The 144,179-nt window shown below is 39.3% G+C and overlaps 2 protein-coding genes across 2 annotated transcripts in view; one reads left to right on the top strand and one right to left on the bottom strand.

Moving 5' to 3' along the window:
- Positions 1–2,066, top strand: part of LOC134224176 (protein commissureless 2 homolog) — a 17,473-nt gene extending 15,407 nt beyond the window's left edge. Inside the window, exon 2 of the mRNA XM_062703462.1 lies at positions 1,244–2,066. Within this exon, the coding sequence (XP_062559446.1) occupies positions 1,244–1,752 (509 nt within the window). The 3' untranslated portion in view covers positions 1,753–2,066. The remainder of the gene's footprint in view (positions 1–1,243) is intronic.
- A 32,223-nt stretch (positions 2,067–34,289) lies between these two features.
- LOC134227143 (protein commissureless 2 homolog) lies at positions 34,290–115,991 on the bottom strand. The gene is made up of 2 exons (XM_062708444.1): positions 115,072–115,991; positions 34,290–35,132 (listed from the first exon to the last, which is right to left on the bottom strand). Exons 1-2 carry the CDS (start codon positions 115,496–115,498, stop codon positions 34,654–34,656), a joined length of 906 nt encoding a protein of 301 aa, XP_062564428.1. The 5' UTR covers positions 115,499–115,991; the 3' UTR covers positions 34,290–34,653.
- Positions 115,992–144,179: the final 28,188 nt, after the last annotated feature.

The following is a 144,179-nucleotide window of genomic DNA, read 5'->3' as shown; positions in this document are numbered from 1 at the left end:
TATCTTAGATTGGAATCAAGGGTAACTCCCCACCTTGATTTCCGATAGCAATCTGGATAAGGATTCCATAAGAAACATGAGTATCACTAGTGTCCAATCTACGAAGTATACCGTAACAACGCTAACGCTAACGCTAACGCTATGATAGACAACATTTGAAAACAAGTTTTTCTTCACTAGTCACTATGAGGGCTAATTGAGAAAAACTCGTTATCGAAAATTGAAGTTTGCAAAAAAATTTATTACGTAATGGACTTGTACGGTAGCTATATTCCAAAGTTTTGAAAAGCATATATTTATATATACACACCAAAAAAATATTAATGTTACAAGTGACGTGATTGAAAAAACTGACACAATAACGCAAGACGTAATATGAATTAAGATGTATTTCTCAGTCAATTTGGATGCACACGAAAGTTTCAGTCCAATCGCCACAGTTTCAATGAAAAACAAACTGAAAATTACATCCATCGAACCCAAAGCACAGCAACCGGTGCGATGAACGTATGAAATGACAACACACGCACCCAACACCCAAGCAGCCGACGGGTTGATGCAATGAACATAGCGTACGCGGAAGAATGTAGAACTTGTTTCACTTTGATCTCTGCTTTCTCATGAAGCGGTGATGGCTGGGTGGTAACGTGAGTGGCGCTCACGCAGCGAACCAATGTTCGATTCCCGTCTGGTACTTTATCATTTTTATTTCAATAATACAGCCGTGTAAATTTAAAAGTGGACCTAGTTTCACATTTATCATGACACAATTGCGCATCAATAATGATGCTCGTGGGTGTCGGTCTCGAAGCATCTAAAATTACATGGCTTTTTCGAAGTGTGAGGCTATCTTTTTTCTTTATTTATCTAACACTGAAGTCTGTTAAGTGCTGTTCTGATATCCATGTACCTAATGGTATAGTGTGGGTTCAAGTACCACCGGCTGCCAAATATTTTTATCGCAAAAATACTTTCCATTATTAAGTTAACTATGTGCATCGGAATTAGGCTTCTTTTCAAACAAATCTGTTCCCATGAAAATATCAATTTTGAAAACCAAAAATGTTTTAAACTTAACTCCTAATTGAAAAAATTGAAATGACTGCAGTTTGACCCACATGACTGTGCACACAATAAAACACATATTTTGGCAAACCTATCCAACACATATTTCATTATACAACATGTACACAGCAGCCTTTCAAATGTACTAAGCCATCATTCCTATTTTTCTCCATTGCAGTTTCGTCGGCCACATGCCAATCCCTTACGAGGATGGACATCGAGGCGCCACCCCCATACGACATTGAAACCCTACCGTCCTATACGATTGCTTCCGGTTTGCCCAGTTACGAGGACGCAGTGCGCCATATCGTGCGACAGCAGCAGCAGTCCCGAGCTGGGTACCAGCCAGCAACAGCAGCAGTGCAGAAGCCAATGTCAACCGGCAGCTCCACTGCCAGCATTCATCCGCAATCGGTGGTCAAATTCTTCGAATCCAGACCAGAAAATTGGCTGAATGTGACCATTTTCGAGGAAATCCATTACAACTTCATTGGGCGAGGGACATCCGCTGCCGGGCCCGCTGTGACCGAAGGACACACCAAAGCAGACGAGGCCGCATCCGATTGCACACTGGTGGATGACTCGAAAGGCACCAAGGACGACGATGACGGCAGCGGCAGTGGTTTGTTCAGAGTTCAAATTTGTATGGTGAATGAGAATAATAAAATCCAATCATGCAATCGATGAGCAGATGGGAACTGTGGAGTCTGTTTTTGCCTGTACAGACGGTGGCGATTGACTGTGTTATTTATGATTTAGTTCCGTGCTTAAGTTCAGAGAAGGAAGACTGTGTGCGCGTGTATTTTCTTGTACATAATTTATGATTCGAGAGGAAGAAATTCAGATGTATTTTATCTACCTGGAAGGGTTCATTTGGAGTTCGTGTGCCCCAAAATATAATATAAATTTATTCTCTCCTGAAGCTGAAGTGTGCGCGTGTGTATTTGATACCCATGAATTATAGAGCAAGACTGACAAATAAATTATATTTTCTTCATGTACGAACGAAAATTCATTTTTCACCAGAACGAAAAGAAAAGCCCATTTCCACAGATGTTGCTTATCATTGTTGGCAAATATTATTACTGATCACTAGATTAGGTAGTATGTGGAGTTTTCGCTTACATACACCATTCTGAGCGTCTCGACATTCTAGTGAGCTACCCTTAGCCTTTAGGGGTTAGCAAGAAAAAGAAAGTAAGTATAAAATGAAGCATAAGTTTTGGTAGGTAAGGGATGATAAGAAATATTCGATGGTGATGATGTAGTGAATTTTGTTTTTTGTTTTCAATTGTTCTTACAGTCTCAGAGATCAGCCAGATTGAGTTGAACAATTTTTAACAATTTGACATTTGATTTTTATTTTTTTATTTTGATCATGTCGATTTTTATAGCTTTTGATGTTCTCTTTGAAATAAACTTAAAACTGCCGTCTGTTTAATAAAAACTGATCGTTAGACTTCGTTCTAAATTTTTGAAAATCGAAATCCAATTGTGTTGCCATTTCTTGATATTATTCGCATTATAGGCATGTATGCAGATTTTGATGATCTGCTACACACAAAATATTTACACTGGACCCCATATATGTATAATTTTGTAACAATAATAAATCATCTGGTAGTTCAAGCCTTCACCTGCCCATTGATGGTATTGGTTTGCGATTCGTCAAATCGACGTTTGAATCTTTGTTTACGAAAGCAGATATATCGTTTTGAAAATTTGGTACTGAGTTGATCTTTTCAATCTGCCCAATAAATTTGGAAATATTAGATAGTTTCATCGTGATTTATTCTATGATTAGTTCTTCCATTCCTTCACTTAATCTAGAAGAAAAATATGACTTTTATAACTCACGAAAGCGGTTGACACATGTTTCTGCTCAGTAAGCAGATAGTTCGCGCAGGCCTATTTTGTTGTTCTGGAAAGAACAGAAGGAAGAAGGATGAAAGTAGGCCAAAGAAGAAAGAAGAAACAGCAAAAAATAAAGAAGGGAGAAGAAATAAGGAAGAAGAGACAGATACAGAAGAAGGAAGAAGGAAGAAAGAGAAGAAATAAGAAAGAAGGGCGAAAGAAAAAAGTGAATCGGTTCTATATTATGTACGCAATTCTGATTTAATTTTTTCAAAGTCAAATAACTGCTTTGCGACCAATACAGTTATAGTACCGCCATCGGGGGTGACAATGGGTCTGGGGGGTGAGAATGGGTCATCGATCTCAACGGCAGCCTGGAGGTCGGATAGCAATATTGTTCAAAAAGGTCTTTTATATTTTGGTCTTCTTGCCCTTAGATACATTTAATTTATTCTACAAGCATTTTAAGTACTTGAAACAGTGACCCATTCTCACCCCCATTTGACCCATTGTCACCCCCGACGACGGTAACAGAAGAAGTAGTCTGTGATAAATTGCCACGTTCCCGTTTATATATCATTGGCGATAAGGCAATACCCCAGCATTTGCGCCACTTCCAAAGGAATTCACCGTGGAGTGTGTGCTCCCGAATCTGATCAATTTTATATCAGTAAGTCGATGTGTAATAACGTCAAGTACGTTAGTCCTCCCCTGATGTATTGCTTAATTGCGGGCCGCGGGTTACGGGCTGGCGAAAGGGTTTTAGTTTTAGTGGGTCGGGTGAGCCCATCCCCACACTACCTGAGTTTTTTTAATACTTTTCTGGATTTAAATGCTGTTAAAAATCATATTTAACTTCAGAATTTTGTGATTATGCTGAAGCATACTTCATAATGTCTTATCAGTTAAAGTTGAATAGTTAAAGATATTTTTCGTTTTCTGGTGGACATTTCTAACAAAACATTGAAAACGTTTTATAGAAGAAAACTAAATACGTATTTATCGACTCAGAATGGGATGTATGTAGTAAGCGTTAATAAATTTGTATAACATAAAGTTTTGAAAAAAGCTTTATGATTATGTTCAGCGGCAGAGAAGTCTTTTAAAATACTTGAATAGGGCTCAAATTTGAAAAGAGGCACAGTTTCTAGGCGTAGCTATTTTGTCCGTTCGATTTTTTCGCTAGAAGATTGACTGGAAAGTAGAAGTACGCGATTAGAGATAGTTACGTTTTGAGACGTAGTTTTTGTATGAGAAGCGAAGGTTTGTCCTCCAGTAGGCCCATTTAGCATACAAGTTCAGTATGGTCCATAAAAAATGCGAAAACATCAAAATTATAGTTACGTAGTTACATAGTTGAGAAACTATGTCACATAGATTTTTTTTTTCAATAATATATTTACACCCGATTCTTTTTTAACACGGGAATGCGTTCCATGTAAAAAAAGTTTTCAGTTCAAAATTTGAAAATCTGTGTAAAAAAAGTTTTATAATTTCTCGACGAATCATGAGAAATGGAGCAACTTTGCAAAAAAATTGTATGGGATTTTTTTACAAATCCGTGTAAAAACAGAATCGAGTGTACTAGATACAAAAGTTTTTTTTTCCTGATACGTTTGCTCACACACATATATATGAAGAGTAGAAATAACCCTTTAATCTACAAAAACATAAGTTAAAAAATATTTTCGCATTTTTTATGGGCCATACTGTAGATAGCCATTAGCAGCAACCATCTTAACTGCTACCAACCACCCACCAAGCTTCTTCAACCCACCTCCAGGATCCGCAGGATATGGAGTTGGGAGCGGCCATGATTGGTTGCACAAATGGGTGGTACGAAACAGGGATGAAGGCTGGAAAAGTCGATGACCAGAGATAGGGGTCATGAACTTTGAGCCTGAAAATCATGTAATAGCTCGTTCACTTACCCGGCAATCGTGAACGAGTTAAGAAGTGTAAAGAGACAAGTTAAGGAGAGCGTTTATTTTTCGGAAACCAATATTGAAATCCATAAGACAAGGATATCAGGACCCCGTTGTTATGCCGTTGTTTCCCGTGCTTTTCGCACCGTTGTTGGCCGAAGACCGATCCGACAACACATCGGTAGCCTAGGACGCGCAACTGGATCATAAGCTATCCGCCGACGATACCTCGGCTAAACCTCAGGCGCGGAACGTAGCCAGACGTGACTGAAGCTTGCGGTCAGAGACGCATCAGACGAGGAAGGACGCAGCGAAGAGGAGAAAGGTGATTGGGAAGAAGGAGGGGCCGCATCAGTTAAGGTTAGCTAGCTAGTAAGAAAGTGAGAGGAAGGTGAAAAGAGAAAGGAGTGAAGTGTAGCTAATAAAATTGTTAAAAACGTTGAAAAGTGCTGGTAGGTTTTCCTTAATTTCGAGTGCGAAGATTCCCTGTCCCGCGGTAAACTTCCGAGAGTGTGCCGACCCTGAGGCAGTTGATTTGGGAAGTCTCGGAAGTGCTCCCAGATGGCTATACCGGCAATTTAAGTTAACATTATGGACTGAGATCCTTTTGAATCGCGAATTCTGCTTGAATTTTTTATTAAATCTGTTACTACGAAGAAAGCGCGCTACGCTTTTTTTCGTACGGCTGGAAATTTTCCTCGTCTTGTGCGATCGTCCAAGGTTTCGTCGTGGTGCGAGCCACGAATTCCGTTCAAGATCATCGAGACCCGTGTGTACCGTGAAGGCCCGCCGTAAAAGGTAGTTGAACGGAGTGTGTAAGGTCGTTCAAACATCGTAGCGAAGAATCTCCCATCGGTCGTCCATTGCCGAAGGTAAGGTCCTTCTCCGTCAATTTCTGTGGACCGGAGCCATCCGAGAACGCGTGTCGTCCATTGCACGCAGTGAACCCGATCCGAACCGAAAGATAGAGGTATTGCCGATCCCCGCTCGGTGGAAAGGAAAGGTACGCGAAGCCGGGTCGCTTTTGGTACGTATGCCTCTATCCGTAAGTGTGGATTACCCGGGGGACATAATCGGCATTTTCATGCCGCCATTGCTCTCGCGGAACAAAACGGAAGCTTCCGTTCCAGCCGCCACTACCTCCGCATCTGACCGCAAGGAAGCACAGAAAAACTCACATTCTTTGGTTTCGTTCGCTACATTTATTCGGACTTTTCCGACACTCTTCCACACTGTCCCACTTTCTTAGCCTACGCTAACCTGACTTCGTCTATTCGGTGGGGGTCCCATCCTTCGCTTCTTTCCCGCCAATCAGCGGCTGGCTTTCCTCCACGCTACGGCTTGGTGTGACTACGGTGCAATGAGGGGGGCTTTCTTCCCGTTAATTAGCGGTTGACACTTCTTCGACATAGTGATGGGATGCAATGGCGTTCTCTGCAGATTCATACACCATCCTGGAGCCTCTCCGAGTATGTTGACGGACTCGGTCGTGGGCCTGTATCTCCGGAACTGTCCCCAATGGAAAGAGGGGGGGGGGGGGGGGGTCACCAACTTGATTTTGTACTCCCGAACGGCGGCTTACTCTACAGTTCCAGACTTCGCTCGAACGCTTCGTAGGTATCAAAAACGATCATCTACCTTTCGCCATCACCGTGTTACTCCTCGTTTTTCCAATCTTTTCCTCTTCCAATGATCGATAATCATGGCGTCCTCTTTGCTACCTACCAAGCTGAAGTCGGGAACGAACTGTGGTGATAGGGTTTTTAAACCCTTCAGGTGGCGTTGACTGCCTGAACAGTGGTGGGGACAAAACACCAAAATACGGAGAAAACTGGACTACATATGCGGGCACTACTAGTTCTGTTAAACATTTCACGATTTAAAGTTCATAAAGTATCAAAAATACTCAACACTGAACTACGAACACTTACAACGTTTCGCGTCAAATCGCAGCGTGGACATTCCGATGGCAGCCGCCATCAGTGAGGTTTTTTCGAGCCAGAAGCTGCTGATTCGTCGAAGTTCATTTGGCCCCATCGATCATCAAAAACCTGCGCAGGTATGTGTTAGAGCTTAGTTACATGGCCATGTTTACTCTTATGTCTCCATTCCTGTTGAAAAACTTTTTGCGGCCCCTAAGGTCTTGCGGTGAACGAATGGGACGAGATTTAGCTTACGTTTGAGAGATTTAGCCAATTTCGCTTGATAACCGTTCTAGGGTTTTCCCTGAGCCAAACAGTTTCAAGAAGCCGGGCAATTAAAACGTGACCGGTGATCTCTCGTTGAGAGTTTCGCTAAAGCCGTCGATTGTATAAACTCGGTAAAAGTGAACGGTTATAAACGAAATCATATTTCGCTATACTCAAATTCCGCGGAATTCCGCAGAATTTCGTTTCGAGTCACCTGAAACGAAATTTTTCCGAAATACGGCCCCTTACTTCTGATTGCATATTGCTGAAATTGAAAAGCGAATGGATTTGAATGAAAGCGCAAAAGTGCGCGAGGGTTCAATTTGTTGTAGTCTGTCGACTCTTGCAAAGCCGGACGTTTTCCTTTTCAATGTTCCATCATGATTTTTCGTTGCATTACTTTTATCGATAGAATCTTTTTCTACTTGTTTGTTACAAAGGTACTGAGCTTTTCCCCTGTAACAGGTAGGTATACGTTACACTAGCGACGCCAGAGTTCTGGTAATGGTGGGGCCCCAGCATTTTGGTGCAATTGGTTAATTTACAATCAGTAGTAAGAACTATAATTGGAGGCATTGATCAGTCGAACGATAAATCAATTAAAAAAGTCAGGCAATATCAAATCGCACGAAATTTTTATTGCATTCTATCGTCTATAAAATGCTATTCAAGCGTCTTATTTATTCAAGTTCTCTAGAAATGCTTTGGAATGTTTTTCCAATTCAAAAACTATTTCAGGTATTCCTTCGGATACAATAGGAAATTCCATTCCCTCTGAAGTTTCTCCAATAACTCCTAAGGAATTTCCATTTAAATTTTTTTTTCACAAATCTAGGACAAAATTTCAGGAGTTTTCTTGGGAGTTTTCCAACGAATTGCTAACGGAAGTGACAATGGAACTCTGAAAGGCATTTCCGACATTAAATTTGTCCAAGATGTTTGGACTTTCCCGCAAGTTTTTTTTTTTCGGGATTTACTGTAGGAATTTTTTTTTAAATCCTCTGGGAATTATTTCGGAGATTAATCCAGAAATTCTTTAGGAGATTCCTCATAATATTCTTTTGAAAATTTAGAGAAGCATTTCAAAGAAAATTTCGAAAATTTCTTCGGAAATTCCTTTGAGAATTCCTTTAGGAATTTCTTCAGAAATTCCTTTGGAAATTCCTTTGGGAAATCCTTTTCTCCAGGAAATCCTTCGGAAATTCTTTTAGTAGAGCCATATGCAATTTATTTCAAAATTCCTGCAGGAACTATTCCGTAAAATTTTGTTGGATGATTTTTTCCTAAAATATATTAAAGAATGAAATAGTAAATACTAAAGGAATTTTCGGTAGAGTTTCTAAAGAAAAATTTCACAGGAATTTCCAGATGAAATTTACGAAACAACTCTTAAAGTAATTTTTGAATGAATCGAAAAAAATCTTAAAGGAATATCTGAACATCTCAAGGAATTTCTAATCAAATTTCCGGAGGAATGTCCGAAGGAGTTTCAACAAAAAAATCGAAAGAGTTCCTGGATGAAGTTCTGATAAAAATTCGTGAGAACTCCAAGAATTTCTTCCTAGAGTTTCCGAAGAAAATACTGGAAGAATTAATTTAGGAAATTCCTAAGATGATTGCTGAAGCAATTTCCTAATAAAAAGTTCGAAGGAATCCTTAAACCAATTTCAGCAGACATTCCTAAAGCCATTTCCAAAAGAAATCATAAAGAGTTCTTCTAAAGGAATTTCGGAGAGGTTTCCTGAAGCAATTTCCATATGAATTTCCGAAGAATTTTCCGTAGGAATTCCGACCAAATTTCCTATGGAATTTCTAAAAGAATTTCCAAAGAAATCCTCAAATGAATTTGTTAAAGAATTCCCGAAGGAATTTTCGAAAAAATCGGAAGAAGTTTCTAAAGAAATTCTCAAGACGCAAGGATTCCTTCAGGATTATTCAATGTTTTCCTGAAGGAATATCTTGATACATTTTCAAAAGTTCTGAATCTATCTCCAAAGTAATTTCCTGAGAATTTTCCGAAAGAAGCACTGGAGGAAATTCCGAAGAAATTCTTGGGGGGATACTCTGTAGAAAAATACAAGAATTTCGGAAATTCCGAAGGGGTTTCTAAAAGAGTTCTTACAAAATTTTTATGAGTAATTTTCAAAAAAAAAAAATCCTTGTCGAATGTTTGAAGGTATTTCCAGATTTATATGAGGTGGATTTTTGAAGAAATTCATTGAGGAGAGAGAAGAGATTCACAGTGGAATTCCTCAAGGAATTTTTCAAATGTATGTCTTAAATGTAATTTCTTAATGACGAACCGAAATAATTATCGGAGGATGATTTTACGAACGAACTTTTGAATAAATTCATGAAATATCACCTGAATGATGAGAAGGAATTTCCGCAGCAGCCCTAAATTAAATTCCCAAGGAATTATCGAGAATATCAAGAAAATGCAATCCCGATATTTTTGCTTTTTTTGCAGGTTTTAATAAAAGATTCAAAGCAACGTACTCCACGTTATTACACATCGACTTACTGATGGAACTGCTATAGAAATTTAAAAATGTATATGAAAATTCTAATATAAGTTTGTTGATAAATTATGTCCAGGATTCTTTAATTAATTCTTTGGGGAATTTCTTCAACAATTCCTTTACAAATTCGCTTAGAAATTCTTCTCCCGAATCTAATCAGGCGGTTCTACGGAAATTCCTCCTGAAATACATTTGGGAATTCATGCAGTAAATTCTTCTGAAATTTCATGAGAAAATCTTCCAGATATTCTTTCGGGAATTCCTCCAGGAATAATTTATAAAATCCCTCTGTAGTTTATTTGAATATTCCTCCAGGAATCTTTCGAAGAACCTCCCAAAAGATCTTTGTTAATTTCTCCAGAAATTCGAATAGTAAAACAATGTAGAACTGCTTCCAATATTCCTGCAGAAATTATTCCGTAAATATTATGGAAGAATGAAATAGGAAATCGAAAAAGAATTTTCGTTGAAGTTTCTAACAGAAATTTCAAAGAACTTTCTGAAGAAATTTCGTAAGATGATTTCCAAAAAAAATTTACGAATGATTCCTTAAACAAATTCTAACGAATTTTCTGAAAAGGTTCCCAAAATAATGTTTAAAAGAAATTTCAAAAGGAATCTCCGAAGGTCGAAAAGATTTTCTGTAAGAGTTGCTAATAACCATCCAGGATCGACCGAGGGAATACCTAAAGAATTTTCAAAAGAATTCCGGGAGAAAGCTCTGCAGAATTTTCGAAATTTCGAAGGAATTTCAAGAATTTCTTCCTAGACTTTCCAAAGATATTTCTTGAGAATTCTCTGACAGAATTCTTGAAATATATTCCGAAAAAAATCCTTAAACAATTCCAAAGGTAATCTTTAACCCGTATCGATCTGAATGGAGAATCTGGAATCAAATCACTGCCATTTCGTCATTTATTGTCGCATTGGCCTGGTATTATCACTGTTCGTACGAATCCCATAATTCAGAATACGTGTTGGGAGTTGTGATATGGTCCTCCTATCCGGAGTTATTCCGGTGGGTCACTGGGTCAGATGCAGTAAATTTGACCACAACTTTCTTTTCTGGCTCTATAAGTCCAACATAATGTTTTTAGTCTCAATTCATATCATTTCGAGAGATTTGTAGGTAGGGATTATGTTAGAATCAAAAAATCATGGTGACACCTGTTCCAGAAATGGCCAACAACGGGGTTTCTTCGAACTGACCCTTCGGGAACCAGCCAAAATTGGACAGTTTAATATTTTTGCTCCATACTAGAAATATGGGTATCAAACTTCAGCATCTTGGAAGACGAATGGAATTATGACATCCAGATATGATATTGGCCACCCTGGGCCCAATTCCAAGGCTCTTGGGGAAGCCTCCGGGGGCACCAAAATCGGCCAATTTCAAAATATCACAAACTATGGCAATATGGATTTCAAACTTCAGCATTTTGCAAGACGAGTGGAATTATGACATCCAGACATGGTATTGGCCAATCTGGAGCCAGTTCCGAGGCCCTTGGGGAAACCTTCGGGGGCATTCCTTCAGAAATTCACTCGGAAATTCATCTAGAGATTTTTTCGAGAATTACTTTTCAAAATCTTTTAAGAAATTCTTGAGGAATTCCTTAGTAAATTAATTAGAAATTTGTTTGGAAACTTGTTTCAGGAAAACCATCCAAATTTTCTTTAGGAAAATTCCTTTTATGAATTTCTTCATGAATTCCTTTGGAAGTTTGCTTTAGGAACTCCGCCGGAAAATTTCCTCAGGAAATTTTATTAGAAATTCCTTATGACTTTCGGATATTCCTTTAAGAATTCTTTTGTAAATCAAAAATTTATTGAGAAATTCTTCAAAGAATCAATTAAAAAAATACGTCAAGAGTTCCGTCGGAAATTTCATCTTTTCCTCCCGAACATTCCTTAAGGATTTTCTATTTCATTATTTAATAAATATCTGAAAAAAATCTTCCAACAAAATTTTCGGAATAATTCCTGCAGTAATTTGAGAAGTAATTTTTATTGGTTTTATGAAAAGCCAAAGAAAGTGTTGAAGGAATTTTCGGATGAATTTACAAAAGCCTGACAAATGGAGTTAATGGCGTAATTTTCTAAATTATTCCTGAAAGATTTTGCAAAAAAAAATCGAAAGGAATTGCTAAAGTTATTTACGATAGTATTTCCAATAGAATTTTGGGAGAAATAACTATCGCGCGGCTACAAAGCAAGACCATGCTGAGGGTGGCTGGGTTCGATTCCCGGTGCCGGTCTAGGCAATTTTTGGATTGCAAATTGTCTCGACTTCCCTGGGCATAAAAGTATCATCGTGTTAGCCTCATGATATACGAATGCAAAAATGGTAAATGGCTTAGAAACCTCGCAGTTAATAACTGTGGAAGTGCTTAATGAACACTAAGCTGCGAGGCGGCTCTGTCCCCATATGGAGATGTAATGGCAATAAGAAAAGGAAGATCTATCAGAATATCTAAAGAAATTCCATGATTTATGAAAAAATATGAAATATTTCTTAGAAATTCAATGAAAATCATCTTCAGGGAAAATATTCGATTTCAACTCAACACACAAATCTTTACTCATGGTCTACTATCCCGTTTTATTCCACGGCTCTAAAATATTTTTATTTGAACTTACTTGTATTGCACAATCAGCTATGAAAAGAATCAAAAAGGTGCATGCTTATTCATCGTATTTAAAAAAATATTGTAAACAACCATTTGTAGATCACGTTTAATGGATTTCGACATTGTATAATTTATATATTTATGATCAAACATATAAACTAACCATTCTATTTGATTTGTTTTTTCGCTTTCACATGATCACTTTCCGATTGATGACCTCGATGCTTCGTTCCACCAAATTCTTGAACTAAGCCACAAATTTTTCCCATTTTTCTCTCGCGGTTCGCTTCTCTGTGAATAAATTAATTAATTTCCCAGCTAATTAATACCACAGATTTAACTCATTACCGCGCCACTTATGAGGGCCCAACCGCACTGCCGGCGGAACTTGGGAAGCATCTGTCTTGTTGGGAAAGTAAGAAACGGCTTCATTAGCCCGAGCCCGAGCACGCTAGCTGTAAAAGCATTAATTATCTCTTAGAAAACGGATTATCTTCACTAGCGATCTGCAGTGTTTCTATTTCCACGCGTGGATGCCAAGAAGGAATAGAACCTCTTCGAATAAAATCCGTCTGAGTACCTATTGAAGCGAAGAAATGGAAATTCAATAAATTAACCGATTTCACTGAACCAGCAGAATTCGGCTTCATCGACCCCGTCGAAGACTAAAGGAACGTTCCGGCAGGGGATGTGCATTACAGATCATATGGAAAACTAATACCCTCGTAATTCGGGTCCTACCTATCAAGACGGTGGCACTGAAATGGGTGAGAATAAAACGGTAGCAAAAACAAATAAACAGAAAAACGGTCCTTTGGAGGGGACATTTTCTCACAGTTAAGTGTTTTTCTTCTGTCTTCTCCCCCTCTGTGGAAGAGGCTGCGAGCATAACCATACGGTTACGGTCCGCGTAGGTTTCTTCTGCTGATGGGACAAGATGATGAGATTGTGAGTATACCACACTTGTGCAGCTTATTCGGAATCCTTGAATGACAGACTTCGAATAGAAAATGTCACCCAGAGACTGCGGTTGAGTTTTGGGCCTCGTCGGTGATAAAGATTGCTCGAAGAGGGATGGAGCGTGACCTTCAGCCTTTAGCTAAAGACGATATCTGTGGGTAAAATTGTTTTTGCTGCTCATGGGCATATGGTGCATACGTGTGAGAATCATGTGTTTGCATGGCTCTGCAAACGGAAGGCAGTTCTGTCCTGTGGGATCAATTAAGAGGAAGAGTGTAACTATTCTTGTTTGCATTTCTCTTGTGATAATTGAGTTTCTGGCTTCCTGGAAGTTACATATGTTGACGCTGTTGAGATATGTGGCAAGTGAAAATCAACAGAATTGCATGCAAACGAGCTGCAAAGACGCTCGCCAAATTTCTTTTAGGCCGATACATATCCTCATCAGTGCGGCTACATACCAGTTCCCAATATGTATATGAGTCCACACACAATTTTATTTCACTCTGAGGATAAATATGATTTTTTCAAAATCAAGAAATCTAATATAGAATTAAGTCACAATTTAAATACTTATCATAAACTATTTTGTTAGTTTCCATCAATAATTGGGGTTATCATCGCGAAATCTATATCTATATCTATATACCTACATAAAATACATTTCTGTCTGTCTGACCCTTATAGACTCGGAAACTACTGACCCGATCAGCGTCAAAACTTGTATGCAGAGGTTTTCGGGGCTGGGGAAGGTTCCTAAGATGGTTCGAGACCCCTTCCCATTTTGGAAAGGGGGGCTTCCATACGAATGAAACACAAATTTCTTCAAAACTAAAGTATTAATCAAGTAAATGGAACCAAATCTGGCATATGGAGGTTTCAGAAGGCAAGAAATGTTTCTGTGGTGGTTTCTCGACCCCTCCTTTTTCTGGAAAGGGGGCCTTCACGCAAATGAAACAGAACTTTCTGTATAACTCGAGAACTAATCAAACAAACGGAAACAAATTTGGTATATGGAGGTTTCGAAGACAAGAAATGTTTCTATGGTGACCGAGACCTCTCCCCTGGAGAATCGATTCATAAACCGTCTTCTAAATAAATTGCAAATGTAAAAAATGAATATTTTCTATTTAGATACTTCTCGGATTTGTATTTCTACGCATTTTAGTTTGCTAATGACGGAAAACAATTGCATAGTGAAAGAAGATGGATACATTTTGACTCAAAAAGGTTTACCTTTAAGCTAGCAAACATAAGACAGCTAATTTTGAAATTCGTTTTTTAACAACTCATAAAAAAAATCGTTGTGTATGAATATTAAAAACAATTTACAGACTTTCACGTCTCTCCTAACTTAAAAATTACTTTCATCGAGAATAACAGTGTGCCAAATGGTGATGAGAAAATGGACCATTGTTTCAACAATATATAATTTCTGTATGTAATGGAATTGATGTGTCTAAAGACAAGAAGACTTAAATATCTAAACGGATCTTATTGAATGATATAGACCTATTTTCGAAGTGCGGAATCGTTTGTTCGGAATCGTTGAAGTTGCACATTTTGTGGGTTCGTGCCATGAAATGTTCAAAGTGAAAAAGGAAAAGTGAGAAGAAAGAAATGAGAAGTGCGAAGTGAGAAGTGAAAACTAAAAAGTCAGAAGTAAGAAGTGAGAATACAAAAGTAAGAAGTGAGAAGATGAGAAGTGAGAATTGAGAAACAAAAAGTGAGAAGTGCAAAGTGAAAAGTAAAATTTGGCAAGCAAGAAGTGAAATGAGAAGTGAGGAATGAAAAGTGGGTAGTGAGAAGTGAGAAGAGAATAGTAAGAAGTTAGAAGTAGAAAATGATAAATACGAAGTGAAGAGTATAATATGCAAAGTGAAAAGTGGAGTGATGGGAGAAGTAAGAAATGCAAAGAAAAAAGTAAGATGTGAGAAAAGAGAAATGAAAAATTAGAAATTAGAACTTCACACTAAATTTCAACTATTCTGCCAAATGACCCTTTCGACCAAACGGCATGTGTACTCAACCGCTGCTGTGCCGTGATCTACTGTGGTACTTTGCTGTACAGAATCCACACAGAATCTATTTCTAGATGTTCATATTTCGTTATCGTTGTCGTTGCCAGTTCATCATCGTGAGTTCATTTATCCATGTGGTGAATCCAGTGATCGTTGCATTGTTCGGTTGCCATTAATCTAAGTACGTTGGAGGAATGAATAGTTTTGTCAGTCGTCATCAAGCAGCCGTGTCGGTGAGGCATGTCTCCCAAAACGCCACCGTACGGACTGCGCTTCTGACGACTGACGAGGGTTTGGTGGAGGGGCTGGGAATCGAACCCATGACCATTCGCGTATAAAGCGACCGTGTAGCCAACTGCGCTACGGAACCCCTGCTCGATAAGTCGAAGTAATTTTCCAATCCAATGTCACCTCGCTAACTCGACGTTGACAGAAACGGTTCACATGTACGACATACACGGTGTCGGGCCATTTGGTCGAATTCTGTTTGTCCAAATAATTGAAAATTAACTTTGAGTGTGAGTAGTGAAAAGTGAGTAATGAGAAGTGAGATATTGGAGATATAAAATCGAAGTGAAAAGTGCGAAGTAAAAAGTGGGTAATCGAAAGTTAAAAGTCAGAAGTGAAAAGTGAGAAGAGGAAAGTGAGAAGTATGAAGTAAGAAATGAGAAGTGAAAAGTAAGAAGCAAGAAGCGGAAATTGCGAATTATGAATTGAGAAGTGGTAAGTGAGAGGTAGTAAGCAGTGAGAAATGAGTAGTGAAAAGTAAAAAGTAAGAAATGAAAAATTCGAAGCGAGAAGTGCGAAGTGAGAAAACAAAGTGAGAAGAAAAAAGTGAGTAGTAAGAAGTGAACAGTAATAAGTGAGAGTTGAAAAGTGAGAAGTGAGAAGTGCTAAGTGAGCAGTAAGAAATGGGATGTGAAAAGGGCGGAATGAAGGGTGAGATGTGAGAACTGAAACTGAGAAATGAGAGTGAGAGGTGAGAAATAAGAAGTGATATGTGAGAACTGAGAATTGAGGACTGACGAGTGAAAGATGAGAAGTAGGATGGGACTGGTAAGAAGTGAGATGTGAGAAACTAAAATTGTGAAATTAATTCTTATTCCTCCCCATTTTGTTCTATCTTATTTTTTTCTCTCTTCTTTCTTCTTTCTTCTTCCTTTTTCTTTTTTCTTCTTTCTTCTTCCTTTTTCCCTCTTCCTTCTACTTTCTTTCTTTTTCCTTTTCTTTGCCCATTTCCCTACTTTCTTTCTTAGTAAAAAGTAAGATGTTAGAAGTACTAAGCGAATAGTACGCAGTGAGAAGCGAGAAGTGAAAAGTGAGAAGTGAAAAAAGAGGAGATGAAAGTAAGAAGTGAGAAGCAAGTTGTGAGAAGTAAGATGTGAGAAGAAAGATGTGAGAAGTAAGATGTGAGAAGTAAGACGTTAGAAGTAAGATGTGAGTAGTAAGATGTGAGGAGTAACATGTGAAAAGTAGGAAGTGAGAATTGAGAAACGAGAACTGAGAAGTGAGTAGCAAGCTGTAAGAATTGATAGATGAAAAGTGAGGTATGAGAGGTGAGAAGAGAAAAATGGTAAGCGAGAAATGAGAATTGAGAAGTGAGAAGTGTGATGTGACTGGTGAGAAGTGAGATGTGAGGATTGAAAATTGTGAAATTTATCGATATTTCTTTTTGCTTCCTTTTCCCTTTTTCATCTTAATGTAACTATGTTTTTCTTTCTTTTTCTCTATTTCCTCTTTTTTCTACCTTCTGGTTTCCTCCTTTTCCTTTACCCCTTCTCTAATTCTTCTTCTTTCTTTTACCTTCTTCCGTTTTCTTCCTTCTTTCTTCCTTATACCTTCTTTCCACTTCTTATTTCCTTCGTCCCTTTTCCTTCTTCCTTATTATTTCTTCTTTCTTTCTTTTACCTCTTCGTTCTTTCGTTGTACATCTTTCTTCTTCTTTCTTACTTCTATCTATCTTATGTCTTTTCTTCTTCTTATATCTCACCACTCACTTCTTATCATCTCGCTTCTCACATCTCATTTATCATTATTCACTTCCCACCCCTTACTTCTGTTTGGCTCACTACTCACTTCCTACTTCTCTTTAATCACTTCCCAATACTCAGCTCTCATTCGTTACTGCACACATCTCAATACGTACTCATTCCCATTTTTACTCTGTACTTCTCACTACCTGTACTTACTTCGAACATCTCATTTCTCACTTCTCAGTTCTCATTTTTCATTGTTCACTTCAAAGATCTCACTGCTCCCTTCAATTTTACCTTTTCGGCCAAACGGCGTTTGCTTAAATGACCTTTTCGGCCAAATGGTATACGACCAAATGACATTAATCCATATTTCTACATGCTATGAAAAGTATTTCATATTTTGGGGAAAAAATATAAATGTTTTCTCTATCTCGATGGTCCCTTCAATATCGAGTAAGGGAGAGTTCACAGTATAATCGAAAGACAGAGTATCTTCTTCTTCTATTTCTAAACACATAAAAATAAATTTCTGTCTGTCTGGACCTTAAAGACTCCGAAACTACTGAACCGATCGGTGTGAAAATTTGTAAGCAGAGGTTTATGGGGCCGAGGAAGGTTCTTATCATGGTTCCAGACCCCTCCTCCTTTGTAAAGGTGGGCTTCCATACAAATGAAACATCAATTTCTTCATAACTCGAGAATCAATCAGAAAATAAATCAAATTTTAGGTGAATCGAAGTTCGTCGGGTCTGCTAGTATAAAAGAAATTGAAGGAACTAAACCGATCCGAATACAATCTGGTCATAATGAAAAAAGCAACTCTTAATGTTTGTGGAGAAAATGATTTTCGGATCCGTCTACATCAATTTGACCATTGAAGCCATACAATAAGAATAAAAATAATCAATAAATGATTGAACAAATTCATTTAAAGAAACACAAATAGGTATCTTAGTATTCAAATAGGAATCTTGATTCCATTTTCAAACGGCGTTTTCGATTATGTTTGAACCGTCTTTAAGCAACCGTCTGCAACTGCCCCTTTTCCTTCCAAGAATCTTTATTATCGACAGACATAACCTCATTACGCTAATTAGGTTGGAAAGGTTCAAAGATGTTTCACGTTTCACCTCCTGATGAGTTTCTCCACTATTTCGACAGTAATAGAAAACAAAAATGACAATGCTGTGTCATGTAGCAATGCCCACTTACAGGGTAACCCGGAACATAAAACACATGTAATTCTATGCTTTTCGGTCGCCTTCGAACGCTGTACACGTAGAAAGTTTTTTCCTCAGATTTCCGCCACGAAATGTGCGCCTCTGCGGGTACCTTCGGCTCGGAGCACTTCATCATCATTCACGTTCGCGTAGGATGTTTTCTATTTTGATAATGTCTGCTGTCGAGTGTTTTGACTAAGCAACTTGATTTCTTCAACTTTGAACTTGGGGAAGCCATCAGCGAAAAAAAGAAATGTAAAATGTGACAAATTACACTGTGAACCACAGAAATAACATTGTCGTTGTGGTACAACACGAGTACGTTTGGGAAGAAAATTGGAACCACATTTTTCTTCTTTCATGCCTTCAGAGCATGCTGATTCTGAGTCCTTGTTTTGGGAGTGGTAATAAGTAGGAAACAGCATGGAGGAAAAGCTACGGTTTCTGTTCTTGGCAGCTGGATGCAATCAACGTTGTACCTTGCATGTGGTGAAAAGTTCCGAGCGAACCAGAATGTAGAAAATTTATATGGGAGTCAACAAATCGAAAAAAAAGTAACATAAATTACCACAAGAAATAACAAGTTGTCAAGAGATTTACGACGATTGAATGGAAGCAGGCTTCCATAAATTAGACAATAATTAGTTGGTCGGGATGGGGTATCCAACACATCATCAAATCAGCAATCATCGGCTGTAACTTGATACTAATCAAGTATTCGTTCGATAAGTGCCTATCACTTTTCGGATGGTATGTCATCATACATTCTCCAAAGCAACCTACACTGAGACAGCGACGCTGCATTGCGTCATGTTTAAAAAGGACGTCACAACGAAATAAGGATTCAGTTTCATTTACCTCGAGGATATCCAATTTTGCTTTCGGTAGACGCCGGAATATTTGTAGAACCGAGCATATATTAAAAATGATTGTATAACATTTCACCGAAAACTATTTCGCGGAATTCATTTTCGCGGTTGAACATTTCGCGGAATAACATTTGGCGGTTTGTAACTTTTCGCGGTACGACATTTGGCGGATTGTACCTTTTCGCCGAATGACTTTTGGCGGAATGTACCATTTCGCGGAATGCACCATTTCGCGGAATATTAATAATAATAGCCTTTGTTCATTCAGCATTCCGACATTATTACCTGCGAGGTCTCTAAGCCAAGTTACCATTTTGTTTTGCATTCGTTTAACACGAGATTAACGAGACTATCCTTCAGCATAGGCTTGCCTTGCAGTCACGCATCTTCACGCACGGCTAAGGAACGCCTTCCAAAATATTTAGAAGTAGTTTTCAAAATTTCAATTGCCCCTTATACCGAGCAGATACATCCATTTAAAGAAGACGTTGCCCCTGTCTTCGCCTTATACCGGGCAGATGCATTCTTTTAAAAAAGGCATTATCAACTCCTTTCGCCTTATACCGGGCAGACGCGTTCATCTAAAGAAAGCATTATCAACTCCTTTCGCCTTATAACGGGCAGATGCGTCCATTTAAAGAAGACGTTACCCATCCCTTCGCCTTATACCGGACAGACGCATTCTTTTAGAGAAGGCCTTATCAACTCCTTTCGCCTTATACCGAGCAGATGTATCCATTTAAAGAAGGCGTTACCCCTGTCTTCGCCTTATACCGGGCAGATGCATTCTTTTAAAAAAGGCATTATCAACTCCTTTCGCCTTATACCGGGCAGACGCGTTCATTTAAAGGATGCATTACCAACTCCTTTAGCCTTATACAGGGTAGATACATCCATTTAAAGAAGACATTATCAACTCCTTTTGCCTTATAGCGGGCAGACGCATTCTTTTAAAGAAGGCATTACCAACTTCTTACGCAGATGTATCCATTTAAAGAAGGCGTTACCCCTCTCTTCGCCTTATACCAGGAGACGTGTTCTTTGAAAGAAAACATTAGCACTCCTTTCGCCTTATAACGGGCGGTAGATACGGTCGAGTCGAACCCGTACCCGATGAGTTCGGGTTTGAAAAATTACTGCAATATCGGGTTCGGGTCGGATGCGGGTTTGAGGGTTTATTCAGTTTTGTTAGTTTGCTAGTTTGTTGTTTGGGCTTACATTTTTTTTTCAATTTTAAGAGAACCAGAAAATATCTAGTTTGAATTTTTCGGGGAAAAATTGTGTGCGGGCTAAAATAATTAAATTATGTCGGGTTCGAATCGAAATTCTCTGGAACGGGTCGGGTTCGGATTTGCATAAAAAGCAAAAAAATGCCCGGATTTCATGTAATTAAGCAATCGGTAATTATTTGAATGATAATTATTTTAACTGAATTCCGCCAAATGGCATTCCACGGAATGACTTTCGGTGAAAAGGTACATTCCGCGAAATGTCTTTCGGAAAAAAGGTGCATTCCGCGAAATGTGTTTCGGTGAGTTGATACATTCCGCGAATTGTCGTACCGCGAAAAAAAATTCCGCGAAATGGTTTTCGACGAAATAGTATACAACCATTAAAAATATTTAAAAAATGTTCTTGATGGTTCGATATCGGCATTATTTCCATAGAGTTGCTCCAAAGAATAAGTACAGAATGGGCGAAGTAACTATGCAGCTACAACTTGTTTTTGATAATGAAACAGACCACTTTTCCCCTTTCAGCAACTGTTAGAAACATCAGTGGAATACTAAATTTTGATTAATTACACCCAGGTTTTTTACGCGGTTGGAATTCATTAATTTCTCGGTATACCTGAACTTTCACAGCTTTTTAAATACCCCCTGAATTTTCTTTGATTTTTTGTAATTTTTTTCGTGGGGTTAACTCATTGTTTCATTGACGCTGAAGGTCTTAAATGAATAAAACCAAACAGTGTAAAAAAAAAACCTGGCTGTATATTTGCGATTACTTCTCGTTTGATTTTTCGTTTATCCATCTATTTTTTAGACTTCTCATCGTCATCCAAACTGATGCAAAAGTATAGGATTGCTAATGTCGCAAGAGTTCGCGTAACCAACACCTAGATGTTTCGAGCTTGCAGTCAATGTACCGATATATATAATGAGTGTCAAACCGATGTAAATGATAAAGACCAAACATGCACTACAACAAATTAAGCTTGTTAAAGCGTATTATGGCAAAATACTTCAATTGCCTACAGCGCTATTTAGCTTTCCAGCACTTAAGCTTCTATTACTCCATACCCATTAAGACTTTCTAATTTATGCTACCGCCTACTTTGTGTTAAAAAAATCAATAGAAGTAGACTGTGTACTTGAAATTTTATACTGTACAAAAAAACGAAGTGCTTCTTCCATGTCTGATGTAATATGTTGTGACGTGAAAGAAAAAGGTAGAGGGAACCCTTTTCTAATGTAGTCTCTTATTGGTTCCCTTCGCTGTGCATTCTTCAGTTCGGATTAAGATATCACCTTAGGAGCGCGGATGCGGCTGGCTGAATTCGGTTCGAGTACCATCTAACCAACCGAAAGGGTTCAGTCGAGGAGAAACATATTTTTCTGCTTTCAGACAAGAGACATTCTTGCGGCATTAAGTATAACCTATATTACATACCTAGTGATGTCGGAAGTGGAAAAAGGCAGCGAGGGAGAAAAAATGTTTATTCTTAAACGGTTTTATGTCACATGATCAGCGCAGGCAAAAAAATACCGTCTGGCAATGTCGGTTACTGTTGAAGACGATCTTCGACTCAACTCCTGCGTTTTTCGAATGATGCATCGTTGTTTCAAGAGGCCTGCTTTAAAAATGTATACCTTAAGTCGGGATCAATATGCGGTGACATGGTTGAGTGAAATAGATATGTAGGTGATGTACAGACAGTACTAATACTAGTTATTAATTTAACTAATAATTTAACTAGAGTTCAAGATTGATTAAATTAGCATGCATTAGTAAGGAAAATGACAATTTGTGCAGCATCACTATTACCGTTCCCGCCATTTATTACTCAACGGCATTCCAACCAAATGACTTGATTTTTGTAAATCAATAATCTTTTTTTTTTATTGTCTTTATTAGCGAGACTTTCAATTTTATGTATGCTTATTGCTTATGGCAATAAGCCGACACTCAACATCGTGGTTTATTGACTCTATATGGTTAGAATGGAAGTTGAAAAAAGTAGGTTGTGCAACTAGTTGCAAAAAGATGATTTTTTGAGTACGTGGATAGATACTACGAGTGCTGAAAAAATCAAGCTTTGCAACGAGTCATGTCCATCAAACTATTTCATTTAATACACGACGCAGAGAATACACTATTTGAACACTTATCCAAGCTAATTCAGGAAAATATAGTAACTACTGTTCTGAAGTTGGTTTTTCATTATAGCACCAAAATAAGTGTTATAATGGATTTTATGCAATTCATTTGAGTTGGATAGTGGCATGGAAAGGGTATGCAAAAGTAGGCCGTTTTATCACTCAAAGAAGAACTCAAGACAAAATTTTCAAAACGACTTATCTGCTTTTGTAAACAAAGATTCAAACGACGATTTGACGAATCTGATAGCGCTCACGCAAACCAACGACATCAATAGGTAGGTGAAGGATTCCGCTTCCTGTTGATGGTATTGGTTTGCGTGAGAGAGCTATCAGATTCGTCAAATCGTCGTTTGAATCTTTGTTTACAAAAGCAGATAAGTCGTTTTGAAAATTTTGTCATGAACTGTAAACCAGATATTATGGTCAGGAATTGCAAAAAAAAATCCAAACCGAAAATCTCCTCAAAAAAATTAAAATCTACATAACATTGTTTTTATGTTTTTATAATGTTTGTCAAGTCGGAGACGAGCCAGCCTCGGGCTGAAAGTCTCTTTAATAAAGACACAAAAAAAAAAAAGAAAAAATGTTTGTCAAGTGAAAAACTGTTGATTTTGCCAAAAATTACAGTCGCATCAATGAAAACTTGAAAATAATAATAAACATGCTTAAAACTGGTCTTAAATTGTGGTTTCTAATAACAGTAACGCTATTATTTTTTAACTTCTAAACAAAATTTAAAAATTAAACCATTCTTCAACTAATACATTTGGTATGCCCCAGCAAATGTTGTTGTGGCATGCCCTATTTCATGAGTTATCCTGCAGCATGTTTCCCCTGGGACATGACAGATAACAGCAATAAACAGCAGCGTTCCGATGGCAAGTGTATAATAAATGTTTGCCCTGTTTCATTCCTTCGTCGCTGCTGTTGGAACGCGAATCGAGTTTTGTTCGTTCCAAACGAGGGATGTACAAAAGGTAGAACATTGTGAAAGATTTTTTCCAATTACAGTAGATCTTCCAATTGCAAGCTTTGAAAATCGAGATTTAATTAGATGAGTGGACCAATGCAGTTTTTGCACCTGGTCTGCCCATCTCGCTCGCTGCGCTCCACGCCGTCTCTGTACCTGCCGGATCGGAAGCGAACACCATCTTTACAGGGTTGCTGTCCGGCATTCTTACAACATGTCCTGCCCATCGTACCCTTCCGGCTTTAGCTACCTTCTGGATACTGGATTCGCCGTAGAGTTGGGCCAGCTCATGGTTCATTCTTCGCCACCACACACCGTCTTCTTGCACACCGCCTAAGATGGTCCTAAGCACCCGTCTCTCGAATAATGCAAGTGCTTGCAAGTCCTCCTCGAGCATTGTCCATGTTTCATGTCCGTAGAGGACAACCGGGGCTGGCATACGCCTCAGAGTAGTCGAAATGTGCATGTCTTTGCACTCCTCAAAAAGTCCGCAGAGAGTGTGTTTCGCTTATCGCTCATTCCTTCTTTTCCACAACGCAGTGAGCCCTTTTTGTGTTTCTACTCTGCATCGAATGCATTTGTCAGACACGAAGAGTTGAGGATAAATGATGAAATAAACACACCGTGTGAGTTTTGACAAAACGGTGAATCAAACAGAATAAAAATAAACATTGTCAAGGAAAGTTAAACGTAGCTGTTGATTCTATTTATGCGTAATAAGATATTTTTGTTTTTGCTGGCTTTTGGGATGTCTGGGGGCAAAACTATTAAGAAGCAATTGTACTACCAGCATTATTCCGTCCCACCTGCTTTAAAATAAGTTACTGACGAGACGATTTCTAAATACAATTTCCGTCAGGTAATCATGGTAAATATAAAGGGTCTAAATTCGGAACAAAACGGAAAACATTGAACTTATATTAAGTTCCATTATTTCATTTCAGTGCTAAATTTTTTCTTGATGTTGGCATCATGCCCAATGTACTCTTGCTGTCTAAAACTTTCAAAATAATGTTCACGGCCGTATGAAAGTTTTCACACAATTTCATTGAAAAAAACTGTTTATTTTGCACAATTCTGTGTAAAATAGTTTTGGAAAAGATTTGTAATTCACGCCAAGCTAAAAATAAACAGTTTTAATTCCCCTTCCGTCTCCAGGCGAATAAAGGTTGCATGAAGAAGAAGCCGAAAGATATTAGAAAAAAATGGCACGGGAAAGTACTCGGCGAAATTTATAAAACTCTTCTCACAAATTCTAGACATCAGTGCAATATCACAGAATAAAATTCAAAATCGAATTATGTGTTTTTATACAATATAAGGAAAGTTCTTCCCCGTACTGCTAACTGCATTTATCTAAATTGCTTCTAGAATTTTCGACAAGCGTTTTCAAAATTTAACCGTTTGCTTTCCCGTGCCATTCTTTCCAAATATGTATCATCTTTTAGCTTCTTCTTCTTCTTAATCTTTTTATTTGATCTTTATTCGACAATTTGGCATGGTGCGCCAGACTTTATTAAAACCTCGTCCTTTCTAACTGAGATTTATAATTTTAAATAATTTTCACAAGCCAAGTATGTTTGTGTTCCAAAAAAAAAATCAGCGAGCTTAATAGAAAACGAAATCGTTTCCAAGAATATTGCACTAAGTGGCACAACTTTGTGCTGGCCCAGCTCTCACCGGCATGATTCTCTCACTCTTCGTCTTCGTCCTCACTCACCGTGTTGGCTTTGTTATACGATGAGTATCAGCGTCACTCTCTGTGGTGTGTCTCCTCATTGTGCACAGTGTGTGAGGAAATGCCAGCTCTGAGGACAACCGGTCTTATTAGCGTCTTGTACATGACACGTTTGGTGCGGTGGCGAATCTTTTTCGACCGCAGTTTCTTCTGGAGCCCGTAGTAGGCCCGACTTCCACAGATGATGCGCCTTCGTATTTCACGACTAACGTTGTTGTCAGCCGTTAGCAAGGATCCGAGGTAGACGAATTCCTTGACCACCTCGAAGGTATCCCCGTCTATCGTAACACTGCTTCCCAGGCGGGCCCTGTCGCGCTTGGTTCCGCCCACAAGCATGTACTTTGTCTTTGACGCATTCACCACTAGTCCAACTTTTGTTGCTTCACGTTTCAGGCGGGTGTACAGTTCTGCCACCTTTGCAAATGTTCGGCCGACAATATCCATGTCATCCGCGAAGCAAATAAATTGATTGGACCTGTTGAAAATTGTACCCCGGCTGTTACACCCGGCTTTACGCATGACACCTTGAAGCGCAATTTTGAACAACAGGCACGAAAGTCCATCACCTTGTCTTAGTCCCCGGCGCGATTCGAACGAACTTTCGCTTTCGCCCGAAATCTTCACACAGTTTTGCACACCATTCACCGTTGCTTTGATCAGTCTGGTAAGTTTCCCAGGGAAGCTGTTATCGTCCATAATTTTCCATAGCTCTACGCGGTCTATACTGTCGTATTCCGCCTTGGAATCAACGAACAGAGGGTGCGTTGGGACCTGGTATTCACGGCATTTTTGAAGGATTTGCCGTACAGTAAAGATCTGGTCCGTTGTCGAGCGGCCGTCAACGAAGCCGGCTTGATAACTTCCCACGAACTCATTCACTAATGGTGACAAACGACGGGAGATGATCTGGGATATCACTTTGTAGGCGGCATTAAGGATGGTGATCGCTCAAAAGTTCTCACACTCCAGCTTGTCGCCTTTCTTGTAGATGGGGCATATAACCCCTTCCTTCCACTCCTCCGGTAGCTGTCCGTTTTCCCAGATTCTGACTATCAGTTTGTGCAGGCAAGTGGCCAGCTTTTCCGAGGCCATCTTGATGAGCTCAGCTCCGATACCATCCTTACCAGCTGCTTTATTGGTCTTTAGCTGTTGAATGGCATCCTTAACTTCCCTCAAGGTGGGGCTGGTTGGCTTCCATCGTCCGCTGAACTGACGTAATCATCTCCTCCGCTGCCTTGACTTTCACTGCCTGTACTCTCAGCGCCATTCAAATGTTCCTCGTAGTGCTGCTTCCACCTTTCGATCACCACACGTTCGTCCGTCAAGATGCTCCCATCCTTATCCCTGCACATTTCGGCTCGCGGCACGAAGCCTTTGCGGGATGCGTTGAGCTTCTGATAGAACTTGCGTGTTTCTTGAGAACGGCACAGCTGTTCCATCTCCTCGCACTCCGCTTCTTCCAGATGGCGTTTCTTCTCCTAAAAAAGGCGGGTCTGCTGTCTCCGCTTTCGTCTATAACGTTCCACGTTCTGCCGGGTACCTTGCTGCAGCGCGACCGCCCGCGCTGCGTTCTTCTCCTCCAGAATCTGTCTGCACTCTTCGTCGAACTAATCGTTCCGTCGACTTCGTCCCATATACCCGACGTTGTTCTCCGCTGCGTCGTTAATGGTTACTTTGACTGTATTCCAGCAGTCCTCAAGAGGGGCCCCATCGAGCTCACCCTCTTCCGGCAACGCTGCCTCGAGATGCTGCGTATTGCTTCAGTCGCTTTAGGTCGTACCGCGGCGGTCGTCAGTACCAAACATTGTTGAGGATGGATAGTTTTAGCGGATAGTTTAGCGCCGCGATATGTCCTGACGTCAATAATATCGGAGAAGTGCCGTCCATCAATCAGAACTTTACTAACAGAGTACTGTTTGTTATTTTTTTTGAACGCGCAAACGTCCTTAGAGTGCACGCCTCATTAATCTCCTCCCTGCCCCTAACACTGAGCCAGTCGCCCTAAGTTCATCAGTTCCAAAACAATTCCTGGTCCAATCCGTTTCCCGTACAACGGGCCTTCTATTCGCCGTTTGTAAAACAATCTCTCCAACACATCTATCTGAACAAGTTGTCCGATTCGAATGCTTGCACAGCGCCTCACGATGCTCTGCTGACCAGCAACCTATCGAACGTTCCCACCTGCCGATAAATTCCGTACGATGCTACCCACGACTTACGCAGCCAATCCATGATCGCACGATGCCGATGCTGCCGATCCATGGATCCCATACTGCGATTTCGCCTTTGTGGCTAATCCATCCAACAACATATGCCACTCCTGGGCCCATAACTTGTTGGAAATAAAGTAGAGCTGCTGGCAGAAGTATTGGTTAGTAGCCTGTCATAGAGCAAGGGGAATTCTAATATTATGTTTTCTTCAACAGAATCTCTTATCTCCAACAGGTTATGGGCCCATTACGTTCCCACTACACATCTTCCCTCTACAGAGAGGTGTCTTACACTATCTGATATCCCAAAAGAAAACACGTTGCGCCACTAGGGTATTGAATGCAAACCCAAAATAGGTCTACATCCAATACATATTCAAAACAATGCAAATCTGAAAATATTGTCCGATGTGCTGACTGAAATCAATCAAAACGACTTCGACCGACAGCTAACGCATATTTTCGGACTAAGTGAATATCCCTTTTTTGAAAATAGTGTTTTAATTTGTAATAAAAACCTGAACATAGTTTGCTTTTTGAAATCGATGATTGATCCTAATTAAAATTGAATTAAGTGTCAATTTAAACTCTGTATAATCTTCCCTGTTTCAAATATGAATTTACATCCCTGAGCGATTTCAAAACAAAAAAAAAATTTTAACATCCAAAATTTCGGGAAATGGAAAATCTACTCATATTCAATAAAAATTAGAAGAATTTGAGCTATCATTAATTTTCTATTTTTTTCTAGACTTCTATTAGTATAAGGAAGGAAAGGAAGATCATAAGTACAGAACTCTGGACGAACTAGATTGGTGAGCACGTTCCAGTTCTTTACTTTGCCTTCTCTCATTTCTTCACCAATCTTTAAATTTTTAAAATTGAACAATAAATACGTTTAATAAGAAAATTATTTTGAGCTTTTTAGTGGAATGTCTTCACTTGTCATAAGACGAGTTAATACAATCCCATTGAATTCCACCACTTAATTGTATCTTCACAGATACGTATTTCGACCTCAACAGTAAGGCCGTCTTCAGTGTCTCGTACTTGACTCGACTTAGAGTAGAGTGGGGCAAGAGTACGCACTTAGTTTTCAATCGATCCTGTGGCCCGTATGAAGCAAGCTTCTGCATATCAAATCAGTGTCGATGATTCATATACTCTTCCTTTATGTTACCCAGTGGAAAAATATTGAAATTATTGAGATTCGTTTTAGTAGAACCCTTATTGCAAGACAGTGAAAACGCACTCTTACCCCACCGGTGGGGTAAAAGTGCGCATCGGGTGGGGTAAGAGTACGCATTTATCCAATCATGTGCTTTAAGTATATATTAACACAAATAAGAGTTAATAACATTTAATTGATATTTAATGAGCATATATTAGGGAATGTTTAAAGATTACGTAACTCTTAAAGGGGGAGGGGATCCTAGAAATGTGCACTTTCATACGAAAAACCATTGTTTTTTATATATACAAAAAACTACAGAGGTAGAAATATATATCAGGTTTCGCGTGGCGTATACAAAGGGATTTTCCTTAAAGAAAGTCCACCAATCATGTAACGTAAAATTTGGCTATTTCATCACCCCTCCCCCCCTATCTTACACTATTCGTATGAATCCTCTAAAAATTATATGGATCGGAATCGTAGTAAGTCGTGCCGCGAATCGACGTGTTTGTTTTTCGTTGTCACAGTTTTTTTTTCAGATTATTTTCCGTCGATTTGAATTGGGAATTTTACCTCGAATTTTAGAACTCCAGTTCAAGTGTTTTTTGCTCTACACAGAAAGTTTCAAATTTAAGTTGCATGTATATGTGTGAATTGCATATATCCCGATGATATTCCGTTAATCTGTTCCTGTTTGATTCAATTGAACTGTTTCGGAACTCCCGCCAAGCAAATATCAATCGTCATTGGTGCCCCGTCAGAAACAGATGACTGTGAAGAAACGGTATCAAATGGGTGAAATATACGGACAGCGTTTGACGTATCTTGGGAATCCTCAATAGTTCCTGCTGAATTCTACATCGAAGAGCTTCCTGGAATCATGAAGTATCATTTTAAATTTATTGCTTTAGTTTTCCTCTATTATTTTAATTCTTTCTGGCCTGTGTGTCCACATTTATATCACCATGTTTTTTTTCAATTGTGCGTAGTTGTATTAGGCTTTGCAAATAACTCCAACTCACTTCATTACGGCAAGCTGTAAGGGACATCAATGGTTTTGTGGGAAGCACGAATAAACGTCGCTGGCATCATAAATTCAAGGAGCACTGGTCATTTAGAGATGGTATCCGTAAGTGAAATCCTAATTTGGTAAGTTTTTGAACATTATTTACGTTAATCTAAAAATCATAGTCTTTAAGATGCAAAAAATTTTGACGAAGGAAAGAGCGTTTGTCTCTTTTATCCTTTGCAAAAGTATTAGTGTAACTCTCAGCGATAGCCCTAATACTCTTACCGCCTGGTACAGCTCAAAAATCATGTTAAAATTCACATCTGTATTTTTTGTTGACAAAAATTATGATTTTTATCTTTGCCGAAGTTTCTTCTGTAATCAATAAGGGAAGTGACTATTGACATGTATTGGGAGGTGGGTGGGGCAATTTTTTTTTCCTTCTTTCTCGTTTCAGAGAGCGAGTATTGGCGCTTAAACCAAGGCTAATTAGCCAGGGCAAGTCTAATACCTTGTCTCACCCCAAGAAGAAGCAACACTATGGAGAACGGAGTGACGTAAATTTCTTAGCATTGTCACTCCCAACGTCTGTACAAACTTATATCATTTGCTTATAATGATATTCCTAAACTATATTCCTTACCAACCATCCAACTCCTTGACATCTATGAGGGCGTCGGTGAGTCGCTGGCCTCTCGTTAAGTAGATGTCATATCATCATTTCCTTCCTTTCCCTAGTAACGGAGAAGATGGGCGTGGCCGGCAATGGTAGCTTTCATGCTTTATCATTTTAGACCTCCAATTGGGTTGCTATTATATCCCAAATAGTAATCCATAAGCAATTGGGGTAAGAAAGTTAAAGAATATACATGACAGCTATCAGTATGCAATCTACGAAATACTCCGTTACCACGCAACGCAACGCAACGCAACGCAACGCAAATCCTCTAAAAATTATATGGATCGTCACACATCTCACAACCCCTCCCAGCTAAACGTTGCGTAATTTTTGAATGTTCCTTTTGATTAAAGGAAATTATCATTTAGATGAAGTTGTGTTTTCGTACTATGTTTAGATGTACAGCAAGTCCTAATACAATTTAATTATTTCGCTTCAGTGCTTTGTTCGCTAAGTCCTTTCTAACACCGAATTACTTCAACTTATCCTAAAAACTTGCGATAATTTCGAATTATGTCCCTTTTTTCTTAGTTGTGAATCTTTACGCTTTGGAAGAAGTCTTATTTCGGCCGGAGATACGGGTTTGACATCATAACTTGAAAATTCATATGCGTACTCTTGCCCCACCGGTTCCTGCGTACTTTTACCCCACAGTCCCAAAAATTATTCAAGTAATGGTTTTGACTTCTTGGAAAACCAACCGGATTGGTGTTCTGTACCATAAAGTACTCTATACAATAGGTTATCGAAATGGTATAATGTTCACCTGATTGAACGTATATATGGTAATGAAATACTAGTTGCGGAAATCCAATTATTTTTAGCAAAATGGCCAAAAAGTTATCTAACTCCATATCTCCCTTGTTGTTTATTCAAATCGTTTACAATTACACATGATAATAGTTGGCCAGAATACCTGTTAAACTGATGCAGTTCTGCTAGTTTATCTTTTTTTATTACTTCAAAAAATCGAAAACGTACCCTTACCCCACGCGCACTCTTGCCCCACTCTACTCTATATATAATATAATATAAAATAAATACGTATAGGGCGTCGTTTGCTGCTACTGCCACGGATATTGTGGGAGTCCTAGATATCCGGTTCACGCTTTAGTTAGCAACGGTGGCTCTTCTCGACCTTCTACTCCCTGAGTAGTTAGTACGAATAAGGGCGTCCTTGTGAAGATATGCTGTTCCTGTTATGAACATCTAGTACATCCCATTCCCTACACTTCTGAAGACATCTTTCTTGCTTCAAAAGTGAATCCTTTTTGTAGTACTAGTCTTCGTAACAAAAAGGGCACAACTACGGAGCATAAGATCTGGACAAAAAATTCGTAGTACCACTTGATCAACGCCCCCGGCTGGGTGAGAGAGATATAAGCACACGCACACATTTAGTTAAAATTGCCTGTTTCTTATAGCCTTTGAAATAGATTGTATTTAGATTGTTTGTACACACTCTCGATAGGTACACGGAACCGCGAAACAACTCACTTTACGGTTCCTTTCACTCAAATCCGCCCTTGCGTGGAAGAAGCCAAAAATAAGTAAAATGCGAACAAATTCGGTGAGTACTTTACCATTTTCCTGTACAAAGCATTTACCCATTAATGGGTGAAAAACATCTTATAAGTCACAGTGTTCATTTCAGTTTCGGTCGAGCGGGCCGTGCGAAGCTAAATTTTAAAATTCTCAAAAACAATCATGAGAGCTTCAAACGAGGCTTTAAAATAATATTCAAATACGGTAAGTTTTGAACTTTAATAGGGTAAAATGCCCAATAGTGGACCCCCTAGTAGCGGAATTTTGCTCTTCCTGTCATACGGCTTAGAAATTTTCAAAATATTAACTCTGCTTGATATCTAACAACAAGCTCTGCATCCCTCTTCACGATACATACATAAAACACCTGAATACACGATGTTATTCGTTGAAATTAACATTTCAAAGTCTAACTGAATTCGCCCTATAGTAGACCGGGGTCCATAAAAGGAAATTTATTCCCTATAGTCGACACTTCACTTGATTTTCATGTCCCGTTTCAGGGACGTTCTTCTTCCTATTATGGACCCCGAAAATATTCCTATAGTGGACACTCTCGTGTTTATTTTTATAGAATTGTAAAAATCATCTAATTTGACTTTTCATAGCATTTCCAACGCATGTAATCAAATCATAGGACTGTAAGGTAGGTTCTCCCGATAGAATTTTATAGCGAAATGTTGACATTATGCAGTAATAATGCAAAAATGGCTGGAGGGTCCACTATTGGTTGGGGGTCCACTATTGGTCACTTTACCCTACCGTTCCGTCTAACCGAATGCTAATGTAAAAATATTTATCTTTAATTTTAGTTTGCGCTAGAAGAATTATCCTGGCCACAAAATGCAATGTTGTCGGTGGATGCCAGTTAGTGGACGACGTAAGAGCTGGAGCGGATCGTTTGTGGGAATGGATGTAGTAACTCATCGTTTTCTGTTGGTGTTTCTGGCTCCCTACACCGAAGATATACTAACTTCTCTGAATCGGAAAGGGCTTCGGCACAAGTGTGGACTTCATGTAACAGGGTGGCGAATTCCCACAGGCAACGGCACCAGAATGGAACTTTGGAACTTTGGAATTTCTGCCCATGGCAAACGTTGGATCCCAGTACTTCATCACCGCCGTATCTTGATGACCATCAGCGTCTCCGACAGCGTCGTCGAAAGGATGAGCATCATCCGGCACTGGAAAGTCGAATTTTGACAAGACATCAAAACAAACCGTCGTCGCCATCTGTTGTCAACTTCATAATGTTATCTTAATTAAGTCAATATATTCTTTTGTTTTTCCTTTACATATAAGTACCTAAATAAATAAAATTCGTTTGCTCACTCATTTTCCTCGTTTTTCAAACATTATTATCATCGATTGAAAATTTTACTTAATTTGCTTATTAAACACAAATAATAAAATGAGCAAATTTTACCCACCTCGATTTTTTTTCAAAATTTTAAAAAATTAAAAAAATCGCACTTTTTGGAGCGCAACTGTATAGACGAGCCCAACAGAATGAAAAGCAAAATATGTAGTTACAGGATACACGTTACCAACCGGTTCCGTAGTCTTTTGTCATGTAAAATTTTATTATATTCATTTTGTTGAGTGCTGCTAGCGGCCACCACCCTTCCTGGATAGGGAAATTTTGCCCGACGCTATTTGTATCAGTGTCAGAATTCTTCCTGAGGGGGTGCCGATTGGTGAGCTGGAATTCATCGCATTTCCAGTATCATTCCTTTGCATTCCGAGCAAACGGAACAGAAACAAGGGGTGTAAATGCTACTTTTTAACTCCAGGAACGGAAAATAGCAATCCATTCGTCGGAACGAGCATCATAAGCCTGAATCGTAGTATCAGGTGGTAGGAACTGTGCTGATTGAACTTACCCTTCGCATTCGGGAACACAATCAAGATGGTGGCTCACAGATAGCGGTTGAAGTGGATATTAAGCCAGGAGGCCAAATTCACACTTCATCGAATAAACTTATCGCTTTAAAAAGTCAATTGTAAGCCGCGTGGGGGGAGGGCTAATATGAGAATGTGCAGCAGTTATAATTCCGGTCGTCGATTAACGCCCGCATCTTGTGAGATTGATCAATTGGAGAAGATTTTTATGAGAACAATAAACCGAGAGTGTTGATGGAATTATTTGACCGATTCGATGCCATAGGGTCTTTTATGAGAACATTGTATTCGGGACAACGCAAAATCAGGCGTCGAAAAGCTTAATAAGCTTTCCAGTCATTTCAAATATCACGCGGAACCGGAATCCTTTCACATATCTATGATTGAACTCAACTCAAATCGGGTAATTGATTCTTCATGCTAGGAAGTGATATAAAAGAACATACGATTGTTACCTGTCATATTAATTTCTATATTGATAGACTAAATTTCACATAATATCGTTTAAGTCTTGGATCTAAGGAAACTTTTCCTATGCCTATGCAAATGCACATTTGCGATTGACTGGTTCAACTGAGATAACCGTTCTCAGTAGATGGCTGGCATTGAACTATCGAAACTGGCGCAAAGTAGTACTTGTAGTAAATATAACCCTTCTCGTAAAGTATCGTCATCTTATAAATATACCTATCTATGCATTAACTTTGCATCTAATGAAATAAATTAATTTGTTAATAACACAGTCATAGTCTTCTCTCGTGAATTCTCCTTCTCGGGAAAGGTACTAGTTGCTACCACCTACATAGAGCGCCTTAACTGCCAGCTCGCTCATTTTCCACGGTGTAACTACAAACGGTAAACTTTTTCGGCTGACTCGCGGAAACTTGGCTTTTGAAGTTAGGCGCGACTGCAACCGTCGTCGCACTCACCGCCGCACTACTGCTACTGGAGGAAGTCGGAGGAAAATCGGTGGGGCTTTCCGGTGCAGCACTTGTGGTGAGATTACTCGCAAAGTTGTATCGAATTTCCTCTAGTTTGGCGCCGGTCTGCAAATCCTGCGATTGCGATTCGAAAAGTTTGATGACCGACGGCCGATGAGTTTTCACCGGTTCCAAGTGGCCACCGGGTATGCTACTGTTTTTTTGTTGCTGTTTCTGCTTGAGCTGTTCAATGGCGTCGTTGTAGCTGGGCAAACCGGATACGATCGTATAGCTCGGCAGGGATTCCACGTCATACGGTGGAGGTGTCTCCAGATTCATCGAGGACAGCGTTTGGGATCTGGCGGTTAATACTGAAACACAAAGAAGAAAGAAAAAACGCTCATTAGTGACACGTTGTCAAGCCGGCAAAACGGTTATTCTAAAATTGAAACTGTCTGTCAATCGCTTCGATTCTTTTGAAACTGTTACGTTCATCAAATTATCACAGCTGGAGTAAACAGGAAAGATGCCGGCCGGTATGTACTGGCTAGTTCTTAAGAAAAGTCGTCTCCCGGAGAGAAGCGTACAATTCGACGGGGAGGGAAAACATAAATAATGATCATACGATTAATGACGAGGGAGAATCGATTGAAACTCACCCCATATTGGCAAGGCATAGAGCAGAAGAAAGCACTATTCCGTATTTTATTAAAGACGTGCTGTTCAGGTTTATCAAGGAATTTCTATTTAACTAACGTACTTTTGCAGTATGTGTTGAATGGATCGTTAATAATTATTTACGAAGTCTAATGGGGATTTTAGCAATGGTATGTACACAAACACGTAGCTAAAAATGATTTTCATTCATCACATTCACATTGTTATTCAAATGATTGAATGTTTTTCATTGAAAACAACATTCAGGAAAGTGAAACACATCGAGAACGTTATTATTATCATCTAACAGACAACACATGTGATAAGGACTGTTAGTATAGAAAAAATGCAAAAAATATTGCATAATAAATGTGACTTCCTTCAGTAACAAAACATGCAAGCGTTGAATCGGTAACGCGAAAATAGCCCATCAATATGGATGCCTGAGAAAGAATTTGACTTACGAGCTGTCCTGTTGCTCAATTCTACAGGATATTATTGATTCAATGAATATCCTGAAAAATTATCCACTTAATTTCCTGAAAATTCACCATTTAAAATCTCACGAGTCTAAATTTACCCCTCAAGTATGCTTCAGAAAAAAAAAACTATTATTATTAAACAATATAAATCAGTTAACAAAACCTAGAAAAAATCTTTAGGCAAATTAATAAGACAAGTTCGTTCCACTAAAAGCTCAAAATCATTTTCTTATCAAAATACACTATTTGGATCTATAGAAGATGCTAATGCTCTTCTAGAATTTAACAATTATCATAATTTATCTATTTATCATCAGACTAAGGCCGGAGTGGCCTGTGCTGCACATAAAAGACTTCTCCATTCAGCTCGGTTCATGGCTGCACTTCGCCAACCACGCAGTCTCGCCTTCTTGTTCCCGTCGTATCGTTGTCGAGAACCATTTTCACCTGATTACTGTCCGACATTCTGGCTACGTGCCCGGCCCACCGCAGTCTTCCGATTTTCGCGGTGTGAACGATGGATGGTTCTCCCAACAGCTGATGCAACTCGTGGTTCATTCGCCTCCTCCACGTACCGTCCGCCATCTGCAACCCACCATAGATGGTACGCAACACTTTCCTTTCGAAAACTCCCAGTGCGCGTTGGTCCTCCACGAGCATCGTCCAGGTCTCGTGTCCGTAGAGAACTACCGGTCTTATAAGCGTTTTGTAGATAGACAGTTTGGTACGGCGGCGAACTCTATTCGATCGAAGCGTCTTGCGGAGTCCAAAGTACGTACGATTTCCAGCCACTATGCGTCTCCGAATTTCTCTGCTGGTATCGTTATCGGCGGTCACCAGTGAGCCCAAGTACACGAATTCTTCAACCACCTCGATTTCGTCACCACCGATAGAAACTCGTGGTGGGTGGCTCATTGACCTCTCTTGAGCCTCTTCCTATCATGTACTTCGTCTTCGACGTGTTGATGACTAGTCCAATCCGTTTAGCTTCGCTTTTCAGTCTGATGTAGGCTTCCTCCATCCTCTCAAAGTTACGTGCCATGATATCAATGTCGTCGGCGAAACCAAATAACTGGACGGACTTCGTGAAAATCGTACCACTCGTGTCAATCCCTGCCCTTCGTATTACTCCCTCCGAAGCGATGTTGAATAGCAGACACGAAAGACCATCACCTTGCCGTAACCCTCTACGGGTTTCGAAGGGACTCGAGAATGCCCCTGAAACTCGAACTACGCACATCACCCGATCCATCGTCGCCTTGATCAACCGTATCAGTTTATCCGGAAATCCGTTTTCGTGCATTAGCTGCCATAGCTGGTCCCGATCGATTGTATCATATGCGGCTTTGAAGTCGATAAATAGATGATGTGTAGGCACGTTGTATTCGCGGCACTTCTGCAGTACTTGGTGAATGGCGAACGCCTGGTCCGTTGTGGAGCGTTCGCCCATAAAACCCGCCTGGTACTGCCCCACGAACTCCCTTGCAATTGGTGCTAGTCGACGGCATAAAATTTGGGATAGTACCTTGTAGGCGGCGTTCAGCAATGTGATTGCGCGGTAGTTGCTACAATCCAGCTTATCGCCCTTTTTGTAGATGGGACACACGACACCTTCCATCCACTTCTGCGGCAAAACTTCCTCATCCCAAATCTTGATAATAACCCAGTGCAGCGCTCTAGCCAGTGCCTCACCACCGTGTTTAAATAGCTCTCCTGGTAGTTGGTCAACCCCAGGGGCTTTGTTGTTCTTCAGCCGGCCAATCTCCTCCTGGATTTCTTGGAGATCCGGAGCCGGTAGAATTATGTCCTGCGCGCGTTCCCCTAGGTCCATCACCATACCGCCATCTTCGTCTGCCACATCGCCATTCAGGTGCTCTTCGTAGTGCTGCCGCCACCTTTGGATCACCTCACGCTGGTTCGTAAGAAGGTTCCCGTTTATGTCCTTACACATATCAGGCTGTGGCACGTGGCCCTTACGTGAACGGTTCAACTTCTCATAGAACTTTCGTGTGTTATTAGCACGGTACAGTTGCTCCGTCTCTTCACGGTCTCGATCTTCCTGCTGACGCTTTTTCCTCCGGAAAATCGAGTTTTGTCTGTTCCGCGCCTGTTTATATCGTGCCTCGTTCGCCCTCGTGCGGTGTTGCAGCAATCTCGTCCATGCTGCATTCTTCTCTTCTACTAACTGCTCACATTCGCCGTCATACCAGTCGTTTCTCTGATCCGGGGGCACCGTGCCAAGTGCAGCGGTTGCGGTGCTACCAATGGCGGATCGAATATCTCTCCAGCCATCTTCAAGAGACGCTGCGCCTAGCCGCTCTTCCGTTGGGAGTGCCACTTCCAGCTGCTGCGCGTATTCTTGGGCTAGTCTACCGTCTTGTAGCCGCCCAATATTAAGCCGCGGCGTCCGACTTCGACGCGTGTTGTACACCGTCGAGAGTTTTGTGCGCAGGCATACTGCAACGAGGTAGTGGTCGGATTCAATATTCGCACTGCGGTAAGTGCGGACGTTCGTAATGTCGGAGAAGAATTTACCGTGGATTAGAACGTAGTCGATTTGGTTTTCCTTTTCTTGGTTAGGTGATCTCCATGTGGCCTTGTGGATATTTTTGCGGGGAAAGAAGGTGCTTCGGACTACCATTCCGCGGGAGGCTGCGAAGTTGATGCATCGCCGTTGTCATTCGACACGGTGTGCAAACTATCCGGTCCGATGACCGGTCTATACATTTCTTCCCTTCCTACCTGCGCGTTCATGTCACCGATGACGATTTTGACGTCCCGCAGTGGGCATCCATCGTATGTCTGCTCCAGCTGTGCGTAGAACGCTTCTTTCTCGTCGTCGGGTCTCCCTTCGTGTGGGCAGTGCACGTTGATGATGCTATAGTTGAAGAAACGGCCTTTAATCCTCAGCTTGCACATCCTTACGTTGATTGGCTGCCACCCAATCACGCGTTGGCGCATCTTTCCCAGCACTATGAAGCCGGTTCCCAGCTCGTTGGTGGTGCCACAGCTTTGGTAGAAGGTAGCCGCTCGATGCCCGCTTTTCCACACTTTCTGTCCTGTCCAGCAAATCTCCTGCAGCGCCACGACGTCGAAGTTGCGGGGATGTAATTCATCGTAGATCATCCTGTCGCAACCTGCGAAATCTAGCGACTTGCAGTTCCATGTTCCAAGCTCCCAACCGTGACCCTTTCTTCGTCGCCTAGGTCTTTGCCCATTCAATCGAGTCGCATTATCTCTTATATTGTTCGTAATTATTGGTTTTCCAGGCGGCTTATTGGGCCTGCGCAAACCTCCTGTCTCGCCGAAGGGCCATCGTGTCAGGACTGTTTAGCGTCCCACCTAACACCAGGGTTTGGGCTTGTGCGCTTTGAGCGGCACACGGTCGCTTTGGCGGAGCCTACTTGCGGATACATGCAGCTTTTTATAGAGGTTTAACAGGGCCCACTGTCAAACCCCACCACATCCTAGGCAGGCGCCACAACTCGCAGATGGCCTGGGGAGGGATCGTCAAGCCCTTGGACATAGTCCCTGCTGCCCCCGACCTGCATATGGTCTGATTTGATTACTCTTTATACTACTACTATTCGTTAGGTTATGAAATATGGTTGTTTTATTTTTGGTAACCAAACTTGAAAAAAAAAATCAATTTCATTGTTTTGGGAATTTGCCTCCAATTTATGACTGATGTGAACCAGTCCAGGGGTGAAAACCTCATTAGAAAAAAAAAATGAAAGAAAAATTGGATCCTCTGCAATTACGTTTTCATGAAGAAAATTGTAAAATTATTATAAAATTACTGTTCAGAATATTATGCCCAATATTTCATTTGTGTTTCTTCTTTTTCCTTTTCTTCTTATTCTTCTTATTCTTCTTTTTCTTCTTTTTCTTCTTATTCTTGTTCTTCTTCTTCTTATTCATTGAATCTACATTCCAATCGGATTTTTTTTTACCTTAGTATTTGTGTTTCATTATTACAGTATAATTGTACATTCCTTTTCGCCTTTGAAAACAAATTCCAAATCATGAATATACTCATTTTGCTCATACTCTCTTTCAACAAAAAAAATCGTTGGCATTGAACGTGATAAATTTTATATTTTAGATGGAGCTCTCATTCAAAATGTTGCTGGTTTTAGAATTTTTAATTTATCTTAAACTTATTTTTATAAACTTATTAATCGCCATGTTCCATTTTTATTGCTGTAATAACACTTTTATATTTTACCTATAATTTGTTAAAACATAGTTTCCCAGGCTTATTTGAAAAAAGCACAGATAGCACCGATAGACAACTGGCAATCATCATGGAACTCCACTGTTATTGGACGATGGTGTCATTCTGTTTTACCATTAGTTGATAGAAAGCCATGGTTCATTTGTACTTTCAATAGAATCTCATCAATCCAGATCTTGGTAAATGTGGTCAATCTTATGAAGACATTGACCATATTGTTTTTCAATGGGAAAAAAATCCAATTTCTGTTCTGTTTGGCCGGCATCTTGGATTTTTTTTTCCAAAACTATTTTTCCACCTAGTTGGCAACCACCGATTTTGAATATTAATACATTGATAGAAAGTTTAGCTTATATTGTGCATTGTGTCCAAAAATCTCAGGTGTATGTTTTTTCTATCAAAAGTTATGTACGATTTACCAAATTATTTTTTGAAGGCCCATCTGACCAACGAGCATTATTTTTATGGTTAATATGATACTACGAAGTCAGTTCTTTGATTTCATACATTATTCTAAGCCAAATATGTTTCGAAAATGAAAAGCATATTTACAACAGTATTTTATTTGAAGCGCTCAAAAGCGTATTCTAGTTATTGTATTAAATTATTCAAGAATTTTGGTATTGGTAAATCGTACATAACTTTTGATAGAAAAAACATACACCTGAGATTTTTGGACAAAATGCACAATATAAGCTAAGCTTTCCATCGATGTAATAATATTCAAAATCGGTGGTTGCAAACCTAGCGGAAAAATAGTTTTCAAAAAGAAATCCAAGATGGCGGCCGAATTCAGTATGGCTGCTTTTATTTTTATTATTGCAAATTGAGGATACACTCTTCCTCTTTCCAACGATATGCTGATCTCTAAGATCGGTAGAGGAGTGTTGGAGTTATGACAGTTTTGGTGAGCCAAGAATTGACAAAAATCGTGGGGTCCTTAAACGTGATTTCATGTATAACTATCAAGGGGTCTATGTTTCTGATGAATTTAACTCGGATACTTAATATACTCGCCAAAAGCTTTCGAATGAACATAAATTTAGGAATTTTTAAGAACCTCGTGCAAATGGTGGCCCGGTCTCAGCGAGAATTACTCCTTTGCCAAATTTCGAGTGCAAGTCTTAAATTTTTCACAGATTTTTCATATACATTTTCATACAGATTTTTCAGATATTCAAATTGCTATGTGTTAGTAAAGCGTGATAACATTTTGGTTTATTAATTGTACCAAGTTCAAAGCCCAGATTGTTTTAAAAATTATACTTTCCATGGAGGCAAATGAAAGAAAAATTCACCTCAACTCCCACCGTTCGTTGCATCGTTTTTCAATAACAGTTAACTTAACTGACCCCAGGGGAATCGTAACCTCAGAGACATTCAACTTCCGGCCCTCATTAACACATGTGAGACTACTCTACAGCGAAGCCACCACTAACAGCCACGGTAAACATCGTTCAACTCTTGTCTTCACCCAGCACAGGCCTCCGGGGGCCACAACACTAAGTGGTATGATTATCACTCGACAACCGACCAGCGATTAGTCTGACCGCGACTCACCGATTGAATAAGCTTCGACCTCGGTTCTCAAGTGACCTAAGAAGCCAAAACACATCACCGAAAGTAAAAATGTATTTATTCGTCCCGAAAGTCTATGTTAATTGATTGGTAATTTACGACATTGCACCAACATTCTAATTAAACCGACGATGGAATTTGAACATCAATTAAAAAACGGAAAACTAAACTTTCTCTGTCTCCCGTGGCCGTTCCGTTGCAATGCAGTCGGGTGATACAGGAGAGAATGTGGTTTAATGAACATGCTGAGAATCTGCTTCATGAACAGAAATAATATTGTTCAGCCGCTGCGAAGATCATTACTGTCTTCCAGGTCGTGTGGCACTGAACTCTATGCATGATTTGAAAAAATCAAAATATTGATTTGTTATTATGATAATGTGTAAACAAGTCCTCACAACCACAAATATCCGTGAATACATAGTCTTTAGTTCGAAATACTTAGTGTTTCCCTTCAGACTGAACACATATTTTTATTTTCGCTTATGTTCATTTTACCTCCAATTCCCCTTAAACTGCTTCTAAAGCAAGCACGTGCGACAAAATTCGTCTGAATCGAATCGCCCACAACATCGTCATTTAGGTACGTTCTTTTTCTCGTATACGCACCTAATGATATGTTGCCATTTTATTACATTCGACGAAATTGATCAGACGTTGCCCAACCAGACATTCACTTCACTGTGTGTTCTCTCGAAATGATCAGAGTGGAAGAATTTATCGGTCCGAGTGAAAGTAAATATTGGATGGATCGCTGCGAGCAGCGTATTACAGCTGTGGCTTGTGGCATAGATTTCCTCGTAAAACTCTTTCGTTCGCTTTGTTCGGAATGACGACTATCTGGCAACGATTGGTTGAAGGATTTGTCAAACCTGACACTATCTATATCGGTGCACTCGACCGAGCGGCCATCGTACAAGTACGGCGGACTAATAATTTCAGGTCGGCTGATTAGATAAGTTAAACAAATAATAAATCTCTTTCCGATTCTAGGGAGACACACTCCAAGCCCTGGGAGCCCCGAATCAAGAGCTAAAGCAAACAGACGCAGCGTGCGTTTGGGCGAACGCCTAATCGTATTTGATCATTCCCGGAACGTACAGACCAATTATTATGCAAGAACACGTACCCCACAGAACTCTCATAATTCAATGCTGCTGCTGACGGTACTTTATAGACACAACATCGGGCATAACATAACCACCCGTGTCTGGCTCAACTTTACATTTCGGTTGCGTTTGGTTTGCCAGTAACCAGATAGGCTGCTTTTTTCGGTTGAAGCAGACAATGACTTCTGCGTTTGCTCGTCCTGTACTTCATAAATCAGTCGGAAGAAGCCGGCATTTTTACGGGTGCACTTGAGCATGTGCGGTGCTGCGTTCTCGATCCAACTGGGCTTTAAAACGTTAAACTGAATGGAGGTGATGATGGAAAGAGGCAGACTGCTTTGGCAGACGACTGTGGCACAACAGGTAAATCTGTTCGAAAACCAAAGAATATTGGTTTTATATTTTTTGTTGTTCCATTAACGTTATGTGACTTTCCAATTATCATTTTTCTCATATATGCATATTGACTCCACTTTGCTCGCGATGAAAATCGCGTATTTTGGAATTCAATTTATTATTTTTGGGTTTGAGTAACGTGCCTGGCTGAATAATACTTAATAAATAAGTATCAATTTACTGTACACAGGTTTATTTTTTACACGGTTTGTTTTTAGTCGTTTAAGACGACCTTCAGCGTCAATGAAACAATGAGTAAACCCCACAAAAAAATTTACAAAAAATCAAAGAAAATTCATGGGGTATTTAAAAAAAGTTCAGGTTAATCGAGAAATTAATGAATTCCAACTGCGTAAAATAACCTGGGTATACTTACAAGTTATCGCTTGTTTAAGTACATGACATTATCCGTCGGAGTCAACGATTCTTTTGGTCGCCAATAAGCGTCATACCCATATTTAATTAAGATCACTTCACTCCCCGACTGGTTCCCACCTGAAAGTTCCCACCCATAGACTTGACAAGCTTTTCACCCCTTTGGTCATTCCTTAATCATGCAAGCATAGTTCCCTTTTCTCATCCGGATAAAGTGGGCAAAGTCCAATAATTTTGCATTCGTAGGGGAAGGTGGTCGGTTGTCGGCACCTCTGTTTTTGGTTCATATCTTTTGTCCAATTGCACAAAACGGTGATCTTTGCATGCCGATGGAAACTTACAGACATAAGCTAACGGCTGGTCTGTTGTCGGCAGCCTAAAAACCCATCAAAAACGGAGGGTGTTATGGCTGAAAATGTCAAGATTAATAATGCAAATGACAATGAAAATAATTAGAAAGAAAGAAAGTGGCCGCTTGTCGGCACCTTTTTATTTTGCCTTTCTTGTACACTAAAAGTATGTAAAGACTTTAGAATCATGAAAAAAGGATTTTTTTAGGAGGCTCGGAGACCTATAGCGTAAGTTCGACGAATTGAGGTGGTGTATGTTATGTGTGTATGTATGTATGTGTGTGTGCATGTGTAAAAAAACTTGTAAACAAACTTTTTGGAGCTTATTATTGACCGATTTACTCGCAACAAGTTTCATTCGACTTGAAATTCTGTCCAGTTGTTTGCTATTGGAGATTGGCCAGATCGGACTATGGATTCAGAATCCTTGGACAAAATACTATTTTTTTAAACGCAAAGCACGTTAAAAAACACTAACACTCAATGAATTTAACACGCGAGAAAGGCACCAACACCGCTAGGCGGTTTTATCACGGTTTTTGCTCATAATTTTGTTTCTATAGCACATGAGGAAAGATGCATTAATTACGTAACGCCAAAATCGGCCATTTTCAACCCTCCCTCCCTTAATCACACTTTTTGTATGGCGCATCTGCAAATTGAGTCGTCACACTTCTAACAACCCCCCTAACAACCCGCATTACGTAATTTATGGATGTTTTTAATGGAGATATTTCCATTCCAATGCAAACCTATGCCTTTTAGACGAATGGTGTCGGTTGATATAACATTAACATTTTTGTTGATAGCAAACATTTTTTTTTAAATCTAGGTCAATATTAAGCCGGTGCCAGCGAAAGTGGTACATGTCGCATTGAGTAAATTTTACAGGAGACGCATTTTCCCGAAATCATCAAATAAAAAATTGAAATTGACGAATTTCTGTAACTTAGTTGTTCCAACATGTTACGAATGATGTGCCTCAGAGTAGTAGAGAGAAATATGTGAGGTTTCTTCACAAGTTTTAAGTTTATTGGAACATTATGCACATGTACCACTATTCCCGGAACAAAATGCACCAAAAACCCAAAACCGTTGCCAGGAAAAGTGGTATATGTTCATAACTAAATTTTTTTTAACGAAGGTGAATACTATCTGATTTTGAGGGGTAGAGCTGTACATGTACCACTTTTCCTAGCAACGAAATGGCCATTGTGATATATACCAGAAATTAAAATGTGCATAACTCCAGTTCTAAATATCCATTCCGTTGCTAGATTATGACAAAAAGAACACAAAATTGACAAAAATGGTTTATGTACCACTTTTTCTGGCAACGGTTCATTTAAAAAGCGCAAAACAGTCAAAATTTATTCCTTCCAATTCCTCGTCTGCATTCATAGCTACTTGTGTCGGGGTGCCGACAACCAACCAGTGCCAGCAACCGACCACCTTCCCCTACTCTTTTTACCTTCCGTTTAAACCCAATGTAACGTAATATAACCTTTGGCGTGGCATACCTTTTTGTTTAACCCTCTTGTGTTACAATTTTCGTGGACGCTCATTTTAACTTTTTAACATTTTAACAAACAATTCGCTTTCTTATCCCGCGCCATCTTTTTTGTCTGATGCTGGATGATGTGCTTTACATAAACTTCTACCTGCCTTCACGAGATGAGCCGGCCAAGGGCTGAAAGTCGCGTTAATAAAGACAATAATAATTATAACTTGTGCCTGTAGATCATCTAGAATTAACTTCATTATTTTGCATTTACACCAATTCAAAGATAGCGTTAGACATTTGAAATATCACAGGCAGCAAATTGTGGTATAATTGATATATAACATTTAACAACATTAGACAAATTTTCTAATTGGACGTAAGATTTGCATTTACAGACTAGTCATCTTACTTATGAGTCAACATTATCAAAAAGCGAAATGCATATCTAAATGCATTTTTGCCTATCATACTTATACTTTTTTTTATTTATTACCATCAAACACTCTGATAAGAAGTTTTTCATTCAATTTATCTGCTGAGTAAGGTGTGCTTACTCATTATAGTGATAAGATGTAATCTTGCACATAATGGTGGGTCATTCAGCTACCTTTTTCTTTGAATAGTTTGACTGTGGCACAATGGTATGCGTGCTCTGCAGTTCCTTCGAAAATTCCTTCACGAATTCCTTTGGAAACTTCTACCAGATATGGCCAAAGGAATTGTCGTGTAGCTGGTGAAATTTTCCAAGTAATTCTTGGATTAATTTCTGAAATAATTTCCGTGGGGATTCCATAAGGATTTTTCACTAAAAAAATATGAATTTCTGAAGGAATTTTTAAAGGAATTTCCGAAGAAATTCTCAAAGGAAATTACAAAAAGAAATTCTCAAATATATTATTTAAATTCCTGAGAATTTATTTTTGAAAATCCTTCAATAATTCCTTTGGGAATTCACAAACGAATTCGCGTAGGAATTTCGGAAGGAATTTTCTTATTAATTCTTTATTGAATCTCCAAAGCAATCCCTAAATACATTTCCGAAGAAACAGCTTGAAAAATTATCCAAGGAATTTATGAAAAAATTCGATAAAAATATTCCAAGAAGTTTCTTATTTCATTTTCTAAAAGCTTTTCCAATATATTACGTGAACAATTCCAAGGCGAATTATGATGATGCCTGTAAAGTTATGTGATACCAATCTTGCTGCTTTACATCACGCTGAAGGCCATCCAAAACAATCTTGAGCTCAGATCGTCAGATATACAATCATGAAGAAACGTAACACGTGTATCAAACCAAGCTCTGGTCATTCTGCTGATTTCAATGATTTCAGGTTAAATAGGTGGGGATTTTCGGCATTGCTCATAGTGACATTCTTGAATTCACGTTTCAAAAAAAGGTTATAAGATCTATGCAGTAATGGCTTAAGAAATAATTTCGATATCTTTCGAAATTCTTCCCAACATTTTTTTTTTAAGACAACATATGTGATACCAATCCTGCTGCATTCAAATACACCGAAGGCAATCCATACCGTTCTCGAGTTCAGGTCATTAAATCTAAACTGCTGAGTTTAAGATATCAGAAAATTTCGAGAAAACATTTTGCATCAGTCGCAATACGTTCTGAAGTTTAGGTCATGAGGCCTACAAAAAGGTAATGCTTTCCATCTAAAAAATATCCCAACAGATCCTTAGATGCGTGTCAATATATGTGATACCAATCTTCCCGCACTTCAATACAACGAGGGCAACACAAAACGTTATTCAGTTCAGGTCGTCAGATCTACAATCAAGTAGAAGCGTAAAGCGTATTTCAGACCCAATTCAGATGCTTTATCTGGGAAAATTTGGTATGCCCCAAAGGTTTAGGTTTAGGTCGTAAGACATATGCAGTAACGGCCTCCAACAAGTTCATAGGATCTATCAAAAATATTCCCAACAGACCCTTAGATGACTTTCAATATACCGTAGGCCTTCCAAAACGTTCTTAAGATCAGGTCGTCAGATCTACAGTCATGTAGAAGCGTAATGTAAGTTTAAGTCCACAGATGTTACATGATTTATGTGGGAATATTTATAATGTCCCAGAGAGAGATCAAGAACTCGCGAAACATTCAGATGTAGTGGTCCTGGACCTATGCAATAATGTTCTTCAAAATGCTCACGACATCTATCGAAATCAAGAAAAAGAAAGATGGCCAATTTGTGCAAACCAAATTTTCTGATCAAAAATAAAAGCTAAATATTTAATGCAAAATATTCGAAAAAACGCAACACGTTTATTAAATGGATGCATCGAAATTTTCATGGAACGTTACATGCAGTTCAATTTTGTGATTATAATTTCTTGAACTGCTAGGACTGCAAAATGGTGGGTTGACATCAAGGAAGGAGCGCCCAACAGAGCACAAGTTCCTATCTCACGCTTCCACGGGTCGTCCGATGACAAAGGGTTGTTTACTTAGCTGGAAGTGCAGCCTGGGCACTGTTGTCCTTCTGACATCAGCTAGAGTGAGAAGGTACGCCCCGAACGTCTGTGCACCAGGAGGTGCGGCTCAAACAGCGTCTGCCTGGTACCCAGCGGCTTATTAACGAAATGCTGTATCGCGTCAGCTATACCTTAGGTGGCAGCCCCACCAGCGCGATGTAGGTAACGCGACCACGGTAAAGTAGCTTACTGAAGCCTCTCAAATACCACGAAAAATGGAGATAGAAGAAAAAGAGAACGTTATTTTTGGCAACCGACCCGGCAACGAAATTAGAACTATGATTGGAAACTCGGTACCTGGAATGTCAGGACCCTAAATGAACCTGGACGAGTGAGCCTTCTGGCTCGTGAACTGCAGAAGGTTGGGGTGAACGTGGCAGCTATTCAAGAAGTCCGATGGCCTAGATCCGGAGAACGTGAATTTCGAGCCGTGGACCCCACGAACAACACTGCATTCAAGTATAACATCTATCACAGCGGCGGCTGAAAAGCAGAGCATGGAGTTGGTTTCGTAGTGATGGGCAAGCAGATGTATCGAACGAAAGATCACAGCGAACGATGCGTTACAATATCCAGCGATTGTCGGCGGAAGGAGTATCGGCTGAGTACCGTCAGAAGCTCGACGAACGGATAAGTGCAATCAACGTTAGCGACAACATCAACGATTTATGATAGTCGATCCATGGAACGGTGAGCGCTACAGCACGAGAAGTGGTAGGCACTGCACAGAGGCGACCCAGGACGGGTTGGTTCGATGTGGAGTGTCAGAGAGTGACAGACGAGAAGAACGTTGCCAGAAGCCGGATGTTGGTGTCGGGTACCTGATCGAATAGAGATCGGTACAAGGAAGCAAGAGCAACCGAAAAACAAACCCACCGCAGGAAGAAGAAAGAATATGAAGAACAAGTGATTAGCGAGGCGCAGAAAAAAATGGAGCACAACGTTATACGGAGGTTCTATGACTCTGTTAATGGCGTGCGGAGAAAGACAGCGCCATCTCCCGTCATGTGCAACGACCAACAAGGGAATTTGCTGACAGATAAAACCGAATGGAAGGATCAGCTCCCGGCTGCGAGGAAGGATCAGCTCCGGGCTGAACTTCTCAAACATGGCAGTGAGCAGGTTTATGAAGTTCTGCACCATATTATGTCGAGATTATGGGAAAACGAGGAAATGCCTGCTAGCTGGTTGGACGTCATCATTTGCCCTCTCTTTAAGAAAGGGCACAGACTGGAGTGCGCCAATTACCGAGGAATAACCCTCCTTAATTAGACGTACAAAATTATGTCCCGTATTCTGTTCAACAGATTGAGACCGCTTGAAGAGTCCTTCGTCGGCGAATACCAAGCAGATTTTCGTGAGGGCCGATCAACGACGGATCAAATGTTTACCCTGAGACAAATCCTTGATAAATTCCGGGAGTACAACTTGCAGACACATCATCTGTATATTGATTTCAAGGCGGCGTACGATTCAGTGAAACGGAATGAATTATGGCAAATTATGCTTGAACATGGTTTTCCGGCGAAACTGATACGGCTGATTCGTATAACGTTCTACGGATCGAAATCAAGTGTAAGGGTTGCGGATGAAATATCGACGTCATTTGTTACCTTAGATGGATTAAAGCAGGGTGATGCACTCTCGAATCTACTGTTCAATATAGCGCTCGAGGGAGCGGTTAGGAGAGCTGGTGTGCAAAGAAGCGGTACCATTATCACAAGATCGCATATGCTCCTGGGATTTGCGGACGATATCGATATTATCGGTATTGATCGCCGTGCCGTGGAAGAGGCTTTTGTGCCTTTTAAGAGGGAGACAGCGAGGATTGGTCTCACGATCAATACCAGCAAAACGAAATACATGGTCGCTGGCAATCAACGTGGGTTCATTAGTGGTAGTGGTAGCGAAATGGTACTGGATGGTGAAAAAATTGAAGTGGTAGAAGAATTTGTGTATCTTGGAACATTAGTGACGTACGATAATGATGTTTCCCGCGAGGTGAAAAGGCGTATTGCAGCTGCAAATAGGCTTATTACGGACTTCGTAACCAGCTTAAGTCCCGTGGTTTGCAAACGAAAACAAAACTCGCGCTCTATACTACTTTGGTTCTTCCGGTGGCTTTATATGGGGCCCTCCTTAGCCGTGCGGTAAGACGCGCGGCTACAAAGCAAGACCATGCTGAGGGTGGCTGTGTTCGATTCCCGGTGCCAGTCTAGACAATTTTCGGATTGGAAATTGTCTCGACTTCCCTGGGCATAAAAGTATCATCGTGTTAGCCTCATGTTATACGAATGCAAAAATGGTAACTTGGCTTAGAAACCTCGCAGTTAATAACTGTGGAAGTGCTTAATGAACACTAAGCTGCGAGGCGGCGATGTAATGCCAATAAGAAGAAGAAGAAGGTGGCTTTATACGGCCATGAAACATGAATGTTAAAGAAGGCTGATCGGAGCGTAGGTTCATCGAAGCCCATCAAGTATCAAGTAAGTAATTTCTTGAACAACCGTTACCGATCGACCATGCTCATTTAGCACTCATCTAAAATATTTATCCGCTATAATTCTATTTGTCAATAAATTATTTCAGAATTTCACAAACATGTTGCAGAGTTTGATGATGAATGGAGACCATGCTATTACTCTACAATGTCGCATAAAAACAGATAAATAGCAAGATTAGTCAATTGAATAAATTGGAACAACAATTATGAGGAGTGCAGATATAATATTGACTTCCCTACATTTATCTAGAGTTGTTTGCCAAAAAGGCAATAGAACCTGCTGGGTATGAAAAGGATAAAAACTCGTTTAGAATAAACACAATTTTCTGATATGCATGCAATCAATTTTATCATCAGGTAGTCCGAGTTGATGGTCATTTCATTGCAATCGATATTCTTCGCTCACCGCATTCTACTTTTAGGTACCTGGCAGTAATCTCAATGTCGGTATCAGAAACCAATTTGTTTATTACAACAAGGCTTAGAAATGCATTTGTATTACAGACGATAAATTGAATTACAGTTCAAAACACCATTTGGTGATTCAATGATAAGCAATTTTAGAGGGAATGAATGTTTATTTAAAAACCTAGATTAATCCACCTAGCGTTGGTGGTGCCTTTCTCACATATAGTTAAGACACCAACCTTATTTGAAGTTTATATGGTCCGATGTACCATTTTCTTCATAACTTTTAAACGCAAAGACCGATCGTTATAAAATTCAATAGTGATCAACAAGGCTTTGTCCCCTGTCGAATGAAACTTGTTGCGAGAAAATCTGTTCAGGATTACTATCCGAAAAGTTGCCCAATGTTTTTTATAGCTTTTGTGCACACACATACACACACATACACACATACACACACACACACATACACACATACATACACACGGACAGACAGACATATGTACATGAGTCGATTGGTATATAATACTATGGGTCTCAGAGGCTTCTCTAAAAAGTTCGTTTTCGGAGTGAAATGATAGCCTTTCGGTACAACTTAGTTGTACGAGAAAGGCAAAAACCTGAAATAATTCATCGAACATTAATAATGATTGTCCACAATCCGAGGGACTGCATTCAAATCAGTTAATTCTAATCAACAAAGTTTTTTCATTCTCGCGATTCTAAAGGACACGTTCCGCACCACGGTGCGTATAATATTGCGAACGAAAAAAAATCAAGTCGGAGATTGCTTACTCGCTGCATGTACTGAGAAACATAAACAGCCCTCTACGCTGAACGGACCGTCGGGAACGTGTCCGATAAAATGCGATATGGATTAACTTTATGTAAGCAAAGCTAGGTAGCCAATATTATCCTTAAAGGAGCAGACATCACGTTTCCAATAAGTGGCAAATTGTGACCAACCAAGGCGCAGTTAAGCAACAACTCAGATAACGGTATATTGCCGAGCCGGAGCTTTTGGGTTTGATTCTTGCTCCAGTCGAAAAAATCCTTTGGGTTTAAAATTTTCTTGAAATCTCTAGACAGGCGTACCGTGCTCGAATCAGAATTTTGCAACTTATGCAATTTTAAGGGATTTTAATTGTGAAGCATACATCATCATTCATCAGACATCGTTACAAATACAAACTACTGCGATATAAACCAAAATCATAGAAACAGGTGCGAAATGCAACTTAATTATCACAAAACAGAAAGATAAATGTTTTGTGCTAATTGTATAGATTTTCGCACCTATAGTTCATTAAAAAATCACAAGTGGCAGTTGTTAAATATATTGGTGACACAATAGTCTGTTGCACTTCTGTCTCATGCAGCATGAGTTGCATATCCGAACAACGTTCATCAGGGAATGATGAAGGCTAACAGACAATATCAAACATTGCAATTGGTTTGCTTTGAGAAAATAACTCATGTATCTCTTATTGAATTGATGACAAACATCCTAAGTTTGAGAAACGCTGAAAAACACCAATGCTGATGAAAATGAAACCAAATCGCTTGCCATGTCCAAGGTGGTGACGAGACTGATGGAAATCGCCCTTGTTCATGCTCTTGCTTTATGTGCCATTGTGACTCGAAGCCCTATTCTCACCTTTCCGTGTTTGTTCATTTTTTTTCGAAGCCCCGCCAGACAGAAGGTAATTCGCGTAACAAAAGGAGTGTATAATTGAAAATTTATAAGCGTTTAAAGGCCCTGACAGTGAAGCCCCTACGACAGGAAGTAGTAAATTTGAAACTTATTCAACCTGGGACGGGAGGTGAAATTGTTCGATGTCCGCTTCGGGAAAAAGGTTTATAAATCGAAAGGAAATACACATTAGTCATTTTTAAGCCCGGCGTTCGCTCAGAGCGAGGGATTTTAAAAACGCATCAATTTCTTCCATGCCTCTGACGTTCTGTATGGTCAGTGGGTGATCGTAGACAGATGTTCCATGGTGGTTCGCTGGGTGGTAGGGCTTCCATACATTTTTTAAACAAATAACTACCTTGCTGTGTTTTTCTTCTCTTCCTGGGCAAGCAAGCAGGATGACGGAAGTGTGCCACATCGTTTTTTTTTCAGTCATCGCAGCCATAAGCTGCATGTCGGGTGTAATCGATAGGTGATTTATTATGACTTGTGTTCAGTTAGTTGTGCTCCAGCAGCTGTCAGCACCAAGCTTGGTTGCAACATTGTTACTAGGTCAAGGGTTACATCGACGCAGCACGGATATTTTTATTCGGATGGCTTTTGTAAATATGTTTGCTGTAAAGTACTCGTTTTGTGAATTTCGTTTCAATTACTCATTCTATCAACTACATAATCCCAGCATTCGACGGGACAACGATCAGTTGTTGTTTAATTATTCATTTGCTCACCTAACTATCCGATGCGTACAGAATAGGATGAATTTTTCATCAATAAATTTAATTTAGATCTAGGTCCATTTACCCCAGAACTTATTTTATAACCACCCGAGATTTTTTGGAAATTCCTCCAGGAGTTTCTTGAAAAAACAAACCGCTCCGGAATTTTTATTACAATTTCCTTTTGATGATTTTTTAAAGAAATTCTAGAAATATTATCCTTATAAAATCCCCCTGGGAGTTCTTTTGGATTTTTTTTCAGTAGTTCCATCGAAAATTTCTCCAGGAATTCCACGGAAAATTCCTTTATTTATTTCTTCAAGAATTTCAACAGATTCTGGAATTTAGAAAGAGATACTTCCAAGAATTTGAAATAAAATTCCGTCGGGAAATCTGAGGAATTCCGTGGAATTTAGAGAACAATTCTTTAAAAAAAATCGGAAGGAAATTTCTACGAGAATTCGGAGAGCAGCTTCTGCGTGAATTCGTTCGGAGTTCCTCCGAAAATTTAAAGGGGAGGAATTCTCGAAGTAACTCCTTAAGGATGAATAAAAGGTGTTTCCAAATGAACTTTGGATGAATTCCTTGTGCAATTCCTGAAAGAAGTTCATTAGCAATATCTGCGAAGAAATATGGTTATAAAACTCCTAGGGTAATTTCCAGAGAAAATTGTGATTTTCGTCGAAATCTCAGAATGAATTTTCAAAGGAATTTTGTGGAGGAATATCCAGAATAATTCCGTGAAGATCTTCCAAAGAACAAAAATTGGGGGGGGGGGGTATTTTTTAGGCATATCTTGAAGAAAGTTCATAAACAACATCTGTAAGAATTTCTCAAGGAATTCGTAATGGAATTTTCGCAACTCCTTTCCTAACTCCTTTAGGAACTTCCTTGAGCTTGAGCTTGAGCTTGATTGACTGCTCGTAGTTGCTACTCTATTATGACCAGATCAGCTGTTCTTGCACAGGGAACCAACAGATGTTTGCTTGGGACTAGCACACATCTTCAATGTACAAGTACTGGTGATCTCATTTGTTAGGTCATACTGGCGCCTGCCACGTCAGAATGCAAGTCAATGTAGGGAAGGGGGAGGAAATGATGATGCAATCACTCGCCCACTGCAAGCCGAATATACCTCTGCACTTGCCACGAGTTCATGCGGAATTTGTTGGAGTTTCTGGGTTAGGTTGGAGAGGCAGAGGTCCGTCTTGGTTAACGAGCTGCCAATGTGATAGATAGGAGAAGGTAACTGATGGAATTTCTAATTGGATGTAGGAAACGAGCTCTATAGTTCATTTCCAACTCTAGCAGATTACTGTTAGAATACTCAAGTTGAAGGTATAGGAATAGTAATGGAAACGGTATGGAAGTCCTAGTCTATTGCTAGAAGTCCTAGCGATTGCTAGAACATGAGAAATAAAGAGAAAGATACAAAGTAGGAGAATGGAACGAACCTGGGATTGAACCCACGACCTCCTGCGTATGAGGCAGAAGCAGTAGCCATATGACTACCAAGCCCTCCTAACTCCTTTAGGAACTTCCTGCAGAAATTCTTAAGGAATTAGAGCGAGGAAATCCCTGAAAGAAGTTCATAAGCAACATCAAGACCAAGTTCCTTAAGAATTTCTGAAGGAAGTCACGATGAATATTGAAAAGATAATTGTAAACGAAATATCTAGAGGTACTTAAAAACTCTTGAAAGAATATCCTATGGAGTTGCTGGGGGAATCAATCAAATCATTCATTGTTTCTGAATAATAGTGAAGACATGAAGACATTTTTCAAAAGGATTGATAACCAGTTTTTGTGGAAAGTATTCATGGAGGCTTCTCACGGCACCCAGTGGAACCGAACTTTTTTACCGACGGGGTATGATGGCAGATGGAAATTTTATTTTTAAAGGACTTCCGAAAGGATTCCTGTATGAATTTCTGAGGCAATCCCTGAAGTAAGTAAATGAACTTTCGAAGGAATTTTCGAATGAATTCCTGGAGATATTACTAAGTGATTTATTAATACAATTTTTAAATGAGAAGTTTCTAAGGGAATTTTTAGAGGATTTTAAGAAGTAACTCCTTGCGGAACTGCTGAAAGAATTCCTAGATGAATTTGCCTGGTAATTCCTGAGCAGAAATAAGCTCCGTCCGGAGATATTTTTGATGAGGTTAGTAAAGAAATTTCCGAAGAAATGCCAGGAGTATTGTCCAAAAGAATTACCAAATAAATTCCTGGAAGACTTTATGAAGGAGTCCTTGGATGAGTTTCCTGAGAAATTCTAGGAGGTATTACTCTAGCAATTTCTAAAGGAATTTCCGAAAGAATTCCTTGAAGAATATTCGAAGAAATTTCCGAAGTAATTTCTTGAGGAACTTTCGCTAGAATTTCCTAAGTAACTTCCTGGGTAATGAACTTACCTCAAGTTTATAACTAACATTTGAGAGAGTTTCCAAATAAATTTCTGTAGAAATTTAAAAAAAAATGTTGGAATTTCCGAAGAAATTCATAGAGAATTTTTTTAAGAAACATCAATAGATTCTTCCTCTGCATTGGTGGGAGGCCCGCAAGAAGAATGGTATTATTGTGGATCGGAATGATCACAATTCTTCGTGGTGGGACGCCCGCATTCGAGTGTTTCTTCCTCTGCGTTGGTGGGACGCCCGTAAGAAGAATGGTGTTATTGTCGATCGTAATTATCACGATTATGCGTGGTGGGATGCCGCACTCAATAGATTCTTCCTCTCCGTAGGTGGGAAGCCCTCAAGAAGGATGGTGTTATTTGGACAGTAATGATCACAAATATGCGTGGTGGGACGCCCGCAGTCAATAGATACTTCCTCTGCATTGGTGGAACGCCCGCTAGAATAATGGTATTATTGTGGATCGGAATGATCACAATTCTGCGTAGTGGGACGCCCGCATTCAAGAGTTTCTTCCTCTGCGTTGGTGGAACACCTATTACTCGCTGGGACTCCCTTTGAGCTCCGCTACCAGCTGTAGCCCTCTTTACACTGTTTTAGGGTCGGCTCGGATACCGATCGGGAATGCATAAGACACTTGAATTCTCTTTAAACAATATTTATTCGAAGCTCCGTGTGTACTTACAACTTTTGTGTGAGTGTGGGTGTGTATATCTGTGCCGGCCGACGAAGGGATCTGAGCTGCTACGGGGCGAAGCGACGGTGCGACAGTACGATAGATTCGTAAGATCAACGATGGGGTGGTAGCTCGGTGGGGAAGCGACGGCGTGCGTAGCGAAGCCGTTCCTGGTTGCTCGGTGGGGACGCGATACGGCGTGCGTAGCGAAACCGTTCCTGCAATCTTCGGATTCGGAGGCCACGAGGTTGCTCGCCGGAGAGAGGCGACGCCTGTCGCCGAAAGCTCTCTTGCTTCTCAACGCCGTTGCAGTAGAGCGATGATGGTGATGAGGACGAAAACGTATCCTTGCGGGTTGGGAAAACTGTTATGAGTAATCCTCAGTCCTTCCGTGATCCCTTGTCCTTCTATTGCGTTTCCCGAACAAGTCTCTATAACCCGTGTCTACACACGTGTGTTGGGATAGGTTTTGGTATCAAATACCAATGGGTCCTGGCCAGATTATAAGGAAATCAGGGAATAGGGGGTCCTTTTAGATTAGGTTACCAAGTTTTACATCACTTTCTGGTTATCGTACCTGATTCCTCGGTGATAATTGTCGAAAGACTCTTCCACTAAACGCTATAATATATAGCACACTTTGCCAACTTAAAGCACTTTTACAAAAAAGCTCTGACGTCTCTATGACTCGGTGATCAAAGTGGAAAAGGATTGGTACCTCTATCTGAATTATTAACTGACCCCCTCGTTCCCCTTTTCCTTCACATGATCCCATTTGTCTCCCAATTATTGCATTTTTATAATTTCCCTTCAGCTCACAGATCTAGATTTGTGGGTGTTGTTAAGTGTATGTGAAGTGTAGGTACATATTCAAATCGACCATTCTTTTTGTAAGTTTTTAATAAGGAAATAATTATACTTCTAGGCTAGTCACAATTTACTTTTAATAATAAATGGATAATAGTCATTATGTTTAAGTATTTTTATCGTCATTATGAAAGCTAAAGCATTTATCATCCGTTTCACAATGATTTTTAATTCCTATTGGATCAACTTCCGAACATTCATACCGAACAGCAATATGGTATTGAGCAGCTTGTTCGTTCGGCTGAGTTTTAGCTCCACTCTCTTACTGCTAGGGCTTCTCTCTTAGGGTAAAAGTACCTTAACTGTAACACTACCTTACCACCCCCCTCAAAATAAATCGTTGATGAAGTCATCGATTTATTTGACATAAATATACCTCAATTTATTCCTACTCAGGTTTGAGTTGCCTTTTTTTTCAAGCAGACTCGACTTTCCCAAAAGAATTCAACTGGTTTTTCAACTTCCAAATATGGTGGTTCACTAATATTCGTGAAGTATAATTTAGAGATTCAGATCCGAATCAATTAATTGATCTTGTTCTCTCCCAATCATCTGAGTACTTCTCTGGTACTCAGAGGAAGAAATTTGATCTCTTTCCCTTTGTGAGATTTATCAAATGAAGCTGGTATTCAAACGTACATCGTCGTTGCTGGAGGATTGACGTGATTTCTGTATGGCTATGTACTTTTATTCGTAAAAATTATTGCAATTTTTTTTTGGCGATTGATATAGTGATTGTTAATTACTCCGGAGCTATGGCATGAGGACTTTGTGTTTCTTCGAGACGTAACGCAGAATGAACCGGTTCGAGAAAGTTCTGCTGTGCATCTAATTGAAAGTGGGCATTTTTCGGTTTTACTCATTCATCTGTGTTATTTCAACGACGCGAATTACTCTTTACAAAATACACAAAAACCTCTAATTATGATCTCTTGTGAAAATGGCTAAACTGTTTATGCGGTCGATGCACCAACTAGACGAGCAGTTTGTGCTTCATTAGCTCACGTTTCTTAAAGCTGTGACCTTGACCTTGACCTCGACTGAATGTGAACTAATCCTAAGACTACCTAATTTATCATACTGTGAAAATTTTGTCGAATTGTAAATCTTCAAGCTTCTAATCTAGTTTATTGGAATCCCTGGCTTTAAGTCAGCTGCCGAAAAGATTCTAAGTTTTTCCAGACTCATCTTCGAGTTCATATGAGCTCGTACCACGCTTGGAAATTATCCTACATGGAATATAGGCGGGCCCCAATTTAGCATTGAAATTTTCGCCTGCTGCAGATTGGGCAAAACTCCTTCGGAAAACCTTTTGACCTACTTTATAGTTTGGTGCCGGCTTATGGTACCGTAAATTGTAGTCGTGTGCACTCTTATCATGAGCTTTCCTCAAATTGGATATGACCAAATCGTAGACCTTCAGCCGGTTTTCGTGTCTTTCGCTCTCAGAAATGTCTCTGATGATAGCGTTAAGTCTGTGCTCGTCACCTCTGGCAACAATTTCGTGACCAAATAATATGCGATACGGCGAGAACCCTGTCGATGAATGTATGGTGTTATTGAGAGTGTGTTCTACTTCGGATATTTTTGTATCCCATGTTTTCTGATCCCACTTTACATAAGTGCGGATACATGAATTGATTGTCCGGTTTACTCGTTCTACAGGGTTGGCCTGACTATGATGACGAGCCCAGTGCACAACCCCGAAGCGATCAAGAAACTCCTTAAAGTCCTTGCTAAGGAAGCAGCTAGCGTTATCACTGATTAGGATTTCCGGTACTAATCTTTTTCACAGGGAAGAGCAAAACCCACTTCGAAAACAAATCCATTAGCACCAGTAAGTGACTATTACCTAATTTGCTACGCGGGAGGGATTGAATAAAATCGATGGCGAGGATTTGAAAGGGCTTTGTGCAAATTCTCTGTCTTCCCATCTCGGGATGTTGAGAAACGCACGCAGGCTTACACTCTTTGCATGTGTTGCATTTTTCGACGTACTTTCGGATAGTCGATGCCATCCGAGGCCAAAAGTATCGTCGACGGATTTTATCCAGCAATTTCTCATATCCAATATGGAATGCTTCGTCGTGTTCGGCTACGAGAACTCTCTCACGAGATCCCTCGGGCACACAAAGCTTCCATTGAAAAACGTAGTCTAGTGCTTCAGTTTTTGATGGGACAAATTTGTATAGCTTATCATTTTCTAATTTATAATCTAGATTTCCATCAGGACTATCACGGACTTGTTCAAACAGACGGGAATACCATTCGTCTGTTACTTCTATTGCTTCCACCGCGCGTGACAAGGCATCGGGGATAATATTATCTCGACCGCGACGATGACGTATCTCCATATCATAGCTCTGGAGCTCAATGCTCCAGCGGCTCAGTCTTGAGGAAGTTCTCCATTTACCTTTCATGATATGTGTCAAGGCAGAGGCATCGGTCACGACCGTGAAGTGGGTTCCTTCAATATACGGTCGAAACTTTTCTATGGCGGATAGGACTGCAAGGCCCTCTTTTTCCGATGCAGCATATGATTGCTGAGCAGGAGAAAGCTTTTGCGAAAAGTACGCGATGATCGTTTTGCCACCTGCGTGCTCTTGTGTCAATATAGCCGCGATTGCGCAATCGCTTGCGTCGGATTGGACAACAAACGGCAAGTCAAAGTTGGGATTACACAGTACTGGTGCAGTAATTAAACATTCCTTTATTTTGATGAAGCTTTGTTCAGCCACCTCGTTCCATCGAACGGTTTTCGGCTTGTTTCGAAGTAGATTGGTTAACGGGACTGTATACTCACTAAAAAGTGGTATGAAACGCCTATAGTAATTGGCCATACCCAAAAACCTACGCAGCGATCGAATTGAATTTGGCCTTTCATAATTAATGATTGCCTCTATCCTTTCGGGGTTCGGTCGGAGCCCTTCCGATGAGAGGATGTATCCTAAATATGGAAGTTCTTTTAAACAGAACTTCGATTTATCCATATTGACCGAAAGATTCGCTTTACTTAAGCGTTTGGCCACCTCCCGTAAACTTTGAATATGTGCCTCGAATGTTTCACTAGCAACGACAATATCGTCGAGGTAGACAAAAACCCCTGGCTCTAATTCTCCATAGCCGAGGACATCGTCCATCAGCCGTGACAAAGTCGCAGGGCTATTGGCAAGTCCAAAAGGTAAGCGGGTAAATTGAAATAGTCCCCTTCCCAACACCGAGAATGCAGTATACTTTCGCGAGTTCGGATCTAGTGGTATTTGTAGGAAAGCCTTAGTTAGATCAATCGTGGACAAATATTTACACGATCCCAACCTGCTGAGTATTCTGTCCTGGTGTGGGAGGGGATATGCGTCTCGTTTCGTCCGTTCGTTCAAACGCCTAGCATCCAAACACAGTCGGACCTCCCCTTTTGGTTTTAGAACCGGCACGGTACTTAGGGACCAATCGCTTTTAGCTTTTTCAATGACTCCCTGAGAAATCATTTTATCAATCTCCTTATTGATTTTAGTTTGCATTTCTGGCGATGTGGGGTACGGGTTAATACGAATCGGAGGTGCTTGCAAAAACTCTTCTTTTAATTCTATTTTGTGCGATATCAACGAGGTGATATCAAGCATTCCCCCCTCTACCGATTCCTTGATTAACCCCTTCACCTCGCCTAGTCTCTGCATCTGTATTTCACTTAATTCGTCGTGTTCCCCTCGCTCTTCTTGGTACTCACTCTCGGCCGTGTCAAGTGCAAAAATCTCCGACGATTTGAGCACATTTAGTTGGAATCTGAAAGCTTTCCAAAAATCTTCGTAGCCCAGAATCAGCCTACGATTTAATTTGGGAGCAATCAAAGTGGGGATTATATGACACTCTTGGTTGAACGATATAGGTAGGTTGACGTACCCTTCAATATCGATTCCGGTACCTGAAGCGGTCTTGATAGATACCTCTGAAGGATAAATTTTTAAACCGAGCTCCCTAACCAATTTTTTTGAACCTATGCCCAGTACAGTCCGTTGTGCTCCGGTATCTAGGAGACCCAGAATCTCTTTTCCGAGTACATTTACTTTGATAAACGGTCTCTCATCTCCTTCGACTCTAACGAAAATCTCTTCAACATTTCTGTCATTTTCGTATTGATCGGCAGCAACTTGCTCAAAGCCGCTTTGTCGCAAAAGTGTATGGGTATCGTCGAGACTAGGAGGGTTTAATTGGATGGCTTCGGCTTCCTCCTCTAAGCCGAGCGCTGCTCGTTTTTTGGGCAGCAGGGACAAGTTTTGGTGAGAACATTGGGAAAGCCACATATACGACAAAATTTTCGTCGTTCTTGGGAACATTCCCCATAGTGGTGACCTTGTTGTCGGCAATTATAACAAATGCCTATACCTGGACGTTTATATTGCTCGACTGAGTCTGGCAAGTGGCTTTTAGATGACCCTTCTTTGGGATCCCATTCAACCTCTTGTTTGCTGGATCCTTTGACCACTACTTTGTGTTCTGCATTTGGTTTAAATGCACTTTGTTCGCCTTTGCCTTTGTCTGGCTTAGCCTGAGATTGTGTGCTTTTGGTGAATTGTTTCGAACCGGTGATTTCATTCACCTGATAAGTTCGAGATCGTGGGAGGTTGTCGACTGGTCTTTGGAAACTTGCCCAATTATTGTCGTCGACAATTCTACCGAAACGTTTAAGTTTTGATAGAGATTTAATGTGAGCACCTGTCATAGCATTCTTATAATCGAAACGCATGTTTCGCCACACTATCTCGAATTTGCGTCTTTCATGAATAGGGCGCGTCATCGATTGAAAAATCTTGAGAATATCGTGGAAGTAATCCACGACCTTCTCTCCTCTAGCCTGTTTTCGATTGGTGGCTTGAATCTCCAATTGGAAATCTAGATCTGGAGGGAGAAACTCTCGCTTCAGGTCCGATTTCAATTGGGACCACGTTCTGAAGTCCCTATTTTCTAGTCCTTCCATTAACCAATCTTTTGCTCTTCCAGCGAACAAATGAATAGCTCCTCTAAATAGTTCCCTATCTGAAATTTCTTCTGCCTTACTCCTCATTTTCACTTCCTGTAAAAATTCTCCTAACCTACGACCATTGTCCTTTCCGTCGTACTTCAATCTCCAATCTGAGATTGGAACCCTTTTCAATGGCTTTTTTGACCCTTTTCTATGTCTCCTTCTATTATCATGCGAGCTTGAGCTTTCGGTTGAACTCGAGCTTTCCGAAACTGAAGCAGACGTATTCTGCGCGGACGAGTCGTCTACCGACTCAGTAGAGAAACTGATTTTTCTAGCTTTTTTCTTATGGGAACTCGTGGATCGATTATCTCTCCTAGTGCTAGCCTTTTTCTTTGACTTTCTCCTCATAGTTTTGTTTAGCTTCTCTCCCTTACTACTTTCAATTGAGCTTTCCGTACTGCTTTCAATATTAGAAAGTTTTGATTCTGAGTATTGTTCAGCTTTACTTGATTCTGCGTTTGAAAAATTGATGTAGTTTAGCAAATCTTGTTCTTCAGAATTTTCCGCAACGTCTTCATGTTTTGGAAACTCCAGCTTAACCATTGCTGGTTCTGTTTTAATTTTTTCGTTCAATGTTAGCAGAAGCTTTTCAAGTCGACGTTTTCTTTCGACATTCTGTGCTGTTTCTTCGATTCTTAATTTCTCTTGTTCAATCTCTTTTTCTCTGCGACTTTTTTCTTGTTCCGTGGTTTGGATGACAAAACTTCTGAAGTGCTGAATTAAATCCGCAGCTCCTTTGCTGTCGCCTTTCTCATATTCTGATAATCTTTTCAAAATAGCTTCCGATTTCTTCATAGATTTATCTAATTCTGACTCTTTCTTCAATACGCTCTCATTAACTCCTCCACTTGCTTCGTCTTCTCCCCTTTTTGGGTCAAGCTCCATAGCGCTAGTGGATTCATTCAAAACAACAATTTCATTCCTAATTTCTTCCAAAGCCATAGTAACATCTTTTTCTAATTTTTCCGACTCGTCGCATAACTTTTCACCTTCACCATTCGGTTTAGGGAAATAATTCTCTAGTAAGTATGCCGAGCACTGACTTAATTCCAAAATTTCATTTCGATATTTCTTAGATTGAGAAGCCCTTGACAGTAGAAATGATCTCACTCTATAGTGTACTAAACGAGTCTTAAGTTTATCGCGTTGGCGAGTGTCGGTTCTCGGGTTCTCCAATAAACCACCTATTACTTTCAGCTTCGACTTAATGATTGATATTTCTTCTACTATGTTCCTCCACGTAGGAGAGTGGGACACTGCCACATTACCCATGTCCCTCTCAATTTTCATCCGATCTTTCAGTTTACGTCTCTTTATGCTCTCATGCTCATCTAACCCGTAAAATATATTACGGATAAGCAACTCATGCTCTACTTCGTCAATAGAAAGATGCGAAACATCCATGTGTTTATACAATGGTTGCAAATCCATTTCTGTCGATTATAGTTCGGTAAGAAGAAATGCCAATCGTCAAGCACTAACGATATAAATTTGAATAAAGCTTCTAATATTAAATATCTACCGATGGATTGAATCAAGACCCATTAATTGAAATAACTAGTTAATAATTTCTCGCGCTTTTGCAAAATAAAATCCGTAATTTGGAAATTGAATATTCTAGGTTGTATGCTTTTGCGAGTGTTCGCGCACTAGTAAGTAGAAACGAATTGAATATAATTATTAAAAAAAAAATACCCCTGTGAGTAGTTACACGCTTTTAGCACTTCACTTTCAGAAATTAACCTTTGCAGATCGAGATTTCCTAACTTAGAACCTACTCCAATTCACTCGTCTTGCATTCCAGATCAGATTATTCAGTTAGTTGGGCGCCATTTATTACTCGCTGGGACTCCCTTTGAGCTCCGCTACCAGCTGTAGCCCTCTTTACACTATTTTAGGGTCGGCTCGGATACCGATCGGGAATGCATAAGACACTTGAATTCTCTTTAAACAATCACCCCTATTCTTGTTTACGGACGAACGAAACTTTCGAACGAATGCAGTTCGTTCGAACCGTTTCCCCGTTTGATTTTGCTGGCGTAAACGAGAATGCGCATCAGCTTTCGTTCGAAAGCGCGTTCGTACGTAAACAAGAATAAGGGTGAATATTTATTCGAAGCTCCGTGTGTACTTACAACTTTTGTGTGAGTGTGGGTGTGTATATTTGTGCCGGCCGACGAAGGGATCTGAGCTGCTACGGGGCGAAGCGACGGTGCGACAGTACGATAGATTCGTAAGATCAAAGGTTGGGTGGTAGCTCGGTGGGGACGCGATACGGCGTGCGTAGCGAAACCGTTCCTGCAATCTTCGGATTCGGAGGCCACGAGGTTGCTCGCCGGAGAGAGGCGACGCCTGTCGCCGAAAGCTCTCTTGCTTCTCAACGCCGTTGCAGTCGAGCGATGATGGTGATGAGGACGAAAACGTATCCTTGAGGGTTGGGAAAACTGTTATGAGTAATCCTCAGTCCTTCCGTGATCCCTTGTCCTTCTATTGCGTTTCCCGAACAAGTCTCTATAACCGTGTATATAACGTGTGTTGGGATAGGTTTTGGTATCAAATACCAATGGGTCCTGGCCAGATTATAAGGAAATCAGGGAATAGGGGGTCCTTTTAGATTAGGTTACCAAGTTTTACATCACTTTCTGGTTATCGTACCTGATTCCTCGGTGATAATTGTCGAAAGACTCTTCCACTAAACGCTATAATATATAGCACACTTTGCCAACTTAAAGCACTTTTACAAAAAAGCTCTGACGTCTCTATGACTCGGTGATCAAAGTGGAAAAGGATTGGTACCTCTATCTGAATTATTAACTGACCCCCTCGTTCCCCTTTTCCTTCACATGATCCCATTTGTCTCCCAATTATTGCATTTTTATAATTTCCCTTCAGCTCACAGATCTAGATTTGTGGGTGTTGTTAAGTGTATGTGAAGTGTAGGTACATATTCAAATCGACCGTTCTTTTTGTAGGTTTTTAATAAGGAAATAATTATACTTCTAGGCTAGTCACAATTTACTTTTAATAATAAATGGATAATAGTCATTATGTTTAAGTATTTTTATCGTCATTATGAAAGCTAAAGCATTTATCATCCGTTTTACAATGATTTTTAATTCCTATTGGATCAACTTCCGAACATTCATACCGAACAGCAATATGGTATTGAGCAGCTTGTTCGTTCGGCTGAGTTTTAGCTCCACTCTCTTACTGCTAGGGCTTCTCTCTTAGGGTAAAAGTACCTTAACTGTAACACACCCGCAAGAAGAACAGTGTTTTTGTGGATCATAATGATCACAATTATGAGTGGTGGGATGCCCACACTCAATAGATTTTTCCTCTGCGTTGATGAGGCACTCGCAAAATGAATTGTGTTATTGTGGATCAAAATGATCACAATTATGTATGGTAGGACACCCGCAAAAAGAATGATGTTATTGTGGATCGGAATGATCACAATTCTGCGTTTGTTTAATTACGCGATTATACGTTCGCAGTACAATGATGTGTGTTTGTTGCAAGATGCTCTTGTATCATAGTGGGAGAGTAATATCATTATAGATAATATAGATAATAATCTGTGGTATTGAACAGGCGTATAAACATGAACAAGTCTAACATACCTCTGTTCTTCAGCCACTTGACACATCATGTTGAGGTGCACAATACTGACAAAAAGCCCTTAACAAATATATGAATGGCCTCAGATCAAAAATATGAAACTATGAGTGAAGAAATTTAAATGAGATGAAAATCAAACTTCCGTATTCATAATTTCAGTTTCTCTCTTCCCAGATGCTAGAAAAAGAAGCAATTACAAATTATTTATACTTATGCAAAGCATCAAATAAACGAGCATCAATTTATGTCTTTTGTATGAAGTATAGCCAGCACATCCCAGACAAATAAAATTACTTCATCATGGATGCTGGTGGCAGATCAAATTTCACGTAAAAAACAATCTAAATTAGTGCATCAGTCGCGAGAATACGCCAGATATGGTGGTAGGCCGCGCTAGACCATGGACGTTCCCGAAAGGGGAGAGTGTTCTAATAAAGCAATCTCCCTTCCATTAACATACACACGTTAGGTTTCCCTCAAGCGCTACTCCCAACCGCATATGCACAAATCCAGCCTCATCAATAATGATCTTTGACAAAACCACATTGATTTATCATCATCCCTCGCCGAAGTTAAGCATCCGATTTTCAACGCCTCATCAGTAACCATCTAGCGTTCGACGTTCATACCTTACCCGGGAACTATCCCAAAAGTCACTAATTAAACTCAAGTGTCTATCCCCCTCGGTAAAGTGGATCCGTTGTCATGCCCAGCACAGGATTGTTTTCCCTTGGGTGCCCAAAAGGAAGCAACCACCGTTCCAGCAAGAAAATTAAACTTCCCACACCTTTCCAAACCGACAAACGGCACACGGTTCGGTCGGGAAAGAACAAGTTGCAGAGCAGGGAAAGCCAGTTTCATGGATCATATAAAGTTTTCCTCGTTGCTGATGCGTCCAAATCATTCTCCCCCAGCGATGAAAATGTGGTCCAGCGTCCCATTATAGGGAAGGGGCGACGACTGCTGCCATCCTTGGACGACTCACGCAGGAAGATGGGATCGTCTTTTGTGTTTACTGCAATAATTTTATTTTTATTAGTGTTTCTCAAGTGTGAGTCATATGCCTTCTAACGTACACCACGTAAACGACCAAACGAAGACGCTGCACGGTAGAAGTAGCAAAATCCGGTGGCATCAGGAAGCATAAGACGATGGCATAAGTCGGAACATTGAACTGATAGCTTGCTGTTCTGCGTGCAACGACAAGTGGTGATGTCTGACTACAAGAAGTAGAAAGGGCGCAGATGTGTGTCGCACAGCAAAAAAAAAGCGTAAGCACAACTCGTAAGAACAGAATTGGTTCATATTCCCATGAATTTCTTTTTCTGGTTGAGTGCATTCATCAGATGTTGGCAAAAAGATCCTCTGATGGGAACATTTCGTTTGAAAGTTTTTTATAAAACATGAGTATGAGGACATTATTGAGTAAATGAAATTATTGGATGGAGTATTTAATAAATGATCAGCTTCCAAATATTCTTTACTAACCGAGAGCAATGTATACAAAAGCCTTTCAATACGCATTGAGGCCATTAATGATGTTTGTTCAGTAAATATGTTAACTTTTTAAGTAAATACAAATTAACCAGACCACAAATGTTTCTGACAACGTTCCTAAGTTAGTGTGCCTATAGATAGAACAATGCTCCATCCGCCGGAAGACGAAAAGAAACCCACAAATTGAAAAACAAAGCTTTCAACAACTTAACTTCAGTTTGACGAGTTTGTTATCCTGGTCGGAAAGGATTAGTCAGAAAGCCAGAACGAACCAAATACCGCCCGATAACAAAAGCCCAACTAATGGACCACTGATTGGGCCAGCAGATCATCCGTTTATTTCATCTTCTCTTTTTTTAGAACCCGTTTCGAGCCAGTGTATTTATATTTCTATCGCAACGAAAAATTGGATGAGTCACTCCGGGTCAATCTTCTGCGGAATTTGTCGGCTGGAACGTAAAATTATAGATGGAATGGGAGGATTTACACGCTTGTATTTTTTTCAACTGCCTTTTTCGTGGTAACCAGGTATCCAAAAATATCGAGTCTCTAGTTCTGGCTAAATCGATAAGAAGCTCTGGGTCTGACCTACATCATTGATTACCGAAGGCAACAAAGAAGATTGATGGCCATGGTCAATCGTTAACCACAATGAGAGCGGATTTTCTTATATAGGTAGGAGGCGAGTTTCCTGATGATGCTGCTACCGACGTAATATCGATATTATAGCATCAGCTTGTAACTGTCTCAAACAACGTTTCAATTTACAGTTTAATCATGACGCACAGTAATTTATTCGTTTGTAATTAAAGTTCATCTAACAGTAACTGATAATTTGGATTAAGAGTCATAATAGTAGGAGATTACAACAGCGTTCCAAATCATTAAGAATTTCCACGGTTCAATTTTTACTCTTCGAACGAACGATGAATAAGACCATTTGAGGATTTTATAATCAAATGAAATCAATTCAACTAATCCAGGCCAGAAGCTAGGAACTGGATAACAAACCATGATATTATTCACTTGATTCATATTAGAGCTAAACGACCAGGCAACAATTTTCAAAATTTGTACCGAAATATCATTTGAGTAACAAAATATGCTATGAAAAAGAATAAATTGATAGCTCGATATATTGATTACTTCTTACAAATAGCATGACCTGTTACCCCAATGATATTTCAGAGTAAAATTTTGATATTCTCGTCTAATCTTTTATCGCTTATATGATTATTTTATTTGCTCAGACGCTTATAAGAATCATGTTCATATCTCAATCACGATTTGTTATTTTTGAGCTATCTTTTCCGACTCGAGAGGACAACTATAATGAATTTATTCAAATTTTAGTTAAACTTCTATAGTCGTTTGCTATTTTTCTAGATTAAAAATAACCCTGCTTCGAAGTAAGAGTAAACGTGACAATTAATTCGATAATAATGTTCAGTTGCGGGAAATGTAATGTTGCGCCTTTTAAATAACTAACAATCTCACGAAACTTCAATGAGTTGGCTTCGAATTAGAAAAAAGTTACAATTGTCACGATGGACGAATAAACTTCAAACTGTAAAGTTTAAACTGAAAGCTGAACGAATCGTTGCGATTACAATTTGATGTCAAAATCAAAATATGTTTTCTATATGCTCTCACTATGTTTTCAGACTTTGCTCGGGAGAAACGTAAGTAGAGTATTTTCAATGCGCGTATTTTAATCCCATCCCGTGGGTCGCATTGCTCTATATCCTCTATATATAATTAACACAATATCCTATTCCTATTCTAGAGACCGAGTATACCTCTGCATTTCCACGATTGTCTAAATCGTGGAAATGCAGAGGTATACTCGGTCTCTAGAAGCAACGAGAGTCGGACTAACAATCCTTCCCTTCCTATATGACCGTAAGGACGTGACCGGCGCCGTTAATAACTAAAAAATATTTGAGCTTCCAAACCATGTACATTTAGAATGAATAGCCAACCTCAAGCTTCATTCATTTAGCTCTCTGTACACCCCCGGAAATAATTATAAGGCATTCGCTGATTTTCATACAAAATGTTTATGTTTGAGGACCAAAATCTCGATTTGTAGCGATTAGATTGAGGACATATTTGGCATTCAAGCCTAAAATGACTTCAACTTTCGCCAGTCCGTATCCTCGGCCCGCAATTAAGCAATACATCAGGGGTCAATCACGGAGTACCAACTATTGCGTGGGATTGTACAGTCATAATGCGTGGGATAAAAGATAGGTCAAACAATTGCCACATGGTATGCCGTTGTTTGCTATTGGTGCTTTGATGTTGCATGAAGAAGAAGAAGCAGATGATAATCAAACAAATCTCCACGGGAAAGCAAACAAAGAAGTTTTTAAAACTCTTCTCAAAAATTTTAAAAGCAATTTAATTAAAAACGGTAAACAAGGAAAGGAGGCTTCCGGGCCTCTTGAAAGGAGGCTTCCGGGCCTCTTGAAAGGAGGCTTCCGGGCCTCTTGAAAGGAGGCTTCCGGGCCTCTTGAAAGGAGGCTTCCGGGCCTCTTGAAAGGAGGCTTCCGGGTCTCTTGAAGGAAGGCTTCCGGGTCTCTTGAAAGAAGGCTTCCGGGCCTCTTGAAAGAAGGCTTCCGGGCCTCTTGAAAGGAGGCTTCAGGGCCTCTTGGAAGGAGGCTTCCGGGCCCCTTGGAAGGAGGCTTCCGAGCCTCTTGAAAGGAGGCTTCCGAGCCTCTTGAAAGGAGGCTTCCGGGCCTCTTGGAAGGAGGCTTCCGGGCCTCTTGGAAGGAGGCTTCCGGGCCTCTTGGAAGGAGTTTAGCAATACATCAGGGGTCATTAAGCATAAGGGGAATTAAGCAATACATCAGGGGTCAATCACGGAGTACCAACTATTGCGTGGGATTGTACAGTCATAATCCGTGGGATAAAAGATAGGTCAAACAGTTGGTATCGTGTGGAATGCCGTTGTTTCCTATTGGTGCTTTGATGTTGCATGAAGAAGAAGAAGCAGAAAGATGATAATCAAACAAATCTGCACGAGAAATTGTATGCTTTTTAAAACTCTTCTCAAAAATTTTAAAAGCAATTTAATTAAAAACGGTAAACAAGGAAAGGAGGCTTCCGGGCCTCTTGCAAGTAGGCTTCCGGGCCTCTTGAAAGGAGGCTTCCGGGCCTCTTGAAAGGAGGCTTCGGGCCTCTTGAAAGAAAGTATCGGGCCTCTCGAAAGGGGGCTATCGGCCGTTTTGAAAGAAGGCTGCCTGGTCTCTTGAAAGGAGGCTTCTGGGCCTCTAAAATAGGCTTCCGGGCCTCTTCAAAGGAGGCTTCGGGCCTCTTGAAAGGAGGCTTCGGGCCTCTTGAAAGGAGGGCTTCGGGCCTCTTGAAAGGAGGCTTCGGGCCTCTTGAAAGGAGGCTTCCGGGCCTCTTGAAATTAGGCGTCAGGTCTCTTGAAAGGAGGCTTCCGGGCCTCTTGAAAGGAGGCTTCCGGGCCTCTTGAAAGGAGGCTTCCCGGCCTCTTGAAAGGAGGCTTCCGGTCTCTCTTGAAAGGAGGCTTCCGGGCCTCTTGAAAGGAGGCTTCCGGGCCTCTTGAAAGGAGGCCTGGGCCTCTTGAAAGGAGGCTTCAGGCCTCTTGAAAGGAGGCCTGGGCCTCTTGAAAGGAGGCTTCCGGGCCTCTTGAAAGGAGGCTTCTGGCCTCTTGAAAGGAGGCTTCCGGGCCTCTTGAAAGGAGGCTTCCGGGCCTCTTGAAAGGAGGCTTCGGGCCTCTTGAAAGGAGGCTTCGGGCCTCTTGAAAGGAGGCTTCGGGCCTCTTGAAAGGAGGCTTCCGGGCCTCTTGAAAGGAGGCTTGGGGCCTCTTGAAAGGAGGCTTCAGGCCTCTTGAAAGGAGGCTTCCAGGCCTCTCTTGAAAGGAGGCTTCCGGGCCTCTTGAAAGGAGGCTTCTGGGCCTCTTGAAAGGAGGCTTCCGGGCCTCTTGAAAGGAGGCTTCCGGGCCTCTTGAAAGGAGGCTTCCGGGCCTCTTGAAAGGAGGCTTCGGGCCCTCTTGAAAGGAGGCTTCGGGGCCTCTTGAAAGGAGGCTTCCGGGCCTCTTGAAAGGAGGCTTCAGGCCTCTTGAAAGGAGGCTTCCGGGCCTCTTGAAAGGAGGCTTCGGGCCTCTTGAAAGAGGCTTCCGGGCCTCTTGAGAGGATGCTTCTTCTTGAAAGGATGCTTCCGGCCTCTTGAAAGGAGGCTTCCGGGCCTCTTGAAAGGAGGCTTCCGGGCCTCTTGAAAGGAGGCTTCTGGTCCTCTTGAAAGGAGGCTTCCGGGCCTCTTGAAAGGAGGCTTCAGGGCCTCTTGAAAGGAGGCTTCCGGGCCTCTTGAAAGGAGGCTTCCGGGCCTCTTGAAAGGAGGCTTCAGGCCTCTTGAAAGGAGGCTCTGGGCCTCTTGAAAGGAGGCTTCCGGGCCTCTTGAAAGGAGGCTTCTGGCCTCTTGAAAGGAGGCTTCGGGCCTCTTGAAAGGAGACTTCCGGGCCTCTTGAAAGGAGGCTTCCGGGCCTCTTGAAAGGAGGCTTCCGGGCCTCTTGAAAGGAGGAGGCTTCCGGGCCTCTTGAAAGGAGGCTTCGGGCCTCTTGAAAGGAGGCTTCCGGGCCTCTTGAAAGGAGGCTTCTGGGCCTCTTGAAAGGAGGCTTCTGGGCCTCTTGAAAGGAGGCTTCAGGCCTCTTGAAAGGAGGCTTCCGGGCCTCTTGAAAGGAGGCTTCTGGCCTCTTGAAAGGAGGCTTCCTGGCCTCTTGAAAGGAGGCTTCGGGCCTCTTGAAAGGAGGCTTCCGGGCCTCTTGAAAGGAGGCTTCCGGCCTCTTGAAAGGAGGCTTCTGGGCCTCTTGAAAGGAGGCTTCCGGGCCTCTTGAAAGGAGGCTTCCGGGCCTCTTGAAAGGAGGCTTCCGGGCCTCTTGAAAGGAGGCTTCCGGGCCTCTTGAAAGGAGGCTTCCGGGCCTCTTGAAAGGAGGCTTCCGGGCCTCTTTAAAGGAGGCTTCCGGGCCTCTTGAAAGGAGGCTTCCGGGCCTCTTGAAATGAGGCTCCCGGGCCTCTTCAAAGGAGGCTCCCGGGCCTCTTGAAAGGAGGCTTTCGGGCCTCTTGAAAGGAGGCTTTCGGGTCTCTTGAAAAGAAGCATTCGGGCCTCTTGAAAGAAGGGTTCCGGGCCTCTTGAAAGGAGGCTTCCGGACCTCTTGAAAGGAGGCTTCCGGACCTCTTGAAAGGAAGCTTCCTTATAAAAAGGTTTCCAAGCTTCTTAAAAGTAGGCTTCTCAGCATCTTAAAGGAGGTTTCCGAAGGCTTACGAGCCTGTTGAAAGGAGGCTTCTGGGCCTCTTGAAGCGAGGCTTCCAGGCTTCTGGAAAGGGGGCTACCGGGCCTCTTGGAAGGGGGCTTCCGAGCCTCTTGAAATAATGCCTCTGAACCTTTTTAAATGAGACTTCCGATCCTCTTGAAAGGAGTCCTCCGATCCTATTGAAAGGAGTCCTCCGAGCTCCTTAGAAGGAGGCTTTCGAGAACCGTAGAGAGAAGCTTTTAATCTTCTTGCAACAAAGCAACTGAGCATTTCGGAAAAAAGCCTTCATGTACCTCAAATGGAGGCTACCGAACGTGTAGACTCTTGATTTCACTTGTCGTAAGACGAGTTTGTACAATCCCATTTAATTCCACCACCGTCTTACGACAAGTGAAGACACTCCACTAAAAAGCTCAAAATAATTTTCTTAATCTTAATTTCAGTTCAGAACTATATTCGTACCATATGATTCAACATTTTGTTCTAATCAGGTAGATTGCATAGAATATTCTTAAAATTTGTTCGTTCGTCGTTCTGTCCTTTGGATCTTTTGTCCCACAGCCCTCCATCCACTGTGCTGGTTGTGCAGGACATGATTCAATAGTCTTTGAGTTACTAATCGCCATGTACAAGGCAAAATGTTTAGATTAAAAAAATTGTAAAAATAAAATTGCGGATTTTTTTGCAAAATAAAAACTACGATCAATTTTTTCAAAAAAAATAATTGGGTCTAAAACATGATAAAATCGTGTCGAAAACGTGATAAAATCGGAAGTAGACAAAATCAGGGAGTGACAAAATCGGGTCAACACTGTACATATTTGAAAGTTTAGTTGGAGACTAAATTTCGGGATGCTATTTTAAGTTAGGTTCTTGAATTACGGATTGGATCCGAAGATATTTTTTTGTCTTCGTGCTAGTAGATTCATTTGGAATTGTTGCCTCGAAATATATGCTCCTTGTAAAATAGCTGTCTCCTATGAGGTTGTTCGGAGATTCAGGTGGTACAAGTGTACAGGAGCTGGATTCAATATATTGGAGTAAATAAGATCCTAACTTGCGCCTTGAAATCTAGCAAGATCAGCTATTGCAGCTACATTAGTATAGAAAATGTAAAAAAAGCAAAAGACACTGTTAACTATTTTTCTTGATTTTGATGCTTGATTGTATTCTTGAGATTAAAACTCGACTCATGACAGCATAAACAAGATCAGCTATTGCTTTGATCCGGATATATAAAATGTAAAAGAAACAAAAGGCACTTTTGACTATTTTCTTGATTTTGATGCTTGATTCTATACTTGAGCCATAAATAATAAACAGGGTCAGCTATTGCTTTGGTGTAGTATAGCAAATGTAAGATACGAAAGGCAGAAGACATTATTGTTACACATTTTTCTTGCTTTTGATGTGTAGCGTGCAAATATAACAAAAATTAAAGCAACTGTGGATTATCGGTACATTATTATTTTACTAATGCCTAGCTTCCCCTGTTTCCGGCGCTATACATAGACTAAAAATAAATGAACTTGATATTTCATTCGAACATGCGATTCAGGCCAGTATTTACGTACTCCTCATTACATGATAACCCTCTGGACCCGATTACTCTTTGTTTTGGTTACTATACCATTTTCAACAGTCACACGCTCGAAGCCAACAAATTGTTACAGACAGCTGCCAAATTGTTCTGTGAAATTTTATTCGATTAACGTATCTGGTCGACAATGACCGTGAAGCTCGTGACCTGCATTAAGTCGGCCGAAAGGAAGAAGGGGTCACCGTTTTTCGTTCCGCCATATGCGTTTTTCGTTTTGTCTGACCCCGCCAGAATCGATTAAATTGACGTATTGACAACTGTCCAAACAAGAGTGATAAAATCTGCTCGTCGTGCCAAACGACCCGCCCGGAGTTGGTCTTATTAATGGAACACATGTCCAAATTTGACATAGACCATGGAATGGGATGGAATGTAACCCACCTATCCCGAACGAGTAGTTCCAGTAGCTTGTTATGGCAGCATATTTGAAGCTGCCTCGGGGCAATAAACTTACTCCACAACAACATCCGTCGATCAACGGTAGCAATTGTGAAAAGGCCATTGGTGGTGAAGAAAAAAAATTAATCCAGAGCCCATAATTTATTCTAGCATTTCTTCCAGCGCAAACGGCAACAGTTGGTTGCCGTTCTCGATGCCCGGCGCAAAATAAAACGAGCGAAAAAAGAGCACCATCCGCTACACAACGTGTAGGTATCTACAAAGGTATGGCCAAAGGTACAGCAATATTTGATTGCATCTTTTCCATCATCTTCGAAGCTCTTATTACCGACCGATTTCGAATAACTACTATCCAATCCAGGAGTCGAGTGGCGGCATGCATGGATGGATAGTTTGGGTGTAGGGAGGAAGGTTGCATGACTGATTGCTTCGCTGCAAAGGGATTTCAGCCGGCATTGTCTGAAGGAACGAGATTAAGTTGTGTGCTATTCGAGTGAAATGAAGGGGATGATCAGAGAGAACTACAGAATTATTCTCGCTTAATTTCACTAAAGGTCCAAATTAACAAATGGAGGAGTTCTTTATGGAGTGACCCTATTTTGGTTGATGTCAACGTCAACGATTTTGAAAGTTTTGTCAATAGAGATTAAGAGAGGAGCTTACTTTAACTTAAATATTATTACTGTTGCTTAAGTCCTTTTGGAAAGGTAAGCGAGAATTCTCTGCTTCATTGCTTGATATAATTGAACTCATGAAGGTGTATCCCGCAGGAGGTAACATTATTGTCTACCGTATTTGGAAACTTCGATTAAGGCCATGAGTGTGGTAAAACGTGCAAGACCATAATTTCATTGTTTGAGTTCAATCATCATACTCAATTCAAGGAAGTTCTCGAAACGTGATTGGAATATGAGTATTACCTAAATATTAAGAGAAATCAAAATCTAGCGAAAATGGTGAAAAATAGTAATTTTGTATCACGTCCGTTAAGAACACGCGAGCGATGTTGAAATGGTAACACTTCGATATAAACTCTTGGAATTCACAAAATGGGCAAGATTGGGGGGTGAGAACTAATGGGTCACTGTTTAAACAATTAAGATTGCCTGTATAATAGAATTAATCCATAATGGGATTAATGCAATGATAGCCTGAGGCTGGGTCATTTGTCCCAACTTAGGTTAATTTCTGGTACACATGTACAATACCCGGTTGGATGCAGAGATAACATTTTTTCAGGTATTAACTTTTCAACTATTCAAATTTAACAGCGTCGAACTTTCGAAAAGTACAAACGACGAACGTAGAACTAATAATAAATAACAGCGTAATTTCAACCAATACAATGTATGTCTAACAAGCGATAACAATGTTATATTATTGTGCATCCTCAGCAAAAAATTACACAACTTTGATAGATCTGGAAAAGTTAAAAGCCATCAAGAGTCAGGCCGAATATGACCTTTTCCCATACTCGATGGTGTTGGTGTAAAACTTTTTCTGCTGTGGCAGATGCAAAGCACAGTCTACCTAAAAACAATTTTCAGCACCAATCACCATTTAACCCCGTAACCTTTCGCCACCGGTGTAAAATGAGCACGAAAAGTATGCACAGTGTTGTTATATTGTTATGTTTCAAAGCAACATTGAATGGAGAGTTCTGAATTTGTTTGATCCGCTTTTATAACTCCGAATTTATTCATCAAGTTGTGCTGAAGGATCATCCATAAAGCAAATAAGTCATTCTTCTTAATGTGAACGCTTGTTTGTCACGTTGTTACGTTATAATTTTTTTATCACTGCAACCGATGGCAAAAAATTCTATAGTCACATTGGTTTAACTTTCCCCCTCTCATGCAACTTGTAACGTTAAAATGAGTTAAAATTAAGTTCTTGAAAACTGTGACTGTCGATTTCAGAAATGACTTGATTTTGAAAAAAAAAAAGTAGCATAACTGTACCAGTTTTAACCATGTTCCTAATTTGGCCAGTTTTTCACATAACTCCGAAAATATTCTTCTTCGAAATGGGATAGGGGCTGTCCACAAACCACGTAGACCAAAATTTCACTTTTTCAAACCCCCCTGTCCCCCCTAGTAGACTTTCGTAGACTTTTCCGAAACCCCTCCCCCCACCCCTTGAAGTCTACGTAGACTTTTCCAAATCTTACAAAACCTCATATGTGATTGGAAAAATATGGAAATCAACCATGTTTTAAGCAATTCAGCTATTCAATTCTATTTCCATGTAAACATTACAACAAAGTTCGCATTTCAAACATAATAAAATCAAACTGAACAAAATCCAACAAAACGAAAATCAAATTGAAACGAAATCAAATTTAATCCAATCAATTCAAAATTAATTCTGAAATCAAATCTCGAAGCCAATTAATTTAATTACTGTTGAATTCAATTCCTCCTAGAGGTGTGCGCCACCATCGCCGACACTTTTGCATCGGCGCGCCACTGATAAAATCTGTCACGCATCTGACCTATCATTCTCAACGCCGGTTCAAAATTAGGAAAACCGAAGAATTTTCAGAATTTGGGAAAAATTTCGAGTTGAAATTCCGACAATGTCAATTCTACATTCGAATAAGTTTTGCGTGGAAATTTCGTTAAATTCCCCAATTGATAACCATGAAATACTCCAAAGAACTCTCCGTGATAATTCCGATGCTTTTCTTGAAAATTCCGTGCAATATCCCGCTGAATAATCATCTGTTGAAATCCCAAGATTTTTCTTCTAAGGCTGTGAACCATTCCAGCGATTCGTTTAACTTTTAGTTAAAGTTTGACAGTTCGATGGTTATTTCTCTGTGGTTAAAAATAATTCTGCTCCGGAGCATGGTTAGATTTGACAGTTCGATAGTTAAACTTTCTTCTCGAGAAAATTGGCGCCAAATCTATTTTGTTCCAAATAACTATCAATCTGTCAAAACTCAAATAAATGGGTCGGCTTCGGGGTAGAATTTTAACCACGATGGGAAAATAACCATCGAACTGTCAAATTTTAACTAAAAGTTAAACGAACCGCTCAAATGGTTCTCAGCCTAAATTCCAAAAGTTTCCTTGTTAAAAAACCTCGAGTAAATTTCCGTGAAAATTAGGAATTATTTCCCGAGTTAATTTTAAGTTTAAACGGACATTCCGAAATATTTCCCGTGGAAATTTAGAACGGTTTCCCACGATATTTTTTAATTTCTCTTGCAAATTTGGAGTAATTTCTTTAGGAAATTAAAATAAATCTTATGGGCATTCCAAAGAATTTTCTGAATAATTTTCGGCGGAAATTCTGGAGAATTTTCAGTTGAAATTTTTGTGAACTTCTCGTAAAAAATTCGAATAAATTTTCATGAAAACTAGAAAGGCTTTTTTACAAAAATTGCAAAAATTTTTTTTGTGGAAACTCAAACTGTTTTTGGTGGGAAATTAAAATAATTTCTCGTGGAAGTTTTCAAAAATTTATTTAGAGATTTCGAAAATTTTCCATCGATGATTCCAAAGAATTTGCATTATAACTGCCGAAGAAATTTACGAAGAATTTTCCACGAGCATTTCGAATAATTTTGCTTATATGTCCAAAGAATTCCTCGCGAAAAATCCGAAATTAGGAAAAAAAATCGAGGACTTCCCAGAAAATCTCCAGTGAATATTCTGAAGGGTTTCCAGGGGAAATTTCGGAGAATTCCCTTTACAAGCTCCAAAGAATATCTTTTGGGCATTCTAAAGACTTTTTCTGGGATATTCCAAAATGCTTCCTACGTAAATTCAAAAAAATCCGTGGAAGTACTTCAAGTACGACATAATTTCCATAGTTTGCAAATAAGTTCCGAAAATCAAAAGAAATTCTAGGAGAATCTGCAGTAAAATCCAAAATTTCGAAATTTTTTATAGAATACTTAGGAGTTTTTTTTTGCTCAACAAAGAAGAACTTCCTGGTAAAATTCTTGATAGTTTTAAGTCGTAGTTCAGTGAAATTCATAACATTTTTATGGGGAAACGGAAGAGATTATTTCGGTCAAGTCATGCAAAAAAACGGAAAATTCCAAAAAAAAATCAAACCAGTGAACTCCGCTCAAAGCTGCTCACGGTGTCTCTATGGGGAAATATTATTTTTCAAAAATCAGTAACTCTGAAACAGCCACCACGCGAAAGTATATGATCTCCTCTTTCATATCGTGGGTAAACTAAAATGTTCTATCGGGGGATCTAGAACAATTTTTATTTTTTTCACTATTTTTGGTGCAAGCTCCATAGAAATCTCAAATGATTTAACCCTCCCAAAAATGTATTGAAAAATGACCCCCGATAGAATATTTTTAAAATGCACCTACGTGAACGAGGAAACCTTATTCTTTCGTGTAGTGGGTGTTTTAAAGATACTGATTTTTTGAAAATAAGCCTCTTTTGGCAAATACACCGTGCTGCTGTATATCGTTTTCGAAAAAAATAAATAAATAAGGTCTACGTAGACTATTGGTATACCCCCCCGTCCCCCTTCGTAGACTATCGTAGACTTTTTCGAAACCCCTCCCTCCCCCTCAAGAGTCTACGTGGTTTATGAACAGCCCCATACTGATCGATAGTTTTTGCAAAATATCCATTTTTCAGGGTTGGAAATATTAGGCACTAAGGTGGCCAAACCCGGTACACTTACCCTACCTATCAGCTTTCGTGAACGGAAATAAATCTTCTGGAACCTGTTTCCCCTCTCTGGTTATGATGAGTTCAGCCAACGATTCAAACGCATTGCCAAATATGAAAGAAAAGTGGAAACCTGATCAGAATCCTGCCAATAGGATTAGCCGTTCATTTCATTGTCGTCTTTAACGAGATTGGCCTGACCTGATAAGACTGCATTTTTCTGACAATGCTCTCGATGCCACAGTACCTCACGTTCTGTTCCGGCTGTAGAAAAGATATTTTCTCATTTTCGTCAAGCCCATTGTCCTAACGAACGAGGATTATCGGCGGATGGTGTCGAACAGAAAAGTGGCCGCAGGCAAAAAAAAACAGCTGCTGGAAACTGCGAATGAAGTAATAAAAACCGCCTTTAGAAATACCTCTACCTACTTGTATTGCCGAAAATAAAACTGATGAAAGGAAGCGCTAGGGAGGACGGAAGGTAATTTCGTGATGTGTTATATTTCGGCAGCAAAATGAAATTTCCAAAAAAAATTAAAAATTTCTATAAAAGAATTAGGAAATTTCCCATGAAGAAATATGGGTAGAAGACAAGGGAAAAAAAGTGATTTGACAACTATATCTGGAGATATGCACATTTTTAATTTCTGGTATATATCACAATTCACAATGATCATTTCGTTGCCAGAAAAATTGGTACCTGTACAATTCAACTCACTAAAATCAGCAGAAAATTCGCAAACATGTGTGTTTTAAAAATACCGTGCAAATTCATACTTCGAACGCTCAAGCACTTTCTGATATATGTACAATCATCATGTTTACTAACATTTTAAATCACACCGTTTAAATCACTATTGGGAATCTATTAGAAAATTCTTTCGAAAATTTCTCCAGGAACTCCTTTAGGGAATACTTCGAAGATTCCTTTAAGAAATTGTGCGTGAGTTCCTTTAGAAATTACGTTTACAAATTCCTTCAGGAATTTCTTCGGGAATTTCTCCGGAAACCGCTTTAAAAAATACATTAGAAATTCCGTACTTCGATAATTCCTCTAGGAATTCCTTCTGATGTTTTTAGGGACTCCTTCAGGTATTCCTCTACGAATTCTTTCATAAATTATTTTAGGAATTCTTTCGGAAAATCCATAAGCATCACTTTTTACATCCCTTCAGGTTTTCCTACGAAAATTTCCTTATTGAATTCCTTCGGGAATTCTTTCTGTATTTTTTTAAATACATCCACGAATTCCTTTAAACCTTCGTATAGGAATTCTTTTGGAAATTCATCCAGGAAACTCCCTAAAGAATAGTTTAGAAAATTCTATATAGAGCTTCTTGGGACACTCTTTTAGTGATTTCTTCCAAAACTCCTCAAGAAATTCCTTCGAAATTTCTCCATAAATTATCTCGGAAGCTTTTCAAGAAGTTTCTACGAAAATTCCTCCAGTAAAACCATGCATTAATTAGCAATTTTCCAAAGGAATATGAATCGAAATTTCCGAAGCAATTACTAAAGGATTTTTTGAAGAAATTCTTTAAAAATTTCCAAAAGAATTCTCAAAGGAAGATTCCAAAGGAATTGTAGTAGATATCTAAAAAAATCCTCATTTTCCTACGATATTCCTTCGAAATTTGCTCGTCCTACATGACCTCTTTCGTAAGTTCGAAAGAAGGGCTTTTTAGAACTTTTTTGGCGTATATACCACGTACAAACCACGTAGACCAAAATTTCACATTCTCAAACCCCCTTCCCCCTAGTAGTCTTTGTAGACTTTTTCGAAAACCACCTCCCTCCCCCAATTGAAGTCTACGTAGACTTTTCCAAATTTTACAACATAGCATATGTGATTGGAAAAATATGGAAATTAACCACGTTTAAGGCAATTCAGCTATTCAAATCCATTTCAGTATGTAAACATTACAATAAAATTCGAATTTCAAACATAACAAAATCAAACTCAACAAAATAAAATATAACAAAAATCGATTTAAAACGAAATCAAATTCAATCCTCGGTCCACAGCTCCTTGAATCAAATCTCAAAGCTAATCAAATTAATGTTGAATTCGATTCCTCTTAGAGGTGTGCGCCACCGCCGCCGAAACTTTTGCATCGGAGCGCTACTGCTTAAAATGAAATGAAAATGAAATTTACGAAGAATTTCCCATGGACATTTTGAAAAATTTCGCTTATATGTCCAAAGAATTTCCGAAATTAGGAAAAAAAATCCCGGGAACTTTCCAGAAAATCTCTGGTGGAAGTTCTAAAATGTTTCTCGCGGAAATTTAGGAGATTTCCACTTACAGGTTCCAAAGAATGTCTTTTCGAAATTCAAAAACAAAATTATTGGATATTCCAAAATGCTTCCTTTGTAAATTCCAAAGTACAACGTAATTTGCCTTGAAAATGCTAAAGAATCACTTGTAGTTTCCAAAGAAGTTCCTGCCGATAATCAAAAGGTATTTTAGTAGAATCTGCAACAAAATCCAAGAGGACAATCATTTATTTAAATCAATCATTTAAATTTGCTACTGAGTGATATAACTTTCGGATGAATTTGCATTTATTTTTCGCCAAAATTTGAACAATAAAATCAACAATATTTTTTTAACCCACAGCAAGCTACTAAAAAGCACTCAAAACAAGTATAATAACAAAAACATTAAGCTCGTAGCTATAGTTATGTGATAAGCAATCTTATTTTCTTGGTTAGTCCATAGTTTTTGTTTCAAAATTTTAATATATATTGTTGAAAAACCAGATAATTCCACTAGCGGTGATGATTTCTTTCTGGAAACAATCGATCCAAATCGCTGCAGCGTAAGAGATTCCAACTATAGTTGCCTACCTTAAGGCTTTTGCATACGCTTTCTCTATAGGTAAATCATTGATCAAAGTTACCCCAAAATGAAAAATCAAAAACTCGACAAAAACCATTTTTAAAACAAGTTTAAAATTATCAAATAATCAAGAACAACAACTAGGGGGAATGACGACTTTGGCAGAAAAATATATTAAGCTCTTTTAGTGGAATGTATTCAACCGTCTAAGACGAATTAAGTACTCTCCATTATTAATTCGTCTTAGACGGTTGACTTTGGCAGGTTTTGTTCTATTATTGTCAGGGGTTTTTTTATAACTGATTATGCTCAAATTTGGCCTAAACAGTCTTTGCATATCATAAAATTCGATCGACATTAACCCCCCGCCCAATAATAGAACAAAACCTGCCAAAGCCGTCTTTTCCCCTATATACGTTCTACATGTAGCAGTACTCATTTTAAAAACATGAAAAAAAGAGCTATGATTTCACTTACGGGGGAAATATTTACAAAACAATTAAAAAAATGATCAATGTTCCCCCGGATTACGGTACATACAGTTATAAATAGAGCTAAGCTAAGCTATTGAGTTAGGTATATGATAAGCATTCAATGTTATCGTACCTCCTAATAATATGATAATTAATTATACTTTTTTTGTGAACATGAAAAAAAAATCTTTGCCTTGTAAAAAGATCCAAACCATTTTGAATGTATTCTAATTACCGATTCCATTGAGAAGTAAAATATTCTGATTGTACAAAATTTGATTATTTTTCCATCAATCTAAAGCATTGAATTAAACGGCAATTCATTGTGTGAAGAACAACTCACCCACATTCCATTAAAATCTCATAATGTTCAAATTAGGTATTTGATTTTTTTTTAAATGCGATTTGAAACTTTATTAGCATTAACTGATCAAGAATGTAAAAAAGAAGTGTTCGGTTGTGGTCAAATTTTATATCTACATTTGATCAAATAACTCGTTTGATATTACATTGCACTATTGTCCAGCATCAGTTTTACGCGGAAAGTCAAAACTATATTTTTAGAAAAAAAAAAATTGTTCTACAAAGTTGATCGGAATAGTAAGCTCATCATCATAGTGCTATCAAAGAATAGGGTGACCCATCAAATAAAATATATTTTACGGAATACTGACATGCAATGTTCTACAGAGTTGTGGCGCAGCTTATTCTTATATATTTTGCTGAAATAAAATTTTCTGTAGCTCTTAAGTTGGCTAAAATTGGAGATATTTCATTTATTTATCTCAAGTTTTACAAATTTGACTAACACCTTTTTTTTCAAAAAAAAATAGATATAACTCAACATCGGAAAAACATACAGACAATGTTCTTTTAGCGCTTTTTTTAAATCCCAAAAGTCTTCAGCAGGCGACATTTGTAAAAACCAAAAATAAAAAATAAACAGATCACAAATATTGTTAATTGAAGGACACCATAATCCTAGTAAGTTGAATTTTAGCTCCGCCAAAATTTTGTAAAACATTTTATATCAATATTCCGCAAAAAAATCGCCTTTTTTATAAAACGGGCCATCCTATTTTTCGATAACTCTATAACAGGGCCCAAGTATCCAGAACAACTTTGTAGAACAATATTTTTTTCGTAAAAGTATAGCTTTTACAGAAAATGATCTTTTCTTGTAAATCTTGTAATAGGGTGATAATAATAAAACGAATAAATAGTGTTGTAGATTTGATTGAAGCTGTAGATTTTTATTTTTAATTTTTAACGAATGTCACCTTCTGAATACTTTTAGGGCTTTTCAAGACGCGTGTTTTCCTATAAAAATATCGCCTGTATCTTTCTTCGTTGCCTTAGCAAAATTGGTAAAACGTTATGTTCTGTAATTCGATATTTTCCCTTACACGATGAAATTCAAAGTCACTTGAATCTAGCATACTGCGTTCCCTTTGTAAGTCTCCCTTACTAGATATTCTCTAAGTGAGTAGTGATAAACAAAAGAAGCCAGAAGTGAGAAATAAGAAGTGAGAAGTGAGACAATCGAAGGGCGAAACGTAAAAAGTGAAAATTGAGAAGTGAAAAGATGAAGCTAGAAGTGAAAAGTGATAAATGAGAAATGAGAAGTCAGAAGTGAGATATGAGAAGTTATAAGTGAGAAGTGAAAAGTGCAAAATAAATAAGAATTACGAAGAGAAAAGTGAGATGTGAGAAATGAATAGTGAGAAGTGAGAAATGAAAAGTTGAAAGTAAGCAGTGAGAAATTCGAAGTAAGAAATGAGTAGTAGGAAGTGAGAAGTAAGAAGTAGAAAAAATTGTAGTGTGTAGTGTGTAGTGTAGTGAGAAGTGAAAGGTATTAAGTGATGAGAAATCAGAAGTGAGATAAGAAGTTAAAAGTGATAAATGAAAAGTGAAAAACGAAAAGTGAGATGTGCATTGTGATAAGTGTGAAGTGAGAAATGCGAAGTGAAAAGTGAATAGTGGGAAGAGGAAGTTGAGAAGAGAGAAGTAAGAGTAAGTAGTGAGAAATTTGCATTGAAGAAGGAGTTGTGAGAAGGGAGGAATAAAAAGTGAGAACCTAGGAACGAGAAGTAAGAAATGAGATTCTTTCTCTTCCCTTCTTTTTTTCTTCTTCCTTCTAGTGTTTTTCTTCTTCTTTCTGTTTAATATCTCTTCACTCATTTCTCACTACTCATCATCTCGCTTCTCAATACCCAATTATCATCTTTCACTGCTCACCCCTTACTTTTATTTCACTCACTACCCACAACCTACTTCTCACTTCGCAACAGTCACATCTCCCTTCTCATTTCTTATTTTCCACTACTCACGTGTTACTGCACACATCTGCACTACTCAATACTCATTTTTGTTTCTCAGTACTCACTTCTCACCAGTCTGTACTCATTTCTCAATTCTGTTCACTATTCACTTCTCCACTAGAAGATTTCCTTTAAATCTTTATAATAATGAATTTGTATTAACGTATAAATGCTGTTCAATTTTCAAAAGTTCGTTTTTGGAGTAAAATGATGGCCTTTTGATTTAAGAAAAAAGCAATAGTTGCTGGTTTATTGCACATTCATTTACTAAACACACATTTTTGAGGACTGCAAACATGTCAATACAAATATGGAAAGCAATCTGATATCATTCCCATCATTGCTTATTGAAATCATGAAGTGTCGTACGACCTATTTTGGCTCAGTTTAGGAAATGGACATTCCGGAGTTCCCCCGGTTTGTAGCCGGATTGAACCCAGTGTCTCAGGAACCCTAGGAATAGCATTCTCTTCATTGTTTTGTGAAATCATGAAGTTCTAGGTGTCACACGACCTGTTTTGACTTAAATTTGTAAATGGCCACTTTTTCCGAGCACAACTGACCCCAACGGATTCTGGAATTGCACTAAGAATTGACCCAAATCCAGTATGAATCAAAAATTGGGATCCATCTGGATCGAATGCAACTTGTTGCGAAGGAACCGGTCCAAAAATTTGGTTTTTACGACAGTTTGATACGGAAGTCCTTAAAAACAGACGTCAGGGACGGAAAGGTTTTTATTTTTGTTCGAAGCGAGAAGTGATTACTGAGTAGCGAAAAGTAGAAGTGAGAAGTAGTGAGTAGCGATAATTAAAATACACACTGAGTGAGAAGTAAGAAGTGACAAGTGAGAAATGAGAAATTAGTAGAGTGAAGTTATTAATGATAAGTAATATGTGATAGGTGAGAAGTGATAAGTGGGTTAGCGAGTAGTAAAGAAATACGAAACGAAAGATGAGAATGACGACCAAACAATGAAGGAAAAAGAAAGAAGAAGAAATAAACATGAGAAATTAAGAAAGAAGGAAGAACGAAGATAAAAGAAGTCAGTAGGAAGAGGAACAAAATAATAAAAAATTTCGTTCTTTTAGAAGGAATAAGAAGGAATAAGGAGAAGGAATAAGGATTATTTTTTTACTTTTCTTACTCATTTCCCTACTTAGCCTAGCGGTAAGATGCGCTGCTATAAATCAAGACCATGCTGAGGGTGTATTTAGGTTTGGAAATTGTTTCGATTTCCCTGGGCATAAAAGTATCATCATGTTAGCCTCATGATATACGAATACAAAAATGGTAATTTGGCTTAGAAACCTCGCGGTTAATAACTGAATGAACACTAAGCAACGAGGCGCCAATGTCCCAGTGGGGGATGTAATGCCAATAAGAAGAAGAAGAATATTACTCACTTCTCGCTTCTTTCATATCACATCCCACTTCTCACTTCTCAAATGGCCTGACATCTTGTTATTAAAAACTTATATTGAGGGAATATCTTACATCCTCTGTATTATGGTTAAAAAAAGGTCCAACCAGCTATTTGCTTCGCACATTACGACTCACAAATCTGTTAATAATGTAATTGAAAGTTGATTCCAAAAGGTAGAACTGTTGATAAGAATCACTGACACTTAGACAACGAATGTTTGTTCGAAGAAAAATTTAGCTGAACGGTAATTTGAAAGAAAAGGCATTTTTTGGGATTTTTGGCCCAACAATCGATGTTCAAAATTTTCCAAAGCCACAAATGAATCAGGTTTGTCGTTGCTCGGAAGCTGTGTACTTACAACTTACGAACTTTGCTCAAAAGTTAAGGTTTTTTTTTTTCGATAAAATGATAATTAAAAAAATTGGCGTTCGAACAAACGTTATCACACCATTTTCAACATAATCCTGAAATCCCACGATTGATTTTTATTCATGATCATGAATACAAAATTATGTAACGCCCGTCAAATACGTTTTCGACGCAAAAAATGTCGCTGTCGACGTTTGTATATCCAAAAAACAATTCATACATTTATTTGTAAAATCTTTGCAATTCTGGAAAGTTGAAATACAATATATGTAAGCTTTATATACAGATACTGTATTAAAATAATACAAAATTGTTAGATTTCAATACAATAATCTTCTTAATTTGTATACGTCTTAATTTTAAACAGATTTTACAAGAATTTAAAGCACAGCAGTCTTAAAATATGCCATCCGCTGGTTGGGTGTAGAACCGGCGCTTACCACTATCAGCAATGGCAATGTATTTAAATCAGAACTCTAAAAACCCTCGACAACTTTACCTTGCATTTCGCGCGCATTTTCCCTTCATCGTATATCCTAACTGTAGTTTGCGACAAGTCACACATCTCATGCAAATTAAGGAAATGATCACACATGCGTGATTTCAGGCAAAGCTACCGGTCCGGGTGAGCGCGTCGGATTCTCTTCCCGCTTACCTTCGAGTGCTACTGCCGTATTTATTTCGCACAGTGGTGCAACAAACTATCGTCAGACGTGCTCAAACTTTTACAGATGATAAATATGTGCGATAGGATTTTTCTAGCAGGAATGTTTGACAAACATTGAGAGTGGAAGAACGCTTAACAAACATTGAAAGAGTGAGAAGATTAATGAACGTTTACGCTTTATTCCCATTCAACTAAACATTTTTTTACGCGGATTATGAGATTAACGCGGTTTTGCAAGCAATTTAAAAAATAAATAAACATAATTTGCCATAGTCGAATGTTGCCGGATTTCAAAACCGAATTTGAATGAAGTCTGTAAGCAATTTTTGGAATTTGACAGTAAGCTAACTGTTTGACAGTTCAGAAATAACGCATTCACTGATTTGACTCTTTGCTATGCCATAGATTGAGGAACACTAAACTAAAGCAATCACTGAGCAACAGATGACTGATGCTGTGGTTGCACTTGTTCCGACCGAGCAGACAACACTGCGGCCAACGTACTTAAGGAGAAGGTAGAAGGAATACCAAAGATTGCCACACAATGGATAGAGGTTGGTTTGCAACACATACGAATTCGCAAGTTGATCACTCGAAGAGAAGCATTTATAGCCTTCTAAATAAAAAAGCGCCAGAAACATGTGAAATAAATAATAAAGTGTATTATGTGTAAACAAAGATTCGTAGCTAACCATAACCTTAATCAGTGTAATCCGAAAGGATTTGTTCACTTGGGTAAACCGTGTATTTTGGCTTCTTTTGCAGGGGGCGTAGAGAGGGCATGTCTAATTTTGTACATATGGCGTATCATAAAACTCGATTCGCCGCAACACGATGATAAAACCGTAAATGTCACTTCGGTTTCATACGAGTCAAGCGAGCAAACAGGACATCCGCTTGAACGTGGCTGATAGCGAAATGCATTGGATTAGGATTATACTTTGCATACACGAGGCAGGGAATTATTTTATTTAAACATGTGGTAACAAGACGATTAAAAGGAATGATATTATAATGTTGAGGTAGTTAATTTCTCGATAACTTTCGATTGATGTACAATAGTCCTCAAATTCAAGTTATTGTCTTTAATCATATCATAAACTTATTCCACGTGATAGACATGTTCTTGGGTCGAACAAATATAAATTTCCAGGAATCCATTAATTACTCTCCCTCATTCATAATCATATTAACCCTACTCCCTTCATTCGCTACAACATCTGCCACTAGGCATGACCCCATAAAACCGATGCAAAAAGCAGAACCATACACATTGTTTCACCGCCTACCCTACCTCAGATGCTCAGATCCAATCACTCACTTCCATCCATACCGGTCTCGATCGGATACATTTTGCTATTCGTTCCGGCACACCTTTAACCCCAATCAAAACAATCCTCATCTCTTTGTGTAGCAACCAAGGTGGGTGGGTTGGTGCCTGCTAAATCAAATTTGGCTAGCCGTGGTGTTGTTGAACTCGAGTCTTGAGAGTCGCGTGCAGGCTCTCATGCGAGCACACGTTAATCGAATATCCTTATTTTAGTCAAACTTCTGGCGGCAGCTAGCAGGGACCATCAAGTGGAAGCAAAAATATTTGCTTCTAAAATCAACCATCCATCGGCGATAGAGTGTGGTGTCACTAGACTTTTGTTTTTATTGCTGTTTACTTTTGTGGCAATAAAATCATTTCACTGTCGTCCCGTTTATTTGAACGGGGACAATATAGCCCGAAGCACTATGTATCTGGCGTTTTGGCAATGCTGCATGACCACTATGCCAGCTACCAAGAATATCTATCCAATATTTTTTGGTTGGCAACCAAGACTATATAAATACACATTTCATTTGAGTATAACAATTTCAAGACAGAAATGGAATTTCCAACCCAACCCTTCCAGATTATACAGTAAAACGCCTCTGTAAAAGCGTCAATCTCAATCCATCCTATTGCTTCAATCTTGTGCTCATCCCGATATTTGCATTATAAATAGTTAACGCAAAGCAAACTGCTAGCTCATTATAGATCGACTAGCTGTTCATCCATGGTGATAATGACGACGCACATCAGTGACGACGATGACAACAGCCGCCGATGATGATGCTCTCGGACGGCACCATAATATGCATACGCCAATACGGTTCGCGCTTCTTGTTTTCCGCCTCTTCAAGATTCACACAAACGATGGTGATTGTGCTTATTACGAAACCTAATTAGATTAGCATTATCATGTCGATTACTGCCGATGGCGTACATCAACGAAAGAACTGAATACGGTGGCACATACTGAAAGCAAGTGATTGATGCTAAAATCTCCGGGAAAACTAGCGACGCTCTAATCAAATGAGCACTTGCAAATTACAATTGCAATATTGTGGCGAAAATCACTCGTCTCCATGCGTCACGGAGCCTTGATCTGGTTCACAGTTGGTGTTTCGAATTACTACACAGGTGCTAGTTACTGGGCATCTTACTCACATGACTTCAATTCAACGAAAGTATTTACACAATAATTCCGATCAGTGCACAACTCAGGTGTGTGACTAAGAATTACAGTGGTAGATATCCGTTTAACCGTTTATTTTATTCGATTCATGTAAGTTTGGACGAATTCAATATTACGAAAAACTTGATTTTAATAGCAAAGCCTCTAGGTTGTCGGCACACAATTTTCTAGGTGATAATGAAATTCTAAATTATTAAAAGTTTTACCAAACTGTTGAACATTCGTTGAAATTACCGAATAAAGAAATAAAATGAGAACTCCCTTTTACATTTTCTAAGAGTTTTCATTTGAAACTTAAGTTCAGCTAAGCGCATGTCGACCACTGTATGTCTCAGGTGACCTCCTTTAATTAGCATCACCATCATCCGGATCAATGGTCAGTAATAAAAACGCACTTCGCCGCATATTTATGAATCAGACAGACAACAAATTCAAAAATAATTTCTCCCACTTGCGTCTATCGTTTCCATCACCGGGTCAACGCAATAGCACCTGACAACATGAATATCAAAAAGGACGTCTGATCCCATTTCATCCTATGCAGTACAGCTCCTTTTATTTTGGGTTCAACAATTCTATTTATCTCATCCGGGCGATCGCGCTCACGGCAATATTCTCACCTGGCGCACCTTTGTTCATGTGTTTACCTTTCTTGGGTAGCTGTAGCACTCAAATGCTATTTAGGCAGACATATCGTAGCTTTTTACGGAAGAATTAGTCACTGATGGGTGGTTCAATCCGAAGTTTTATTTTGGGAAATAATTTCCAAAACAATAGCTACGGATATCTACCACAAGATGTTTCTCTTTAGGTTTTCGAATAAGACCATCTAAAAACCAAGAGACAAACCATAACAGGCTGATTATAGGGGGTACTGTTTTATTCGGCGATGTAAGTTCTCGAGGGCACGTCGTTTGCATCGAGAACTGCGGGCAGCCGGAACAATGGAAGTCCAAGGAAACAAATAAATGTGGAATTTTTAGAGGTTGTAAAGAACAAAAGGTCCTCTATTAGGATGGCACTCGTGCCATGCCAAAAAGAACGAGAACAAAATTATAATCATTTTTACTTAATGGATGTTCCTTTTTGGGCAATACAAAGATGTTAGGCCGTCCCAAAAAAAAAACAAAGTTAAAAAAGTTGCAGGGTTGTTACGGAGATCCTGAAATATTTTCCGCGCCAAATCCGCGCCGACTAAAATCAAATCCGCGCCATTTCCGCGCGACGTGAAATCCATTCCGCTCTAAATCCGCGGGACCCAGAACCAGAGCCTAAAATATTCATCTTCATGAAGCAACTTCGGTCCGAATTTTGACAAACATCGCATGAATATTCAAAACATAGAATGACATAGTCAGACGACTACTCCACGAACTCATTCATTCGACTGTCACTGAATGTGTTTACTATGTGCAGAAAAAAACATAATTATCATTGTTTATATTGATGTTTACCACTGAAAGTGCCTCGCTGATGAAAATCGGATTCAGTCCTGTGTGATAAATCACTTTACTTATTAGAAACGTGTTCAGATTTCAGATAATTTATCAATTTGTAAAATGTGCATAAATATTCAATGACTAATATTCAACTGAATATTGACTGTCCAGAGCCGACTATGAATGTGTCGGAAGTGAACTGACAAATGAAGAAAAATGGATTTCACTAAAAATTTTCGATTATTTTACACTCTGCCCAGAACTAAATTCTAAGCAAATACACGTGAAATATCAGTTTTGGTTACAACAATGTACTGAACGTCTTCGAGATCGTTTTTGTAATATTCCTGATTTTGAATATGAAAACAAATAATACAAAATCTATCATAGTTGCTCAAGCTCCGTTGATTCGTCAGAATCGTGAGTTTGAAGTGTAAATTCATTCGGAAATTTTAGAGGATTATTTTCGGAAATTTCGCGTTTACTACAGCAAAAATTAGTACGGAATTTGTGCGGAAAGTCCTCCTTTAATTCTTGTGACAAGTTTCTCTATGAGTTCATGCAAGAATTCCGCCAATTGACTTATTAGCGTCAATTTAACCGCAAGGAATTTTGCAACCGCCAGGAATTTCTGTGTCGTTTTTTTACTATGCGAAAATTCATTCTGGAATTTTGTAATAAATTCAAGTAAATTATTCAAAAACAATCTGCGCAAAATCTTCAGAGACTTCATTAATTCCGGACAACGGTTTGGAAATTTATACAGAAATTGACTACGGAAATTTCTCTGGGAATCTGGGAAAAAAATCTTCCGGAAATACATTCGGAATTTCATTCATGGATTTTCGGTGGAAATCGGTTTTGAAATTTCTGAAGACATTCTTTGGTGAATGCCTGTCGATAACATTCCGGAAATTCTTTCGTAAATTCAACATTATTGCAAACTTTTTTACAGTAGAGGCATTCCACGGGGGCATGTCAGTCGATCCTGAGCGACCATTTCGAAAATATTTGAAACTCTGCACAGTTTTTCAATTTCATCTAATCGTCATTTTTCGATATCAAATCTTCATATTGAGTCACGACTAACTTTTCAAAAGGGTGTATGTGAAAATGGTTCAAAAATATTTAAAAAGCTGCACAGCAAAAACGGAATGGTCGATTGTTATGATTTTTTCAGCAAAGTTAGACAACTAAATGGTGATTGATAAGAAAATGTGCAAACTACAAAAAAAATTTTTTGTGCCTGTAAAGATATCATTTTGTCACAAAAACTCAAATATCTCAAAACCCTATCTTTTTCGAACGTAATTTTTTAGGAAAACGGTCCATTATATTAGCTATCTACCATAAAAATTTGGTGATGGTAAACTAATAAACAAAAAGTTATGACATTTCAAACATTTCACAATTTTCACATTTAGTAAAAAAATTTTTTCTGTGTAAGTTATTTCGAGAATTGCAGTTTGATGCAGATTTTATTGTTAAGGGACGTGATTTAAACAAGTTGTTTTCATGATATTTTGATTTAATTATTCATAGCATCTATAAGAAACTTAGACACGATCCAGTGTTGTGATCAAAAGTATTGATAGTGTCATAATTTTCATTGCACGTGACTGGCGAAAAATTCTTTTAATAGTGTTGAAACCTGTTGATAATAACGTTGATAGAAACATATCAGAAATGTTATTTTTAAGACAAAAGCTGCAAAATCAAAGATTTATATACACGTGTACGTCTATAGTTTACCTGCAAAAAATATACCTCTTAGAGAATAGACTTTATGATCGGGAGGAAACGGGTATCTTCAACAACAACAAATGCATGATAGGTACATACCATGACAATGCTCACGAAAAAGCAAAAAAATTACTACTACTAAGGTTGTTAAAGATCTTATAGTAATTTTTTTCTTCAGTCAAGCAAATGACACCAAACTAGTCAGTAAAAACTTAAAAGTGATTTTGTTTATTGAAATATTACGAACAACATGAGTAGCCGCTTTCTCAACTGTTGTAGGCCGTTTGATGGAAAAAAGTGTTCAAAAGAGTTACGAAATCTCACCGAAAGCGCCATAGATAAACTGAAAGCGACTGGTTATGCTCCAATGTCCACATTGAATACAAATTTACGCATTTGCACGTCCTGCCGTCTAAACGTTGACAAAAGAGCATTCTGTATATCATCGGTTGAGCAGAGCGCAGGAAGTTCGAAAACGACAGCAACTGAGGAATTGCCAGATGTATCGACAACAACTGAGGAATTACCAGAAGTATTAAGTGCTGAGAGCCTTGCCACCGTACCATCAGCGAAATCTGTTTCAACAAATCAATCGGAAGATGAGTGTATCCAAAAGGTCAACATCGAACGCTTTAACGAGGGCATAGCTGGGATAAAAGTGACTCCGATTAAATGGAGTAAGATGGACTACGTTTATTACCCGAAAAAAAATACCGTGAAATAAACGAAGCTGTACGAAGAAACCTCTTCAAATTAGGACCTGATTATGTGGAAAATACAGACTACGATGAGGTAATTATAAATATGAAGGAAAGGTTCTCGAATGCAGCCACGACAAGGAAAGAAAAATTATTGATTTTGTCGATGCTGCCAAGTTCGTGGTCTATTCAGGATGCCATTGATGAGTTCAAAACCAATAGAAATACAGTAAAAGAGGCAAAACAATTGAAGAATAACTGTCTTTCAACCAAAATACTAGGTCTAGTACTGCATTAACAGATGAAACAAAAGAAATAGTAGTTCAATATTTTGAAGATGATGAAGTAAGTCGAGCTATGCCTGGTCAAAAAGATTATGTATCAGTAAAAAAAATGGAAAGCGTCAAGCAACCCAAAAACGATTAATGATGACGACTTTGAAAGAAGCGTACACACGCTTCAAGGAAATTCACGATAATATTAAAATAGGTTTTTCCTCATTTGCAAGCCTTCGGCCAAGGCAATGTAAGCTTCTTTCCAATTCAGGAACACATAATGTGTGTGTGTGCACAATCCATGAGAATATTAATCTTATTTTACATAGTTTGAAAAGAATCAATTTAACAAAGGATATTAAAATGTTAACTGGTAGTCTTTTGTGTGAAAATACAACATCAAATTGCTATCTACGATCTTGTTCGGATTGTCCAGATTCTTCATCATTGGAAAATACTTTATTCGCTGAGTTTGAAGAAAAATATATTGATCAGTTATCATTTGAGCAATGGGTGACCACGGATAGGTGTGACATAGAAACTATTGTAAAACCTGTAGATGAGTTTGTGTCATATTTTTGCTTGAAATTAGAAAGTTTAATCCCTCACGATTTCATTAAAACAGAACAATCCAGCTTTTTAAAAAATACGAAAAATACATTACAAAATGGTGAATTTTTAGTCATTTGTGATTTTTCTGAAAATTACAGCTTTGTATTGCAAGATGAAGTGCAGTCCCATCACTGGAACGTACAACAAGCTACAATTCATCCATTCGTAATTGAACACTTAAGTTTTATTATAATTTCCGAAGATTTAAGACACGATTCAGTATCCGTAAACTTGTTCATTGAAAAAATGATTAACTTTTTACGCGTTGATAAGCATAAAGAAGTCAAAAAGATATATTTCATGTCTGATGGAGCAGCATCGCAGTACAAAAATCGTAAGAATTTTTCGAGCCTATGTCAATTTAAATCAATGTACGGAATTGATGCAGAATGGCATTTTTTTGCTACATCACATGGCAAAGGTCCTTGTGATGCTATTGGAGGAACAATAAAGCGCATGGCCACAAGAGCAAGTTTAGCCAAAGAACGTGAGCATCCAATTAAAACTGCGAAAGAACTTTTTGATTGGGCAAATCGTAGAAAAGAAAAAGATTTAACCAAATTATCATTTTGTTTTACTACTACAGAAGAGTACGAAATAAAGGACTCAGGGCTCAGCGAGCAATTTAATAACGCGAAAACGATCCAAGGAACCCAAAATTTCACTGTTTCATTCCATTGTCGGAAAATAAAATTAAAGCAAAACTATACTCAAACTGTGCTGATAATAATTCAAAAGTGTTCGATATTTTAAAAATTTGAATAAAAATAAATAAAAAATAAGTATTAATAAACTGTTTTCATGATATCATAACCCATACCAAAATTCAAACCCAAAACTCTTAGAGTTTCTATAACAACATTGTGTAACTGCCACATTTAATTTAATACTTAGGATAATATTAATTCATTTTTATTTATTTATACATATAATATTTATACATATAATATACATAATATCGATGAATACATAAATATGGAATATCATACAAACAACTTGTTTAACTCACGCAAGGCCCTTAACAATAAAATCAGCATCAAACTGCGATTCTTGAAAAAAAAATACACGGAAATTTTTTTGTTTACTATATGTGAAAATTGTGAAATGTTTGAAATGTCATAACTTTTTGTTTATTAGTTTACCATCACCAAATTTTATGGTAGATAGCTAATATAATGGACCGTTTTCCTAAAAAATTACGTTCGAAAAAAGATAGGGTTTTGAGATATTTGAGTTTTGTGACAAAAATGATATTTTTAAAGGCAAAAAATTTTTTTTACTGTGCACATTTTCTTAAGAATCACCATTTAGTTGTCTAACTTTGCTGAAAAAATCATAACAATCGAACATTCCGTTTTTGCTGTGCAGCTTTTTAAATATTTTTGAACCATTTTCACATACACCCTTTTGAAAAGTTAGTCGTGACTCAATATGAAGATTTGATATCGAAAAATGACGATTTAGATGAAATTGAAAAACTGTGCAAAGTTTCAACTCAATAGAAAATCATGAATTAAAAATTTTCTTAAATTTTGATGCTGTTGCTTGGAATCGCTCAGTAATACCTGCGGTCAGCGCTTCAAGAATTTCCGCAGTAATTCCCCAATTTTGTTCTAAATGCTGCAAATTCTCTCTAAACTGTAAACATTTATTTATTAGATTCTTCAATTCGTTTGTAATCCTCAGATCGGAAAACCGATGGAAATTATAGTGTTACACCGAAAAAATTCTTTATATTGAATATATTTGTCGCACACATAAATTTTTGCAATTTGGCGACCCAAATATATGCAATTTGTACCCACACATAAATTCAATAACTGCATATTAGAGACCACACATACATTTTATTTGATTATAGATTATATTTGTACTTCGCTTGGAGAGTGGTTATGTGTGCACTAATTAGAATCATGAATTAAATTAATGGATTTTTTCCAATAAAAATGTGTGGAATTTTTGTAGTGTAGGACGCTAAAACACGGAATATGAGTCATGTTCGGGATTTGAGTCAAAACGGTATTATATTGAGGCATCTGCATAACACCAAGGAACATTTTTGTGTTTTCAATTGTTGTATAACCTTTTTGGCTCTGGATGAATGCTATGAAAATAATATAATATGTTCTACACTATGGGAGAATTGCTGACGAAAAATGATATATCATGTTATGTGGTTCATTCCCGTTACGCTGGGATATGGATACTCTGAAGTAGTGCGTAACGGTGTAAATCCGGTCATATCGCCAGGCTCGGTACAACACTGAAGCTGACAATATGACGTCCCTAACCCCGAATCCCAAGGTGTCAGGCAACCCGTGCTGAGGGGATGAATGGCCTGGGGGTGAAACAATTAGCCATGCAGTTAACGGAACCTGTAATGCTGGGTAGACACTCTTCATGTTGCATTAAGGAGTAAGATCTACCACACTGTGCTCTAGTTCTTACTATTCTTGTTAATACTTATGAGTGATGGTCAGAAGAGTATGGAACGACTATAATTTGCTTTTAGATGACCCACTTTTTGCTCCTTTTGGATGGAGTCAATGGAGTAAATTGTGAAAACGTAACTCAATCTTAGGCTGGTTTCGAAGCCGACGACATGAATCTCCAAGCTCCAGAGCGCTGATTAATTAGGAAAGAAGCGGATACGAATTTGGTGGATCTGCTGAACCCTCTGACTGATTAGAGCTCTGTGTAAAGATGAGATTCGGGAATGCCAAACGCAATGAAATCAGATCTCTATACAAAAACGAATTCGGAACTCATAAGAAGAAGCAAAAATATGTTTGAACTTCAGTACCGATGCATGGTCAAAATCAGTATTATCCCACTTATTGTTGAGCCGAAACTGATTGAGGGGCGCGCCTTTGAGTGTTGGTGTAAGCCATTTTTCGAAGGGTATAAATAGCGGTACCTTAATCCAAAGAGGCCTTACATTAAGCTTGAGAAATATATGAATAAAAAATGACTACTCCATTTCTCAATAGAAATGGAGCAGAAAGACGTGCACTAAACAAATGACACGGGTATACTACAAAAGTTCAATGAAATGGACGCAGTGGTTCATCCCGAACAAAAAAAATGTGGTTCATCGTAAAAGGAATAATCAATAAGAAACCGACAAATATCTTGGAATTACGACGAAATTGCCGAGATAAAAAATAAGTGTTCGTTCATGTCCTAATACAGACATGTTTTGAATGTGTCATTTTTTCAGAATGCATTAAAAATGACAACAAGTGGCGTCCCTCCCCTCATAACATTTGTTTAATGTGTAATCATGGCATTCAATAAAGGCTTGTCTTCTTCTTCTTCAATGGCTCTACAATCCAACTGGAACTCGGCCGGCTTTTAAACTTAGTATTCTATTAGCATTTCCTCAGTTATAAATTGAAAGCTTTTCTATGCCCGCCATTGCATGAGTACGTATCTTGTGTGGCAAGTACAATGGATACACTATGCCCAGGATGTCGAGAATGTTTCTAACCACGAAAACATCATAGACTGGACCGAGAATCGAACTCGCCATCTCCGGATCTAGCATTTTATTTAATGAATTTTCACCTTAAACTAAATCCGCGCCAAATCCGCGCGAAGTCCGAAAATCGTTATGTAAATCCGCGCCAAATCCGCAAAAACCGCGAAATCCGCGAAAATCGCGAAATCCGCGTAGTCGTAACAACCCTGAATTTATTACGTGATTAGCGTGAAAAAAGCTTTATAGTCTATTCAGATTACGCCATTAATGACATAATAATTGGCGTTTCAGGGTAAATACGCTTTATGATGTCATTAATTTCGTAATATTCCATACATTTTGCGCTGTCAAAAGATACCCGCTAAAAAGAGTCATAAAGAATTTATTACGAACAAATATTACGAGAGAGCTTTCGTTCTAACTGGGATGCAGGGAGAAATTCAACAAAACAAAACTGACAAGCGTCACGCTCTCTTTGCCAGAGAGAAAATTCTCTCTGTTTTCATTTCGTTTCGTAGTTGACAGTCATGCTCTGTCGCAGCAGGGTCGAATGCATGTTATGTCGTTTTCTTTTATTCCGAACGGTGTACACCGGCGGTGCAACATTTGCCACCGCAAATACGAACGGTTTGGGTGCAACTTTTTGACTGCCAACACATGTTTTCAATGGTGTTGGTGATGTCGTCAATCAAATCTATCAAATATCATATAGCGAGTAAATATTATTGAGATTTATGTAAGGATGTAATATTTGTAAGGATGTAATATGATTATGTAATATTTTTGTCTTGTTTTTAATGTTTTTTTTTAAATATCTACTTTATATTGCACAAAGTATTACACAAATTTTGTAATTTAATTTTGCAAATTAAAAACGTATAAAGTAGTTTTATGCGTTTTGTTTATTGTTTGTAACATATTTAAATGTAGAAAAATCTTCAAAAAAACAAAGGGCCCTTGAAGAATTTGATAAATTGTGAATGTTAGAAATACATGAAATCTAGCCGTTTATATTTATTTGAAAACTATTAAAAACAAAGATCGATTCAAATACCGCCATCGGGGGTGACGATGAGTTAAGAATGAGTCTTCGCTGTTACTGGAAGCCAAGTGAGATTCTTACGTCCGAATGTGTGAGTGGCGATAAAAGGAAAACAAACACTCCTAGATGGTGCTACTCAGCAAAGATTGGGTAAAAATTAGTATATTTCCATATATTTTTTGACTCTTTTGAAATCATTGTGATGACCCGAGCATTTTTGAGGTTATGAGCAGAAGGAAAACAAACATGTTTTTACACATGACGAATTGCACATTAGTGTGCGAGCGCTAAACGTCACTCATCTCTAGAGGTCGATAACAAAATCGTTGGAAAACGACTCTTATGGTTAATTAGTTTTCTTGCTACTAAAAACATTTTAAGTGGTTGACAGTGACCTATTTTCAACCGCATTTGATTCTTTGTCACCCCCAATGACGGTATCAAAATGATCAATAGATTTTGAGTTTTACCAGAAAATAATGCAATACGAGTTTATGGACTTTAACATAAATTTTCACATCTCTATGTGATTGATATAAAAAAAAAATCTAATACATTACGTTACGGATTTACTCCAAAGCTGGTCTTTGGAAACTTGACATTTTTTCCTTTGCCTCAATAATTTCATATAAATTGAACATTTTATTCAATTCATTTATATTACTTAATAGTAATATAACTTATATTAATACACAATATTAATATTATATTAATAGTACAAAAAATCAAGTTTTAAAATAAAGACAAAACACTATTTATATAATTGCTATGAAAAAGTAATGATAAAAGCTAAATCAGAAGATAACCGGATATGGTGCGTAAAACTGATTGACGCTAAAACCAAGAACCGCATATGTGTAAATTTAAATTATTTCTCGATTTAAAAATAGTTATGTAAATCGACTATTAATTTGAGATCAATTCCCGAATTTCACAGTCAAACCCTGTTAATATTCAGATTCAATATTCGTTTGAAAAAAGTTAAAATATAATGTTGAGGAAAATGAACAAGTTTGTTCTATCTGACTATTCGATTTACTACATTATGAAAAGAAAATATATAAGTATAAATAATGAATAGTTTTATAACTATATAAATTTGTTAGATTAAATTAAATATAGAAAGATTTCTCTCTCTTTTGTTGATTTTGATACATTTATTTAATTGTAATTGAAAAATCACTAATAATTAGAATAATTCATTAATATTATAACAAATTGTACATTTATATAAACTTCTTTGGATAAAGATTTACTTCAACAATATTGATACACATTATTAAATATAATATCAATGAGGAATAGATATCAGCAGATAATAAAATAAAAACAAAGCCACCCGAAGAACCTAATAACAAACGCAGTAGGAAACTTATGACAGCTCCGCATCGCATAAGTATTGGTACCACGCGGTGCCTACCCGCTACACTCGCTTCGGGTAGGGTGTAGATTTTTCTGCACCGGTGGCAAAAAGGTGCAAGAACGGAACTGCACCGTTTTTAAAAACGAACGATTCCAGTGCAAGTTTACCTACACCGGTGCAAGCGGTGCGAATAAACGAAAACGACATTAGATGGAAATCTTCTGAGCGCTGAAGAATAACTCGGATTGTGATGGTTTTGTGGAAAGCGTTTTATATGATGAAAAATAATGATGATAATTGTTTATTCTCCACTTATTCAATATGAGTTGTTTAAAAAACAGATGCTCTCTAGAATTATCATGAAGTTAAACCTAGATTTAATAGAACAAATCGAATAAATTTTCAAAGTTCAAGGGCCAATGCGGAAGACAATTTAAAACGTGGGAATGGCTGTAAAACGAATATATTTGATGAATAAACATGATTTCATAAATTGTTGCAATTCTGCTTTGGATTTCAACATTTTTCACGTGGGACAACTGTACGATTTGAATGGGATGTATATATAAAGTAGAATAACCTTAAATAAAACATGGATTGGTAATGCATAAATTCATCCAAAATCCAGTTTAAATTATATCACATTCACACGATTCGATTTTGTTAGAAGCTGTATCATTGATTGTCGAGTAGAACGCAATGGTTCAGTTTCCATTTTTGAAAAAAAAAATTGCTGGGTTGCCCTTCATACATGGAGATTAGGGTGGCTCAAAAAACACTTTTTCAATTTTTTTGATGGGCCGCCCTCTTATTCGTTTCTATTTGATGCCCGTTTGGGCAGTGCTAAACTCGTTGGAAGTTTATATGGAAAAATGTATGGAGAAACATCCAAAAATAGTGATTTGCAGTTGGAAGGCACAATTTACGATCAAGAACCATGATACTCGTTCAGTTCTTGTAAAATAAAATACAGAATGTTATGCTGAAAACCGCGAGAAGATTAGAGTTTATTACGCAAAGATATTAGCATTTTACAGGAGTGTTGTAGGGGTGAATTTATTTCTTTTCAAAGGTAAAAGAAACGAAATTTGCTCCAACCCCACTGCAGAGAAATGCTAATAACTTAGCCGGGCAAACTCGAATCTGCTCGCGGTTTTCTGCATAACATTCTGTATTAAATTCTCCAAGATCTGAATGAGTATCATAGTGCTTCATCGTAAGTTGTGTAGTCTAGCTGCAATTTACTGTTTTTGGATGTTTCTGCATACATTTTTCCATATAAACTTCCAACGAATTTAGCACCGCCCAAACGTTGACCGATTTGGCTGAAATTTTGTCCAGAGCATCAGGGCATCAAATAGAACCGAATAAGACGGCGGCCCATCAAAAAAATTGAACAAAGTTTTTCCCATACTAATTTGAGCCACCCTAATGGAGATACTGGTGGAAATACATTTTAGTTCGATAATATTTCTTGAAAATTGGTCCAATCGTCCTTTTTTTATTTATTTGTGAGAATTCCCAAAAGTATCTAAATTTTTCTATCAAATCTCCGTTCGATCATAGTACAGAATCAACATACTTTTTAAACTTAAAAATAAATTGAGGAATAGTCTGATTCCCCGAAGAACGGCGCACCCAACTAATGAATGTAGCTTCGCTCATTATCCTTAATGAGAGCTTCAAATATTCTTCGAAAATCCCTTTTCATATTTTTTTAAATATTTTTTTCGTAGAAACTTTGTTCAGAAAAAAATGTTCGATTGTCGCCACACAAATGCTTGATTTCGCAAATTAAATTTTAAAACTCTCCTTGAATTCAACCCTGTATTAGCGTGCAAATGAGGAAACATGTAAACGTCAAGATATATTACCTTGCTGCAGTCTGAACACCTCGTAATAATTGGATACCCTCTCACTTAACAAAGTCATAAATAGCCCAATCTGAATAGGCTATTACCTTTCTGTATATTTGGTTTTTGGATTTTTGACGAAGTTGTGTTTTTTTCCAAAATTTTTTTTTTACTTATAATGCGTTTTTCGACTAGGACTCTTCACCAAAAAATGTAATTTGACTGGTTTTACGTAAAACCTAATTTTCAAAAATCGTTTATTTATTTTTGTTGTTGCCTGTTTTCCCGCTTGCCGGGCAGTGGCAACTATATTGCCACCAATGTTATCCCGCTTGACGGGCAGTGGCAACTATATTGCCACCAATTTTTCAATGTTTCTGAACTGTTTAATGTATAACAAACATACATTTGAGTTTAATACCATGTCAACATTGTGTCCTATTGTTGTTTTTGTTAATTTATTGTTTAGATTCGTCTGCCTTATAAAGGGTTAAACCATTTACCTTTACCAACGCCTATTTCTGAAGAAAGGACCACATTACCATTTTTCCTACTTCATGAAAATGTTGTCTTCTAAAGAATAGATAACATTTTATACAGTAAATTAATGATTTCGTGTGTGTTACTTCTACGTGAAGTTAAACGATTTACAATGATATGGAAATGCTAATATCATCTTCCAAATTCGGACGTACATGTTCATGATAGCATTAGAGGCGAAAGTATAGAATTGATAGTTCCGTTAGGATACGGCAGGCATGAAGAATGTTTTTATAGAAGTCGATTTGAAAGCGAGCGGAGGGCAATATTTGTGATGGCATATATCGCACGACCTTCCTTCTGCCAAGCTCCCGTATGAAGGGGGAGGGAAGAATATCAGTGTGGAAGCTGTGGAGATATATCAGCTTCCACACTGATATTCTTCCCTCCCCCTTCATCAGTTGGCCGACAAGCTCAATTTACCTAAATGGTCGTTTGGCATTTAGCCATTCGGCCGAAATGGACGTCTGACCTAAAGTGTCGGAGTGTTTTGCAGAAAGGTCAAGCCAAATGGCTCCTTCAAAAAACGACCAATGGGCATTTTCGGCTAAATAATCTATTCGGAATAACGACATTTTCGGCCAAAGGGAAAATTATGGACATCGAAATGGACATCTGACCTAAAGTGTCGGAGTGTTTCGCAGAAAGGTCATTTTCGGGCCAAATGGCTCCTTCAACAAAACGACCAATGGGCATTTTCGGCTAAATAATCTATTCGGAACAACGACATTTTCGGCCAAAGGGCAGTTTAGGCATTACATCCCCCATTGGTACAATGCCGCCTCGCTGCTTAGTGTTCATTCAGCACTTCCACAGTTATTACCCGCGAGGTTTCTAAGCCAAGTTACCATTTCTGCATTCGAATATCATGAGGCTAACATGATGATACTTTTATGCCCAGAGAAGTCGAGACAATTTCCAAACCGAAAATCGCCTAGACCGGCACCAGGAATCGCACCCAGCCACCCTTTGCATGCTTTATAGCCGCGCATCTTACCGCTAGGCTAAGGAGGGCCTCCGAGCCTAAAAGGATGCTATGGCAAACAACTTTATTGGCCAATTACGAGCTCGGCCAAATGTCCCTTTTCGCTGTATGTCGCTTTCGTCCCAGCGAAACAACAAAACAACGGACAAACTTTTCCACCAAATGGCTTACCGTGTTATTCGGCCAAGCGACATTCGAACAAATGGCTTTTCGCCGAATGGTTTCGACTAAACGACAGGAAGGGTTATTTGGTACATTCAAAGTTAATTGCCTATATGCCGGGTATTAAGCCACCCGGAGTGGAAATTAATTACTATGTCTGAAACTTGATTATGCATATGTACAACATGTGATAGATTTATTTCGTAAAAGGTATTGGAGGGTAACCGCCCCTTCGGTGGGGTTTGATCCCACGACCCCAGTTCGCATGTCAGGTGCTTTCCCTACTAAGCTACGAAGGACCTCCGTCGTCCACCGCAGCTTAGCGGGTACTGATGAAACCAAATTCCCAGCACCAGGTACCAGACGATCTCTCGCAATACATTTTCAGAACTAACTCTCTCATATGTATTTTTGTACACATGCCAACCAAGTAGGATGAGTATTTAGTATTGTCCGGCTCCTGCACACTTGCTTCATCAGCAACGGCGCTCAATGAAGTAGGGTTGTGTGAGGTTGTGCCAGTTTGGTCGTCAGATCCCGACCCTATCCATCTTTCCAGTTGCGTCCTCAAGCTATTCGAACGGATGATAAATCGAAGATTGATGGACGTATTGGAAGAACAGAACACTTTCGGCCATCAGCAAGCTGCTTTCAGAAAAGGAAGGCAAACCTTGGATACGCTGGCGAAAATAGAACAATTTGGACGGAAAGCAATGGAGAACAAGGAGCACGCTGAAATTCTATTCCTAGATATCGAAAAGGCCTATGACAGAACTTGGCGTCGCTTGGTTTTAGAAGGACTGTGTGAAGCTAACATTGGTGGAAGGATGGCAAAATTTTGCAATAAGTTCCTCGAAGAACGCACATTTAGGGTTTGCTACAACGGATACATCTCTTCGACAAAGGTACTTCAAAATGGAGTACCTCAAGGATCGGTGTTAGCCGTAACATTCTTTCTCCTCGCTGTGAACTCTATCCGAAAATACGTGAAGGACGCTGCTTTGTTGGAGATGTTTGCTGATGATATAACCGTCGGTGTAATCAGCTTAAATGTTCTTCACTCACGCTGCAAATTACAGAAAGTTCTCAAACAAATTGTCCTATGGAGTAGAAGAACAGGTTTTAACATTTCGATCACTAAAACAGTCGCCATGCATATTTGTTATAAGCGGTACCACAAAAAACAGCAGCCGCCTCTCAACTACGGGCATGAATCTATCAATTTTGTTAAAGTACACAAAGTGCTAGGAATATGGTTACACTCTCGGCTATGCTTCAAACAACATGTGATGACCTCTAAAACAGAAGGACGGAAGGTATTGAACTTGGTCAAATGTCTAAGCGGAAAAAGTTTAGGTGCAGACAGATCAACAATGTTCTGTATTCTTCGAGCTGCACTTCTCCCGAAATTGTTATATGGAGTCCCTGTTATAAGTGCAACAGATTTAAAACCTATATTTCCGATTTTCCATGAGGCTATCCGGTGCTGTACTGGCGCTTTCCGATCCAGTCCGATTGAAAGCGTCTTAGCTGACACTAGAATATTGCCTTTGGATCTCTACGCGAAAGGACAAATTATTCTATACGTCATGAGACAACAGGAACGAATGCGCATTGATGTCAACTCCCCTCCTTATCTCCGGGCTATGGAAGCTGCAAACATGCTCAATCTGGATATACCCAACATTATCATTGGAGGAATTTCTTTGAAAGAAGATTGGAGCCTGATGCCAGGCAATGTTAACATTCCCCGGTTTGACCATGGTCCCCCAATATCAAAAAGGTTACAGTTCGAAGAAATTATCAGAAATGAATACTCGCAACGGATACATGTATACACCGATGGTTCTGTGAGTGAACTTGGAGTTGGCTGTGGCATTCATCACCCGGATCGCGACTTGAGTATACAGTTACCTAAAGGACTATCGATCTTCAGCGCTGAAGCATGGGCGATTCTTAAAGCTATAACCGAATATTCTGGACCAGCACCTTTAGTAATCTTCAGTGATTCACGCAGCGTACTCTCTGCTGTCCATGGTACAAATCTTAATCATCCGTGGATTACTCAAATTCGACGAAGTCTAGCGAGAAGTAAAGGTAACACGCATCTTTGTTGGATACCAGCTCATGTTGGTATACTTGGCAACGAACGTGCTGATGTACTTGCCAAGCAAGCTACAAGTTGTCCCACATTTGAAGTAACTCCTCACATTCCCTACCCTGATTTTAAACGACTGGTGCGTCATTCATTGTGGAACTCATGGTCCACTATATGGAACAGATGTACAACAAAGCTACGACAAATCAAAACATCTCCTTTTGAATGGACATCTTCAAGGAATCTTCAACGCCGTGACAGTAGGTAATTACCCGCCTCAGGATCGGCCATACTACTTTAACACATGGCACAGAACCTGAGCAGTGCGAAACATGCGGAGAAGCAGTAACGGTTAAACACATCATATTGGACTATAGAAAATATGACCACATTCGGAACGAGTATGGCATCGCTGACTCTTTGTACACCGCTATTGGAGACAACATTAAACAACTCAAAAAAACATTAGAATTTCTTAAAAAGGCTGGTATCTATTGTAAAATATAATGTATATTTGTAATTCAGACAAAACAGACCTATGTATGTATGACCTATGTATGTTAGTGTAAAATAAAACGTTATAAGAATTACTCAAAACCCAGAAAGATATTAGCATTTTAAAACGTAAAAATTGTGATTTAAAAAAAAAGAATTTTCCGTCCAGCCAAAATAAGATATTTTGTTATTGCACATGGACTGACTCCCGGCACAGAAAACTAATAATTTATTCTATTTGGAAACCGTATACTGAATATTATTCAAGCATTTTTCTACTTCTGATAGATTTAATTATGGAAAAAGAAAAAATAAATAAATTTCAAACCTTCACCCTCCGTCGCAAGTCTACTGTGGATTCTGTAAGCATTTTCGATAAAAAAAAATGGGTACCATTCACGCATTTTTCATCCACTTTCCAAGACATAAACTGATTCATATTCATAAATAAATGAATTAGGGGAAAATGCAAAATGTTGAACGGCTATTTTTTTCGTATATTGTTGAACGCCCATAAGAAATAAACGTGCGTTCAACAATAGGCAAACAAATTAGCCGTTCAACATTTGACGAAGTACCCTAATAATGAAAAAACAGGAATTACTGTATTATTTTGAAGTGTTAAGAATGATGTTCAATGAGTGAATGTATCTTCTCAATCAAGTAAAAATTATTATGAATAATACCTTCGTTGTCAAAGCTTGTTCGTATTTTTGTTTACGTCGCATTTTCTTCCGTTCCGAGCAGATTAAGAAGAGAGATTCAGTGAATTATAGACGCTAGGGCATTTTTTCAGTTCCAAAAATTACATCGAAAGAATATAAGATTTTTTGTAAAAATTCTTTTATTTTTTTTTTGCATGTGTTTGAATTTTTAACAATATACCAAAGTTTCAATGGCATTCTGTTGAGCAGTCGAAGCTTTTGAAATATTGTTTGTATACCCAACAATAGAGTGCAAGATTTTATTGTATGAAATTAATATAGCAAGTCGTCGCAAAAAGAAACTGATTTTGTGTTTGTGTCTACAAATATTGTGAATCTATTTCTATACTTAATTGTGCATTAGTTTGTAAAAATGTGAAACATGAAATGAAATACTGTTTTTCTTCTTTATCAAAGAGGTTTTCAGTCCTGGGCTGGTTCATCTCAGGATCTGCTGTTCCTCAACTCTCAATTCAAATTTAATTCCAAGTTATTTACGTTCAATGATTTTAAATTCCCTTCCAAAAAAATCCAACTATCCAAACTAATGACGGATTAAATGTCATACGACACTAGCATGTTTATCTTCCTAGTTCCAGTGATGATATACATATTCTAAATCAGTTGGAAATTTCTCATAACTCCACTAAGAGCAAAAGGCTAAATAAACAAAGAATGAAAAATGCTGATGCAAATCAACATTATCGAACGTTAACCCCTACACACACAGTGCACTCCCTCCGATAGCTCATTAATAATATAAAACGAGAGGTAATCATCGATTAGGGTAAGAGATCATGTTTTAGCACACAACAAACTATTGGTATGTAAACCCGATTTATAAACAAAAACTAATTAATTTGTAAATTAGCATTTATTCGCAAATTAGAAAAGTTCCAATCGTTTGAAGCTCGAAATCTTGATCTGTACAATAAAATTATCGTGATACCGCAGACAACATTCTGTAGAAAATAGACAGCATAAATGAGCCTAAATCACAGATGATACAAAGAAACACCTGTAATCAGTTCAAACCATGATTCAGTACCCTACTCCCTCACAACCGGTAAATTGATAATTACCTATTAGCCGTAAGTACTCACAGCAGTCGCCTATTTAACATACGCTCAGTGGTCGCTAAGCCGCTAGATGCTTCAAAAAGCTTCATGCATACCAATGAATAACGACAATGCTAACAACGGCGACGACGCCGTCCACGTGAAGATACCGGTCGATAGATCCAAGGTCAATTGAACCTCCTTCCGAGATGCAAGCAAGAGAGATTCTGGTGACGACGACGACGACGCACGGAGCGAACGCGATTTTCAGGTTCTCGCAGAGCACTGATCGTGGCAGGCCGATATCTATATGAATGCAAAATGATATTGGCGCTAATATTGACGGTACAACAACAACAGAAATAAGAGCTTATGCCGGAAGTTTTGCTGACATTTTATCACCTAAGGGTAATTTTCGTTTTGGGCTAGCTAATCACGCTAAACCAACCCGATGACTATCAGGTTTATTCTAAAGATGTAAAATCGATGGAGAGAATTCTGTCTCTTATTACTTACACCTTTATTCCAGCAAAGGCTTGGAATAGTTCGAGTCATGGATTCGTTGTGTAGAATCGCCTCATGAAACAGACGCGGAAGTTCTTCGACACGAAATTATTTATGCTCGATTGGAATGGAACTGGTTTTTGATGTCCATATGGGAATTGAATGCGGCGACGCAGTATTGCACTATGTGGACATTCCATCCTCAAAGATGGTCGAAACTTCAGTCGAATCAGTAGATTCGTAATGCTTCAACATAAGAATAGTTTGTTGAGAAAATAAAATTAACAATAAATGATATATAAATTAATAGGAATAGTACGAACAAAACTTATTGCACTAACATCTTTTTTTTGGAAAAATATATTAAGCTCTTTTAGTGGAATGTATTAAACCATCTAAGACGAACTAAGTACTGTCCATTTAATTCCACCAGTTAATTTTCGTTATCTTTGCAGATACGTATTTCGACCACAACTGTGTGGTAGTCTTCAGTGTCTCGTACTTGACTCGACTTCTTTTTCCATTGAATAAAAAATGTAACATAGAGTGAAGTACGAGACCGCGACCGACCGACCGACGAGTACGACCGTGAAGTACTGGTGGCCGAAATACGTGTCTGAAGAGTTAACTTAAATCGTCAATTGCAGATCTTTACTTAAAGAGTGTCCCCCGACTCAACAACACCATTACAAAGTTCATGGAGTTGGATGAAAATGCAGGTAATCGTTGGTTCATGCACCCTGAAGTCGTCCTTAGCACCCCTAGAAGTAAATAGGACCAATGTAAAACATCTGCATCCTGGGCGGTTATTCGCAATAGCTGGTAATACTAAAGATTTTTGAGTACTTTATGAAGAAGGCTCTAGACAGAAATTTATTCAAAATTTTATTCCATACATTACTACTCCAGTTGAAAGCCGTTGTTAAGGTCACTCCTGACGGAATCCAAGATTAAAAGTGCTCGCGTTTTCGGGGGCACACCACTCGATACAGAAGCAACGCACAACTGTCATTTTTATTATTTCACGCATGCTGCGACGCAGCAAAGCTAAATCAACAAAAATGACAGTTGTGCGCCGCCGCTGAATCGAGTGGTGTGTCCCCGAAAACGCGAGCACTTTTAATCTTGGATTCCGTCAGGAGTGATCTTAACGGAGATCGTAGTAGCAAATGAGATTGCTCAGGAAATACTCTTGTGGTGGCTTCAGCCGTTTTTCTAGAACGACTTAATTTTAGAAAAGTGCAACAATTTCTGAAAAATTAAATCAAATTGAATCTTATGGATGCAAATAAGTGTCCAGATCCACAATATTTGAAAATTTAGCATTAGCATTAGCATTGTTACGGTGTAAATCGTAGATTGGACACTAGTGATACTCATGTTTTACTTTTGAGATCCTTATCTAGAATGCTATCAGAAATCAAGAAGGGGAGTAGTCCTTGATTCCAGTCTTAAACAAAAATAACAAAAGCATGAGGATTACTACTCCTGGCCACGCCCATCTTCACCGTAACTAGGGAGAGGAAGGAAGTGTTGATGTAGTACTTACTTAACGAGAGGCCACCGACTTAGCGACACCCTCATAAGTACCACGGAGTTGGATAATGAGGAAGGTATTCGTTAGGTCAGGATTTGCCTGTAGCTAGCAATGTAACCGTAAGTTTTTGCGGTGGATTGGAAACAAAAACTACCGTATTCGATGACCGACAGAATCGTTGTACGATAAAGCCTTATATTGGAGGTTTTATTCTATTAATCATAGGCTGTTCTTACGATTTATGCCTTATATAGACGCTATTCTTTAGAGTATACTTAACCTTCCAACAAATTTGTGTTTTCGCACAAAATCAGTATTTTGCTTTCTAAAACCTTCGATTTTTTTACCCTTCAACCTTCTGTCCTTCAATCTTTCGACTCATTTTTTTTGTTTCGACTTTTTGTCCTTTCGACCTTTTATCCTTCGACTTTTATACTTTCGACCTATTGTCCTTCGACCTTTCGACGAATTTTTTTCCGACCTTTTGTACCGACGTTTCGACTCAGTTTTTTAGTTTCCACCAGAGACGATGTTATTATATAGAGACACGCGGAGAGAATAAAAGCAACTCTGGCTTCACGGCCAGCAGACAAAAATTCCTCTACCTTCTTCCTTTTCCTAGTTTCTTCTTTCTTTTTCCTTATTCCTTTTTCTCTATACTTTCTTCATTCTACCTTCTTCCTTCTTCTTTCAAGCTTTTTTTCTTTCGTCCTTTTTTCTTCGTTCTTTTCTTCCTTCTTCCTTGTCCCTTGTTTCTTAATCTTTTTTTCTTCTTTCGTCCTGTTTTTTCTTCCTTCATTTTCCTTTTCCCTTTTTCCTCCTTCTTACTTTTACCTTCTTCCTTTTATTTTTTCTTCATTCTTGTTCCTTCTTCTTTCTTCCTTCTTAATTCTTCCACCCTTATCCTTCCTTCTTCTGTCTTCCTTCTTCCTTGTTTCTTCTTGCTTCATCATTATTCCTTCTTCCATCATTATCTTACTTTTTCCTTCTTCTTTCTTCTATATTGTTCTTCAATCTTTCATCTTTTTCCTTCTCCCTTCTTCCGTCTTCTCTTTCCCTTCTTCCATTTTCTTCTTCCTTTTTTACCTCTGTCTTCCTTGTTTCTTCTTGCTTTATTATTATTCCTTCTTCCATTTTTATCTTACTTTTTCCTTCTTCCTTCTTCTATGTTCTTTCTTCAATCTTCCATCTTTTTACCTTCTCCCTTCTTCTCTGTGCATCTTTATTCTTTATTTTTTATTCTTTATTCTTAATTCTTTTGTCTTTTTTGTTTATTATTTGTTCTTTATTCTTTATTCTTTATTCTTTACTCTTTACTCTTTACTCTTTACTTTTTACTCTTTACTTTTTACCCTTTACTCTTTACTCTTTACTTTTTACTCTGTACTCTTTACTCTTTACTCTTTACTCTTTACTCTTTACTCTTTACTCTTTACTCGTTACTCTTTACTCTTTACTCTTTACTCTTTACTCTTTACTCTTTACTCTTTACTCTTTACTCTTTACTCTTTACTCTTTACTTTTTACTCTTTACTCTTTACTCTTTACTCTTTACTATTTACTCTTTACTCTTTACTCTTTACTCTTTACTCTTTACTCCTTACTCTTCACTCTTTACTTTTTACTTTTTACTTTTTACTTTTTACTTTTTACTTTTTACTTTTTACTCTTTACTCTTTACTCTTTACTTTTCCTAAAGTGATTATAAAGATAATTTGCCGAGACGTTCCGAATAAATTCCCGAGGAAATGTTGACGAAAGAATTTGTTGAGTAAATCCCGAAGAATATCCGAATTTTTCCGAAATTCCTTGAGGGAACTTTCGATGAATATCCTAAGACATTTCGTAGAATTTGCTAAGGAAATTTCCCGACCATTAAATGCAATAAAATATTGGTACGCTGATACACGCTGCCATTAGCCAAGACGTCGTAGACGTCGCCGCCGGGCAAAATTACGACGAGCGCTGCCTGCCGCTGACGATTTCTGGACTATTAAGCTGAAGTGCTGGAGCATACGAATAGGAACGATACGAGGAGATTTTACGCGACTGTCAATGGCGCGCTGCACAAGACTACGCCAGTGCCCGCCATGTGCAATATAACCGAGAGGGGAATCTGGTGACATTTAAAACTATAGTGGCAGCCAGGTGGAAGAAGCACATCAAAGATTTGTTGAACGGTGGAAACGAGAATATATTAAGGAGCGGGGTGGACATAGTCGACGACGGTCAAGTTGTGGAACCACTAATCAAAAATATGGGAGAATGAAGAACTGTCTACCGGATGGCCTCATATGTATATAAAAATCTAAAGGAAAGGGCACAGATTAGATTGTGCTAATTAAACACCCTTCTGAACTTGGTGCAAAAATTCTGTCGCGTATTCTGTTTAACAGACTGAGACTTGAAGAATCCTTCGTCGACCAATTCTAGGCAGGATTTCGTAAAAGTCGATCAACGACAGAAGGGCAGAGGAACGGAACTACATCGACCTTATTGGAAGCTTTTGTCCCTTTTGTCGGTAAATATAATTACTAGCAACCCTATAACCAGAGACCAGCGGAGTAAAAAACTGTCGAAATGGCAACGTATGCAAATGCATGAAATCGTGAAAATGATACTGGCAGCACTTGAACTTTTTGCTTGCTTCTTATGGTCGAAATTAGGGATCCTATATTAAGAGATGTGCGAATACTTTTCCAGACGATTTAGCAACGCTGTTACTTTTGTAAACAAACGCTGCCAGCACTTGCCGTGATGCAAAATGTTGGAGCTCGAACATGACTTTGCGGATAATGGCATTTTCAGATTTCGTTATCTAACGTCCAACAGTGCATTATCATTAAAAGAAAAGTGCAATACAAATGAACAAAGTACCATGCATAAACTAGACTACTTCAACTTGCCAATGTAAAACAAATTGTTTATTCGACAAAACTTTTCGTAAAATCTTTTTCATTATAATAGCAATACCTTTCAATCCGCAAAAATAACAAAGTTCATTTGGCTCAGATTCTGACAGCTCTCAATGCTCGATTGGCTCAAGATGGCCGCTTTCGCATATCTCTGAATGTAGGATCCCTAGTCGAAATGGAACCGCTTTTGACGGTTCGATTGGAATCAAGATGGCGTCTTCGCCGATCTCTTATTCTAGTATTTCTAATAATTACAACCGATATTTGAAATCTAACAATTTTGTATTATTTTAATACAGTATCTGTATAAAAAGCTTACATGTTTTGTATTAAACCCAAGCAGAATTGTATATGCTAAGATTTTATACAATAATTGTGAGATTTATTTTTTGGGTATAGGGTATTTGTTCCATTACTTATAAGGGAAGATCCATTAATTACGTAACGCAAAAGTTGGGCATTTTCTACCCCCGCTCCTCCCATTGTCACACTTTTTGTACGAAACATCTGAAAATTTTGTATGGATCGTCACACTTCGCCCCCTCCCCTTCTAAGCGTTATGTAATTTATGGACGCTCCCTAACATAATCCTATACTAATTATATACGCAAGAGGAACAAATTTTAGCCTAATGTTGTTTTTTTGTTTTTAGTACTATCATGCGTGCACACTACTGAAAAAATCTCAAAAATGAGAAACAAAGCCATATAAGCGTTCCATTTTTATGTTTTCGATTGTTATTCATATGAATACATGTTATGAATTAAAGAAGCTATTCGAGGGACATTTCTAAACTGTATGACATGACGACGAATAAATTACTTATTGAGTTAGCGCTGAAAAATCAACATTGAAATTTGTTTCTAATTCACTCTCATTGACAGAAGTAGAAGTCACGATTAAATCGACATCAACCACAGTAATAAAAATTAGCGTTACCCACCAAATAATTTATTGATTTGCTCTCATGATTCATCTGTCAAACTCAAGCGGGCTTCGCATTTTGTATTTCCGAATCAATTCCTTCTATAGAAACTGTAGGACTGTGTTGAATTGTAATTCAAACTCAATCCTAAAGAAACAACAAGAAATAGTTAACAAAAACTAATATGGGACTTTGTTTGGAAGTGAGAGCAATCAAATCCTTTAACAACTACCTACAAAGTTCACTCGTTAGGTACGTTAGGTACGCAATCTTTTCATTGTCGGCAGAAATTCGGTATGAGTGGCAAGTTACCCATCCCCCGCCTCCCCCCTATTCCTATATGGAAGATTTCTTCTTACAGCTGTAGCCAGTATGTAGGCGTGTATCGATTGTTAAATTATTCACTATCCTCTCATAGTCCACTGGGGAAGACTTATTACGGGTACAGACAATAAATAGATATGCTATTGTTTTTTAAAAAATAATTACGCTACTTTCTCTTATTTTCATCATTTAATTTGGGCAAACGATATAGGACAATGTACAACAATGAAGTTTATGGAAATTCGATTATATCAAAAATGGATAAATCAGAAACCAATTTTTATTCCATAGCAGGCGCATCTTCCTTTGATCAAGAATGCATTCCAGCACACAGAAATCTTCACCGCAGTCGATACCCATCGACAGCGTTTCAATAATAGAAAAAGCAAACATCATCGATTGAGAGTGGTTACATCCGCCAAACTCACTTACCACTTCGTTGCCACTGTCGAAACTTGTGATACAGGAAGCAGGAACACATGCAGAACACCGACGACAGAATCATGAGGGTCAACACAATGCCCACCCATACGTCTCCAATGAACCGCTCGTATGTGGGATCCAGCAGCTGTTCGCTCCCGTCTGCAGCGAATCCGATGGGACCTGCTCGGCCAGCAAAGTTTTGCAAGCTATTCAACAGGTTGAATTCGCTGCTATTGTAATCACCTGTTAGAAGCGGCTCACTGCCACTGACACCTAACCCGAGGGAACTCATTGCCATGGCTCGGGCCGCGGCTTCCTGATGCTGCTGGTGCAAATTCTGCCAAAACGACGAGTAGTTGTTTCCGCGAATAAGTCTATCGAAATCCAAATGATTCGGTATCTCGAACGTTATCTTCGAATCCAAACCGTCTATCATTTTCACTTCGTTCAACACTAAACTAATCACTGCCCTCTCGTATCACTAGGACGGATGGATTCCCCAAGAATAAAAGGTTAGCTATCACTTTCTACAGACACTCAAAACGACACGTCTTATCACCGAAATCAGTGCAACCTCACCGCCTAATTCCGGTAAGACACGGTGCACCTTGATTATAATTACGGATCACGACTTTTATCGAATTCCACCGGATGCGAGATTTCGCTTCCCTGTGTTTATTGAAAATAACTTCACGATTCACGGTTTTCTGCGAGAGCGTTCGGTAGAATACCGCCTTCTCAACGCGACATGTGCGCAAGTACTGTGGCAGCTGATGGCGCTCGCTGGTATTCGTCATTCAGCGGCGGCGCGACGACGCGACGGCGGGATGCTCTGTTCTGGTCGGTGTGTGATGTTGTTTGTTGCAATCCGTTGTAGTGGCATTTTCGCCTTTGGTCGTGTGCGCCCGGCCGGTTTCTCTTCTGGCAGTTTTCGGAAGAGATGGTGGTTCAAACTGCACTGGATGGTGGAAAACAATTCACTTTGAATTCGATAGGTACCTATCACATATATTTCAACAAATTTATGTAACTGCAAATGCCAAAATTCCTTACATTGAGAATCCTACAGCTAATGTCTCGGCAACGTATTCTCGATTAACCGTCACAAAAAGTGGCCAGGAAGTACCGTAGGGGACCGAGATCCGTCCATTTCAAGAGATATAAATAAATTATAGGGGATTTGAAGTAATTAATTTACAAATAATTTATCTAATCCTGTTCATATACAGTAAGCTTTTAAGCCATTGAGATGCAAAGTAGGCTTTGAAATTAAATCAAAATAATTCAAAAACAAATCGACACCCACCAAACGCATAGTTTGTGGCGCCATCTTTATGCGTGTAGAACATAATTCTCGCTTAACTTTTTAAAAGGACCTAAGAAACATTTTTTTCATGAAATCTCGGTTAACTTTTCAAAAGGACCTAAGTAACATTTTTTTCATGAAATTATTTGAGTACTGCATTCAAAAGCTTTCATGTTTTTCTGTTGATTGCGCTATTCAAATAATTCATGAAAAAATGTTACTTAGGTCCTTTTGAAAAGTTAAGAGAGAAATTATTTGAATAGCGCAATTAACAGAACAACATGAAAGCTATTGATTGCAGTATTCAAATAATTTCATGAAAAAAATGTTACTTAGGTCCTTTTGAAAAGTTAAGCGAGAATTGCATTAAAACTAAGTGCGTTTTGATTCGATTAATACAGTAAGATAAGTGGAATACAAATCAAAGGTTCGTTTTTAGCTATTTACAGTGGTAGTTTAGTCTATTACTCTGCTGCAATTTATAAATTTAGTTAAAAAATAGCTGTAAGGATTTTGATCCTTTGCTTTAATTCATTAGTTTATCATATTTTTTGTTCGAATGTGTAAATGCGCAACACTTTTGAAAATAGAGTCCTTCGTGCTCCTGTATCAACGATAAACGTTTCATTTGCATTCGTTTTCAATTTTCAGACCTTTTTTCACATATTGAGGTGTTTAAGTGTATGGATTTCGATGCCCCACGGTATTTAGCTAATATCTAGGTCGTATTCAAACCAATTCCCTTTTTTGGTATAAATCGATCAACGAACTCTCTAAGATTTTGTATAACTATTGATAACAATGGGTTAAAAGCGCTAATCTATGGCAAGATTGGATTTCACCTGGCACTACCGTATGTGCATCACAAGCACAGACATCAAAATTGTGCAATCTACGGACTGGGCTCAAATCCTCAGTTCAATCAAGATTTCTCGGAGAGCGAACAAGAGGGCCGCAAAGTACTGTCGCAATGATGACGTCGGTATTGTCACGCTTATCTTTTTTTAGAATACCGGCGGTCTTACGCTCGCAGGCTCGACTGCGAAGGTAAACGTCAAGATAGCCACCGGGTTAAAAGATAGGGAGAATTTTCACGCTGAAAACAAAACCACGTGTTTTTTTTTTTCAAATGACAGCAGTGTTGGATTGTATTAGTGAGAGAACACCGGAGTCACTGAGCACACAGAGAGTGTTTTTCATGGCAAATGCATGGCATGGTGGCTTTTGCGATTACCTGAGAGGCAACTAGCAGGAACCCGCAATATTTGTGTTTTCTCGAGACGCATAATAACAGCTTGGACTGCTGGCGGATAATCTAGACCCAGAGGCCGTCGCCGACAGCAACAGCGCTCGAAAGAAATTTTCAAAGAAAAAAAACTTGATTGCTATTAGTGATTAGGTGCACTGTGAAAAGAAATTGGGTTTTTTTCAGGACCAACATTTTATGAGAAGCAATAGTTTATTGCAAAATTGGCATCGATTGCGGATCCGACACATCAATGTACTGAAAATGTATTCTAAATGGTGGCAAATTTTCACGCAAGGTTTGGATTGACGTTTGGTGGTTGTGAGTAGCGTCGTAACGTGAGCCTGGCCCCCGCTAATGGCGTCAGTCTTTAGGGGGCGCCAAAATCAATGCTTAATCTATGAGGAATAGAACAATTTTATTACTCAGGAGTAATTTAATAACTTAATCGACTGTGAGTTAATAAAAGTCTAAGGTAAAAATATGTAATTTCTTTCCTTATTTGCTTGCTCCTCCGGGTTTTCAAGGACTTTCGGAACCTGGTGATTTGTTAAACAAGAGACAAATCTGAGTGTATCATATTTAAAAATTTATTTGAAAATCATGAAGTTTGATACCCATATTGTGTAAATCCAATTAGTTAAATTTTTTTCTTCTATTACGGTCATCGAGGGACTACCATAACTGATAACCGTAATGTTGAATATACGTGGGAAATAAATACTGGAAGGAATATTCAGCTTTTCTATTTGAATTCCTTCAAGGTCGGTTATGAAACCGATTGACAAAATTCCGGGAGGCCCTTTGCAATAATGACTGAAACCAGAAAGTAGTGGTATGGGATTGTGTAGATTTGAGATATATTATTCAGAACTACTTCATGTAGTCCAAATTACATGGAGTTACATTCAGAGGATTCGGTACCTAAAACTTTGCTTTGTTAAAATTGTTAGTGGGCATTAATTGATTGGATGAGAATGTTCATTACAGATAATTCTTCTTTTCTTCTAATAACAATTAAATGCAGATCCTGAGTTAGATTTTTTTTGTACCTTTGCCCTACCGATGCTAATTCCGACCATCGACCACTACTGATTTGGGTTTTAATGTCTCAACTAGGTCGAGTACTGGTTTCAAACCACTGCACACTGGGGATTTTCAAAAGCAAAAGGCTCGAAATTCAATTACTCCAGCTGACGCTGCAAAATTTCCAGAAAGTTAAGTGCCCATTTTTCCCCAATTCCCCTAAAAATCACAACGTTTCTACTATGCCTCGAGCTGACGCTGATAATTCTCGCTTAACTTTTCAAAAGGACCTAAGTAACATTTTTTTCATGAATTAATTTGAGTGCTGCAATCAAAAGCTTTCATGTTTTTCTGTTGATTGCGCTATTCAAATTAATTCATGAAAAAATGTTACTTAGGTCCTTTTGAAAAGTTAAGCGAGAATTCTTCAATATTTATAAGTTTGCTGAAACGAAAAAGTGCGAATAATCGATTGCGCGGGGTTTCATGCTGGACAGACAACTTTGAAGTGACCATTTTTCCCCGATTCCCATGAAATCACAAAATTTTTCCTATGCATCGAGCTGACGCTGATATTTCTCCAATAATTATAAGTTTCATGAAGATAAAAGTGCGATGGATCGATTGCGCGCGGTTTCATGCTGGTCACACATATATCACAATATTTCTGCTATGCCTCGAGCTGACGTTGATAATTCTTCAATATTTGTAAGTTTGCTGAGACGAAAAAGTGCGATTAATCGATTGCGCGGGGTTTCATGCTGGACAGACAACTTTAAAGTGACCATTTTGCCCCAATTCCCCAAAAATCACAATATTTTCATAATGCCTCGAGCTGACACTGATATTTCTCCAATAAATATATGTTTCCTGAAGGGAAAAAGTGCGATGAATCGATTGCGCTGGGTTCGTGCTGGGCAGACCACTTTAAAGTCCCCATTTTGCCCCAATTCCCCTTAAATCACAATATTTCTGCTATGCTTTTTGTTTGCTGAAAAGAAAAAGTACGAAAAAGTCACGGCTCTGCTGCTGATTAGAACGATGCATTTTGGATTGAAAATCATTTAATTTCAGCTGAAGACGGAAAAACGGTCAAGAAAACCGGACCTCGGGTTGCCAGTATCTGATGGCAGTGGAGATTGAGGCCCCGCCTCTTTCGAAGGCCGGTACCATTGGCGTTCGCTGGCTACGCCTTTTGATCGTTCGATGCCAGTGTTCCCGAGCAAAACCAGAGTCAAGGCATTTTCTTCAAAGTGCAAATCATAATCGTTTGGCGTCGGTAGTGCTCGTCGTAGAAAAACACCGCAAAAATGTATTTGCATGGATGGTGTATATCGTGTTTCAGCAGAAATTCATCGATTGGCGTCAGAGGCAGTCATGTAAAATTTTCTTTCAAGATTCTGATTTTGGATTTTTTCTGTTCGTGATTACAAAAGCGCACTATTGAAAACAAAGGGATTTTTTTCAGAATCATGATTTTACGCAAGATAAAGCTTAACTGAGACGAATTTTCTTAAAAGCGCAAATCATAATTGCTTGTCGACAACAGAATGTTACCTCCGGTAGCAAAACCACAAGCGATTGTCGGCGGAAGACGCTGCAAAAATTGATTCGCATAGATTGTTGTCTAACGCTTTTCAGCGGCAAATCATCGAGTAGCTGACGTCAGTAGCAGTCAAATGAAGTTTTCATTCTAAATTGTGCTCAACTATTCTTCTCTATAAACTCCTATATTATGAAAACTGTGCTATGTCGTGCAATGATTTTAAGGCATTAAGAATAAGCATAAACTAATATATATTCGACTCTCTAAGTCCCGATGTCCTATATCTCGATATCTCTCCACATGTAGATGGTTTTCTCGGTTTCTTCAATACATTTTTGCTTTCTACATTTCGATATCTATCTCGATGTGTTCTGGTCATATTTTGCTTGATTCGCTCTCGCCCTATGTCGATGTATTGAAATTTCTAGGCTACCTTGGGGCAATAACAAACATATCAAAGATAAGAAATGACATATGTTGTCGTTTTTTATAGCAACGAGCTTCTTCCGATCTAGTTCTCAAATCAATTTTCCTTCTATTCCTCGACCTCTCCCTATCTCGATGATCCCTTCAATATCAGGATATAGAGAGGTGACAGTACATAAACATTAACCTTCGGGGACTCGCGCCGTTGTAAAAAGTGCAACACCTTCGAAAAAAAAGCACGCTTCTTGTTCACAACAGAAGCGAGACTGCGTGAGCGGTCTAGGACCAAGCGAGTCCCGGAAGTTTAAGCATAAGCATCAACAAGTATTTACCCAAGAATGCGTATTGAACAATTCTCTCCTACGTACTCTCAAGAAAGCAGTAACAGATTCCAGCACGTGCACGAAAACTAAATTCTTTAGATCTTAAACTTGAGCGGACAGAAGGTGCTCTTATTTGGATGCTGCTGATGACCGTGAATCAAAATTTATAAATCAATGGTTTGCAGTTTTGTATTTGCATAAATGCATACCCGCATTATTTGGATAAAAAGTAACTTAACAAAAATAGTTTCATTCATGACTCGTTGATTACATTGATTACTCGTTGATTAAAATTGTAAAATTTATCAACAAACCAAAAACATTACATAAACAGATTTTTAAACTCATATAATACTATTATCTACTAAAATACATGTGGGCAAAATAATTCAATGTAATGCTAGCAAACAAAATTATAATTGATGAAATTTCTATAATGATCCCTTTAAACAGTGGAAAGTTCCAAACTTACGGCTATATATGTTCCAGGTTTTCATACACAGCATAAAAACCACACGTAAAACAGGTAAAAATTGCATATATTGTTGACCCACCTGTTCTACTCTATGACACGTGAAAATGATTATTGAATAAATTAATCATTCGCGACGTCATGCTGCTGAAACTCTCAGATACCATATTATATCAGGTGCCTTTCATGAGCAGCCTAACCATCTTAATGACCGAAAGCATTGAAGAAGATACACGTGAAAAAGGTTGAAGTGTTTAATTTACTCTGGAGTATTGACAAATCTTTTACCTTGAAGTTCCCATCGTGTGTCGTCACAGAAGATAGATACCGTTAATTTTCAAATATAAAATAGATGTAGAGTTGCCCAACGAGAATATTCATTACCTCATAATATCTACTATCAGTATTTTCCCGAACCAAAAGGAATACCTAGGAGAAGCACAACGCATATTCATCACATCACGCCCGGCTATTTGATTAAAGTCCAGTCATTGAAATGCATACATGCTAATACATACTATAGATAGAGGAACCTGTATCTAACGTGCAAATGAACTCGTAAACAATAAAAAACGAAAGCGATGCACTCCCGTATATGTTGAGCTTGACTCGCTGCAACGAGCTGCATCACCATCACTTTCCATCGAGCTAGGGAATTCCTTTACCTCTATACCTAATTGTCATCCGGGAGATTCTGTCTAGACAATGTGATATCGTTTCACAAAAATGATTCAACAATTATCAACGTTGATTAAGCTTTATGGAGGCGTGTTCTGTAATTGGAATCGTTGTATTGCAGCGTCACAGGTACCATCGTGTTTCCACTGTCTGAATCAGTCTGAATTTCTAGGTTGATATTACTTTTAGGGAGCATGTGTGCCGGATTCGAGGCCTGATAGCATGGAACCTCCAGTTTCTACTATTTTCCGATCTAAAGCTCTCAATTAATCACTGTGCTTGCAAATTTTCACATCAAAAAGATATAATTGGCGCATGATGTGCATTGAACAATGCATCAATTTTGTTTTAATAAAAGCATACAAAAGCTTCCTGATGCCCTGTTGTCACAATACTTAGCGTACATTATACATTGCTTATGTAAGGACGATACTGGAATATTGCAGCATTGTATGGTCTCCATTTTCAATAACACACGAAGAAAGATTAGAATCAGTACAAAAACAATTTCTATTATTTGCTCTTCGTAAATTAGGTTGCTTCGTAAATTATTTTTTCACGCATGCTGCGACGCAGCAAAGCTGAATCAACAAAAATGACAGTTGTCCGCCGCCTCCGTATCGAGTGGTGTGCCCCCGAAAACGCGAGCACTTTGAAACTTGAATTCTGTTAGGAGTGACCTTATAAACATTCAATCTTTGAAAGAGCATCGTGAAACTGCAATGGTATAGTTTCGCAGCGTATTCATTCAGCAAACATTTTATCGAAATTAAATTGCTACATACCATCTCGACAACTGCGTCATCGACATACATTTTCAATTAATCACTATCGTACAAATTATGCAAAATTCGGACCTCTCAATCAGATGATAGCCATCTATAATCAATACTGCGAAACTATTCGCTGTTTGAGAAGCACCTCTTTCACCTTTCGGCAGAACCTGAAAAAATATTTTGTTACAATTCGAAACCTACACATCTAAAATTACATTAAATCGCAAAATTAAACACCAATCTATTCTTATTTTTATACACTCTAATGTCTAGTAAATAAATAAATATCTAAGTAAAATCATTCGATTCTGGAAGTATTCTTCTTCTTATCGGGATTACATCCCGCACTGGGACACTGCCGCATCGCAGCTTAGTGTTCATTAAGCACTTCCACAGTTGTTAACCGTGAGGTCTCTAATCCGAGTTACCATTTTTGCATTCGTATATCATGAGGCTAGCACGAAGATACATTTATGCCCAGGGTCGAAAAAATTTTCAACCCGTATATTTCGTAGACCGGACCGAGAATCGAACCCAGCCACCTTCAACAAAGTCTTGCTTTGTAGCATTTTACCGCATGGCTAAGGAAGGCCCCTGGAAGTAATAGCATCTAAAAGAAAATTTGCCAAAGAATTTTAAATTAATCAATGGGGCATATTCTATTCGCACGTGTGTCTTATTATTCGTGCACAATCAATAAAAAAAAAATGTCAGGCAGTTTCAAGTATAACGAAATTAAAGTGCATTTCATCGTCTGTAATTGAAAAGGTCACTAGAATTTTTTTGAATATTTTTCCAAAAATGTCCTATTTTTGTGTGATTATGGATAAACTGTAATTGTGACATTTTGGGGGGTTTTCTAGCAAGCATTCCAAAGTCAAAACCAGGTTTTCCCACTGACCAGAATTCTCCGGATGTTCTCAAGAATTCCTTAGGAATTAACTTCTGACATTTTTTCGTAAATATATGGAATAACTCTTTAGTTAATACCTTCAGTATTTTTCCAAAAAAAAATCAAGAATGCTGCAAAAACTCTTTTGAAAATTATTTCAGGTTTTTTTTTCAGATACCATCGGAAATTCCATTCCCTCGGAAATTTCTCCAATATATCTTCCGGAATTTCCAACAAGAATCCCTAACGGAATTTCCAAAGGAACTTCTTAAGGCATTTCCGACATTTTTCAATTGCTTCAATAATATTTTATTTTATTTTTGTTTATTTCATTTATGGATTTCCCCAGAAAATTCTTCGAGATATATATACAGACATTCCATTGGAAATTCAAAGAAGGAAGAAAATTTCAAAAATTTCTTCGGAAAGTTCGCTTTGAAAATTTCAGGATTTAATTCCAGGAATAAAAGAAAATTACGCCAGGAACTCCTTTTGACATTCGTTCAGGAATTCCTTCTGAAAAGGCCTCTGTATTTGTATTTCTCAGAAACTTATTCCAGGAAGTCCTTCGGAAATCCTTTTAGGGAAGCCACACGGAATTTCTTCTGAAACTCCTGCAGTAATTATTCCGGAAATTTTGTGGAATAATTTTTCATGAAATTTATTGAAGAATTAATTAATTAATCACTAAAGGAATTTTCGGAACAGTTTCTAACGGAAATTTCAAAGAATTTTCCAGATGAAATTTCCGAAAGAACTCTTATAGTAATTTCCGGTTATTCTTAAAAGAATTTCTGAATTAATTTCTAAAGTGATTTCCCAAAAAATCAACGGAATATCCGAAGGTTTGAGACGAATTAAATTTCCGGAGGAGTGTTCGAAGGAAATTCTAAAAAAAAATCTGATTGATGTTCAAACGAAATTACGAAGGGATTTCTTAAGAAACTGTGTTTGAGAAATTCCTGGAGTAATTGCTGAAGGCATTTCTTGAAAAAGTTCGAGGGAATTCCTAAACAAATTTCTGCAGGAATTTCTAGAGCAATTTAAAAAAAATCTGAAGGAACTCTCCTAGGGGAATTTTGGAAGGTCTCCCTGATACAATAACAATTTCCGTAAGTATAGTCGATTTTTCTGTAGGAATTCCGACCAAGAAACTCTTTAAATAATTCGTTAAGGTCGTCCCGAAGAAGTTCTCAATACGCAAGTGATGCATTTCCAAAAGAATTTCTGGATCTATCTCCTAAGTAATTTCCTGATACTTTGCCGAAAGAATCCCTGCAGGAAACTCCGAAGGAATTCTTGGAGGAATGTACAGAGAAATTCAAGAATTTCGGAAATTCCTTCAGGAGTTCCTTCGGAAATTCCTTAAGAAATTCGTTCGGAAATTCCTGAAAGGAATTCCGGCGGAATTACGGGAGCCGAAGGAATGGAACACCTGGAAGAATTTCTGAATTTCTGAAAATTTGCTAAAGGATACCCTGAAGAAAATTCCGGAGGAGTTTACAAAAGAATTTTAGATATTTTTTTAAATAAGTTTTCGAAGTAATTCCTAAAAGAATTTCTGGAGATATTTCTAGCCACTTGTCATAAGACGAGTTTGTACAATCCCATTGAATTCCACCACTTAATTGTATCTTGACAGATATGTATTTCGACCTCAACAGTAAGGCCGTCTTCAGTGTCTCGTACTTGACTTGACTTGAAGACACTGAAGACGGCCTTACTGTTGAGGTCGAAATACGTATCTGTCAAGATACAATTAAGTGGTGGAATTCAATGGGATTGTACAAACTCGTCTTATGACAAGTGAAGACATTCCACTAAAAAGCTCAAAATAATTTTCTTAACAAGATATTTCTAGGTTTATTTTCGGAAGATTTTTGAAGTAACTCCTTGAGGAATTTTGTAATGAATCACAAGAGGAAGATTTGGATAAATTCATGAAATATCACCTAGATGAATACTGAAAAAAAAATCCGAAGCAACTCCTGAAGTAAAATCCTAAGGAATTCTTGAGAATATCCGAAGAAGTATGATGAAGCAATCCCGATATTTTTGGATTTTTCTTTTTGGCATGAAGTCTTAATTCCAGATTCAAATCAGTGTTTTATAGAACTATGTAATACGGACGGTAGTCAAAGGAATTCCCAAATAAATTCCTAGAAGTATTTCCTAAGGTCCCATAGATATTCCTGAAGGAATTCTTGCAGGAGTTTCTGAAGTAATTTCTGAATAAATTCCTGTAGAAATCCTAAAATTCATATGAAAATTCCATTTGAAATTTTTTCGTGGATTCCTATAATAATTATTCAGGAAATTTATTCAACAATTCCTTCATAAATTCGTTAAGAAACCTATTCAGGTTGTTCTTTGGAAATTCTTTCGAGAAATTATTTGGAAATTCCTTCTGAAATACATTTTGAAATTCCTCCAACATTTTCTTAAATTCTTCCAGAATATCGTCCAGATATTCTTTCGAAAACTCCTCCAGGAATAATTTATAAAATTTCTACAGGGGTTCTTTCGTAAAACCTCCCAAAAGGCCTTTGCAAAATTCTTCAGTAATTCTTTTGGAAAATCAATGTAATATTCCTTTCAAAGTTCCTGCAGAAATCATTCCGGAAATTTTGTTGAGAGAATTCTTACGAAAAATTATCGAAGAATTAAATAGAAAGTCCTAAAGGAATTTCCGGTGGAATTTTTTAAGGAAATATAAAAGGATTTCCTGAAGGAATTTCATAAGAAATATCTAAAGATTTCTGGAAGGAAAATTTCCGAAGAATTCCTGATAGAGATTTTGAAGGATTTCATGAAGGGATTCCCGGTAGAATGCTCGAGCTCTAAAAGCTCTAAAGTTATTCCTGGAAGAGTTGCTAAAATAAATCCGGATGAATGGGCGAAGGAATTCCTATAAGAATTTTTGAAAGAATCTCTGAGGAAAATTTCGAATCAACTCACTGAAATCCTTCCTAGAATTTCCGAAGGGATTTAACAATAAATAAAAAGACAGGAACACCGTCTTCGACCAGAGGTCGTGCAGACTGAACACTTAACACCTAGCATGAGACAACAGATAGGACACATGACACCCAGTGGACCAGTGGAGAATTTTTCGATCACGAAAAGTTTCCTCCTTACCGGGGCGGGAATCGAACCCACAGACGATGGACATCGCTAACCGCAAGGGCACGAAGCCCACAGATTTCTTGAGAAAGTACTGGCAGAATTCTTAAAACATATTCCGAAAAGAATTCGTAAAGGAATTTCGGAATGACTTTCGAAATTTTCTTATAATTCCAATCTTTGAATTTTCGAAGGAATATTATGAGGAATATCCAATGGAATCATAGATTTTTTTTCGGAATTCCATTTTTTTTTTCAATTTGTCTTCGGAAATACCCTTCGAAATATCCTCGAAATTCCTTCGCAAAATTTTCTAGGGTCCTTCGAGAATTCATTTACAAATTCTTTCAGAAATTTCATCGGAAATTCTTTTGTAAATTCCATTGGAAATTTGTTTGGAATTCCAACGGAAAACTTTTCATGAGAATTCCTTTTATGAATTTTTTCCTTTAAAAATTGCCTTAGGAATTCCTGCGGAAATTGAATTTCAATTTGTTTTAGGAATTGCATCAGCAAATATTTCAGGTTTTTGACAAACAAATTCTTCTACTAATTCCTCAAGAAATTACTCTAGGCAGAAATTCTTGGACTTGCTTAGAAATTTCACTTAGGAATTTATTCAGAACTTCATCCAGGAATTCTTTCAAAACTTCATTTAGGAATACCTTTGGACATTACTCCGAAAATTTAATTAGAAACTCCTCAACACCTTCGGATATTTATTTGGAAACTCTCTCGGAAATCTCTACTGAAATTCATTAATAAAATTCTATTACGAATAATTTAGAAATTACTTCAAGAGTTCATAGAAAAATTCATATCTCCGTTAAAAATCCAATTTCATTCGTTAATATATTTCAGGAAATCAGTTGTTTTTCTCAGAACAATATTGGCGTTGGAAATTAAATTTCAGAGAAATAATCGATTTGGTGGATCACGTACCCCATCGCTTAACTCCGCCAGTGAAAAGTACTGATCCCTATCAACGCAAGGTTCAATTTTTTATAAAAATTGGAGGAAAATCAGTTTTTTCTCATAAAAATTTTGGCGTATATAATTAAATTGCAGTGGAAATATTCGATTTGGTGGGTCACGAGTCCCATCGTGCCCAAGCAACTTCGCCAGTGAAATAAGGGAGATGTTGAAACCCAGGTTGAAATCCGTTTGAAACAACCGACGTCTGCCTCTAATTTGATTCAGTTTTCCAGCAAAAAGGAAAGGATAAGTCCCCATTTACAAAAGTACAAAAGTATACTGCCCATGATCGCATATTTGTAACACTCGCATTTTTGTTCATTTTGTAAAAAGCCTGTGAATCGTTCTGAAAGCTCTTTTTACCGCATCTAATCCCACAACAGTAAAATAGGCTTTACTATTTTGCTTATCTGTGGTAAGCTGGGAATGATTGAGTTTGTGGGGAGGATTGACAAATGATTTACAAAATCAACCAAAATGCAAATGTTACAAATATGCGATCATGGGCAGTATACATATTCGATAAAAGCTGACAAATGGACAGAAATGGACCACTGTTTGTTGTCACCATGTCGATCGTGTCACTTCCCTTGGATTCGGTGTAGTACTGATCGGCATGCGAGTGATTATAAAGATAGAGGAGAGCATCGGTCTTTTATGAGACCGGCATATGTCCTCCCACCTATTTTCGGGTCTTTACGGTAAAGGCATTGTTGTAAGACCGTTTTGAATGATCTTTCTGTTTTCTTGCCGCACGGCTGCTAAAAGCCTCAACGCATCCAATTTCTATCTTGCTCTGTCGATCTGGACAAAAGGTAAATTAAAGGCATTCGCTTTCAATGGTTTAATTGTTGGTGAAAAATACCTAAAATGTGCAACTGTTAGCCAATGTTAAGGTACAAAGAGTAAAGAATATTCCGCATTGCTTCCTCTGCTCGTCTATTAAGGGATCAGCGCTGGCTGGGTTACAGAATAGATAATGGATCAACTTCATTCCTTTTTGTTAGGGAAATCAGGATCGGATGCACACCCGCCATATAGAGAATAATCTTCCACGGGTTGTAAATGATTCATTCTGTTTAAGAGGGCTCAACATGGATTGCAATCGATTTGCGGATGTATTGGCGATAACTCGAGTTTTCACAAAAATTGAAGAAACTTCTTCAAATTGAGTTCTTTGAAACTAAATAATCTGATATTCAGCCAACTTGATAAGTTTTACCATTTAATTTTCACTGGAAATAATGTACATGAAATTCCACATTTTTGTATATTCAAATTATAAGAGAATAAAATGTTGATGAAGAAAATCTGATACAGTCATCAGTTGTCCGGGCCGCTTTTTTTCAACTTGATCACGTGCCACATATTATTCGTTTACTTTTTCTTATTAGAAATTAGTTCTTTGCACATCTACAGTATACCCCCGCTGATCCGACAAATGATTGGCCGGACTATCGGGGTTTCTCTCGTTAATCCGACTGTCAAATCCATACAAATGAACCAAAACAAAATCACAGCACAAATTTGAAAACTGACAGCATAATGTGTTTAAATGGGTGAGATCCGGACTAACGAGTCGTCGGACTAGCGAGGTCCGGATAAGCGGGGTATACTGTACTATCTAGTTATATTTTCAAAACCATCAAAATTAGGTGATTGTTCGAATATGAGCTAAATGATGAGTAATTCGCTAGGAAGTGCACATCATTTGCATCATATTACAAACAAAGCTCTAACAATAATTTTCTTGTCACATTAGAAAAGAATGGCGATTAGTCATCATGACGAAATTTTCTTATCAGTATTTATCTAATGGGATTGTTATCCAGCAATGAGCTGTGCGCCGCCGCGCCGCGCCGCGGCCGCCGACGATTTTTAAGAGCCGCCGCCGCCACCATTTTTGACCGGCGCGCCGCTGGAATTTTTTGACCGCGCCGCCGGTATGTTTTTGGCGCGCCGTTGAAATATTTTTAGTGACGTAGTTTTCGTTTTTTAAGGTTAATCCGACTCCCAAATTGGTAAAAGAAAATCTCCGTTCAAACCTAAATGAATTTGAAAAATTTCGGCTGCGCCGCTGAAAAGAATATGTAGTAAAAGCCTTTTCTAACTCGAAATTCAAGGAACTAACGAGTAATATCTTCCAATCCAGAACTCGTTTAAGCGTTTCAAGAAATTGTGACGATTCATAGTGAGCAAATACAGACATTTGCATTTCTCTGCCATTATTTCCCTTGCAAATTGATGAAAATACAGACAAGACATGTGCTGGAGGTTGCGGATCATACTCATGACAACGATTAAGAAAATCAAAATAATGTTCATGTTTTGAAGTAAAAATTAGATTTTGCATATTTTGATATAGGAAAAGCTAATACAAAGTGATCCATCATTTTTGTTATTCTGTCTAGTTTATTGAAGTTACTGTTTCTGGTTGTAATTTATAATCACAAAAACATTCGCGTTTAATGTATTATTTGCATCCAGCAGAAGTAGAAGAAATAAACATGTGATGTTATCTTTTTAAGGACACTCCTGACGGAATCCAATTTTCACAGTACTCGCGTTTTTAAGGGCACACCATTCGATACGGAAGCAACGCACAACTGTCATTTTGATTGTTTTGATTGAAAACCTTGACTTTTTCGAATTTTGAGAAAACTCTTCCTTGGGAATTTTTGGAAATATCTGCTCCTGAATTCTGGAAAACTGATTTTCCAAGCATCCTGGGTTCTTCCAGCACTAGGAATACTGAGAAATTCTTTCCCAGGAGTTATGAGGACTTACCACTGCAGGAATCATAAACAAAAACAATCTAAGGAACTTCAGCATACCCTCTCTCCTCAACACAGGTTTTCGTTTTCCTCGAATTTTCAGGAAATGTCCAGATATTCTGTAGAAATTCGTCGTCACAAATTCTGGGCAGTCGTTATACAAGAATTGGAGTATAATCTTTCTTAAGTAATTTTTGGCGAATTTCTCCTTCTGAGACTCTGGAAAATTCCTCCTTCAAGAATTCCTCCCACAGAAATTTTGCAGAAATTCTCAGACATTCTTGGGAATTGGCCCTACAAAAGCTCTTCCAGACTTTAAGAGGAATTCCTTCTTCAGGAATTTGGAGGAAACCCTCATCTGAGGATTCTGGGGAATTACTCACATCAGCTCAGATATGCTATAGATAATTCCTCTCTCTGACAACTCTGGAGATTTTTTCCCGCACAATTTATAAGGAAATCTACTCCCGTGAATTACTCCCGCCCGAGCATATTTGGTTTCTCATATCTAATTGACCTAACTGTGGTCTTAATGAACTTATAAATTCTAAATAGATCAAACAGATCACATTAACAGGTTTCATCAAGGGTTTCACTAACAATAATATAAGATTTAATGTAATAAATAATACAGCACAATTATAACAGCCACACATAGTGAAATAGAGTACGTTAATTTACTGCGCAAAGCGAAAATTAACGATGATTACAGTTAATTGGACTTGGCTTCCATACGTTATTTGAACGGTTAATAAACTCGCGAGATCAAATATCGTTTGGCTAAGTGGAACTACTAAGTGCCAACATTTTCCACTTATCTTTCAGAATGATCTTGAAAGAAACATAATCTAGGCTAAGAAAGGCACTATTCAGAATTTTTGCTAGTATTTTCACTACGAATTACACTCCCTCCCGGAAGAACTTTTGAAGAAATTAAAAAAGAATTTCTGGAGAAATCACTGGAGGAAATCGTAAAGAAATTCCAGATTTTTTTTAAAGGAATCTTAGGAAAATCTGTTCATGGTATTCCTGGAGAAGTTTTTAAGGAATTCTTGAAGAAGTTCCTGGAGGGATTCTTGGGTGACTTACGAAAAAATGCTCTACTTAAATATTCTGAAAGTTTCAGAAGAATTCTTTGGATGTTTCAAAGATTTTTCTCATGTAGTATCTCTGTGGAATTTTATGGGATTTCCAAAAGAGGCTTATTCCGAACCATGTCACCTCTATATTAATTAGAACGAACAGCAAAAGTTTTTGCACACTTTCTCGCTAGTGTTAAAATTAGCAGGGTACTTTACTGCCCCTATTCGCATAAGCGTCCCATGTAAGTTTTCTTCAACTTGAGAAACATGCCGTTGAATTTTTCAAACTCGTTTTACATGGAGAAATTAAAAAAAAATCTAATAAATCGATAGAACCAGCAACCTTTCTGAAAACTAATAATAATATTCTTTATCTGTATACATTGCTACGGGGCTATTAAATGGACCATTATTACATTGATTTTTTGTGCGAGAGGGTATTAAAATCTGAAATGTGACTGTTATGCGAATAAATAGCAAGATGAGACAAAACAAGTGGGTTTTAATTTTCAAATTTCTAGAACAAAGACTATTATTTTATCAGTTTTTCTTAAAGATGAGTTCATTTTAAGCTTATTTCTGACAGAAAATTAAAATCGTCAAAAATCGACATGGAACTCTTATGCACGAGAAATGCAGACATTTAAATTGCTTGAACTGTTTGGAGGAAAATTTTGAACCACGCCGATCGAGCCGCCGCCGCCGCCGCCGAAAACAACCGCGGCGTGGCGCCGGCTAAGCCGCCGCCGCCGTAAGAAAAATACATTCACGCCGCCGCCGGTTCAAAGCACATCGGCGCACAGGTCTATCCAGCATGCGAACAGTAGCTACAATTTCACATGAATCACTTTGTATATTTTTATATGCATAAAGACCCAGCTCAACCGGCTCAACCCTGTGCGACTGAAGTAGGGAAGATGTTCAAATATTAATTAATCTTCCAATATGCACGTTAGAGTGATTCAAATTTTGACTTTTTTGCTCCCCTATGCTTAAACGATGACATTTGCTATTTTAATAATCGTCCTAAATTTTTAGCTAATTTGGATGTAATTTGACTGAGCACAAGCAGTTTGAAGCTTATATGAAAATTACTATGAAAACAGTAACTTTTGTGAAAACCCGTTCCCCATCATTGCCCGTTAAGCTCTAAAAATGTATGGAAATTTAACGAGGGACATTATCGTCGTTGTTGCTAAACGATTTGATGCTGGCAACAAAAGCTATTACTGAATTGTGGGAAATTCAATTTAACACGTAAAAGAATAACATCAATATCAATAATGAGCATTTCTGTTTTCTTTATAATTTTACTCACAAAAGTCAGATTGCTTCGCAACAACAACTGACTTTCAGCTTAGGATCTATTCTATGATAGCGATGTGTTAAATATATTCAAATATATTCTGGGCTGCTTCACGAAACGATCCTTTACATAAGTAGCAATTCTCATAGTAATTTTCATATGACCTTCAAATGGCACGTGCACAATCAAATTACATCCAAATCAGCTAAAAATTTGGGAGGACTATTAAAATAGTAAAAATAATCTTTTAAGCACAGGGGAGCGAAAAAGTCAAAATTTGAATCACTCTAATGCACGTACTTTTGATTCACAAATGCCGCTCCGCCCTTGTTGTGTATAACAAGCGAAGTTTTTTCGACATTGTTGCAATTCACTTATGTGTAATTGTTCCTATTATTCATCTCATAGCTTCTATATTCAGCCTATCAAAACAACGAAAGGAAAAATGGTTCGACTTGTTGTTTATTTAGTTTTTTTTTCAGCACGCATGTATTTCAAAACGAAGCAATAAAATTGGTATTTTATTGTTTCGAGCGATGAGAGCAATTTATAACAATGAGAAATAAAAAGGAACAACTTGCACATATAGGGGAAATGTTCCGATCTCCATCTCACTGTACATATATCCATCTAATCGCTAAACTAAGATATACGGCACCAAATTCGTCGCTTCTTTTTGTCAACATGCGTGCTCACTAGAGTGATTCAAATTTTGACTTTTTCGCTCCCCGATGCTTAAACGATTACATTTGCCATTTTAATGATCCTCCCAATTTTTTAGCTAATTTGGATGTAATTTGAGTGAGCACGAACAGTTTGAAGTTTGTTTGCAAATCACTATGAAAACAGTAACTTTTGTAGAAAACCGTTCCCAAACGCTTCCCATTAAACTCTAAAAATATATGATTACATTGACAACATAGGAAATTTAACAAGGTAGCAGATCGTCTTTGTTGCGAAACGTTTTGCTGCTTGCAAGAAAAGTTATTAAGGAAATACTGAATAGCTGGAAATTCAATTTAACACGTAAAAGAATAACATCAATATCAATAATGAGCATTTTTGTTTTCTCCATAAAGGTTCCCCCAAACACACGCGATGCGACAGTCGCGACGCGATTCTATCGCTTGGCGACAGCAATTCAGTCGCCGTTGGTATGGAAGCGTAAATAGAACATTGCCGGCAGCGACCGAACGCGACTAGTTGTCGCCGTCGCGGCGATGTAATCGCTTCGGTCTGGGGGAGCCTTAACTTTACTTCCAAACGACAAATCGCATCGCAACAACAACTGCCTTTCAGCTTGGGAAGTATTCTATGTAGTCAACGTGTTGATTACCGTCAAATAGTTGATGGGCAAGCTCACGGAACGATCTTTCACATAAGGGTCGATTTTCCCAGTAATTTCCTTGCAAACTTCAAATGACGTGTGCACAATCAAATTACATCCAAATTTGCTAAAAATTTAGGAGGATTATCAAAATGACAAATGCAATCGTTTAAGCATCGGGGAGCAAAAAAGTCAAAATTTGAATCACTCTAGTGCTCACTGCTGAAAAAAATCACAAAAATAATAAACAAACCAAATTCCTTCCCATTGCTTCGTTTTTGATGTGATGGAAATAGGAGCTATGAGATTAAGTGGCGAAACGTTCCCCTAATACAATTCTATGGATTACATTTCGCAGCAACAAATACCAACAAACAAACTGGAGTGTTCGCCCGAAATCTTCACACAGTTTTGCACACCATCCACCATTGCTTTGATCAGTTCCCAAGAAAGCTGTTCTCGTCCATAATTTTCCATAGCTCTACGCGGTCTATGCTGTCGTATGCCGCCTCGAAATCAATGAACAGATGGTGCGTTGGGACCTGGTATTCACGGATTTTTTTTCTGGCGTACAGTAAACTGCCGCTAACCGCAAGTCGAGCACATCTGTATATGGACGCCCATATACAGATGTGCTCGACTTGCGGTTAGCGGCAGTAAAGACCTGGTCCGTTATCAAGCTGCCGTCTTGATAACTTCTCACGAACTCGTTCACTAATGGTGACAGACGACGGAAGATGATCTGGGACATCACTTTGTAGGCGGCATTAAGGATGGTGATCGCTCGAAAGTTCTCACACTCCAGCTTGTCGCCTTTCTTGTAGATGGGGCATATAACCCCTTCCTTCCACTCCTCCGGTAGCTGTTCAATTTCCCAGACTCTTAATATCAGTTTGTGCTGCTTTTCAGGGCCCATCTTGATGAGCTCAGCTCCGATACCATCCTTACCAGTTGCTTTATTGGTCTTTAGCTGTTGGATGGCATCCTTAACTTCCCTGGTATAGGCTTCCATCGTCCACTGAACTGTCGTAGTCATCTCCTCCGCTGCCTTGATTTTCACTGCCTGTACTCTCAGTGCCATTTTAATATTCCTCGTAGCGCTGCTTCCACCTTTCGATCACCATACGGTCGTCCGTCAAGATGCTCCCATCCTTATCCCTGCACATTTCGGCTCGCGGCACGAAGCCTTTGCGGGATGCGTTGAGCTTCTGAAAGAACTTGTGTGTTTCTTGAGAACAGTACAGCTGTTCCATCTCTTCGCACTCCGCTTCTTCCAGGCGACGTTTCTTCTCCTGGAAAAGGCGGGTCTGCTGTCTCTGCTTCCGTCTATAATGTTCCACATTCGGCCGCCCGCGTTGCGTCCTTCTCCTCCAGAATCTATCTGCACACTTCGTCGAACCAATTGTTCCGTCGACTTTGTCCCACATACCCGACGTTGTTCTCCGCTGCGTCGTTAATGGCTGCTTTAACTGTATTCCAGCAGTCCTCAAGAGGGCCCAGTCAACACAAGATCCTATATGATGCCACATAAGATGCTAAAGTGAAGACCATACAGGTACTTCCCCATACAATATGTACGTATATCGCCTCCACTTTAGCATCTTATGTTGCATCATATACGATTTTGTGTTGACTGAGGGGTCCCATTGAGCTCACCCTGTTCCGGAAACGCTGCCTCGAGATACTGCGCGTATGAAGTGACAACACAGGTTGCTTCAGTCGCTCTAGGTCGTCGGTACCGAACATTGTTGATGACGGATAGTTTTGGGCGCAGTTTAACCATCACCATGATAGTGGTCAGAGTCGATGATAGCGCCACGATATGTCCTGACGTCGGTAATGTCGGAGAAGTGCCGTGGTCGATTTGTGATTCTGTCAGCAGTGGTGATCTCCAGATTTACCGATATGGAAGGCTGTGTTGGAAATAGGTGCTGCGAATGGCCATATTCTTGGAGACGGCGAAATCAATTAGTCGTAGGCCGTTTTCGTTCGTCAGCCGGTGAGCGTTGAACTTCCCAATAGTCGGTCTAAACACCTGCTCTTGGCCAACCTGATCGTTTAAATCTCCTATAATGATTATGACGTCGTGGCTTGGGTAGCTGTCGTACTCACGATCTAGCTGCGCGTAGAATGCGTCCTTATCATCATCAGTGGTTCCGGAGTGTGAGCTATGGACGTTGATTATGCTGAAGTTGAAGAACCGGCCTTTGATCCTCAACCTGCACATTTTTTCATTGATAGGCCACCACTCGATCATCAGTGGTTCCGGAGTGTGAGCTATGGACGTTGATTATGCTGAAGTTGAAGAACCGGCCTTTGATCCTCAACCTGCACATTTTTTCATTGATAGGCCACCACTCGATCACGCTCCTTTGCCTATCGCCCATCACTGTGAAAGCTGTTCCCAGCTCGAGTGTGTTGCCGCAGCTCTGGTAGATGGTATGATTACCTCTAAACGTTCGCACCATTGATCCCTTCCAACAAACCTTCTGCAGCGCTACGATGCCGAATCCACGGTCCTTGAGCACATCGACGAGTATGCGTGTGCTCCCGATGAAGCTGAGAGATTTGCAGTTCCACGAACCGAGTTTCCAATCGCTAGTCTCTTTCCGTCGCAGTGGTCTTCGCCGATGGTTCCGGTCCGTACTCTCTTGTTGATTGTTCGTTACTTGTGTTTTTTTAAAGGCTGGCTTGCAGGAAATCACATAATTCGGTACACGCGCTTTTCAAACATCTGACGTAGACCTTGAATTGCCGATGGGAGATAACCCTTATATGTACGAAGCGTCTCCGAATTACTTTGCTTACTTGAAAAAAAAGATAACAGTAATAATACTTTTTTAATAAGTTTATTAAGGTATTTTTTCATCTCTTGTAGTAGTAGTAAAATTCTTCTTTATTGTTTAATTTTCTGTTCTACAATTATTTTTTACATGTACAGTGCTCGGCCGGCTTGGCCCTCCAACTTCAATTTTAAATTTTTATGTTTACATTGTTATTTAAGTGTTAATATGATATATCATGACGGCCTTCAGGAGGCGCTGGTGTGTTTTTTTAAATTTGATAACCTAACTACTATGTACACTAATATTTACAATAAAAATTTTTTTAACCTAGATTGGAACTAGCGCCCTAATTGGAGCCTGATCCGAATGCAAGCAACGGACCCTAAACTTTTCTTTACACTCACCAAAGCGTTCATGTAAGGTTTTTATTCCGGCCAGACGGTGGACCTCGGATGTTCTTGTCCTGGGAGGGGTGTTGAGGATCATCCTCAGGAATTTGTTTTGGACCCGTTGAAGTTTGAGGTGGTGGGTTTTAGCGCAGCTCTCCCAGACCGGCATGCCATATTCGATCACAGGGAGGATGATTTGCTTGTAGACAGCAAGCTTATTTTTCAGGGACAATGAAGACCGGCGGTTGATCAAAGGGTACAGTAGTTTCAACAAGACGTTACACTTTGTCACCGTTTTGTCAACCTGTTGCCTGAAAATAAGCTTGCTGTCGAGGGTCAAGCCAAGGTAGCCGGCCTCATTGGCCCATTCCACAGTCGTGCCATTGAGGATGATTTTACAGTCCCCAGGCGGAACAAGTTTAGGGATTTGGAGTGGGGAAAATGATGACCTGGGTCTTCGCCGCGTTGATACAGATCTTCCAGCTGGTGAGGTACTCTGTCAGGGCATCCAGGCCTCGTTGGAGTTTTGCCACTAGCGCTCTGATCACTCTACCGTTGTAGACGATGGATGTGTCATCTGCGAACAGAGACAGAATGCCGCCTTCTGGAGGTTCTGGCATGTCGGAGGTGAACAGATTGAAAAGCAGGGGCCCGAGGATACTGCCCTGGGGAACGCCTGCGACGATGTTGTGCGCATTGGAACTCGCTCCGCTGATTGAGACCCGGAATGTCCTTGCCGACAGGTAATTGTTGATGATTTTCACCAGGTAGCTGGAAAGATTGTAGCGTTGTAGTTTGTACACCAGGCCATCATGCCATACATTGTCAAATGCCTTCTCGACATCGAGTAAGGCCATGGCGGATGTTTTCGAGACAAACTTGTTCCGTCTGAGGACGTTGGTAACTCGGGTCAGTTGGTGTACAGTTGACCGACCGCGTCGGAAACCAAACTGTTCCTCGAGCAAGATGTTGAGATTTTCGGCAGACTCAAGTAACCGATGATGAATAGCTTTTTCGAATAGCTTGGATAACCCTGAGAGAAGGCTGATGGGTCGATAACTTTTGGGGGAGGAAGGATCCTTCCCAGGCTCCCGGATGGGGATGACTTTCGCTGACTTCCAGGACGATGGGAAGTAGCTAAGCCGGAGACACTGATTAAAGATCAGCGAAAGGTGCTCAAAGAACGGAGCACTCATGTGTTTGAGCTCGAGATTCAGGATGCTGTCGAAGCCTGGGGCCTTCATGTTCTTCGACGATTTGATATAGGCCGTCAATTCGTCAGCTGAAATCTCCAACTCCTCCGAGAAGTCGTTGGGAATCAAATGGATGTTGTTAGCATGCTCGTTGACGGCTGCTTCGTGTGGACTGACGATGTTCTGCCCAAGATTGTGTGAGCTGACGAAGTGACGACCTATTTCAGCGACCTTCTCTGCAGGAGTTATCAAGCGATCCTTAGAGCCATTATTGTCTAGTGGGATCAAAGGTGGAATGGGCCGAGGCTTGGATTTTAGAATTTTGGTCATTTTCCAGAACGGCTTAGCATAATCTGGGAGAGTGCGGATCTTATTAGAGAAGTCGTTATTTTTGAGGTCCACCATTCTGGCCTTGATAATTTTGTGATTCGATTGCAGCGTGTTTTAAGCTCAGGCAGTCCAGTACGCTGAAACTGCCTGCGAGTGACATTCCGCAATCGAATCAAATCTTTGGTGAGTGTATCGATGTTTAAGGAGTTGCTTACCTGCCGAGCCGTCGGTAAGTGTTGCTCTCAGGCCGCCGTGATCGCCTCCTCGATAGCGCACAGCTGGCGGTCGATACTTTCCGGCGTCTCCGGACGCACCTCGTAGTCGACGGTGTTATCGACGCACTGCTGGAAACGCTGCCAGTTCACTCGGTGGTAGTTCCGCCGTAACTGCTGGTGCCGATTGACCGAGGAGCCCAGTTCCGCCACCACCGGATAGTGATCCGAACTGAGCTCCTGGGGAACGCCTGCGACGATGTTGTGCGCATTGGAACTCGCTCCGCTGATTGAGACCCGGAATGTCCTTGCCGACAGGTAATTGTTGATGATTTTCACCAGGTAGCTGGGAAGATTGTAGCGTTGTAGTTTGTACACCAGGCCATCATGCCATACATTGTCAAATGCCTTCTCGACATCGAGTAAGGCCATGGCGGATGTTTTCGAGACAAACTTGTTCCGTCTGAGGACGTTGGTAACTCTGGTCAGTTGGTGTACAGTTGACCGACCGCGTCGGAAACCAAACTGTTCCTCGAGCAAGATGTTGAGATTTTCGGCAGACTCAAGTAACCGATGATGAATAGCTTTTTCGAATAGCTTGGATAACCCTGAGAGAAGGCTGATGGGTCGATAACTTTTGGGGGAGGAAGGATCCTTCCCAGGCTTCCGGATGGGGATGACTTTCGCTGACTTCCAGGACGATGGGAAGTAGCTAAGCCGGAGACACTGATTAAAGATCAGCGAAAGGTGCTCAAAGAACGGAGCACTCATGTGTTTGAGCTCGAGATTCAGGATGCTGTCGAAGCCTGGGGCCTTCATGTTCTTCGACGATTTGATATAGGCCGTCAATTCGTCAGCTGAAATCTCCAACTCCTCCGAGAAGTCGTTGGGAATCAAATGGATGTTGTTAGCATGCTCGTTGACGGCTGCTTCGTGTGGACTGACGATGTTCTGCCCAAGATTGTGTGAGCTGACGAAGTGACGACCTATTTCAGCGACCTTCTCTGCAGGAGTTATCAAGCGATCCTTAGAGCCATTATTGTCTAGTGGGATCAAAGGTGGAATGGGCCGAGGCTTGGATTTTAGAATTTTGGTCATTTTCCAGAACGGCTTAGCATAATCTGGGAGAGTGCGGATCTTATTAGAGAAGTCGTTATTTTTGAGGTCCACCATTCTGGCCTTGATAATTTTTGTGATTCGATTGCAGCGTGCCTTAAGCTCAGGCAGTCCAGTACGCTGAAACTGCCTGCGAGTGACATTCCGCAATCGAATCAAATCTTTGGTGAGTGTATCGATGTTTAAGGAGTTGCTTACCTGCCGAGCCGTCGGTAAGTGTTGCTCTCGGGCCGCCGTGATCGCCTCCTCGATAGCGCACAGCTGGCGGTCGATACTTTCCGGCGTCTCCGGACGCACCTCGTAGTCGACGGTGTTATCGACGCACTGCTGGAAACGCTGCCAGTTCACTCGGTGGTAGTTCCGCCGTAACTGCTGGTGCCGATTGACCGAGGAGCCCAGTTCCGCCACCACCGGATAGTGATCCGAACTGAGCTCCTGGGGAACGCCTGCGACGATGTTGTGCGCATTGGAACTCGCTCCGCTGATTGAGACCCGGAATGTCCTTGCCGACAGGTAATTGTTGATGATTTTCACCAGGTAGCTGGGAAGATTGTAGCGTTGTAGTTTGTACACCAGGCCATCATGCCATACATTGTCAAATGCCTTCTCGACATCGAGTAAGGCCATGGCGGATGTTTTCGAGACAAACTTGTTCCGTCTGAGGACGTTGGTAACTCTGGTCAGTTGGTGTACAGTTGACCGACCGCGTCGGAAACCAAACTGTTCCTCGAGCAAGATGTTGAGATTTTCGGCAGACTCAAGTAACCGATGATGAATAGCTTTTTCGAATAGCTTGGATAACCCTGAGAGAAGGCTGATGGGTCGATAACTTTTGGGGGAGGAAGGATCCTTCCCAGGCTTCCGGATGGGGATGACTTTCGCTGACTTCCAGGACGATGGGAAGTAGCTAAGCCGGAGACACTGATTAAAGATCAGCGAAAGGTGCTCAAAGAACGGAGCACTCATGTGTTTGAGCTCGAGATTCAGGATGCTGTCGAAGCCTGGGGCCTTCATGTTCTTCGACGATTTGATATAGGCCGTCAATTCGTCAGCTGAAATCTCCAACTCCTCCGAGAAGTCGTTGGGAATCAAATGGATGTTGTTAGCATGCTCGTTGACGGCTGCTTCGTGTGGACTGACGATGTTCTGCCCAAGATTGTGTGAGCTGACGAAGTGACGACCTATTTCAGCGACCTTCTCTGCAGGAGTTATCAAGCGATCCTTAGAGCCATTATTGTCTAGTGGGATCAAAGGTGGAATGGGCCGAGGCTTGGATTTTAGAATTTTGGTCATTTTCCAGAACGGCTTAGCATAATCTGGGAGAGTGCGGATCTTATTAGAGAAGTCGTTATTTTGAGGTCCACCATTCTGGCCTTGATAATTTTTGTGATTCGATTGCAGCGTGTTTAAGCTCAGGCAGTCCAGTACGCTGAAACTGCCTGCGAGTGACATTCCGCAATCGAATCAAATCTTTGGTGAGTGTATCGATGTTTAAGGAGTTGCTTACCTGCCGTGATCGCCTCCTCGATAGCGCACAGCTGGCGGTCGATACTTTCCGGCGTCTCCGGACGCACCTCGTAGTCGACGGTGTTATCGACGCACTGCTGGAAACGCTGCCAGTTCACTCGGTGGTAGTTCCGCCGTAACTGCTGGTGCCGATTGACCGAGGAGCCCAGTTCCGCCACCACCGGATAGTGATCCGAACTGAGCTCCTGGTATACAACCGGCTGCGAGACGTGGTCACTCAGGTTTGTTACGTAGAGGTCGAGCGTTGCGTGGGCACCGGACCGACTCAGCCGAATGGGAGAATCCGGGCTCAGGATCGTGTAGTGGCCTTCCTCCATGTCGTTGCTCCAGATGGTGCCGTTTCGATTGCCGCGACTGTTGCCCCAGGCTTGATGTTTGGCATTCAAGTCGCCGGCAATGATATACTGGCCTTGCCTCCGCGTCAGCTTGACGATGTCCCTCCGAAGGGCAGCCGATGATCCATCGCCGGCTTTGGCTTGCGTTGGACAGTACGCCGCGATGAGCGCGATTGTGCCGACCGAAGTGGTGATTTCGACACCGATGGCCTCGATGACACTGAGCTGGAAGCTTGGAAGCAGACGACAGTTGATGTTGTAGCGAAGAGCGATGGCCACACCACCCTCCCTGGTCGGCCGGTCGAGTCGCACGATGCGGAAGTCCGGGATGTTGATGTTCACCTCCGGTTTTAGGTGCGTTTCGGTGATGAACGCCACGTCTATTTCCTTCTCCTCAAGGAAATCCTTCAGCTCGATTGTTTTGCTCTTTAGCGAGCAAGCGTTCCAGTTGACCAGGCCCACCCTAGCAGCCATTTTCAATGATGAACATGCCAAGTGTGAAGACCTGGTCGAATCGGGTTTTGCAGCCGCGCAGTCGAGTGGCGAGCTGCGCGAAGATCGGCAGCGGGGCAGATTCTTCCGGTGGGACGGCTTCGTTCTCCGACTGCCGACGGAACCCAGGAGGAGGAAGCGGGGGCCATTTGCTGGTGGATGGTGTCGACACCGATGCTGGAGCTTGGACCGATGCAGCTGCCGCTGCCAGTCGCTTGTGCGGCTGTAGCGGTGGGAGTATTGGAATCACACGACGGGGAGCCGGGATGGCTGGAAAGTTCACCTCGTTGATTACAGGAACACGGTTCTTCTTTGGAATGGTCCTGGTGGAAGCCTTCTTCCGGATTTCCAGGAACTCGGCTCGCTTTGGGCAGCCCTTTGTGGTGGCCCGATGTTTGTCGCCACAGTTGGCGCACTTGGGATCGGCCACCTCCATTTTGTCGCACTCGTCAGTCGGATGGGGTTCGCCACACTTGTTGCAGCGCGGCTTCATGCGGCTTGAAGCAGTTGGTGCATTGCGTGACATCGCGGTGCACTGGCCGATATCGCTCCCAGTCAACGACGGTGTAATTTATAACGCCAACCAGCTTCAGGTCCTTCCAGGTAGTGGAGCCGTGCTCCAGATGGATCAGGTAAAGCTGGTCGCGATATTTCCTCGCCTTGTCGTGACGAGCGATCTTGTGGACGGCTACTGGCTTCAGTCCGTAACTTTCAAGCTCTGCTTGGAGCTCTTCCTCCTTCATGTCGTGAAGTCCTCGCAGCAAAGCCTTGAGCGGCTTCGTGCCGGGGTGGTCATGAGTGTAGTACTCATACTTGTGGACCTCGAGAACTCCACGACGGATTGATGATGGTCCCTGTTGGCCGGCATCACTTTCACGCCCTCGCTGCAGAGCCGAAAAGTACATTTCAGCCCCTTAGCGATCAGCTGGCGAATTTTTGGGCGTAAATCCGGCGGATCGCCCTTCACAAACACGGGCGGGCACTTCTCCTTCCGCTCCGGTTGCACCTGCGGCAGCTGCGATTGCTGCTTCTTCCTCTTTTTCGGCGGATTGCCGGCGTCATCAAGCGGCAACGGCGAGAACACGTTGCTCTGCAAAAGCTGCTTGGAGGGGTTACCCGCGCCTCCAAGAGCAGTGCGCTTAGGCACTTTTCCAGCGACCGAATCGGCCACCGAGTCTCCCATGACGGGTCCGGGAGAAAATAACGCCAACGCGACAAGCGAAAACGTAAACAGCGAAAGAACGAGAAAAACACTTCGAAAAAATGCGCGAGCAAAAAACACGTCCGTACGTGTTGCTGTCTCGAACTGGAATGATTTCATCTCTTGTAATAATATTCAAAAATTAAAGTAAATCAATACACTTGGCATAACTCTTCTTAGGTTGATTGAAATATTATACCTTTTCACGAGGATTAACTATTGATTGCATTGGTGTACTGCCCATGATTGCAAATTTGG

The sequence above is a fragment of the Armigeres subalbatus genome, chromosome 3, assembly GCF_024139115.2.
Source record: "Armigeres subalbatus isolate Guangzhou_Male chromosome 3, GZ_Asu_2, whole genome shotgun sequence".
NCBI classification, from domain to species: Eukaryota; Metazoa; Arthropoda; class Insecta; order Diptera; family Culicidae; genus Armigeres; species Armigeres subalbatus.
The sequence above is the reverse complement of the archived record's forward strand: the minus strand, read 5'-3'. Positions and strand labels throughout refer to the sequence as shown.

Bases quoted from the DNA above. Each gene is read 5' to 3' on its own strand.
- LOC134227143 (XM_062708444.1), bottom strand. From the start codon at position 115,498: ATGATAGACGGTTTGGATTCGAAGATAACGTTCGAGATACCGAATCAT. The intron at 35,133-115,071 runs GTAAGTGAGTTT...TTTGTGTTTCAG, and splicing joins TCGACAGTGGCAACGAAGTG to TATTAACCGCCAGATCCCAA.